Source organism: Erpetoichthys calabaricus, chromosome 15 (assembly GCF_900747795.2).
Source record: "Erpetoichthys calabaricus chromosome 15, fErpCal1.3, whole genome shotgun sequence".
Lineage (NCBI taxonomy): Eukaryota > Metazoa > Chordata > Cladistia > Polypteriformes > Polypteridae > Erpetoichthys > Erpetoichthys calabaricus.
The window spans coordinates 14,515,627-14,643,968 of record NC_041408.2 but is presented as its reverse complement, the minus strand read 5'-3'; the positions used below and the strand labels follow the sequence as shown (position 1 = coordinate 14,643,968).

The 128,342-nt window shown below is 39.6% G+C and overlaps 1 protein-coding gene across 1 annotated transcript; it reads right to left on the bottom strand.

Moving 5' to 3' along the window:
• Positions 1–7,051: 7,051 nt before the first annotated feature.
• adss2 (adenylosuccinate synthase 2) lies at positions 7,052–71,453 on the bottom strand. Its single transcript, XM_028820157.2, has 13 exons — positions 71,180–71,453; positions 42,762–42,864; positions 40,258–40,326; positions 39,148–39,198; positions 38,090–38,156; positions 32,677–32,784; positions 31,744–31,825; positions 30,253–30,379; positions 27,890–28,044; positions 18,988–19,112; positions 12,353–12,450; positions 10,447–10,596; positions 7,052–9,181 (listed from the first exon to the last, which is right to left on the bottom strand). The coding sequence occupies exons 1-13, from the start codon at positions 71,339–71,341 to the stop codon at positions 9,129–9,131; spliced, it is 1,350 nt and encodes a 449-aa protein (XP_028675990.1). The 5' UTR covers positions 71,342–71,453; the 3' UTR covers positions 7,052–9,128.
• Positions 71,454–128,342: the final 56,889 nt, after the last annotated feature.

The following is a 128,342-nucleotide window of genomic DNA, read 5'->3' as shown; positions in this document are numbered from 1 at the left end:
GTGGCTGAGGAACCAGTGAGTGGAGATGTGAGGCAACGGTAAATTTGAGAAATAAAGTTTGTTTGGGTTTTGAATCCACAGTTCATATAAGAAAGTGAAGTTTCTGCCACCTTTTACAACTATAGCATTGGTTACCACAAGTCACAACATCACGTCATCATAATGATGAGCTAACAAAATGTCGGCAGCAGTAACACACTAAAATTGTAGCCAAAATAATAGAAAAAGAAAAATACAACGCAAAGGGTAGTTAGATATTCAAAAAATAAATATCAGTAATTCTCTGATGCAAACAAAATGACCAGTGTGAGATCATGCACAACGGTGACAATACAAGCATAAAAATTATGTAATTTGAAGCTCAGCAATTGATCGACCGAAGATACCCTGTACCTAGGAAAATGCCTGCAATTCCTCGGAGTTAATAAAGATAATCAAGAGGGTAACAGTGAGACGAGGGTCTAAGAAGCCAAAATTTAGTTCATCGGCACCCTGGTCACCAATTCAGACCCAAAACACATTCTGAGCACTCTGCAGCACACCTGTGGATCCTGAGAAGAATAAAATGCTCACAATTCGTGACTCCATAGTGCGGAACGTTAGAATTCCAAACTATGTTATACCAGCAGTTAATGTTAAATGCCTTCTAGGGGTGAAGGTATCTGACAATCAGGCTAAATCCACTGCATCCATTAAACAGTGTCATCTCCAGACAGAGGAGCAGCTTCAGCGACAGACTGCTGTCACTGTCCTGCTCCACTGACAGATTGAGGAGATCGTTCCTCCCCCAAACTATGCGACTCTTCTTCAATTCCACCCGGGGGTGTAAACGTTAACATTATACAAAGTTATTGTCTGTTTTTCACCTGCATTATTTATCATTCTTTAATTTAATATTATTTATTGTATCATTATACTGCTGCTGGAGAATGTGAATTTACCATTGGGATTAATAAAGTATCTATCTATCTAAATTGGATCCTCTTGCCCATGATGAAGTATCTACAGTACCTTATTGATGCATGTTGGCACTAATGATATTTATTTACAGCAATCTGAGGTATTAAAGGGGAACCTCATTTCTCTATGCACCAAAGCAAAAAGAAAATGTCGAAATCAAATTGTATCTGGTACCTTACCAAGATTATATAGAGGGGATGTGATTCATGGCAGATTGCATCACTGCTGGCTAGAAACATGGCGTGCAATTAAAAGCACAGCCTTTGTGAACAATTGGGATGATTTTTGAGAAAGGCCTGGATTTTTCAAAAGAGATGGCCTTCACCTTAACTGGAGGGGATCTTTTGTATTATCCTAAAATATGGCAGAAAAACCGCCTGGCTGACTGATCAGAGCACCATGCAGACCACAGTCTTGTTATCTTAAATCACAGGCTGTTGTTTATCCCACCTGTTACAGATGGGAGTGGTGGCTCTGAGGTAGGGATCTGCACTGGTAATCGGAAGGTTGCCGGTTTAAATCCGGTAAAAAGTGACTCTACTTTGTTGGGCCCTTGCCAATGACCATCCTGGGTATTAATCTGCATCCAGCCCTGCATGTTTGCCTTCCAACCTGAAGGGAAAAACCTGGGGGTTGGTGGCAGAATTGGCATCCCAGCCACCACAAGAAACCTCCCATTGTGCGATTCCATCTGAACTAGTGTGGTGCGGAGGTGTCCCCCATTCAATGGCTGCACTCGGGTCCTAATCTGCAATCCTGAGTTGGTTTGTTATGTGGTGTGTGTGGCAATGTGCTATATCAGTGTGTGCTCCTAACCTCTCCCTCTCTCTCCTCTTACTATCCTGTAGCTGTTACCCATAATCCCTGTTGTGGGGCATTCTATACATTTAGTCATGATAACCAAAAAAATAAGGTGTATAATTAGACCAAGAGATAAAGCCAGATCCTCCACCGGGGCACCTGTTATGTTCAGTTATGTTGGCATTTTTAATTGTCCCTACTCTGTTGTTGTCTAGTGTACAGTACACTACTGCAAAATCTTAATGTTTGAGCAAATTCTGTGAATGATTATTTCTGGTAACATACTAAAACAGACAACATCAAAAGTCACGTAATCTAGTTCATGAACAGAAGCAACCCTGGTAGATTGGCATGGCACTCGGACACAGGGCCCACTATCCATCCATCCATTTTCTAACACACTGAATCCGAACACAGGGTCACGGGGGTCTGCTGGAGCCAATCCCAGCCAACACAGGGCACAAGGCAGGAACCAATCCCGGGCAGGGTGCCAACCCACCGCAGGACACACACAAACACACCAAGCACACACTAGGGCCAATTTAGAATCACCAATCCACCTAACCTGCATGTCTTTGGACTGTGGGAGGAAACCGGAGCGCCCGGAGGAAACCCACGCAGACACGGGGAGAACATGCAAACTCCACGCAGGGAGGACCCGGGAAGCGAACCCAGGTCCCCAGGTCTCCCAACTGCAAGGCAGCAGCGCTACCCAGTGCGCCCCCCAATTACAAGTAGGATTGTCAAAATTATCAATCTATCAGTAAGGATCAATTGTAACATTTAACCCTTTTAACTCATTTTTCATGGTATCAATTCTACAGCCTACATTACAAATGCACTTCCAGTTTGTTCTGACTTGTGCCAGCTGAGCCTCTCAGACCACTAACAGGAATGGCTGGAGCTGCAGTCCCATTTGTTATTGCGGTGTTAAGTCAGGGATGTGTCACCCTTAGTAGGAGCGGGCATTCCAACATTCAAATGAGCAGCTTCAGAGCCAGGGCCTCCAAAAACGGCAAGCCAGCAATGTTACAAACAGAATTCTATCAAGTACGGCAATGGCGAGCAGTCCTTTTAAAAGATAAGCGAGCCACCTACAAAGATCCATGAACAATTTGGCACTTTGCACCGAGCTTCTTCTTCTTCTTTCGGCTGTTCCCATTAGGGGTCGCCACAGTGGATCATCTTTTTCCATATCTTCCTGTCCTCGTCATCTTGTTCTGTTACCCCCATCACCCCCATGTCCTCTCTCACCACATCCATAAACCTTCTCTTAGGCCTTCCTCTTCTCCTCTTTCATGGCAGCTCTATCCTTAGCATCCTTCTTCTAATATACCCAGCATCTCTCCTCTGCACATGTCCAAACCAACACAATCTGACCCTCTAATGTCCTCATTTCTAATCCTGTCCATCCTCGTCACACGCACTGCAAATAGTAACATCTTTAACTCTGCCACCTCCAGTTCTGTCTCCTGCTTTCTGGTCAGTGCCACCATCTCCAGCCCATATAACATAGCTGGTCTCACTACCGTCCTGTAGACCTTACCTTCCCTTTCACTCTGATATCCGTCCGTCACAAATCACTCCTGACACTATTCTCTGCCCACTCCACCCTGCCTGCTCACTCTTCTTCACTTCTCTTCCACAATCCCAGTTACTCTGTACTGTTGATCCCAAGTATTTAAACTCCTTCACCTTCACCAACTCTACTCTATAGTATCTTATTTCTAAATTACAGAAACAGTTATGTTTGAAGTAGGGGTGTGATGTTTGTTGTTTTCTGCAGGTTAAAATGTTTTTTGTATTCTGTTAAAAGGTTGTTTTAAGACCACGATCTACAATTTTACCTGCAGGCCAGATTAATTCTGCACGGTTTATTCAGGGAGAACACTCTTCAGCACTAGGGCTCTGTCACCCCCTCAATTTTTACATCCTCACGAGGAAGTGTGCTGACATAATGCACTACTTTGTTTTTATTACACGCAACTTCAAAATTATGTTTCACCACATTTACTATATGTTAGGTATTGCATAAAACAGTGGCGCCACTCCTCTGTGTGTCACACTAGAACGTGAATTGCGGGATGGTGACTAAAGTGAAAGTTGATTAGATTTGGCTGGCTGTGGCGGTCACTTCACGGATGAGGTCTGCATGAATACAGTAGCGTGGTGCATTTTCCTTGTGCTGTTTCACTAAAAGCACAGCAATGAATGGAATGGGTGATTTTTTTTAAAACTTTGACAGACCCTTTTTGTTGTATAGTTTCTCATACTGTTGTAGAAATCGGCTGAAAATTTTAATCCACCTACACAAGATTATGACTTTTGGCAGATGAGAACTGTAGTTTCGGGAATGGGCTACAATACGCATTAAGTTTAATGACCAGGCTATGACTACTACTGCAGATAGATAGATATAGATATAGATATAGATAGATAGATAGATAGATAGATAGATAGATAGATAGATAGATAGATAGATAGATAGATAGATAGATAGATAGATAGATAGATAGATAGATAGATAGATAGATAGATAGATAGATACTTTATTAATCCCAATGGGAAATTCACATATGATTTAATAAGTAGAATTTCTATTTAGTTTAATGACCAGGCTATGACTACTACTGCATTTAAATAACTATGATTTAATAACTAGAATTTCTATTTGTTTTCACCAATTTAAGGATTTTAATGCATACAGTATTGCAATTTTTTGAAATAAACTTTACTGAGTTGCATTACCTATTGTACTGGGTATTGAAAATAGTATAGAAGTTTGAAATTTTGGTATTGTGATAACCTTAACTATAAGACCAATTTCTAATGGCCCATTAAGCTAACACACACTCAAAACGTTGGGAAAATAGGAGGAAAATACATGCAATGAAAGAATGTGCAAATCTCACGTGGAAAATGGCTGGGCACAAGACTCTAATAACCCGTGAGTCATTAGTGGAAACCAATGTTCCACCAAAACATTTTGGTCATTTTTGTAATTTGATAAATGGCTACAATTCACAAAGCTATTTAAAAAAAGTAAGAAAAAAAAAAACACTATTCTGTCTGCTCTTTTTCAGCCACTGAAATCAGAAAATAATGCCCAGGACCACTCCAGCAATTTACAGCAAATTCAAAAGAAGAATCTACAGATGTAGGGGGTACAAAAATGTTTATTTACAAAGTTAACAAAAAGTGACTGAAACGTGAATTTAAATTTACCAACTAAAGTAAACTTGTACTCTTTAACCAAAAAAAAGACTATCGTTAATGACATCAAGAAGCTGCTGCATTACCTTCACTTTCTGTGCAGTGTTTTTAAATGTTCAACAGTAACCGGTCTTGTCCATTTATGCATTTTCTGAACCAGCTTTGTCCATTACAAGATCAGGGGATACACAAGTCAATCCCAGGACCATCAGGCTTTGAAAGCAATTAAGAACACGAGATACAATTAATTGCTGGGCACACTCAATTATTGCAGATGTTATTTAATATAATTAGCAAATCTTTGAGATACTTAAAAAGTGTGTTGGCCCACCTTCTTTGTCAAGAAAAAAAGGACATAGTTATGAACTTTACTGGTGTGCTTTGAATTAACCATTGCTAGTAAATAATGTATATAGCCTGACAATAAAACTTTACAATACTCAAAGCTATACCTTATAAAGCAATCGGTTTTTGTGATGAAACAAGTAAAATGCTGAAGAAGGCACAAAACAATGCAAATGAATTTTAAAAACCTACCTCACGGCAAACATGTGGCCTCAGGTCTGATAATTTGAGTACAAAGTCAGTTATCTCCATTATTCCTTTAGGTGATTGTTGAAGGTTCCCAATGAATCCAAGTTTACTAAAAAGGCTGACTTCTCGAAACAGTTGTTAGCTACAACCATGAGAGTGGCTTTCAATGTTTTACACTTTCTAAAGCTCAAAATAAAAATGAGGTTACCATCAAGTACACCCATACTAACTCTGCATATGCTATGTCCAGTATTTCTGCAACCTCACTGGTTCTCTCTCTCCTGTGGCTTAAATACAGAATAGGAGGAAGACCACCTCCAATCAGGGAGAAAGTTCTCAGAGGCAGAGTTGAGCACAGAGGCAAGTCAAGAGCTGGCTCCTTCCCTGCCAAAGACGTTTCATTCCACACACAAGCTTCATTTACCTATGTCACATATGGATACCAGGATTTGTCCCACTCCTGCCAATCACTTGACATGCTACATCCGACCCTGGCTCTTCAACTAGTTGTAAGTTCCTATAGTGACTAGAAGTGACTTTTCTGGACTAAGCGCGACTGGGTTAGGTGGGTCAACTGTCCATCAGGCACTCTCTGGTAAAGATCCCAAAAAGTGGGCTCCAAGAGTTGGTCCTTATATACTTAAGAGTTTTGAGAGATGCTTGCTTAGAGTTATTTAAAAAAAAATCATGACTGTCCTATTTGGATTATTCTTTGACTACTGCCCATTCTGCAATGTGTATGCCAACCATGAGCAAGAACCCTAAAATCCTCTCCACAAGACTAACATCATAGGGATTACCTCATCATATAAAATGACAAGTTCCATTTACAGCAGAACTACAATTCCAATTAAGAGATGCATTGAGAAGAAAACCTACAGCAAGTGCCATGTTCCAGGATGATAGCTGTCTAGTTCTTTTGTAAATTTAACTAAACATTATACATTTCCACAGGCACTGGACTCATTTCATTTTAAAAAGTAGAGTCTTCCAGATTCAAAAGACAGTAATTTTGAACAATACACCATAATTGACATTAAAATAATACTCCAGTGACAAAATTTGATATACAAGTATTGTGAAACTGACGCTATATTAGCAAAAGTGAAAAAAAAAACAAGAATTGAACAAAAACAAGCTCCCTTGTGATTAAAAAAAAGCACAGCAATGAAATAAAACAACACTTAGCACCACACTGGAATCTTTATCTATCCATTCATCTTATGAACCTTCCTTGCCCATTACAGAGAACGGGAAACCATAGACTTACCTCAGCAGGAATGGGCACAAACCTGACAGATAACAAGTATGCATTTTAGTGCACATCCAAATAAACACACACTTAACATTGGCTATTTACCCAGCAACACAACAAGAAAATCCCAGGTAAAAACACATAGATGTAAAAAAAAACTTTCATTCTAATTCTGGCAATTCCATCATAATACTATGCCATCTCCCACTACCGAATAGCACATCCTACAAGAATCTCAAGCACATATTTATGGAGGAAAAAAAATAAAATCAGACTCTATAGAAGTAGGTTTAAGATATTTTTATTTGCAATTTTCAGTGCTTTCAAAGATTGTGTTTTTATTAAAACTCTCACTCTTTACTTAAAACATCTCAACATTTTTCCATAAGTTAGAAAGATGTCTTAACTGCTGTACACTGTATAAGGAAAACACATGCATTCCTTCCCCATCACCTCACATACTGTAGGCTTTTTAAAAATTTTGACCACCAGCTTAATACAGTGCAAGAACTCAGAAAACATTTGCTAAAATAACTGATAAGATTATCGTACAAAAGGAAAACAGAAACACAGTACTCATGACAAGTTCATGTGCAAAACTACACTAAAGCCTGGGGAAGGGGGCAGCTGCATGATATAACAGAATAATTGAAATTGTAAAAATATCTTAACATATAACTTAAAGAGTTAGATGAACAGTTTTATTTAGCAGCATGAGGGCAAAGTAGAAAATATCTCCACATGCATGGGTCTGAGAGTGTGTAAAAGAACAGACTATGGCATGTTCAAAATGAGGAAACTGTTACCAACATTACAATATGGGTTTGTGTACTGGTGCCAAGTGTAATAAAGAAGACGTTACATTATTACTGAACCACTGTGCCCTTTCCACCTTTTTTGAAACTGCTTACTTAAAAAAATATGTATATGTTTAGCTGAACATTTTTATTCTTGAAAGTATTTAAATCTTTGACATACAACAAAAACATACAGAACAGCATGCTTTGTTTAAAGCCGATATTGTCACTGAATATAAATCATGCTTTTGTCTTTCTCTGTTTTAGAAATGGAAGGAAGTGTACAAATACATTATATGCTACCTTCTGAAGGTGCAATGGATGAAAAAACAATATAAATATTGCTATGATAATGAAATATTTGCCTGACTATTTTTCTTCAAGTGTTAAATTAGTACACATATTAAAATTAATGAAACATTATGAATTGAAAATGGCCTAAGGTCCTTGAATGAAAGTGCAGAGAAAAGTGTTATAAAAATATACATAAATGAACCATACAGTATAAATCAGAAATAAATTCAGGGATTAAAATTAAGAGTCCATTTTAAGGCATTTTTTATGTTCGCAAACAGCCAAACAAAGTAGCTCATCAATACATTACCAAGGGCAAACCGAAACACAATGTTGTAGTTAAGCACCACATATTTTATAAAAAGGAGTCATCTGCTGAAAGTTAATAATGCATTTCTAATATCTCTCTGTTTTTTCAAAATATTTTGTTACCATATGGCTTGCTGTTTGAAACAAACAGCTGTCACAAATGTCTACTGGAACACAGCGGCCACTTTGGAATAAAGTCTCTGCTGTTTACAACATGAGCATTTTTTGCCTGTATTTGGAATTGTTAAAGGTCAGCAATTATTTATGGCACCGTATTTTGAATATCTATATGCAGCAAAAAGGCAAAATCAGCCACAAGAAGATCAGTTAATCATGTATCTAAAAATAGGTTCAGATTTGTGCATTTATTTTTTGCTTCTAAATGTTGAAGCTCCAGAATATTTTAACTTGCAGTGGAAATCCTATGTAAAGCAAAACAAAAGAAGTATATTTTAGTGAAGGCTGCGGCACATTCTGTGAAATCTAGCACATTCACTTGAAATATTGAGGGGGGTGGGATGAAATCTGATATCCCTAAGAAGAAATACTGGGGTTTCAAATTAAAAATACACCTGTATAAAATATATTTTAGGATTTACAAAGTTTGGCATTTTAACATGTAAAATAAAACTTTTTCTTGAAATCATTACATTAAAAGCAGCACATACCTGTGTCCGAAATCAAAGTACAGAGACACTGGATAGAAGTAGGTAGCATGCATTGACAAAATAAATGGGGGGTGGGGGGGACACAAAAAAGTTCAGCTGATGCTTCCTGCATCCCACAAAGCACCAGTATTGCACTATGATGCCATGGCAGAACAACACTAAAAAGCATAACATTCACAGGTGTGCGCATACATGCAAGTGTCGTTTCTGTATTCCTGCCCCTCTCCGAGGATTATGAACAGGCAAGGTGATGATGATTTTTTGCATGTGCACGACTTTCCAAAGCTGGTTCCATTCTCAAAACCGTTGAATCATTGACTCACGAGACTTTCCAACTCCAATCCACTTTACTGAAATTAAAAATAAATTTACAATTAGGTATTAAATCTGACAGGCATCAATAAAATACTGAAAGGGTTAAACAAAGAAAAGTAACAAAATGGTGCTTAAACCATCGCTCATTAAGATGTTTCTGGAATTACAAGCTTGCATTATTTGGACATTTCAGCAATTTCAGCATAAAAAACACAGACGAGAAATGTTTGAGTAAGTTTTCAAAATCAGTAATATATACTGTTAAAACAAATTATCTGTTTAAAGCTAATATTTAAATCATGACATAATAACAACTTTATTATATTTGAATATATAACAAACATCATGTTGTTCCTACATATAAAATGCAGATATCCAAAATATAAACAACAGGTTTCAGTTATGGGCAGCATTAGGTAGGATGTCCATTCCTTTTCACTTAGTTTGTCAGTGTTCTAATTATGGAAAAATACACACACAAAGGCCAAGGACATACTTAACACTAGGCGACAAGTGCGGTTGCGGATGCTGCTGCTGCTACACAAGCAGTGCACGGACTATACTTAAGTGCATATTTTATACAAGGTGGATTACACGAGGTGGCTGTGTGAGAAATCATCATGCTGACAAAACAACGTCCAGTTCTGCTGTGTTTTGAGAAAGGGATTCAGCATTCTGATGCAAAGGTGCAAAAAAAACAAAAAACAAAAAAAAGGAAACAGTGACACAGAAGATGGTTTATGACACCTTTTCAATGTATCACATTGTTACAATGGGGAATACGTGACACTTTTATTTCCTATGTGAGAAATGAATGAAGAAAAGCAACATGAATACTTTTGCATGTCAGCATTTAAGTTTGATGATTTGATTCTTCCCATCGAACCATTCATCAATAATTGAAGCATGCAGATTCATCCTGTTAACTTGCCATCACATGTTGATAATAAATAGTTATGCAGATGTCACATACCAAAACCTGAACACACATGTCGCCCACATTTTTGCTGGTACTGCAATTCGCGCACTCATCTCATAAATTTCTGATGACGTGCTCAGAGGACGAGGCAAAAGAATGCTGGGAACGCGTTGCAGCCATTATGCATGTGGGTAAGCATTCTGAGCGTGAAGTATAACCTGGCCCAAACTGTGCTTACAAGTGACTAGGGAAAATATACTGCAAAACGCAATCGGTAAATCTAGGATGCAACAACCATGGGAGTTTCATGAACTCAAGTAATTATTTTGCTCTTAGACAGCACCTGCCTGTAAGAGATATGACAAGCTACAAGATATTTACCAGGCACATCAAGGTGTTCTTCTATAAACTGAACATATTTTTGAGCATTTTCTGGCAGCTCCTCAAATGTCCTAGCACTGGACGTATCAGTATTCCATCCAGGAAGCGTAACATACTCCACTTCTACTTTATTTAAGATCTCTTGATTAGCTGTAGAATGAAAATAAAAAGTCAATTTGTTACTGAATTTCTCATATTAAGGAATTGTTCTGCAAAGGTTAAACAATTTAAGAAATACATATAAATAATATGTGCTAAATAAAAACAGAGAAATAGGATGGAATAAATATACAAGCTTAAAAAATATATAGCTTAATAAACCATCTTAAAATAATAAAAACTTATTTTTGATATTTAACAGCATTAAAATAACATATTTGTTCTAGTTTGATGCTGTGTCTCTGTTACTATTTACAGGAACAGTCAGTCAGTCATTATCCAACCCACTATATCCTAACACAGGGTCAATCCCAGCCAACACAGGGCACAAGGCAGGAACAAACCCTGGGCAGGGTGCCAGCTCACCGCAGGGCGCACACACACACCAAGCACACACTAGGGACAATTTAGGATCGCCAATGCACCTAACCTGCATGTCTTTTGACTGTGGGAGGAAACCAGAGCACCCAGAGGAAACCCACGCAGACACGGGGAGAACACGCAAACTCCACACAGGGAGGACCCGGGAAACAAATCCAGGTCTCCTTACTGCGAGGCAGCATCGCTACCACTGTGCCACCATGCCGTTCTTATAGGAACAGTGAAGTAGCAAATGTTAAATGATATATTCACAAAACCATGACCATTTAGGAAGAAATTTCCCCTCACTTTACATCTCCTTGCTAATCTTGAAATGTCTTTAAATTTAAAGGGTTTGCTTTGTACCTTTGAGCGAAGGTAGTCCCATTTTACTTTCAAACACTAGCCAGAATAGTCTGCTACAGATTTTCATTTAAACTGTTATCAGCACTACTCCAGTTTGCCAGCTATTCTACTATAATAATAATAATAATAATAATAATAATAATAATAATGGAGTGGAAGAGGCCCTGAACTTCAATGATGCTCAAATGTCAATGAATTTACACTTGCCTGTTAATGTAAATAGCCAATTATTTTAGCTATGAAAAATATTGCAATATACTGTAAATAAATGCTGTTCTGAGCACACATAATTCTAATCTCTCTATGAACAACATGAAGAAACGAAGTGGATATTTCAGACTTCAACCATCCTTTTCAGCTGAAAAACAGTGAAAATCCTAGTGTGACCAAGTAATTGATTTTTATCTGAAAATGTTTGCAAATTACATTTTTTATCTCTATCTTTCTTCCATGAAACATTCCAAAAACCAAAATGAACCCAAAACTTGAATTAAACATGAACAGGGCATTTTGTATCAGATTCTCTGCCATTGTGCTAATGCTACTGGTGTTTAATAGTGATGCAAAATGTGTGGAAAACAAAGAAATACACTGCTAGGCAAAAACTAAAATGGTTTCCAGATTGCAAATAGAAATGTAAAGATGCATTTGCCCACACATATCTGGTTATAGATAATATTGTTTAACATTAGGGTGGCACACCAGCATAGTGGCTAGCACTGCCACTTCATAAATTCATCATCCTGATTTGAATCTCACTCAGACACACTGGTTAATGAAACAAGAAAAAAAAAACAAAAGTAAATATTGGTCATCCTAGAACATTGTATATGTTACCTTATTTATACTTCTAACAACAAAAATCACTATAGATTTCAAATTGTATCCCACACAGGAGTTTGTAAGAGTGATACTAAATTAAAAATGCAGTGCGTAAACTGCTATACTGATCTGATAAGTTTCTCAATGCTTTATTTTAATCATTAAAAAGTGGTAAATTAACATTAATAAATGACAATACCTGGAAAATAAGGTATTAATTCATTGTTCAGTCTGTAGGCAACGCCAACCTTTATTTCCTGAAATACATCCAGAATGTCCAGCTTTGTTAAAGCTAAGCTGTAGATGAAAAAATGTTAATTGTTACTGGTATCTTAACACTACTCTGTCCAAAATTAAATTTCCCATTACTTCAGCACTCAGTTTCTAAACTTGTACAAATGTAGGCAACGAGTTGCAATTTTAATATGTATGGCTCAACCTTTACTCAAAAAAAAAAAAACAAAAAACTAACTAATTTGAATAAATGTAACAAAACATTTAAGTGTTAATTACACCTGGAGTAGTTTCAGTTAAGTTATATGTGCCAGGTTATACTGTAATAGTAATAGAAACTGATCTTTGTAATTGGTATAAACCAATAAGGGTGAACCATGCATCAAGCTTATTATACAAATGCTGGGAGGCAAAGAAATGTAGCTTACTGGGTACAAAAAGAAGGAAGTTATACTGCCAGCTACCTCACAGAAAGAAAGAAAGAAAGAAAGAAAGAAAGAAAGAAAGAAAGAAAGAAAGAAAGAAAGAAAGAAAGAAAGAAAGAAAGAAAGAAAGAAAGAAAGAAAGAAAGAAAGAAAGAAAAATGCATGCAGCATACTGATACAAAAAACAATATTAAAGAGTAATAAAAATGCAGGTAAAAACACACAATAACTTTGAATAATGTTAACGTTTAGATTAGTAAAGGAGTATAAGAAAAAAACAGACATGGGACACACTGGAAAACCAGTTCACTAAGATGGAACATGGGTTCCAATCTGCCATCTACAGTATCCGAACAGATCATCCTGTTGCTTAGATCTTTAACTTTTATTAAAACAAAAATTAACACTTCACCATATGATACTTTTACAGAAAGTGAGAGTTGTTTATAGCCATGATTGGCTATTTAGAGGAGCAATGTTATTTGTGATAACAGATTAATTTAATAAAGTGGCCACCGAGAGTGAATTTGTATGAGCTTAACAGATATAACTGACTTCTGTTATGCTGTTAGTTCACTAGGAAATATGTTTATGCATTGAAATGTTGTCAAGGTTTTATACTTTATTGTGCTATGAATATAGTTGTAAACATTTAACTTTTTTATCCTTGACTTGCAGAAATTAACTGTTAATGCTGCTTTTTCCTTTCAATTCTTATAATGTTTAACAAACAATTTTGTGTATAGTGTGATCTATGCCAAAATTAGTTAAGACCTTCACTGCTTTATTACACACTGTACCCTATAAAGTTACGAAACAATAGACATAGTGCGCTCCTACATTGGACTGCTGCTACCAATACAAGAACACTAAGGAAAGTTTAACAGATGAGGTACTATATCTTTAAGAAGTAGGATAAAAAATTAAACTATTACTTTTTGGTGAACTCTGAATAATGTAAATAAATGCTACTAAATGATTTTCTACTTTATTTCTTCACCTACCCATTCCCAGAACCACGTTAAACAATTTCTATTTCAATAAAGAAATAACGGGAAACAAAAACATTTCTAGTTTACCTTTCTTCTTGAAAATAAACTGCTGGAGACCAACTAAAAGTTTGACAAAATTATGTTTAATGTACGGAGTGAGGGTTAGGTAAAAAGGTAATCAATCATGCTCAAACTATGAATTACTCAGGAGTACTTGACCTTATTAGATAACAAGTACAAATGTAAGAAGAGTCACTCATAATGATCAAGCATTAATGACATCTTGAGACAGATTTACACTTATGAAAAGAAAATCTGTTTTTAGTAGGCAGAACACTTGAAAATATTTCTTTAATACACAAACAACAAACAGCATGAGCAGACAGTTTAAAGAGCACAATGAACAGAATATGATGGCCATTGTCTTTTATCTGTTTATAAGATATGAATATATTCTGTGAAATGTGTTAAAGTAAAATTAACATTTACTGATTGAAAGAAAATCTCTTATGCTGAAATTATTTTCCAGTAAACAGTTGGAAGTACAGGAGAAGGGAAGTACAGTACATACTAAAGATGAAACATTTGTCTATATGTCTAAATCTGTCTAAAAGTAAAAACTAAAATAACCTTATTATATACATCTCTTACAAAATAATTTTCCTCAGATGAATTTCATCCAAGTTTTAAACAAATTTAGGACAAAAACTGATTCCTTAAATTGTTAAAGTGACAGCTTTCTAATTTATGGCATTGCAATTAATAACTAACCTATGCCAACAAAACATTTTATTTTATTGATCATGCCAACAAAACATTTTATTTTATTGATCATCTTTAACGTGAAACTTGGCATTCTTGGCACAAAATATTTTTTTTTTACTTGGAAAATATGGGAAAGATACTGGTGACTTTTTAATGCAGTTTTGAAGAAAAATGAAGTCTTGTGAGTGAAGCTATTGGATTTAGTTTCAAAACTAAATTGGTATGTGACCAAGTCACATTGCCTTTCAACATCCTTGTCATGAAAGTCAAAATGTTAATTGTTTTAATATTAAAATTCTGGATTGATATCAGGCTACTGGTTGTTATCCAATTCATATTACAAATATAGTCTGAAGTTGATAGCAACTCCAAATGAGAAAGCATAGGTATCGAACAAGAATGATAAACATTTTTAAAACGTTTGTTTTTAGATTTTTTTTTTTTTAATTAAAATAAAGTAATTTTAGAAAAATTCAAAGATGAAAGTTTAAATAAAGTAACAGAAATAATCACTCACTTATTTGATACTTCACTCAATGCACTAAAAACAATATTTTGTACTATACTACTTACATTTATCTGTGTTGTAATGATTTTTATGCTGCATCTAATATTGATTATATTCAACTCATTTCAGCTTAATTTGCTCCATTGGTATTTTATTCAAATTGTTAAAAAAATGTGTTAGTTTGTGAACTCCCTATGTACTATAGTAGGGAACAGACACAGTCATTTTAGCTTTTTACACTTTAAAGTATTCTAATGCAACTGTAGAACAGCATTATAAAGATACTCTAATCAATGATTTAACTGTTTCAATCCCAGTGGCTATTTAGTGAACTGAATGATTGCCAGACTCATATGTTGATTAAATCAGTCTCAGCCCGACAGTGTAAATTTCACTATATATACCTATATGTATACTGTGTATACTGTATATCCTTATCTCTTTGCAGACACATACAGAAATATTTTTACTTTTTTTTAAAAAAGACTGTACCGGTTGCACTATGATAACTGAAATTCTGCATAGAATTTACTAATTGTATATCCTCTTTTGTGTACTGTAAAATGTGACTAAATGAAGTTTGGTGTCCACAAGGGTATACACCCATATTTCTGTCCCAGTACACCCAAGATCTGGTGGGCAACTGGCCAACCTGGGTAAACCACAAAATGGCTATTGAAAAGAGAGACTCTCAGTGCATTCTTCTGTCAGCTATAAAACAAAACATTTTACAGCTAATAAATGCACCCATTGGGAGTGTCTGTAGGTATAAAACAATTTAAACATTTATTATTAATGAAAAAGAGCAAACCATTTCAAAGCTACAAATTAGCCTATTAGACTGCAACCAGTATATCAAAAACCTGGCAGTCACTGCTCGTTCAAATAATGAAAGCAAAGGTTCTCCAGCAGAATGAAGACACATCTCTCAAAATTAAAGAATGTAGCATTCATTACATAAATTAAATAATAAAATGTTCATAGACGTGTAACACTAAAATCAAATCTTACTTCAATTTATTGCAACATTAATATAAAATTTAGCATCTTGTTGTCTTACATAACATTCTAAAAATTACTTAATTCAGTTAGAACTGAAATAATCATTATTGGTGGTTTCAAAGATGTGTGGCTACTAGTCATGGCTTCTAGAAACTTTTCATTTTTACAATTTTCAAGTACCACTTATTTTCATAATGAAACACCTGCAGTTTTTTTGATCTTTAAAAAAAAAAAAAAAAAAAAAAATACGGTTCTTTCACATTTTTATTATAGCAAACCAGATTAGTATTTTTCTCCCTTGTGTGCATTACATAATTATCCATCAGCTATAAATGTGATCTGTAAGTCTAGAACAGAAAACATGAAAAGGTCCTTTAACACTAGAATTACCAGAGTCTACGAAAAAACTCGTAGACCCGGCCCACCTTAAAACCGTTCTCACCTCTCTTTTGTCTTCTAAATGTGCCGATTAAATAGGCATAAACTGTATAATGTATGAAGCCTGAAGTCCAAAGATCAAGTAAACACTTTCACAAAAGATTCAAGGAATAGACAACAGCTTCACTGGCATAGCGGTAAGATTTGCTGACTTGTAAACAAGAGTCCCCAGTTCGATCCCCACTCACTCCTATATTTGCCATTTTCAGTAGTGAGCTTCTCCTTTTGTTAATATTATACAGTACACACATACATTTGGTTTGGGTCTGTAACACATGGTGTGCATTTATAGGACTTGTAAAAGTTACTGTTTTTTTAATGTTTATTCTCTCTAAATCACCATCACGATACATACTACCGCCCCCCCCACCCAGGGATCTGACGCTGTAATTTTTCATTTGAAACGGAATAACTGGAGATGTGAGTGGTGTTTTGAGACAATGGAACTGGTGGACATTCTCTCATCTGGAGGGATAAAAGCTGACACACAAACACTGTTGAATCTGTCTTCTTCGTATCTCACCGTCACTTGATTTTCCTGCTCATGCTGAATTAGTGTGCACCTTATGGTGTATGATGTCAAAAAAAAACAAAAAAGCAAAAACACAGACATAGGTATATATGATATTTGGAATTATTCGTTTTATGACCTGTATAGTACATTTTGGAAAACTTTGTGGCACGGATGCAACATTATTCATATTCATTTGTATAATATCTTGCGGTTTGTAAACAGTGACTGCGTGTTTCTTTTCCCCCGATCTTGCCAGTCCCCACATGTTGCTGTATGCGATTTCTTTTGTACTCTAGGACATGCAGAGGATAGAATAGTACAGAGCAGTAAGTTCAGCGATATATGCAATCATCAGATTCAAATGTTAACTGTTCACACGCACACAAGGATCATCTTTCCTACATTTACAACGTGTGAACCTGTTACAATGCACACACTTCTCTCTATGCTGTGGTTCCTATTACACACCTGAAAGAAAGAGACAATATATGTGAAAACACCATCGCACTAATGCAATATTATTTGAAAACGAACAGCGTCAGATCGGGTGTGGTTTATGTTGGCGCTATTACTGAAAGAAAAAAAAGATCAACATGTGCGTTGATCCTGCAGCACTGAATAAGCTCACGCGCTATTATATCCCCCCCCTTCCCCTCCCACACCCACACCTGATCTGACTCTAAGGAACAGCGCAAGTACAGACGCAAACCAAGTGTGATCAAGAGTCCCTGGTTCGATCCCCACTCACTCCTATATTTGCTGTTTTCAGTGGTAAGCTGCTCTTTTTGTTAATACTATACAATACACACATACACTTGGTTTGCATCTGTACTTGCGCTGTTACCTAGAGTCAGATTGGGGGGAGGAAATGTCAGAGCGCGTGACCTTATTCAGTGCAGCAGGATCAACACACATGTTGATCTTTTTTTTTCTTTCAGTACATGTGCCTTCCCTGTTTATTTATATGTCTAGTGACTTTTCTGCCTGTCTGTCTCTCTATTACGCAGTGCTCTGTATGTCTGTGTGTTATGGATCTTAAAAATAACAGTTATAAGGACACTTGTTCATGTTAATTGCAGTCTCAATTGTTAAAAAATATTTTAAAAGGAGCATCCCACATGAAAATATAACGATCTCATTAACTGACAGTACATACCAATTTATAAATTTTATGTCCGTTTGAGGTTAAAAAGAAAAAGAAAAAAAAAAAAAACACTTTCTCCTCAACTGGGAATCGAACTCAGGTCTCTGATGGACAGTAAGCCTGCTGCTCTCTGAGACGGCAAATCTTACCGTTACGCCACGGAAGCTGTTGTATTGTTCTTGAACCTTTTGTAAAAGTGTATATTTAATGTTTGGACTTCATGCTGCTTCACACATTCTGTAGTTTATGCCTACATTTTGTAACATTTATTACTAAAATATGTGTAGTACTAGGGTGTTGTACCGTGTTAGCCATTATGAATGTAGAGAAAAGCCAAGCAAAATGACACCTTTTATACATCTTGCCTGAAGAAGAGGCCTGTGTTGCCTCGAAAGCTTGCATATTGTAATCTTTTTAGTTAGCCAATAAAAGGTGTCATTTTGCTTGGCTTTTCTTTACTAAAATATGAAAACGTTTCTGTTTTAACAATGTGTTTACACAGATGACTGTAGAAACAGAACACACATGAAATGCGTGTGTTCCAAATAACGATCTATTATTTCCACTCTAAAACTCCACTTCACTCCCAGACAATCAATCAAGGCATGAGCTGGCAGATGCTCGTGCACGGTCTAAGTCGGTGGTGGGGGATGGAATAGCCGGCTGCTTGCAGCTTGTTTTTATCGGCACATTTAGAGGACAAAGGACGCTGGCGGAGAGGTGCAAATGGTTTTAAGGTGGGCCGGATCTATGAGTTTTTTCATAGACTCTGGTAATTCTAGTGTTAAAAGCTGTATGCAATTTTTACTTACGCAGTAAATCCATTAATCATGTGGGCATACTTCAATAAAACAAGGTCCAGCCAGCCACATCTTCTCTTCCGTCCTGTGGTCACTCCAACTTCTTTGCCTCGGCTTTGCAGTATGTCACCAATATTCTACCAACATAATAAATACATAAACCAAAATAAAACAGTGAAATTAATGTAAATGGCTGTTTATTAACTGCTACTCAAGAAATGATTAACAAAAACACCCAGAAGAAAAACTATAGGAAAATAAGATCAAAAATAATTAACCTTCTGAGCGTTGCATTTTATTCCAAAATAACATGTAAAAAGCATTGCATTTTTTTGGCATGAAAAATTATATTTTTATTAAATCTCAAACGTATAACAATGATACAAATCATAATAATGATGATGAATAAAAATAATAATATGAAATCAACAATAATAATACTACTAATGATGCCAAAATAGTATATAATCTCAAAATTAATCCTTTGTGTGGTAAATCTTAAAGCACGGTGAAAGACTTAATCCAACATTACAGTCAGGACTATAATAGTGTGTTTCTTTTTGGATTTTCTTTCCAGATTGATTAGTTTTTGAACAGCACACTGCACAGATACAAGTTGGATTCTGTTTTTGTTTACTTTTGGTGGTATATAATCAATAAAATGTCTACCAATAAGACACTCTGGATTGATCCGCGATGTGTTGGATCGACGGGTCTATTTAGCGGTAGTGTGGCTGTTGGATGTGTGGCAAGGATTTGTTCTACAAACTGATGTAAAGTTTGCATGAGATGCAGTTTTGCCAGCTTTTCATTTGTATAACACAAATGCACTCCAAATGCACTGTTCCACCAGATAACAAAATATCTTTTTGTAGTATTTCTTTTGTTGCCGTCGCATAATGGGATAGAAAGTCAATGCTTGATCCACATGATTTACGCCGCCCATAGTGCTATTGTAGTTGACCACAGCACAAGGCTTTGTAATCTGCTTGTTGCCTACACAGTGACTGTAGCTGCATTATGTACAGTGTTAAGAAGACAAACATCTTTCTTGTCCTGCCATTTCAGTGCAAGCACTTTACCCTTTTGCCAAGCTACTAGATCACCTCACTGTAATTTAGCTCTGCCCAAGTTTCCAGGTATGTCTCAACGGTTAAGATGTATTGTTACATAAGCACCAGTCTTTCTTTGTAGCAAAATGTCAAATAGCTCTGGCAAAGTATAAAAATTGTCAATGGTTACACAGTAACCTTGACCCAAAAAAGCATCTATCAAAGTCGGCAGCAAAGACAGCAATGCCGTGCGGATTGTATTTCAGATCAAACATTGTCCCTTTCCCTGTGCACAGAACAGAATTCCAAATGTATCCCGTTTAGATTCACCAAGCTCGTAAAGCTTTATGCCAGATCTTGCACTTTTTGACACAATGTACTGTATCCATGACAGTCTGCCCTTATAAGCCATGAGACTTTCATTGATGCTGACATTGCAGTCTGGAATGCAAACGTTCCAAAATTTTACTACAATCGCCTGGTATATCTCCCAAATTATCATTTTGGGTGCTGGATGGGTATTCTCATCTAAATCTTCATTGTTGGTAAAGTGCAGATATTTCATAATTACAGTAATCACTCCTCCATCGCTGGGGTTGCGTTCCAGAGCCACCCGCGAAATAAGAAAATCCGCGAAGTAGAAACCATATGTTTATATGGTTATTTTTATATTGTCATGCTTGGGTCACAGATTTGCGCAGAAACACAGGAGGTTGTAGAGAGACAGGAACGTTATTCAAACACTGCAAACAAACATTTGTCTCTTTTTCAAAAGTTCAAACCGTGCTCCATGACAAGACAGAGATGACAGTTCTGTCTCACAATTAAAAGAATGCAAGCATATCTTCCTCTTCAAAGGAGTGCGTGTCAGGAGCACAGGCTGTCAGAAACAGAGAGCAAAGCAAACAAATCAATAGGGCTGTTTGGCTTAAGTATGCGAAGCACCGCGGCACAAAGCTGTTGAAGGCGGCAGCTCACACCCCCTCCGTCAGGAGCAGGGAGAGAGAGAGAGAGAGAGAGAGAGAAAGAGAGAGAGAGAGAGACAGATAAAAACAAAGAGTGAAAAATCAATACATGCCCTTTGAGCTTTTAAGTATGTGAAGCACCGTGCAGCATGTCACTTCACTAAGCAGCTGCACACAGAAGGTAGCAACGTGAAGATAATCTTTCAGCATTTTTAGACGAGCGTCCGTATCGTCTAGGTGTGCGAACAGCCCCCCTGCTCACACCCCCTACGTCAGGATCAGAGAAAGTCAGCGCAAGAGACACAGAGAAAAGTAAGTTGGGTAGCTTCTCAGCCATCTGCCAATAGCGTCCCTTGTATGAAATCAACTGGGCAAACCAACTGAGGAAGCATGTACCAGAAATTAAAAGACCCATTGTCCTCAGAAATCCGCGAACCAGCAAAAAATCCGCGATATATATTTAAATATGCTTACATATAAAATCCGCGATAGAGTGAAGCCACGAAAGGTGAAGTGCGATATAGCGAGGGATCACTGTAGTGAAAACCTACAGTTAGACATAATTTTTTCAAAGAATGGCAGCGCTGACAGCACTTTTACAGCTTGAGTGATCCTCAGTTCTAACACGCATCTGTACAGTTGCCTGAGTGACACTCGGGACTAACGCTTTTAAGCACGGTGTTCACAGCCCGAGTTAACGCTCAGCTCTAACGCTAAGGAGGCTACATAAAATGACTAAATGGTCTCAACTGATCTTTCTTAAATTTATATTTATCTTACAACAAAGCTATTAAAAATAGTTTTTTTTTTTTTTTTTTTTAATTGAGGGAATTTAATAATAATGCTTTAAAGAAAGCACATCAGGAGAGCAGCAATGGCTGCCGATATACAGAAGAAACAATTTGACAGTCAGAAAAACAACTTCTTGTTTTAAACTGAACTCTGCCTAATTAAAAATACCGCATATACTCGTGGATAAGTCGGGAGTTGATTTTACAGTATAATTTCTGGAATTTTATAATGTCGGTTGTATAAGTTGAATATGGAAAACTCATGCTATTGGTACAAGGGATTATGATATGCTAACACCCACCTGAGAGAGTAACCATGGAGCGCACAGTCTTTTTTTTCTATGTGGGTACAGCAATGCGCGGTATCAGCGCGTGCTCCTAACCTCTCTCTATTGTGCCTACGTGACCACACGGTAATACCCGAACTATTCCGAAGCAATGTTTGCACTGATTTCTGTTTTTTTGCATCTCACATCCTCCGATGTGCTCCGATGGAGCGTTTGACCAGAAGAAAATATGAAGCTGGTTTTAAATTAAACGTCACTGAAGCAGCAAAAGAAACTGGTAAATGTGCTGCTTCATCAAAATTCGATGCATCTGAGAAACTGATGTGAGATTGGAGGAGGCAAGAAGATGTTAAAAATAAAATAAAATGTCACATTTTTGAATGGGCATATAAGTCAAGGTCCGATTATATGATGGATTTTTCGGGTTTTAAGACCCGCCTTATACGTGACATATACAGTATTCAGTATTTTCTATGTGGTCATTTTGTGTGAAAATAATGTTAATCCACATTTTGATATTTTCACAACATGTGCAAGTTTATTTCAATATATATATATTTCAATATGTTCATTTGTCATCTATTCTACTCATTTAATACTAACACTTTCACTAAAATGTATTTTAAAAGAAACCAATTTTCTAAACTGCTTCTCTATAAGCCAATGTGATTTGTATCTGTGTTTGTTATTCAAAACTAATTCCTCTTTTAAGAAAAATACAGATGAACATAAAATTTAGTGAATAAATAAATCCTATTATATGGGATTTGTGACAAAATAACACACTAATGGGTATATTTTAAATCAACTTGAACAGTGTTAAATTGGTATTAAAAAAATAAAAGGTACAAAGAGTCCAAATAATTAAAGGATAGTACTGAAATGTTTTTAACAAAGACTTCAAAGAAAGTGTCCAGCCATTACGGCCTTAAAGAGGAACCAGTGCTGCTTCAAAGATTTTAAAAGGTGGAAAAAAATTAATGAAATTGTTTAAAATTACAGTAATCCCTCGCTATTTCGCGCTTCGCCTTTCGCGGCTTCACTCCATCGCGGATTTTATATGTAAGCATATTTAAATATACATCGCAGATTTTTTGCTGGTTCGCGGATTTCTGCGGACAATGGGTCTTTTAATTTCTGGTACATGCTTCCTCAGTTGGTTTGCCCAGTTGATTTCATACAAGGGACGCTATTGGCAGATGGCTGAGAAGCTACCCAACTTACTTTTCTCTCTCTCTCGCGCTGACTTTCTCTGATCCTGACGTAGGGGGATTGAGCAGGGGGGCTGTTCGCACACCTAGACGATACGGACACTCGTCTAAAAATGCTGAAAGATTATCTTCACGTTGCTACCTTCTGTGCAGCTGCTTCCTGAAGCGACATGCTGCACGGTGCTTCACATACTTAAAAGCTCGAAGGGCACGTATTGATTTTTGCTCTCTCTCTGCTCCTGACGGAGGGGGTGTGAGCTGCCGCCTTCAACAGCTTTGTGCCGCGGTGCTTCGCATACTTAAAAGCCAAACAGCCCTATTGATTTGTTTGCTTTTCTCTATCTCTCTGACATGCTCTGCTCCTGACGCGCACTCCTTTGAAGAGGAAGATATGTTTGCATTCTTTTAATTGTGAGACAGAACTGTCATCTCTGTTTTGTCATGGAGCACAGTTTAAACTTTTGAAAAAGAGACAAATGTTTGTTTGCAGTGTTTGAATAACGTTCCTGTCTCTCTACAACCTCCTGTGTTTCTGCGCAAATCTGTGACCCAAGCATGACAATATAAAAATAACCATATAAACATATGGTTTCTACTTCACGGATTTTCTTATTTCGCGGGTGGCTCTGGAACGCAACCCCCGCGATGGAGGAGGGATTACTGTACTTCTAAAATATTTACTCTGCCAATAAGATGTATGCATTTCAACAACAGGAGTATAATATAAATCCTAGTATAGTTTGAAAGCTATTGCATATGTAGCTGAAAAGTTGTAGTGTAATTCTCTTTCAGAAAAATATTATACCACTTCTTAATACTCTGCTAAATGCAGAAGGTCTTAATACAACAGTAAAGGGTTAAACAGTTGCCATTCTTAGCTTGAGCTAAAGTTTCCTCGCTAGCATTCAAGGAGCAGAGCAGATCCAATTAAAGCATTTCACAGTTAAACAAGCAAAATAAACCATGTGCATAAATTAAGACCATGTTTTACTTAAAGGTTAAAGGAGTTGTTCCAGTAACATGTACTGTATTTTACATTGCACAACTCTATAAAAAATGTACAAGTCAAAACATTTACAAAGACAACTTCAAACTACAAGTCCAAATAGAAAGCCTGAATAAAATAATTTTTTTTTTTTTTTTCCAAAAATGCATTTCCAACATAAAAAATAACACAATAAAATCATTAAAATGGTTAAATTATTAAATATGAAAAGAAAAATCTATAGAAAATACATTAAGGACAGTTTTGATTGAATATTTTGTCGATTAGGAAAATGCCTTTCTTAAATGTACATAATATTCATTTTTTCACTTCTACGTAACACTACTTAGTTCGCTTATAAAGGACACATTAATTATGCTAGCAGTCCTCTGCATTAGGTAGATGTGAAACATGTAGATGACATTATACCAGTGAAATGTAATCTTCAATGACAACTGCTAGTGGCAATCTGCCTGCAGTAATGCACTTGTGTCAGTCTGTAACATAATCTGTTTATGTGCAGACTTTGTTGGCCAGTCTCATTTCCAGTCAGATTCATACCTCACCAGTGGCAAAATAGCTTTTATCAAAAAAGGTGCTTGCCTGTGGAAATACAGCATATGTTGGAAAAAAATGCAAAATTTAAGGACATTCTCCATATGGGAAAACAGAAGCCTAATTCAATTCTAACAAACCTAACTTTATCACAGTGAAACCAAATAATACATTTAAACTCGGATAGCTACATTGCTATAAAAAAACAAAAATCAAAAATATTAAGGACAAAAACAAATTCAAGTTCAAATGACCTATACAAAATAATGTATGCTGAATAACAATGCAGAAACTAAACAGAAAATGGATTACATTTTTTTTAACCTAGACATATGCGCCAGTTGCCAGTTTGAATCCTGCAAATGGCAGAAATGACTCTAATCAGTTGGGCCCTTGAGCAAGGCCCTTCACCTGCTTCATCCTGGGTATGATGTTAATGTGCATCCAGCTCTGCAAACAGGTCCTTCATCTTACAGGGAAAACTCGAGTGGTTGGTGGAAGGATTGGTACTCCAGCCACTGTAAAATAAACCTCACACTGTTCCAAGTGTGGTGCTGAGGTTTCACCCGTTGCACGGCTGCACTCGGGTCCCAATCCGGTTGGTTCGCTGTATGGTGGGTGCGGCAACGCACTGTAATCAGCGCATGCTCGCAAGCTCGCTCTCCTCGCAGTGCTCTACTATTAATATTATCATATTCAGCTGCTATCAAGAGTACCGCCTACTCCCACATACTAAGAACCTTTGCAGCATTGTAGCAGAATGGTAATCAAAGAATGCAAGAATTATTAAGGATACAGCAGCACAAAGCATTAGACCAAAAGTCTTTCAACAGTAGGGGGTATAAACTTCTCATCGGAAACTGCTGCTCTCAATGTGAAGATGTATTAACAAAGGATAATGTAACATGTCTTCAGTGGTGAAAACATGTACTATTTTTTTTATTTTAAATCAGCTGTTCCTTATGATACATTAAAAGAAGTAAAAAAAAAAAAATCATGTTTAATATAATTTAAGATGTTCATAACTTTACAAATAAAAATTTTTAGGGTTTTTTTTGCTTTTAATTTAACCCTTCAATTATAACAGTAATACCTTGCAGACCTTTTGTGAGGAGTCCAAAATTATTCTGACTGTACAGGAGCCAGGTAAAATACGAAAAAAAAAAAATCTGATTCCTAAAATGGTTATGAATACTCAAAAGCCCTGTCTAGGTGCAAGTGGGTTGTCTTTATGACACTTTCAAAAGAAAATTGACAATTGTTTCTAAAATATGCATCTATCAGCAGTTCAGTATACAAGGCTCTTTTGGAGATAATGAGCATTATGCTCCCAAGGGTGCCACATACAGTGCATCCGTAAAGTATTCACAGCACATCACTTTTTCCACATTTTATTATGTTACAGCCTTATTCCAAAATGGATTTAATTCATTATTTTTCTCAGAATTCTACACACAACACCCCATAATGACAACATGAAAAAAGTTTACTTGAGATTTTTGGAAATTTACTAAAAATAAATAAAATTGAGAAAGCACATGTACACAAGTATTCACATCCTTTGTCACGAAGTTCAAAATTGAGCTCAGGTGCATCCTGTTTCCCCTGATCATCCTTGTGATGTTTCTGCAGCTTAATTGGAGTCCACCTGTGGTAAATTCAGTTGATTGGACATGATTTGGAAAGGCACACACCTGTCTATATAAGGTCCCACAGTTGACAGTTCATGTCAGAGCACAAACCAAGCATGAAGTCAAAGGAATTGTCTGTAGACCACCGAGACAGGATTGTCTCGAGGAACAAATCTGGGGAAGGTTACAGAATAATTTCTGCTGCTCTGAAGGTCCCAATGAGCACAGTGGCCTCCATCATCCGTAAGTGGAAGAAGTTCGAAACTACCAGGACTCTTTCTCGAACTGGCCGGCCATCTAAACTGAGCGATCGGGAGAGAAGGGCCTTAGTCAGGGAGGTGATCCAATGGTCACTCTGTGAGAGCTCCAGAGGTCCTCTGTGGAGAGAGGAGAACCTTCCAGAAGGACAACCATCTCTGCAGCAATCCACCAATCAGGCCTGTATGGTAGAGTGGCCAGACAGAAGCCACTCCTTAGTAAAAGGCACATAGCAGCCTGCCTGGAGTTTGCCAAAAGGCACCTGAAGGACTCTCAGACCATGAGAAAGAAAATTCTCTGGTCTGATGAGACAAAGATTGAACTCTTTGGTGTGAATGCCAGGCGTCACGTTTGGAGGAAACCAGGCACCGCTCATCACCAGGCCAATACCATCCCTACAGTGAAGCATGGTGGTGGCAGCATCATGTTGTGGGGATGTTTTTCAGCAGCAGGAACTGGGAGACCAGTCAGGATAAAGGGAAAGATGACTGCAGCAATGTACAAGGACATCCTGTATGAAAACCTGCTCCAGAGCGCTCTTGACCCACCTGATCTTGATCCCAATGCCCCACTGAAGTGACGGGAACTGTGCTGTAGATATGGCGCTGTCCTTCAGATAAGATGTAAAACTAAGCTCCTGACTCTTTGTAGTCATTAAAGATCACAGGGCATCTTTAAAAAAAGAGTAGGGTTTATCCAGATGTCCTGGCTAAACTGCCCTTCATGGCCTAGACATTTCGGCCCCCTAATCATGCCCTGTCTCGAATTGTCTCTCTCTCTCACCACTTCACTACCTAATTGCTAAAGTGTGGTGTGCACAGTGGCGCAATAATGGGTGCTGTTGCATCATCCATGTGGGTGTTACACATTGGTGAAATCGTTCCCTTCTGTCCAAGTGCTTTGAATAGTGAGAATAGCACTATGTAATTAATAATATTATTATTATTAAGAAGTATGTACTGCATATATGGCATACACATTCTTTGAATTATATTTTTGAATAGAAAAAGAAAAATGCATATACAGTAAAAGCGACAGTTTTCAAAGTTTGACTAGTCTTCTGCAATTTATGTGTACAGAATTATGATTCTTTCAATATGTGAGGTAAACTGTATTCAAATTTAACATGATTAAGTCAAAATCATTTTAAAAGTATTCAGACTTATTGTTGCTGCTTACATTCTTCTGTTCAGAAGGGAAGGCACCGATTCCAACTCGTGTGGTGTATGCCTTGACTACTCCATATACCTCTCCAACATTCTGAGGAGGCATTCCCAAACCGGTACAAACACCCCCAACTGTGCAGTTTGAAGAAGTCACAAATGGGTATGTTCCTGGAGGGGAAAATGGAAAAACAGCTTAGTTAAAGAAAAATCCTGGTTTTGGATTACTCAACGTATACAACTGCTAATGTCAGTAAACTTTCTGCCAGCTTCCAAAAAAAATATTGGCTTTAAAAAGCACAAATTACTTTTAATCAGCTGGAATGCGTGCATAAATTAGACTGCCTAAAGGCATTTGATGCTGACTTAAGTCATTCTGTGAATTTTTACAGACATATAAAAACAGCTCTAGGTCAACCCTGCCATAAAGATCCAAAGGTTTTACTACAGAATACAGCTGCATAATTTCAGTGAAAGGCCCTGCATGCTCTAAAGCCTTTACAATCATAAACTAATCCCTCTGAAATTTTGTTCATGCTTTGGCTGGCAAGCTCGATTTGTGGAACTCAACCCGCAACGGCAGCAAGAATCGTACTACTGGACACCTAAAAATGAAATGGACAGTGATTATAATTAACTAATAATTTATATACTGCCAGACAACTAGCTTGTGGACTATTATATATAATGCATAATAAACACAAAGGGACATAAATCATGGCTCTGAGGATAATTGTCTATCCTCTTATTGCACCATATACAGTAACTCCTTTGAATTATCTTGTTTGATGCCCTTATAAAATAATACAGCCTACCATTTTGTCTTCTATTTAGCTCAAACAAACTGGATTTATGATTTGTTAGTTAAAATCAACATAAATAGTCTGTACAATAGTAGGCAGGGCAACAGAGAAACACCTTAAGATCTTGACTGATTTGTGGACGCAATACATATTTCTCAAAGAACTGGAACTAATGTAAGATTAACCAGTGTAACCACTTAATTAGAGAAAAACATCAAGTCATAGAAAATTAACAAGCACTTCTGATTACTTAATTAAAAGGTGCAACCTTTTATAGATAATCTAACTTAAGCCAGATATTTTATATATAAATATAAAAAAATATATAAATTAGAGAGACATTGGTAAACAACATTCTAGAAAAATTAGGAAACAACTTGTTTATAACCTACAGTACCCTAGCTATAATCTATGAGATGATGAATTCATATGTTGAAGGTATACTGAATTCTCAATAAGATTTAAGAACATTAAATTGCAGGTAAAGTATAACAAAAATCTGAAGAAATTATTGAAAAACTACCACATATCACTTTTACAATCACACAGATGAAGGTTGTAAATGTTTAATCAGCACCCATTTAAGACTGCAACATTGAACAGGTCTTCAAGTAACAGGTAACAGGTCAAAACCCACCAGGTGAACCATAGCCTCTTACTGCTTATTTAGCAGTTACAGATTTGAGAGCAGATATGGAGAATACTGTCAACTGGTAGACCAAATAGATTTGTTTCAAGAGAATGCTCTCTTCCATCAATTAATTATATATCAAACAGCTTGTTCTTCCTCTTGGACATTTTAGATACTAATCTATTACAATAAAGTGTATTGTTACTGGACTGTTGAATGTTTTTGTTGTGTATAATTTGCTGAATATAGTGAAGGAAAATATGACCTATGAGGTTGTTGTCTTTCATTATCAATAATAATATATAGTTTTCTTTCACTTACTTTTGAGCATTCATTCTTGTGTTGTACTAATTGTACTAATAGTCAGCAGGGAAGTAGTGTTGGCAACCTTTTTCTCGGTTTATTTTTGCTGCCATTCTAGAGAGTGGTGGGATATGATCTTTTCTCTTACAGTTCAGTACACATGGTGGGTTACATATTAAAAAACGAATGGCTTCACTCCCCTGTCCAGAGGCGGCCCCTACCACCCTGAACTGGAGAAAGTTTGGAGAATGTTATGTTTTACTTCCTTAAGGCAGAACTTGTAAATTTCATTACACATGTATGTTCTTCACCTATGTATGATATACAATACCATTCACATTACATGTTCTCATTAAAATCAGTTTTCCATTATGAAGAAAACAGCCCTTAAGCAAAATAATTTTCGTTTTCTTAAATATTAAATATGTAGCAATCTGGAAATTGATTTACCCAAAAGCCAAAATGTGACATTTTGTCTTGACTGAAAGCATTGAAACAAACTCCTGAAGACTACAGCGCCAATGATCACATGGAAGCTAAATTATTTTCTAATATTCATATTAAGATAAAAAAAAAAACTTGATAGAAAAAAGAATGGTTAAAAATATACAAAATGAATAATCCTACTTCATTCTAACATACCAAAGTCTATATCAAGAAGAGCAGCATTTGCACCTTCAACCAGAATATTTTTTGGAGGTCCATGCAAGGCTTCATACATGAAATATACTCCATCTTTTACCATAGGCTTTACTCGTTCAACATATATCTGGAAGAGAAAAAAGAATGACATTAATTGCTCTATTTACCGAGTGAAGTCAGAAACAAAACACACCGAGAAAATTGATTCTCACCAGATTCCCTTCATGTAAGATTACTCATTGCTGGAATGTATTACTGAACTGGCATGTATTAGGCTCTTACCAAACAATCTGAACATGACTAACAATGAGGTCACTTTCTACATTTATGACATACAGATAAAAAAATGCTGCATCTAGTGTTTATGTTCATTTTGAAATATGCCAGATTCGTCTTTGCTATGCATTACTTTTTTTAGCAAAACTGGTATCAGATATGTTTAGCTTTACTCAAACTCTCTCTCACGATAATACTTATTTTCACAGTGCTATGGCAATTATAAAAATACCGTTATCTCCAGCAATAGTACCATTAGAAACATTCGAGTACTAGGGCTTGACCCCAAGGATGTCCCTAATCGGCTTGCAACCTTTATAACCATATCAAAAAGTTGAATTTTTTGGCATTTGAGAAAGCATTTAGTTTGAAGAAAAAAAAAACGGAATATAGAAAACACAGTATATGGAGAAGTTTGTCTCCTGAAGCAGTTTATCTTTCAATCCAAATGAATTGTAACTACTGCAGGACTGAATTGAGAAATTGCCATGCTGTTAACTGTTGCTACCTAAGAACATTAATGGAAAGCATTTTAAAAACAGAGGGACATGGCTGTTTGGGAAGCCACTTATGATGGTAACACAGGCTTCTATGTAATTATGTGCTTCACAAATTATATCAAATTTAAATAAGCATTTTACACAGCACTACTTCCTAACTGTGATTTTACCAGAACTGGATAGCTCTTTAGGCCCTCCCTGCGTGGAGTTTGCATGTTCTCCCCATGTCTGCATGGGTTTCCTCCGGGTACTCCAGTTTCCTTTCACAGTCCAAAGACATGCAGGTTAGGTGCATTGGCAATTCTAAATTGTCCCTAGTGTGTGCTTGGTGTGTGGGTGTGTGTGTGTGTGCCCTGCAGTGGTCTGGCATCCTGCCCAGGGTTTGTTTCCTGCCTTGCACCCTGTGTCCGCTGGGATTGGCTCCAGCAGAAACCCGTGACCCTCTAGTTAGGATATAGCGGGTTGGATAATGGATGGATGGATACCACTTTAATAAAACAAAAAGCACTCCACATATGTATGGCTTTAAAAAGGTCATTTAATTTTAACGCAAACCTTGTAAACCATGGAAACAACAAAAAAACAAAAAACAATGTCTGGTAGATTCACAAAGACAACATATTTAAATAGATTTTACTTTTTTATAACAACCATGTTTTCTTCTCAAAAACAATGCAGCTAGTAGGAATTTGTTTTGTGCAAAAACCAGTTTTACCTTTAGTTTTGCCAGTTCTCCTTCAACATCAATCTCAAGTGTTGGATACATAGACTTATATTCTTTAGCCAGAACCTTAAACCTGTCAAAAGTAATACATCAATTAAAAAATTGTTAAATACATCAGTTTCTCACAAGCCACGTGACTGGCACCCTAAATACCAACAGAAACATTTTTTATACACATACTTGCCAGGTTTATCCCATTGTTGGGATTTAACCCTTTCAAGAACAAAAAACAAAATCTGAAGTCAATGCATTAAGCACACATAAATAACCAAAAGTCTTTACTGAAAATACATTTAAAAATACTAAAAGTTTGTTATTTTTTTAATATTAATTTAACTGCATGTGCTACATTAGTACAATAAGAATAATGCCATTAATATTTAAGAACACAAATTTAACTACATGTGTACATCCCACCAACAGCAGACCCTCTTATTTAGTAGAGGGATGTGCACAATAACGCACACCTACATACAACATCCCTTGCAACACATGGCAGTTCTTAGCGAAAGATAAATTTAAATAGTTTAAACACTTGATTTCTCCCTATACTTTGAAATATGTGGGGACATACTTAACATGGGAAATCCCAAATCTCCCAAACTTGTCAGAGTAAACTAAATAACAATAAAAAAAAAAAAAACAAGAACAACATTTGTACAGCACCAAAACCACCAACTACCCAACCACTTTCTAAGAAAATAAAAGCAAGGCACTTTCAATTTTGACTATAAAGGAATTTTAATTTTCATATTCTGTAAGGAACCATTAATTAGTTACAGTAAACAATGTGTGTTATTTACACCTCTTAATGCAGCCATGGATCCTAAATTACTGGTCTTTAGTAAATGTTGAATTATGTGTGAAAAATTTACTTATTCTCTTTACAATGATTTTGCTGTAAATAAAACCATTCAAATTTACCTCTCAGCAAAAGTTTCAAAGTCAGACAAAAGGTCACATATTCTCAATCCACTTCGAGCAGCTTTTGCAGAATATACGGGACCAATCCCTTTTTTCGTTGTACCCAAACTGTAGGAGGAATATTCATAAAATTTTTTAATGTCACTTAAAACAATATACTAAAAACGTGAGGAACATTTTAATGTTTAGAGTTAATATTGAAACAAAAGTGTAAAACATAGGCTTGCAAAGAGAAAACTAAATGTGAATAGAATCAATAATATCTTATAGAATCAGTTCTCTTATTTTAGCATAAGACACACTTAGCAAGTGATACAATAAATATAATTTAACTGATATTTCCATAATTAATTTGTGCTATGTATGCTGTATATTTATTAGTGTATTTTATATATTATATATATATAAAACACACACACAGTGGTACCTGGATGGAGGTGGTATCCAGCCAGGACAGCCGAGAAGACTGGAGGATGGCTTGTGCCTCCTCCAGACCTCAAGGGGGCAACCGCCCTGGGGGCCACAGGTACACAGCTGGGAAGCTCGACCCTGTAGGGGCCCAATACCAATAGGACTTGAATCGGGTGGAAGACGGATGAGGTCTCTGAAGGAGAGAAGGAGGCGGCCTAAAGAAGAAGAATGAGTTGGTGGAGAAAGGTATTGTGTTGGCCAGAACTTTGGGGTATTGGGGCTTGTTGAGCTGAGTTGTAATAATGGAGCAAGCACTACAATAAACATGTGTGGGGTAATCCTAACGTATCTGCCTGTCTGTGTCCGGGTCAAGGTCCACAATATTAATATATATATATATATATATATATATATATATATATATATATATATATATATATATATATATATAAAAATATATGAATAAATCTTGGGACGAGACATTTTCAAAGAGATAATTTCACGTCCTGCGAGACGACACTTTGTGCCAAGAGATGACTTGAAAACCTAACAGATCCAAGCGGGGCCAGTAATAAAATTGTAGAAGAAGAAAAGACAAAAAGAGTAGAAGACAAAGTAGAATGTCGTAAAGAGGTTCAAAAACATTGACACAATACACACGCAGAGCGCATTAGCGCTAATAAATGAGTAAAGATCGCATTAGCACTAACAAATGGAAATTATTACCCAATTAAATAATGGAACTGTGAAAAGAGATCGAATATATGGACATAAGTCATATGACAGAGCTACTACAAGTTTAAATTCAAAGAAACCACAATTTGGTCAAGCTTATATTTATGATCACGGAGAAGCGGTGCAACACAGATTTGAAAGAGCTATTAAACGATCAGACATATTAGAAATTCTACAGCCAATAATAGATACAAATCCATACGTCCAAAAGTATTGCACTTTACACAAAATTCATCTGAAAAAACACGGACAAAAAGTTTTCTTGGATTTCTATATGAATCCGAAAGGTCATGCTCGCATATATAATAAACCAATGCGACGAATTGTCAGCGATAATAGTTTCAAAAGATAGAGATATCAAAGACAGAGTTGATATTTATGTTTATCCAAAAGCACAGCACGATTTGTCGCAAGCAGCAGATCCAGGAAATGACTAGAGTGTAGGGCGAGGGTTTTATATATATACTAGACAAAGAGCCCGTTTCGACAACGTAAGATGAAACGGGCACGAGTGGAATAGTAATAAGTATATGCACCACAAACCTGATACAGGTGTATTGAATGAATGTGTAATTAGGCCTGGAGCTGTAGTCGAAATCGCCTTTCAGGCCTCTAGAGCTTTAATTGAAGTCGCCTTTCTCTTTGAATTTTTGCGGCCGTAAATCCGCCACCTGCCGCGATGTCGGTCTCGTAAGGTTTTTCGGGCAGCTGCGCAGAAGGCGACTGCGCATTCAGCTTTGGACGTGCGCAGAAGGCGACCGCGCATTCAGCTTCGGACGGACGTGAGTGAGTGAGTAGATTGGCGAATTATATATAAGATTAGGGCTATCAAAGTTAACGCGTTAATAAGTGCGTTAACGCACTCTAACTTTAACACCGTTAAAAAAATTTGTGCCGTTAATGCAAGTTCTTTTTGATCCTACAAAATTCTCGTAGTTCAAGCTGAGCCTGCAAACTGAATGCGTGCCACTCTAGCCTTCAAGTTATTTCTCGCAGAAGTCACTCTATATTCCTAATTGTTGAACAATGGAAAAAGGTCCATTAAATGGGAAATTCAGTTTCAAAACATGCTCGACAGCTCACTCGATAAAACTAAGGTTGTGTGTAGTTACTGTCAAGCCGAGTTTAGTTATCACTGGAGCAGCCTATAGTATCACATGCAAGCCAAGCATCCATTTTACACAAAAAACATTAGCACGGGTATTCTGCGATAGACCACGCTTGACAGTGTTTGGCAGAAACCAATGGACGTGTCAAACTCCAACTTATTAACGGTAGCAATTGCTAAATGGATAGCCACAGCATGCAGGCCGATTTATATAGTGCAGGACGAAGGTCTGCGCAACATAATTTGGATCGCGTCCAACGACCCAACTTATGAATTACTCTCGAGAGCCACAGTCGTAACTAGTATACACGAGCTGTATGATTCAGAAAGGGCAAAACTAGCTAAGGAGTTGGAGAACACGGAGACGGTCGACCTTACTGGTGACTACTGGACATCACTTGGAAATCATAGCTACCTCGGGGTTACAAAACTGCATTCACATGCTTTGATGGTCATGAAAACATTGGAGAGCCATCATGCCGAAACATGTGCCAAACATTTTATGGATGTAGCAAAGCAGTGGAATGATTGAGAATAAAGTAACCACACTTAGTACAGATAGTGCACGAAATTTAATTTCAGCGGCGAGACAGCTGCCTTTCAAACACTTGCCATGCATCACGCACAGCATTCAAAGTTCTGTCACAGTGTCTCTGCAGAATAGTGCATTTGACGGCATACTTTCCAAATGCTGAAAGGTGGTGAGGCACTTCAAGCACAGTCCAACAAATACTGCAGAACCTGAGAAACACTAAGTTGCGCATGGCCTGAAGACTGAGACACTCGTACAAAACGTGGTGATTAGATGGAACTCCACTCTGGAGATGGTGAAGCGTGTGGGAAGAAATGAACAACCACTAAGAGATGCACTAGCCCTACATAAAACTAACGTGGTCATGCCAACAAATGCTTAGCTGGAGAAACTTCAGAAGCTGGTGGCATTGCTCGAGCCCTGCAGGTAAAACACACTTTTTTTTTTTTTTTATCTTCTAGCAATCTCACATGCCGTCATTGAAAAATGTGCGTCTCCATCAGTCACTAACTACACATAGTGAGAGTGTGGAGTCTCTTAATTTAGCGGCAAGTTCTTTTTTTTATATTGTTGGATATTTGACCAGTCCTTTAGCATATGATATGTCATAAGTCGGATTGATATTTACAGTATGACATTTTAATGTAGTAAATATGAGTGGGCCAAATTTTGTGAAGGGATGTTTGTCTATTGGGATAGAGTACACAATGTTTACTTTGATTTTAAGAACCTCCTCATTAACTTTTATTTTTTTGTGTGTCACTAGCAGCGGTCACAGATGATGACATGCCATGTGGGTTTTTTATTTATTTTGTTTTCTGAAAGGCTATGCTTGTATGTTATTCCATTTTAAAATTGGGTTTCCAGTAATGTGCGGCATTGTGCCTGCCAACATTTCTCCCGATTCTTATCAGTACCTGCAAAACATTGAATTGATCATAAAAAAAAGACTGGGTAATCTTTTAGTCACTGTGCGTTAAACTGGTACGTTTTTTGTGTCAGACAATGAAACATTTAGTGGCAGGGGCTGCCTCCTCATATGATGCAACAGTAGTAGCCCAGAGTTTAAGTTGGATTGGGAGGGGGGCTTGCCATCCTCTACTCGTTGCCTATGCTCTCCTGTGAATGTTGTGATATTACATTACAGTACATCTCCAAAGAATGTTTTGTAATTGCAAATTCGAAAAAAAAAAAAAAAAAACTGTCGCACTGTGCAGACCTAATAAAGTCTAGTTATAGTTAAGTACAACTACCTCTATGTAATCCTCAAGTCTATCTTACAGCTGTTTTGGTATTGTTTTTTTATGTATGAGTGAATACAAATGCATACAAGGCCCTCACAATTTTAAATGATATTGAATTGATTTTGGGAGATACTTTACTGAACTCCTTGGAGGAGAGAAGTTTGTTTCATGTTCAGTGGTGCTGCCTGCTTTATGCCATCTGTCTCAGGTGATGGAGAGTTCAGAGGATGACCCAGCCTATATAATAAAGTTCAAGCAAACCTTTACCATCATCTGTTTTACAATATAAGCCCACTTGTTTGTTTTCTATGTTCAGCATCGCACAGCCCTAGATTATATGAGTGAAAGCCTCCTCACAGTTGAAGTTTTGTCTTTTTTCCTCTTGTTCCAGTTATAAATGTACTTCATGTATTCAGGTATGCTCTTATATTGGGTCCATTCTTCTTAATATGGTCTGATTGCGCTTAAAAATCTTTCTGGTAAAATTTCAACATTAAAAAAAGAATAAATTTGAGCTTAATCACGATTAATTACACAAAGTCATGCGATTAAACGTTTTGATCACTTGACAGCACTAATATACTAATTATATATATATATTACATCAACCCCCATCCTACGCTCTAGTCATTTCCCGGATCTGCCGCTTGCCTCCAACTTGCAAGGAAAACTTGGGGGTTGGTGGCAGGATAGGCACTCCAGCCACTGTGTGAAAAGAAAAAAAAAAAAAAAAGTCCCCTTCCATTCAAACTAGTGTGGTGCTGAGGTGTCACCCATCGCACAGGTGCGCTTGGGTCTTAATTTGGGATCCTGAGGTGGTTCATCATGTGGTGGGTGTGGCAACACACTGAATCAGTGCATATTCCTAACCTCTTGTGCCCCACTCTTCACAAAACATGAACCAAATGATGACCAGAGGCCATTTCATGACAGGGATAAACATTTAAGTAAAATAATCAGAACAAATAACTACATTTAAGAACTATTTGCTATCCCCCCCCCCCCCCCCCCCCCCCACCCCAAGAGAAAACCAGGAGAAACTTGATAACCATGCCTTCTACAGTAGTGCAAAGTGATTAACTCCAGATCACAAAAATTCCTTTCTTACCTATCATGCAAGTTAGATATTTCATAAACAAATCCAATGACATTTTAAAACCAGGGATATTTCAGCTCTAGGCTTGTGTTATGTTTTGTTTTTTGTAATATTAAATATTTACGTTAGTATGTGGTCATAACATTTTAATATAAGGACATACATGCAAAGGCACATTTGGCTCAGCATTCCATTTTTCAAAGATAAAAACCTAAACAGAGTGCTAAATCATAATTTGCCTTTTCTTGAAAACAAAGGGAAAAAGACAATAATACAGGAAGCCTTACTTTTTCCCTGCTTGCTGTTGCCTCTGTTGCTCCTGGACACTATCAACTTCTTGATGAAAATCAAAAACTGTGGCATAAAATCAAATAAAAGTCAAGTGAATTCTAGTAACTAATTAAGACATAACAACCAAAACCTGTGGTGCTGGTACAGTGCAGAATATTCATTTTCATGAGGAACTGTCAGGACAGGTGCTCCAGTGCAACATATACTTTCCAATCATTACTAACAAAGTATACAGAAATTAAACTTTGAGATAATACTGTAACAAGAGTTCCAATTAAATGTACATTTTTCTGACTGGAAAAATATATATTTATGCTTTGCTAATTCATTACACCTGACTTAGCAGGATCTACTAATGTTTAATTTCTACTGCAATATACACTCGTCTAAAGACTTTTCATAAATTTGCTATACATTTATTTGAAGCACAAACAACATTAAAGTTACACTGGAGTGTCAAAATCAAGTTAGATGTTATGTGCTTTAATACCTTTTTTAAACTTTCGATTTATAAATAGATAAAAATAATACATTAAGGTAAAACAATAAAAATGAATTTCACTTTATGCATTACAAAATACATTTTTAAACTACTTGGATACTTCATAAGGTACACTTAAAAAACACAGTATACAGTATCAGGTTAAACACACATATACTGTACATTAGCTAAATAATGGACTACTGGTCTACGGCTAAAACCTAAGTGAAGAAATGTCAACTAAATGAACTTCAAGTGTAACTGGAGTCCACAATACCGATGACATCGCTCACAGCACACAATCTCAAGGGAGTCATTCTCAGCCACACCCATTTCAAGGTCCTAGTCACATGTATTAATGAAATGTATTGCATTTTTCATTTCAGAGGATGGACAACCACTCATACATAATATAAACAATAATCTAAGCTTTAATTAAAAAGACTATCAAGTTGCATGAGCAACACTGATTGGCTTTCAAATTTACTAAAATTTGAAAAATAATAAAAATGAACAATTAATAACAATGTATAAGAATATTATGATTGAAATGCTCTTTTAAAATTAACTTACCAATATGAGCTCTGTCTGAAATAATAAGTCGCTTTTCCCAACCTTCCAGACCTACAGGATAATTAATACATTTTAATATTTTGATTATACTGATTAAAGGTGTGAATAAATCCCTATAAGATGCCACTTGTACAACTCACAAAATTGCACATCATCTGGTCTTAAGTACTGATAATGTGTGTAAATGTTGGCCTACAAGTTAGCCTTAGGGCAGTTTAGTGTGTCAACAGGCAGAAACCTTAACATCAACAGAAACAAAAAGTTTTACATTATCCTCAACCCAAAGGAGTTGTCAAAACTAACCGAGTAAAAATATAGACCAGAGACAGGCTGCAAGGATGTGGCTGTTGCCTCATTCTATTACGGTTTTCCCCTTTACTACCATGCTTTTCTTTGTAAACATTCTTTCATTTGTACATTCTTATAATATTGCATACCCTTCCTCTCTTAGAATCAGTGTGGCACAAATACAGTACATACCTATTAAACTACTTAAGAGAAAGAGAAAAAAAAAATAGAATAAAAAGAATTATGCACTGGGCCAGCTTCATAGCAGTTCAGCACTCCACCTCTACACTAAACTCATTAGTCTCAGCTACTGATAATTCTTAAATAGTCATAGCTTATTGGAAATATTTGATTTATTGTTCTTGTTGCTTCTATAGTTTTATCATATCTGGTACCACCAAAATGCTCTCCTACGCAAAAGAATAATTAATATGACACAAATTCAATGTGGATAACAGCCACATTTGCCATGTCCAGGTAGCTAACTAATACCCAAATTGCCATGTTTTAGTGAATAAACAGACACGGTTAAATATTTTTACAATCTCTGATTGACATGTCTATTTTATCAGGAAGCATCAATATTAAACAGAAGAGATTCTGGATTTTTGCTGAAAGCCAATGTTTGTAAAAAGTTTCTAACAAGTTAACGCTATTAAGAGCAACTGTACTGTAGTTTCGCCTTTAATGATTGATAGTGTATATTTAAATTAGATTTTTCAAAATAAACATTGAACATCACAAAAAGGTACAGCACTACAAAACAACCTTTCAATGAAAGTTATATGGATTATTCAAACAAAGAAGAAGAAATTGACTTACCTTTACCCTTCTTCAAGTTTTTTTCTGCCTCTTCGAAAAGGCCTGGAAGATGAATTACTACACCATTGCCTAGATTAAATTAAAAACATTTACACGCACATTAAAATCTGAATACATTTCAGTGAATTGAACCTCAAGGAAACAGGGCCACGTCTCAAAAGGTAAAGATTTAGACAATGAAACTATGCTAAGGGCTGGTCATTTTTTTTATTTTTTAAATTGCTATATGTAGCAGCTTCAAGTAGAAGGAAGATGACTATGATTATACACTTGATTAAAAGATGTTAATAAACTTATCTATCTGATGTTGCAGCACCTGCTATAGGATTTGTCATTTTCTTTAGAGTGTAATAAGGACAGTGCTCCCTTTTGTTTCTACACACACAGAATAATAACATTAAAATAAAAAAATTACAAACATATACACACCAAAAAATGCATAAAGGAAGGAAAAACTATGGAGCAAATAGAAAAGTATCAACATAAACCTCTTTGAAACTACCTTCAAAATGTTGCTGAATCGTCTGTTTAATTGGGATGACTTTCCCATGTTCCCACCTCCTGTCCTTAACACCAGGGGTTTAATTTCACCATCTACCTCCCTTTCAACATGTTGACAGAAAGCCATTACCATTGCATGCTTTTCAATTTTAAACTCCACACTAGATTCACTTCAGGATCAAGTCCTATAATAACATTTGGGGTCAGCCATTTGGAGTCCATAGCCTTTCACTTATACATCTGAAGGAGTTGATTCATCCTCCTGTCAGCTCTCCTGAATCTCTCTCTCCTACACAGGATACTGTAAGAATTACTTCTGGGACACCCAAAAAAAGAAATTCTATATTTTCAAGCACCTCAGACGTCTCGTTTTCCTACATTGATGAACGATATACTGATGATGAGCCCGTCAGGAGAAGGTATACTAACACATACTAATAACACTCACAAGATATTACAATTCCTTATGACAGACACAAAGGATAAAACAAACTGAAAGGGAATGAAGGGGAAAGAACTATCAGTAATACATAATTACATACTGTATACTAAATGTAAACTTTTTATTTATTCATTCATTTTTTAACACAAAGAGTTACCAACCATGTATCAATAAAAATTAAAGCATAATGGTGGCTGCCTGGTACAGTACAGCTGCTCCTACCAAAGTTATGATCAATAGTTAATATTCTTAATCAGATCCTGACTTACAGTCATAAAAAAGAAAACAGATTTTTCAGGTACTTGACAGACAACATATTTCATGAATATGTTAGTTGTGTTTAACATTATGCATTATATAAAATACCTTTCATAATGTGCACATAATGACATCTTCATTGTTTTGTCTTCAACCTAAACTTCTACACAGTGAAATATGTTGCTACTCTGCGTACTCTTGTCAATTTTCCACACAGTAGTACTGTACTTTTTAATTATTTCTCGCTCTCTCTCTTACTTTAAGTGACTAACTCCTAGTTAAAACACTGCAATTTCATACAGCAAAAGGTTACCTCGTTTGTAGGCTGGGTCTGATACATTATGCGTACATTTTTTAACTCTGTATTAGAACGACCTGGCATGCATTACTTAAATACCTGTATCTTTGCACACAGCTTAAATATTTACAGACACATTTTAAAATAAATAATATAGGCTAAAGATGTAAATTGCCAGTGTGTGTTTATGTGCGAATATGCAATATGAAGGACTACCACCCTGTATGGTATTCACTGAGGTCATACATTCATTCAAGATGTTGGCAAACAATTGAGAAAAATGCATTAAACTGAAAAGTACATGCATTACGGTACAATGTCCTCTAAGAAGGCATGTTATGTAGCTTTAATTAATGATGTCTGGTTAAAACTTCAGGATTTGAGGCTTTTAGTTTCAGTACATATTTTCTTCTGGAAATGACACCACCTACAAAAACAGTACCAACCACTTTAAGTTTCCTTTAAAAACAAATTAACTTTAGTATTTATTATTAGCTTTGTTAATAATCAAATGATAAAAGAACATAGACTGTATGTTGTCTTTTAGTTTGGCTGGAGACAACAGTAATTAAACTAAGCAAAAATGGTTAGCAATTTCTAAAAAAATTATATATATATATTTATTAAAAACCTCTACTGTTAAACAAAAGGCTGATTAGCTTAACCAAAGGTGATATATAAAAGTTAAAAGGAGACTTTTAAGTATTATCACTTTTACACTACTCTTTTGCCGTGACAGACTCAATAACCCTTTTGCAACCAGTAATAATAATAATAATATATATATATATATATATATATATATATATATATATATATATATATATATATATATATTACATACAGCCCCATACACACACACACAAAAAAACATGCACACATTGTATATAATATGCCACATTTAACACTGTACTAACAATAAAAGGGAAAACTTTGTCAAAGATAGATATCAAAACTTTGTACATTATGAAGATTAAACACAATGAATATAGGATACTGACTCACCAATAAATGCTGTAACTTTAGGATTAATGATTCCACTGGGTAAAAGATGAAAATCATATTCCACAGAGTCTACTACTACAGTATGACCAGCATTGTTCCCACCCTAGTAGAAAGAGAAACGACTGTTAACAGAACACAAAATATGATCACAGAAACTGTGTACTACTTAATGCATACTTCCCAAAAATCAATGCTTTAAAAGTTATATTTAGCAGCTACTTGCGTTTGGTTGAACATCTACTGCTGGATTTATTTATATGCACTTTATATTCCTCTGTTTTTATTCTACAAGATCAACACAAGTTACCAACATGCTTTTTCAAGATTACACATAAAATGATTCTAAAGATTAATAGAATATTTCAATATGTTCTTTCATCTTAGCTAGATAGTCATAATTATTTATAAATTTAACTGAATACTGGTGGAATCCTGTTATAACAAAACTCCCTGGACCATAAAAATATTTCACTAACAGAATTTTTTTTATAACGAGTATGGGGAAAATATGTATAGGATCATAACCAGGGCCTCTGAAGTTTCACCATGTCAAACGGCACCGGTGCAAGGACAGCTCCTTAGCTGCTCTGCTGTGTCTGGTAAACAGTAAACCAAGGGCAAAGCAATTGGCTGTCCTCTGTTGGATCAGGATAACCGGGTACCATGCTTGTCGCACAATGTTTATCATTTAACACTGGCCTTTGATCTGCTCTTCCGCACCCTCTCCTGATCTGTCTTCAGCAGACTGTGTCTGCCTCAGCGGTGATTCCGAGCCGTTGATGTTCATCTAATCTGAAGATGGCAGCTAGAGCATGACGATTGCCCCTGTGTTAGACACTGTACCTGCCTTATTTATCCATATTACTAAACAAGAATGGTAAACCGGATGGACGCAGGGACATCCGGCCATGGGCCGTGGACGCAAAAGACGTCCTGCGCAGGCGCCCCACACATCCCCCCCCCCTCCAAGCAATGGAAACCGGATGGAATGCAACGTAAAATAAGAAATGAGGCGCCGCGCCCATAGCACACAGAAAAAAGGAGTCAGACGCCGGCGCCGCACACAGCATCGCACGAAGCCCATTGCACACGAAACGGGACACACACAAAGAAGAGGATTGAGACCCACGACACACAAAGCCCCCCTCCAGTAACTGAAATAAGAAATGAGGCGACGCGCCCCTAGAACACCAAAAACAATGGAGTCACACGCAAGCGCCACATAGCACACGAAACGGTTCGCACACAAAAAAGACGATTCAGACCCACGACACACAAACACCCCCTCCACTAACAGAAATAAAAACTCAGGCAACTCAAGCCCCTAGCACACAAAAAAAAAGAAGACGCGAGCGCCACACAAAGCCCATTGGACACGAAACGGGACAGACTACGGACATAGCACACGAAACGTACACAAAAAGGACGATTCAGACCCACGACCACACTAACATAAAAAAGAAATGACACACATAGCCCCATTTCTAAATGAACAGTCCGTATTAAACATACGTCATCTCAACACATTCACACTATGCAGCATAGGTGGATCTCATTACAATGAGGCACTATTAGCCGTTCAACCGCAGAAAAGGCTCGATATTAACAGTGAGTGCGATCCTCCTTATTACATATCCATATTTCTAACGCTGAAGAACAAACAAGTCATGAATTCATGATCACGGGTACAAAACGATACGGCTCGAGTGACGGGACCAAACACACGAACCCGCATGAAAAAAAACAATACACGTCGGCGCCTACAACGCGCTTCTGAAACTCCGGAAGAAAAAATGTTTCGGCTCCAAAAACGCAAAGCTCAACTAACAGTTACAGAAACGAAACCAGATGGACAGACACAATCAACGTAGACGCATGCACCACGCGTCTCAAAGTGCTGCATCGAAACAGGCACAGGTTCAAAACGACACAACTCCCGTCTCAGACATACAGAAACGGCAGCGAAGGGACAAAATAAATAAACGCAGACGTCTACAACGCGCATCTGAATTGCCGGTAAACAAGCAGGCAAGGCTCCAAAAACAGAAAGCTCAACTGACCGACATACAAAAACGGGCAAGGCTCAATACAAACAATGCACGCCGTAAACTACAACGGGCTTCTCACACAGCACAGGCAAATCGATTACAGCTCCAAAACAACACGTCCCAAATACTGGACATACAACGCCGCGCCTCTCAAACGGCACAAGCAAAAGATACACGTCACGGACATCAACGACAGACACCTGCTAAACGCTTGCGCCAGTTAGCTGACAACGCGTTCAATAATGAGTCCACTATTCAGGAAAATTCATTGGGATTAATGAATGTCATTTGTAATCATTGTCATTCACTTAACTTCCCTGAAGAAACAACTGGCAATACAAGTAATGAATTTACACGTTGTTGTCAAAAGGGTCAACTTGGACTGCCTCCTTTACATTCATATACTGAATATCTACAGAAGCTTCTAACTAACGATGTACCTGAAAGTAAAAACTTTATGAACTGCATTAGATCCTACAAATCGCTATCCACTATGAACATGAACAGTAGCAATGCACGTGGCATCCGTCTTGCAAAACTGTTAATTATTGATGAATGTACAATGGCATCCACTCACTTACTCAACACCATTGATAAACTTCTATAAACGTTGATGAATAATAATATTCCCTTTGGAGGAAAGGTACTTTTATTAGGAGGAGATTTTAGACAGTGCTTAGCTATTGTTCCACATGCCATGCGCTCAGCTATTGTTCAGTGCACCTTAAAATACGCAGACAATTGGCATTGCTTTCAAAAGATACAGTTAGTACAAAACATGCGATGTCCAGATCCAGATTATAACAATTGTTTATTACAACTGGGAGATGGTACACTCACCAATACAGATGGACTTCACCCAGATATTATTACAATTCCTCAAGCCTTTGCGACGACTTAGTTACAGAATTTGGAACAGCAATCTCATTAGACCAAATACCCCTTTTAACACAACACAGTATATTATATCCAAAAAATATTAATGTGGATCACATAAATAACCAAGTCATTGCATTACTTCCTGAAGAGACACAACTCTTTCTAAACTCCGACAAAGTTGACTCTGATGATGACAATTACCATCTTCATTTCCCCTTAGAATATTTACACACTATTAACCCAGCCGGATTACCACGACACAATCTTAGCCTTAAAAACGAAACAATAATCATGCTATTAAGAAACCTTAACACTAAACAGGGTTTATGCAATTGCACACGTTTGGTCATCAACACCATGACACACAATGTTATTCAAGCGACAGTTCTTACTGGATCACATGCTAACAATACTGTTCCGATTCCTAGAATTGACCTTACAAGTTCTGACCTGAAATTACCTTTTACACTTAAACGGCGACAGTTCCCCATTAAACCTGCATTTGCCATGACCATCAACAAATCACAAGGACAAACCATGGACAAGGTTGGCATCTACCTCTCTGAACCCGTTTTTGGACATGGGCAACTTTATGTGGCCTTCTCACGAGTTCGACCTTCATCTGACGTTAAAGTTAAGGTTATAAGTGCTCCATGCCAAGGAAAACTCATTCAAGGACAAGACACCATCTTTACTACTAATGTTGTGTACAAAGAAATTTTCCAATAAACCTATACACTGTGCCACACACTTTACTGTTTGCTTTCTATATGCATCATCTACACCTTCACACTATGCTATATCTCATTCATACATCACGCTCTTTGTCATTTCCCAACACCAGGGGTTGGTGAGCGAAGCGAGCAGGGGGCGGAGCCCCCTAGTACAGTAATAAAAGCACCTGTATTTTCCTTGAAAACCTGGACTCATCTTCCTGTTTCTCTCGCAACTCAGTGACCCAAGCTTGACAATACCTGGATAAAAAACAGTGCTTCTTGTACTGTAAAAAATGAAACGTTAGAAGTAACTTTTTTATTTTTTAAAGAAAAATACAGAATAAAAACGAGATGTTAGATGAAGACGAGGTGCAATTCCAAAATGCTTTCCCAATGTTATTTTTCTTCATTCCGGACTCAATTTTTTTCTAGGATTGTTAATTTTTCTTTCAGTGTAAACTGACGCCATTTCTCACTTTTTTTTTTTTGTTGATATCAAAGAAAACTTAAGAGTTTCATAGCACTTCTCAAACAGTACGTTATACACAACTATCCATACAGACGTTCAGTGGAGCACTGACTCATAATTTGGCTAGGTGTATGATGTCGCGCCTATGCGCTCAAGGAGCCTACACAGGACTGTCTCAGACCGGAACTTTCACAACAGACTGTCTCTCTCTTTGAGACAACCTGTTGCAGGTGTCCCAAGACTCAGCACGGAAAGTGTAGGAGTGGCATTATGTTTGTTATACTGAGATTTACATTTCGTTAAAACAAGACTCTTTTAACATGATGCTCTATGAACGTTTGTTCAGGCCCACAAAGAGTATTCGATATTCTAAAAATTTAACTACTTCGGTATTCCCTATAATGGGAATTAATCTGTATATGGAATAATCAATTTTTATTTCATGTTTTACCTTCAACAGGCAATGGCACAATCGAGTCTGGTAACTGTCTGAAGTTTGCACAACATCTACCCCTAACTAAATCCACTGGGGTAGAGCCTAACTTGGCAGTGTTTTGAGAGATCGTCAACTTAAGTGACAGTAGGATGGACTTATGTGAAAAATGTCTAAGCACTCACCCGCCCATTACAAAAGGACAGATTCATGTGGCACAAATCTACAATCAGATCACAAGCACAAAAAAAAAAAAAAAATCTGGTCAAAATCAATGATCATGAAATGCTTTATTTATATCAAACACTCTGCAAACTTAAACAATAAGTTACTAAAAAAGGTATGTGCCAATCTTATATCTTCATTAAAGTCATTACCACAGGGCATATGGAAAATAAAGAAAAATGCTGGATTTACTTCAAGAACCTTTCACCAGCTCAACAGACAAGCAAAGACTAAGATAAAGGATTTTTGTTCCTCCCTTTAAACAAATATGTGATTCTAATCAATTAAATGCATTTTATATTTAAAAAAAGACATTTCACAACTACATACAGTATTATAATTATAAGCATAATTTCAAAATAACTGATATTTCACTAATCTATTACCTGCTCTACTCTTATATTATTTCATCTTTCCATTGGAGCTTCTTAGTCTAACCCACCAGCACTAAGTGCAAGGCAGAATGCAATTTTATTATTTATAACCCTAATTTTAATTTAGATTAAATTTTAATCATTACTCCATTTTCTGTACTTTAAAATTGTGATGAAATGAGCCATCACAGTCATGGGTTTTGGTGGTCACAAAAAGCAGTACTGATTAGGGAATTTTATGAAAACTTGAAGCTCCCTCCACCAATGTTATGTGTAATTTCTATAATCCTCAAAATGTAGCAATGAACCACCCAATATGGTTGATTCACAACTGCAAACTTAAGGAGTAGGCAACAGGCTTTTTAGTAGTGTTGGGCACAACGGCTTATATCACTAACTTGCAGAATTAAACGAATATTTGTATGTTGTATGCCCCATGGAACGTTACATACAGCAGCATAACTTGTCAAAAACAAAACAGTAAATTAACTAGACAATGATAAAATATATTGTTACTTGCCAATGCATGTGCTCAGTGTTGTGTAATGAAACAGAAAGAAAAGCATGGCTTGAACCAATCTTAAAGAAGCAGACAATGCACATCACATTTGAAATGTGAAAACTCCAGTCAGATTAAAAAAAATCAGTTTAGAATGTGCAAGAAATCCTAAGCACTCCTACCATAAGAAAGAATCAATTAAACGTGATCTCATTAATTTAAACTTTCCCTTAAGAGTAAATTAAAAACAGTTTTACACTTCCTGATAAACTGATTAAATAGAACAGAACATGATTCTGCAAGGCAAAAAGAACAGCTTCAGATACTGAAGGTGACAAGTAATGTTTATGACTAAGAAAAACAATAAAACAACATAACACTGATCTAACTAGTAACACTATTCCAAACTTTATGAAAAAATAGATCCAATGAAAAATTATTTATAAAAAAAAAAATCATAATGGATATCACCTTAATTAGGGTCAGTGCTACCCTTAGATGTGGCAGAAATGAGAATGTTCAGATGGATGTGTGGAGTTACAAAAAAATAATAAGAAATGAGACAATTGGTACAAGAAAAATGGGAGAGACATCAAGAAAGTACAGAAACATGTCATGAGGAGAGACAATAAATATGTGGGAAAAAGAGGGAAGTACAGGGGAAGAGAAAGCAAGGGACACCTAAGTAGAGGAGGATGGATAAAGTAAAAGCTCAGAAGGAAATGACTTGACTGGTGATGAGGTACAGGATCAAGCTATATGGAGATGGTTGACGAAGCACATCAACCCCACATAGATGAAGAGAATGACCTTTTTAGTCAATAAGGAGTTCCTTACATATAACAGTAACAAAAATGTTCTATCTAGAACTTAAAAGTTATAGGACACACAATTTATAAGTAAATCTTTGATGAAACAGTCTTAACAGTCTACACTACAAAGTGTATGCTCTTGGTGGACTGCTGTTCGCTTAGGATCCATCAAAATGAAACAGCACATACATTTAATTTGAATTAAATCAATCACTTACTCAAATTTAAATTGTGTATCATCTACAAGCCACTTCACTAAGAAAAAAAAAGAAGATGAGAATATGGCAAGGTGTTATAAGTCAAAAGTATAATTAACGACTTGAAGAAAACTTCATCCATCCATTATCTCACCCTGCTTATTCATAAAGGAGGGGTGAAAACAAGAGTCTAACCCTAAAAGCAACAGGTTTGAGGACAAAATCAACACTAAAACAAACTAGTCTATAGCAGCACACACCATCACACTTACTCTTCCATAGCCAGTCAATATATATATATATAATTCACTAAGTCCATGGCAAGCAAGACGCATGCAAGACCAAGCCCCACCCACCAACAATTCACTAAGCAGCCGACCATGGCACACACACTACAGAACCAACAATTCGCGCAAGAGCGAAAGCATTTGCCAAGAATGTTTTCATTAATCAAGAATGAAAGTCGGAGGTTCGAAGAAGATCACATACCGTCGTAGTTCCGACCATAAACGATGCTGACTGGTGATCCGGAGGCATTATTCCCATGACCCACCGGGCAGCCATTACTCCCACTGGCATGCCTCCACATAAAGTCAAACTTAAAATTGGTTCAGTCATCATGCTTCTCAGAAACCTCATGCCAGAAAGAAGTCTCTGTAAAGGCACTAGACTGACTGTTCTCAGCATTCACCGCAATGTACTGGAATGTAAAACAATCGCAGCTCCTACCTCACAAACTGTCCATATTCCCCAGATTTCCCTGACCCCATCAGATTCAAATTTGCCTTTCACTTTTACACGCAGACAATTTCCTGTTAGATTGGCCTTTGCAATGACAATTAATAAGGCACAGGGACACACTTGCAGAACGATATGCCTGTATCTGCCAAGCCCAGTTTTCAGTTACAGACAATTGTATACAGTAATCCCTCCTCCATCAAGGGGGTTGCATTCCAGAGCCACCCGCGAAATAAGAAAATCTGCGAAGTAGAAACCATATGTTTATATAGTTATTTTTATATTGTCATGCTTGGGTCACAGATTTGCGCAGAAACACAGGAGGTTGTAGAGAGACAGGAACGTTATTCAAACACTGCAAGCAAACATTTGTCTCTTTTTCAAAAGTTTAAACTGTGCTCCATGACAAAACAGAGATGACAGTTCCGTCTCACAATTAAAAGAATACAAACATATCTTCCTCTTCAAAGGAGTGCGTGTCAGGAGCACAGGCTGTCACAGAGATAGAGAAAAGCAAAGAAATCAGTAGGGCTGCTTTTAAGTATGCGAAGCACCGCGGCACAAAGCTGTTGAAGGCGGCAGCTCACACCCCCTCCGTCAGGAGCAGACAAAGAGAGAGAGACAGACAGAGTTTGTTTTTCAATCAAAAATCAATACGTGCCCTTCGAGCTTTTAAATATGCGAAGAACCGGGCAGCATGTGGTTTCAGGAAGCAGCTGCACAAAAGATAGCAACGTGAAGATAATCTTTCAGCATTTTTAGACGAGCGTCCGTATCGTCTAGGTGTGCGAACAGCCCCCTGCTCACACCCCCTACGTCAGGATCAGAGAAAGTCAGTGCAAGAGAGACAGAGAAAAGTAAGCTGGGTAGCTTCTCAGCCATCTGCCAATAGCGTCCCTTGTATGAAATCAACTGGGCAAACCAACTGAGGAAGCATGTACCAGAAATTAAAAGACCCATTGTCCGCAGAAACCCGCGAAGCAGCGAAAAATCCGCGATATATATTTAAATATGCTTACATATAAAATCCGCGATGGAGTGAAGCCGCGAAAGGCGAAGCGCGATATAGCGAGGGATTACTGTATTGCTCTTTCCAGAGTTCCACCTTTTCATTCAATTACAGTCGTATCCTCAAACCCACCCCATTTGGACAACTGTGTCTTTCAGGAAGTGTTCACCCATCAATACATAATTATGCGGCGTATGCTACGCCGCGGGTTGGCTAGTACAATATAGTGTTTAAAAAAACAAACCCACACAAACACAGGCAGAGAAACATTCAAACAGAAGGCAAACCAGCCAAGTACAAAACCCGAATCCAAACACTAACATGGCAGTACTACCCACAGCACTAATGCACCATTTAGCTCAAATAATTGGTGTGGAAATATAGAACTATAAAAGATAAAAATATGCAAAATCATTATTCATTATGAAAGAACAAAACATGAATCATGTATACATTTTTATTTTTCAAGTATTTTGGCTCATTCATGGTCAGGTGTGATAAACATATGAACACTATACAGATTATACCAAACACCGGGTTCCTTGTGCTAAACATAAAACTCTCCTAAACAGATTATCAGGTGCAGTGCTGCCTAATTGCTTTATTATAGAAAGCCAGAATGAGATCACATCAGGAATAATTAAACTGGAATTAGCATGGTCACAATTTTTAAAGAACACCAAATACAGAAGGTTCAGCATGTACACTATGAAAACAAATTAAAAGTATCTTAATACGTCCTAAAGATCATTAAAAAAAGATTAGGTTTAATGTTATCTTTAAATTGACCCAGTATTTATGTGAAATGGATCAGCACCCTGACACAGTTCGACTCCAGCTTTATGTCTAATACTCCTGGGACAGACTATGACTCCCATGAACCTCTATTAGATTTTTGTTTATTCTTAATTTAACTAATATTTAAAGCCAAATATACAATAAAACTGAATTATATAATTTGAATGCTGCTTCGTGGAACTTCAGTGTTCCTTCAACATATTTTTCCAACAAAGTATCCATCATTTCATGTTAACTTATTACAACTGGCCAACTGTTTATGATTTTTAAGTTATATGGAGTAATCCAGTCAGGATTACACCATAAAAGATTCTATCGTTTGGGAAAAGCATTGTTGACTTGCAAAGGAGTAACTTCCACTGAACATATGTAGCAATGGTCTTACAAATTAGCTGTATCAAAGGCTGCTGCTGTATTCATATACTGTGGGATGCACAGAAACTACATGTTCTCAGTATAAAAATTTAGGTGAACCCCAAACACAGTGAACAATTCTACCTGAATTAGCCAAAATGTGTCATAGCATTTACCTGTTATTTACTGTTAACAGTATTTAAAAACCATTGTAAAAGTTGTTAGAAATTACCTTTTTGTGGCTGAACTGTATTTAAAGTGATGTAATACACAGTGTATTTAGTTTTTGCTTCATAAAAAAAAAAAATCAATAGCAACCTTGCTTTTCTATGAAAATTCTGAACAGATACTTATGTGAACCCAACAAAGTGTGAAGATGAGATGTCACACTTGGTAACACTTGAAAAATTTCATATTTGAATGCTGCCAAATTAAGCAAAGGATTTACTACACTAATAAGTAAACCATATATTCCTGGTTTTTATATTATATATATATATACAGTACAGTAATCCCTCGCTACTTCGCGGTTCACTTTTCGCGGATTCACGACTTCGCAGGTTTTTAAATACAAGTGATTGCCCGCCTATCGCGGAAGTTATGTTCCAGAAAGACCATATAAATAAACATTTTTATAGTTTAAGCCTTAAAATACCCATCCCACATGCTTTAAACACATGTAAACTTATAAAACACACTTTGTTAACACATATGATATGTGGACGTTGGGCTAAGGATATGAGTAACATCTCACTATTATAAAACATTTTAACTTCACGCAAGACAAGACAGTGAGACAGAAAAATAGGTGCTGTACAGGCTTTTAAATTATTGACACGCAGAGCGACAAGCAGCACAAAGCCAGCACAAAGTCCACTTCTCCTTAGCGTTCATTCAGCTCCCCACCCCCTTGACAATGCGAAGCGGCAGGAGCGTACTGCGCCTCCGGGGAGGGGGGTTTGAGCGAACGTGTGTTCAGCCCTTACACACCCCCACTCCTCCTCCTACTTCCGAACACGCAGAGCGACAAGCAGGCATTTTGGCAGAAGCAGCACAAAGTCCATTTCTGCTCAGCGTGAGTTCAGCTGTCCCCCTTCACAAAGCGAGTGCAGACACATCGACGTCTGATCGCTGCGTGCAGTGTTGGTCTGCGGTGTTTAAGAATGTAGAAAGTGTTTAAGAGCATAGGAAATGTTTATAAGAGTGTGGGAAAGGTTAACAAGAGAGTGAGAAAGGTTTATAAGAGTGTGGGAAGGGTTTATAAAGCCTTAAAATATGTATAAATAATAAAATAAATATAGGTCGCTACTTCGCGGATTTTCACCTATCGCAGGGGGCTCTGGAACGTAACCCCCGCGATAGGTGAGGGATGACTGTATATCAAACCCAAGAACATCAATACTATTTCATTTTTCTCCCTCAAACACTGTTACATACGGTATAACAGCTATTAATTACTATAACAAATGCTGCAAAAAAAATTATTAAACCATCACCTAGTGTAACAGCCATTACCTGTTGTAATAATGGATGCTAACTGCACCTAATAACTTTTTACACGTTTTTGGGTATATATAAAAGTGAAATTAATATTTTTTTATGTTAACAATCAACATTTAATTTCAGCATCATTCTTTCCATTTCCAATACAGAGCACACCTTCACTCTCATCAACTTAAGAGTTGATAAATGGGCAGTGTATCTATAGTGATACCAATAATATAAACTAAGCATGAACTCTAATAGTAAAGAAAGAAAAACGTAGTGAAATTCCTTAAGTGAACGTGGGGTTTCGCTATTTTTAGTACATGCCTACTTATGAAAATGAAGTAAATACTGACCAAAAAGGTAAGTGAAGGAATGCCTTTGGTGCCCCTATATGCTATTTTTTTTATATCAAATTGAAGAGATGAAGGAAATTACACAAATTAAAGGTTGTTTGAAAGTTATATGCTATATGCTTGAGCATGAGTGACTTTAGGAAGCAGACACACTCAACACAGTGATCAATTATAGCGGCCTGCTGCTTCTCTTCTTTCATTGTCACCTTTTCGCGTTAAAACTATTTAAGTTAGTTTTTGTGTTGCAATTACTTAGTACTTTTTCTTAATTTTTCACTTAAGCTGGCACTTAAATCATTCCTGAGGCAGATTGAACACTAAAGTTATGAAGAGGTAGGGGAAGTGACGGTGAAGGTGCTAGGGAATGAGAACGATGCGCATATGCATGCGCCACACGGCCGCCTTTGCTGCGCGCTGCAGAGAGTTGATTCTACAATAAAATAAAATAAAAATAAAAAGAATAATAAAAATGATCACCCTGAAGGCGGGTAGTAGGCATCACGTACAGTGCATCCGGAAAGTATTCACAGCGCGTCACTTTTTCCACATTTTGTTATGTTACAGCCTTATTCCAAAATGGATTAAAATTCATTTTTTTCCTCAAAATTCTACACACAACACCCCATGACGACAACGTGAAAAAAGTTTACTTGAGGTTTTTGCAAATTTATTAAAAATAAAAAAACTGAGAAATCACAGTTGTGAATACTTTCCGGCTGCACTGTAGTAGATGTGTACCAAATTTCAGGTCAATAGGTGAAACGGTTTGCGAGCTACAGGTGATTTAAAATCCTGGACAGACAAATGAACAGCCACGGTAGCATATTATATAGAAAGATGACTAAATCCTCCATCTCTACTGCTTTGTCTAATTTGGCACCGTGAATGCTGTAGCCTATCCATGATGCACCGGGTGCAAAACAGAAACCCACCTTGAATGTAGCATCATTTAATCGCAGGACTCGCACACTCATACTTATTATTAATACCAATATCCTTAAACCTTATAAAGAAAGAACCCAGAGCTCTTTCAGCTCAACATCAGTAACTGGAAAGTTCAAGTCTATCAGTCTCTAACTTATTTAACATGGGACGAAACGGATTCCCAAGGAAGGAAATTGTTGAGGGTCTGAAGGTTTCAAGAAATAAGTTTGAATAGCAGTTGTAAAAAAGTTTAATTGTAACAGGTTGATTGTCATACTCAGGGCTGAATTTTACATGCCCACTGCTTTTTCTGTATTAGATGCCATTTTGCATAACCTTCGTTAGGGTCACATCCCACGTTTCTAGGGGAGTGGTCTCCAAGGTCATGACCTCAAATTCATTGCCCTGACGGAATAAAAGATCAGTGATTGCACCAAGTTTTATCCGATGTGTGGATACATCTTTTAAACAGAAAACAAAATATTTAAATAAATAAATACTTGCTTTGCTATTGATCTTCGTGTCTTGTGTGGTTTTGACTTCCTGCCAAATTTTTGACTTTTATTCTTGCCTTTACCTGAGTTTCACATACTTTGTTTATAATTACTTGCTTTGTTTTGCCTTTTACATGCATCTACCTGATTTGTTTCAAAAAATGACTAGTGATACTAAATATATTTTTAATAGTGAAAATGATTGAGAATACCTGACAGCAGTATAGATTGAGAGGAGTGCAGTGGACCTGAAACTTTCTTTTGAACATTAAGAATTTAACTCAGATCTGGCATTTGTAATCACAGCAGGGTATTTTTCTTCAAGAGAAGAAAGATGTACATACAAGTTATGAATCAGTGGACAACGTGTCTGGGATAAAGCACTACAACAGTAGTGACTGGACTGGAAACCTCTGGTGTTAATAGCTCAATGTTGCATTTTTGCACTTATTAATTTGTTAATAAAAGATTATGTGTTATTTAAAATACATTTCTAACCACCCCCCTCCAAACTTCAAAAATTAAGATAAACAAACAAAAAACAGCCATTAAATTAATCAGGAATCAAAAAAAAAAAAATTATCATCATCATGGGTTGTGGTAGTGATCATTTCCCTGACTGCAACAGATTTGTCACTAAAATAATGCCTCTCCTTTTCAGTAGCTCAGCAGCTAGGCCCCCAGTGTTGTACTTCTTACTGAATTACATAACAGACAAGTGGTTTGGATTGCCTTATATGCAGTTACATGTACTTTTCCTATTTACAGTACCAGCAATCTATGTAAAAATAAAAATCACAGCAGTAAGAAACAGAAAAAGTAAACATAAAAATTCACTAATGCCCTCCAGTTAATTTATTCATAGTATCAATTTACACAAACTTAAAGTCAGATAATTAACTACAGTATGATTAACCAAAATTTTTATTCAGACTTAAGGAAAAATCAATGATCCAGTTTTTATTTCCATGTATGTTTTTCACATGCGCAAACTGCAATGAGTACGAGGCACCTGTAAGTTACAAAGCAAAAGAGAGTTTAGTTATCTATAATGGGACGAAAAAACTTAACCTATAGATGTAAAATGCACAACATGCTAACTTTAAAGTAAGGGGACACACTGACTGCTTCCGTTTCAAATCCATCGTGTGCAGACATTGGTAAACTGACCTGGGCAGCTCAGAGCATGATCTTACTTAACATAGCATCTCCCCAACACATGCTGTTAAATGTCACAGGCATCCAACTGTAAACAGCTTTAAACCTTTACCACAAGGGAGCCAATTATATTTTAGTTCTTTTGAAAAAAGCTTATTTAGATTTGTCCAATGCTGTAAAAATAATATACCAAATATATAATTGTACTACTGTGCATCTTAGCTTATATATCTTAATAAAAAATATAATCATACTTAAGTGTGTTTTGTTACTTAATACCAACATGTTTATCTTATGTTCTCCTATATTATGTTAAAAATATGAAAAACTAAAAAGTGTTCTCAGCCCATCTACTGGGAAACATGCTATATAAACAGAATATGATCAGTCTCCATAAAGAAATGTGCACATTTACTGCTTTTAGTTATTTATTTTTTTAAACATAGCTTATAACTCCAAAATACATTTTCTTCAGCACAATTTTTCCATAAAAAAACAAAATACTTTATTTACTGAGGGAGCTCATATTGAATTAATGTTTACTAAAATGAGAGTTCAAAATAACCTGGCAGAATGCACAGAATTTGGAGCATCATTTACAAAATTCCAGGCAGAAAACTACTGTTTATTAATACTAGTGCAAAACATTTCACCGAGGTAAACAAGGTGCACTGAATCAAGGGTCTACTACTGTATATGTGCTGAACAGTCAAAGCCATACATTGATTCCTCATTTTAATATTAAGGATTGCCTTCCTTCACCTAACTCATAAACCTTACCCATGATGAACTGAAAAAAAAAAAAAAAAAACACCCTCTAACTGAGAATGACCACCACACGACCATAAAACATAACTTGTAAAGTCCCAAGTTGTCAGCAACCATTTGGAAAAAGACTGTCAGACACTATCACATAAAACATTATTTGTGGTTTAAACAACATTTGAAGTAATCCAACATAAACAAAAAAGTTATATTAAAAAAAAAAAAAAATCAGATTTATAGATTAAAAATGTTTACATAACTGCTCTAACGATGGAACTTAATAAAGTATGAATTGCTGAACAGTACACTTCTCCCAGAAATATTTACAATACAACCCTCCAAACAAATTGTTTGCGTAAATAAAGGGGGACGAAAAATAAATACATACACACACACATATACATTACATACTACAACACATACATGCTCCGAATCAAATTCTGGACACTTAATGCATCAGAAAAAAAAAAATCTATGATTTAAAACATACTACTTTAAAAAAAAATATTGACAAGTTCCATGTCTTTATAATCATTTTTTCATTACCATCACATTATATTATGGACTTCTTTAGTATGTCTCTCTTCAGAGAATCCTTGGGTACCGCTGGTTTGGCTTTGTGTCGAACAAGCGGTTGCTCACAGAGTCCCAAATGAGGCACATTACCTGCATTGTGAGGGGAGTCAGTTAAGTCACTACGGCCATATGGCGTGATTCCCAGAGGGTGATCTGGCTTGCAGGATCCTCATCGTTGAGGACCTGAGTGGCTGGACCAGGCCAAGGAGATGCCCACGTAACACCTAGCTGCGGCAGATAGAGGGTCATTTCCGGTGTTACTGGACCAGGTGTCTTCCTGGAGGATTGCCAACCAGGATCCCGAGCTGTTTCGTCTTGTGGTAATGCGGCAATACGCTGTACCAGTGCATGCTTTCTAACCTGACCTGACCTGGCCATATTTAGTTTCACTTCACTGTTGTGTTACAATGGCAACAAACTGGGCTGACCCAGTCACTATCTTTAGAAACTTCTTCCACCACCTCCTGAGAAATTCCAAGACCGTTCCAGAGCAGCTACAGCACTTCCATGGCTTCTACTCTGTGTCTTCTCCCAACTCTTTATGCCTTGTGCAACTCCAATGGGAGATGGCAAGGAGCATTTTAAATACACACAAAGGACCTACAAAAGACACCTTAGTACTCCGCACTTTAACAAGTATTTCACCAAGTTTATGTATATTTGAGCAGTTGACAATCCAATTTGGCTTGAACTTGTATATATTTTACCGCATGTTATAAAGTATGAAGTCGACAGAATAGGGAGTACTGTGTGAACCCAAAGAATCCACTTGTTAACCATGTCTTCTTTGAGTTTTGCTTAAGTTTTATTTGTCCATTTCGCATTTCATTTTCCATGCAGCTCACCACCTTGTCTCTTCTTCCTGTGTGGAGCAGTTACCCTTCTTCACTCACTGGCAGGCTCATTTCTCTGTGCAATTACAGTGTCAGCATATACAGAACATCAGGGTATTCATCTTTAGAAGCAGTCAGTCAGAGATAAACAGGACTATAAGGAAAGCAAATAAGGACAATCTCTATGTATTGGTGAAACAATAATATACATCAAAAATTTAAACTCATAACTGACAACTGTACACATTATTTGAAGTAAAAACTAGATGGGTTAATATATTGCAATTATAAACAGCAGAAATCTTCCATACTACACTGCTCGTATTCCAACTTAAAATAAACAAATGGAAGAATACTAACCCACTCTTCAATTACACAATGGGAAAGATGTCTTATATACTTCTAAAACTAAAAAAAAAATAAAAAAATCTTTGAGGAACTGTGTGAAGGTTTCCACCGGATCTGGCAAAAATCCATTAGTGCAGAACAGGTTCTAAAACAGTTTGCTGAAGGCCTTTGTTCAGCATGCTTTTTAATATTTACTAATGTGAATGTGAAAACATTTCTGAATTGGATAAATGTTCTGGAAGGTTGTACCGATTTAAAAAATGAGTATTAAAAAAAATCAGTAATTATTAAACAAATAAATATCAAATATTTTTTACTTGTTGCCTAATGGTTCAAGATCTCATGTTGAGTAAAATCTTACACTCTTCACAAGCATAAACCTCAAAATAGCATTAAGTTTAGCATTTACTGTATCAGAGCAACCATAAAAGAATGGAGCTGCAGACAGACATATACAAAGCTCAAAAGGCCAATCAAGTAAAATGACTGGTATCAAAGAATGATCTTATGGATGAACATATTTCATTGTAACCAATTCATGTAAGTGTGATTCTTCAAGTGGACGCTAAACCATGTTCTTTTCTGTAAGGAACATTATAACTGACTTAGCCAGCACCTCCATTTAAACCTCATCCTGCCAGCACACTTGTCTCAATCAGAAGGAAGCAAGCTACATAAAAATGAATGGACTTAAAAACGGACCAATAAATTAGTATGTCAGCAGGCTATCATCTCTGCTTATTTGTTGAAGTGCATTACAAAAGCTAATAGTAATGGTGTACCGACGCCAAATGTGGAAGGTTTTTTGGTTTGATGAATGCACTAAGCATAATTCCTTAGAACATTAGTAGAGCAATGACTGTAAAATGTCTCATTTTGTGCTTTCTCATTACTTAAGTCCCCAAATGTTTGATGCAATAAATACTATATGAAAGCATCTTTGACACATACTTTTTACAGATGTTTAAATTACAATCAGGGTTATGTATTCAATGCATGCAAGTCATTCATTTAACAAACTCAAATCAGGAATTAGTATTAATATACACGTTTCAAAAAAAAAAAAAAAAAAAAAAAAAAGACCAACACAGAAAGACAACAATTAAACTGAAAAGCAGAGCTTTGGGGGATAATTTTTCAGTTACCTAAAGTACAAAATTAATACAAATGGAAAACAGTTTTATTCCTTCCAAGTTTTCTAACACTTTGTGTTTAGTACATCGTCACAGTTATATATGTGACAATACTACTAGTACACATGCAAGCTTAAGCTTGTCCAGTCACTCACAAAGCAGAATCAATGCATACCCTGACCATACTTCCAAGCTGTCTATCTGCATATCTTTAGACTATGGTAACAAACCCAACAATAAAAGGGAGAAGACAAGCAAACTACACTTAATGAGCATCATCACCACAAACAGGGCTTCAAACTCATTTTTCAAATTAACACAAGGGAAGGTGGGCAAAACTCTAAAGTTTAAAATGCAATTTGATATTAAAATTGCAGGATTTTTTTTAAATGTCACAACTTGTTCTTTCTGGTGTTTACAGTAGTACAAAATATTTTCAGAAGATACTTATCAGCCAGTCTTTCAAATAAACTGTTATTTTAACTTTTGTAAATAATTATTATATTCTGCATGTTGAGATTTCCACTCATTTTGCCAAAAAAAAAAAAAAAAAAAAATCAGACTTGCCAAGGAAAAATTGCTTGAGTAAAGTAATACAAAAAGATCCTAGAGAATGTAAAATAAAATATGCTGAGAAAGTTATATTTTAATCCATACTATGCCCTTCTCTCTTTCCTGTCAGAGTACAATTTTCTGCAGTTTTAAGAAAGTGGAGCAGTTAGCAAATGGTTGCAAGCGTGAATTTAGGAAATTTGAAATATTTAGTTTAAATGCAATTACATATCAGCTTAGTAGATTAGCACTGCCACGTTACAGAGCCAGCACGCCGGCTTTAAATCCAGCACATGACTGTCTTTCGGTCACATAACCAAACACAAACTCACCAATCAGATTGCTTAGAAGAATGAGACACCCACACACACACACATAGACACACATGCTGACCTTTTATTTTTATATAGTTTTATTACATAGTAAATTAAAATGATTAATTAAAATAATCTTAACATAAAATATTTGCACTGCAGGAACATAAGATGTGTTGCATGTTAATTAGCATATGCAAATTTTGAATTCCACTGAACATGTGACAATAATGACCCTGTTCATCCAAATGTAATTGTATCTTTTTGTTTTGTGAGTTTAACATTAAACATGGTTCTAACAATAGCTGTCCTTTAATTTCTTGTTTGAATGCGTTACTGACCTGTAAGTCCTAACTGGATCTATCAAGACCTTATAATGTTATATTCCCTTACAAAAATGAGAATGTCATCTCTCTGCATGAAGTAGAGACCTCTCTGCTGTGCCAGTATCCTCTTCAGTTGAAAATACTCAGTCACTGGGTATAGAAGTAGCAGGGGCCAGAATAGTAGGCATTGGGAACTTAGTTGCTCTCTCAAGCAATCATTCTAGAGGACTGCTGTTGAGAACAATGCACAATAAGGGAGATATTTTCTGCAGAAAATATGGTCCAAAAATTATCTCAAAAGTAGGGTTTTCTGGATTTATAGAGTGCCAAAAACAGGAAGATAACCCCAAAAATGGAAGATCATATGTGCGGGGTTTCTTATACTGGCAAGTCAGGAGGTGCTGGATAATAAAAAGAAAAAACAGATGATTTCAAAATGTTCCCAAGTAATTCTTATGAACAAAAAAAAAAAATTTCAAAACAGGAGGTATTATATAAAGTAGGATGCCAGGATCAGAACTAAAACACACTTAAAGACCAGAAATTATACAGTATGTCTACATCTAACTCTAAAGAGGCCTGAACTGCTGAGAAGGACACAACCTCCATCCCACCCTTCAAAACATTACCACAGTGGAGGATATTTATGGAAATTCTATAAATTTGCTGCTGTTTCAAACAGATTAAACTGTGGAAATGGAAAAGGAATTAACATGAGCAGAAAAAGTACTTTTACATCACTAAACCGTACTACTAAGTAAAGATGAAAATCAAATGTACTACTGTACTGTATATACCAAGCAAGCAGGTGTTCTCTACAGCAGAGGACATAATAATAGCACAGAGAGCTCAGCTGCCACCAGAGAATGTCCAAAATGTCAAGAAAGGCATATCTTAAGCTACCAGTGAAGACTAAGTCAGAGAAGCTGCATGTCTTGGTATTTGCAAGAAAAGATTTGGCCATCATTTTATACTTTAAGCATGGAATTGTACAATTAGTTGGGAAAACACTTCAAACATTTTCATTGAGTTTTACAGCTCATAGTTGGTAGTCTTCAACCATCTTTACAATTTATTTCTGATAAAATTACACGAATTAAATTGAACCATGAGCAGAGCATATAATTTACCCCCTTAAGCAATATCTTCCAGGGCTGTGGAGTTGGAGTCAGAGTCGAGGAGTTGAAGACAATTTTGGGAACCTGGAGTCGGAGTTGGCAAAAATGTACCGACTCCGACTCTAAATAAATTTAAACTAGCTTACGCCCGCCATACCATACGGCGGTGTAAGAACAGGAACAGAAAACGGTGAGAAAGGAATTCAGAAATCAAGAATAAATAAATACTTCTTGAAAGACGCAGCTGTGAATAGGTGTTTTGGTGGAGACGACAGATAATGAGTTGAAAGATCTAACCCTAGAAAAAGCCACGTACAACTGATGCTTCTGAAATTCGATTATGTAAATATAATCAATAACAACCCCAAAAAGATGTTATTGTAGAATGTCTCTAAGTAATTCCTAAAGCTTAATCCAAAATACTCGTACTACAATATCAGGTCTGTGCTCTGGTCTTTGGGTATCCGACAGCGCATGTATAATTTCCAGCTAAGCAGGATTACATGTGAAAGTGATAAATCAAGGCTTTTTGAATTTATGTACTATGGCCATGGCATCCCGATAGTTTTGTTGCATGTATCTTGGACTTCCTGGAAATGTGGATGGTAATATGGTCATTTTGCCTACACGTACGTTATTTTCAGCGTTTGCTTGCAGTGCGTCTGATAGTCCTTTGTATTGTTCCACGCGCAGTTCTTGTTGATGTAATAAGAGATAGTTCAGACGTGCGCCCTCTGTTTTAACATATAAATCTGTTGTAATAGTTTACCGCTGGAGTGCAAAATACTAAATGTAGTCCTCATTGCTAATCTGTACACGTAAAATTGGCATTCAGTAAGCCTTATTCACTTGGCGGTTCTTTTATCGGCAACATGTTGTAAATCTTTGTGCCAGCCAATGATTCCGTAAGGGAATAAAAGTGGGTAAACCAAAGGATCGCAATTCATATTGAGCATGGAAATCTGTTTACAGGAGTTGTCTATGGGATAGATGCAAACGTTCCTTTCGGCAGGCGGTTCGCCATCTTCTCCAACAAAAATTGCTGCAACATAGGTGTGACATGTCGGGGCATTGTATCGTCGTAAAGCCTGCTTAGGGTTTTCATTGAAAACCATTCGTTCAGATGTTTGGACTGAGCGATTTCATGCATGTGTTTGTATGATTTAGTGAAGGGGTTGATGGTTCTGAGCATGGAATCTAGCTGGAGAAGTAAATTTTCGCAGCATGCAGAGTTTGCTTTATTTTGTAAGCATACTTCAGTAGCTTGAGCTGTGTCAAAAACATACAACTGTCCATATCCTGGACAGGTAGAAGTGTTAGTGTATAGTGGAGAGATCTGGTGATAAATTTGCTCGTGTATTTTAAAACAATATGGTCCGTGGCCAGGAGGTTGAGTTATGTATGCACCCATGGAAGCAAACACTAGAGAAGAGTTGTATTCTCGAATGTGTTCATGATCATTTTTAGCTTCTGATGTTTGCTGTGTAAGAAGCTGTTGTAAAGACACAGGTGCCTCCCGCAAAGGTGGTAAAGTTACTTTACCGTTGTGGCAACACCTCGAGTACTTGTTGGATGTATTACGCAGGCAGCATGGGGAAGGGTTTGGAAGAGGACGAATAGGAATCGAGAAATGCTGTGTCGGCTGCGTGTGGGCGGGACCGGTTTTGAAGTGGAAGCAGGACGAACCAGAAGAGAAATATATATAAGAGATTGTAATGAAAAAAAATAGAGCAAGTTCAAATGTCCCATTTCACAAACAATAGTCATAATTAAGTACTTCTCTGATGTAAGAATAAAGCCCAGTGCATAGTTGTGTTACTACTAGTGTGAAGTTCAGCTGAGTTGTTATACAACCTGACATTCACATATTGTAATCCGGATTATGGTACATTACAAAAAGTGTTTTCATTTTATTTCAGATATAATGTGTTTAACAAGTTCATTTGAGTGTAAACAAGTGTAATGATGTAGGTGGAGGTGTGTGGGATGGCCTGATGTGTGTTCAGGGGTTCTGGTCTTTTGTTAATTAAACTGGCTAATATGGTAGACAGTCAGCTTCCTAGCCAGTAGTTCTGAGGTTAAATGACGTGTATGTTGCCTTCCTTCAATCAACATGAAAAATTCATTAGCATATTAAATACGGAGGAGTCGGAGTCAGAAGTACCGGAAACTAAGGAGTCAGAGTTGAAGGATTTATCTACAGACTCCTCAGCCCTGATATCTTCGCTACTGTGCATTTTGAGAGTGCTACTCTGTGAAATTTAAATTCTCAGGTCATTTCTCCAATTTTCAGAAGGAGCGTAATGAATTAACGGTTTCAAAACCACATGGCACCGTTTCCTACTGTGGTTAATTTCCTGTACAATTAACTATGGAGGTCCCTGCCAGTAACTCACTGTACGACTCTGAGGTAACTGCATAACCTATGCATGGAAAGAGTGATTCACGGTATTTGATTTTACTGAAAATGGTGTTCATCATTGAATGGACAAAGTAAAGAATAAATTTGCTACTTTAGGCGGCAATGAAACTAGAAGCCTTTGGCAACACAGGTCTAAGAAACTACAAGCTGATGAACTGAGAAAATAAAGAATGTTCTACATGATTGCATCACTTCTTCTGAAAACTAGCCCTAGAATTAAAACTAATTCAAACACAGTGAGTAATCTTGATATATTTTTTGATTTAAAAAAAAAAGAGCAAATAACGTGGAGGGTGCAAAGACTGTTCAAACAGACAAGAAAATACAGTTTAATGTACAAGTGTAGAGTGGTACTGGCAGATCAAATTAATGACAAATAAAAGAAGAGGAATGTAAAAAGTAAACTGAAAGGCAATCAGGCAGTTTAAGTAAAAAATAACATCCTCATTGTCCTGGAAATATAGAGAAGCAATTAAAATACTTCAAAAATTCACTTTTATTGCAAACACATTTGAATACAAAGCAAAGGACATACTGTGCAGGCTACACAATGTATTAACAGAATAGGATAAGGAGTACTATATCAAATTCTAGCCAACACCCAAGAAAAACAACACACCAGCAAAAGTAGTTGTGTAGAGAGGGGTAGCACGGTATGTCTTTGAACTAGGAGACATACCATATTTGTTATACTTGAACAGTGTTTTCACATATAGGATGGAATTAAGGCCAGGTGTATTGCCCTGTACAGGGGTTGGTCCTGCCTTTGTGCCTAATGCTTCCTGGGATAGGCTCTAGCTTCCCTGTGATCCTGCTCAGGATAAGTGGGTTTAAAAATGGATGGAAGGATTCCAAACAGAAATCCATCAGTACCAGTCAATGCAAAAGGATGAATAAGAAGGCAAAAAGAACATAAAACAAACCACTGAGTCAAACTCTTAAAAGCAGAGATTGGTAATTTTGTTAATGAAAAAGGCTGGATGAGATACAATGAAAACTTAACTTTGAGCTATGCAAACAAGTGAAACTTGGATTTCATGGTCACTTACTATAACTTTTTTACATTTATAAAGTTGTACATAAACACTGCAATAACTTCTTGACTATCTAAATATTACATTGACAATGCATTCTTATATTTTAGTAACACTTTGCATCAACATCAATTGTCATTTTATACTGTACAGTACATGTTCAGTTGCATTATAGCTAACAAACTGCTATTCTTTGCTTAGAGACAAAGCATGTTGAAGTGCTATTTATTTAATCTTTATTGAAATACTGCTGGCTTTTGAAAAAAAAAAAATTGTGCCAACATGAAATTAAACATTTAGGAGGTGGCTGAAAGAAACAGAAGACAATAAAGTAAGAAAGAGACAGTGAAGAATATTCACAAAACACAAAGTAAAAAAAGTGGTACAAAATTATCATCCCGACATAGGAACTAATAAGGACTAAAGTGTCATTGTCTTTCTTTTTACAAATAACTGTTTCTCATTGCTGAAGCATCCATTGACACAACTGTGAAAAAAGTTTTCCTTATTACTTAAAATGGCTTAGATTCACAAATCCTAGCCCTGCTGCCATTACTGCATACCAAGCGGTTAATGTTTGACCACAAACTGTATTATCAGTTTTATTTGGTACTGTACCATAGATATACTAGAGATAAGCAGCCAGAGCTTAAGAATATTAATGACTGGTATGTCACAGTTATCCTTAAGCATGACTGTTTTTGCATGTGTATGTTTAGTTTGCATTCTCATATTTTAATTACACGGTTAAAAAAAATAAAGAAAACAATACAAGACATACTGGCAGCCTGAATGACTACAGTGATAAAGGCATTTTAACTGAAACCAGCAGCACAGGAATATCCACCTGAGAGCAAGAAAAAGAACAGCACAGAATTTTGTTTTGTTCTGTCAGGAGCTTGAGGTTACTAAGGTGATGCAACAGCACAGACCATAAAAAAAGATGCAAACAGAATGGAAATGTGTTGTTACTTGATTGTTGTTTGTTAAAAGGCAGACTTAATATAAAATAATTGAAATAGCCCTGCAGAAGTTAAAACTCGCATAGAGACAGGGTATTAGCTGCCCGTGCTCAAGGCAAATATCTAAATTCTTTGTTAAGAAAATAAAACGTTACTGACCCATGAGACATGCATACCATTTACATTTGATAGTGTAATTCAACTTTAAAATCAAACTCTCTGTTCTTTAGATGCACGTCCTTGTCTAAAAATAACACCACCACAATGTCCTTACAGAAAAAAATGAAGCCCAATTAAACCTTTCAGAAAATTCTTTTTGCTACTTGATCTCCGCTATTAGCAGGACAAGCAGACAGAAGATGCAAGCAAGTATTGGCTATACTGTATATCTAGGTCTGTGCCAAGTCTGTCAGTTAACGTTACTACTTGTTATGAATGCAAGTCTGTGGTTTTCCTTCCAGGCACATCTGAGACAAGAACTACCACACCGGAACATGAGGGGGTGCGGTCAGTAATGGTCATATCTCCGTTTACTCCCACAGCCCTGAGAAACCACCCACGGGGTGAAACCACACCGGAACATGAGGGGGTGCGGTCAGTAATGGTCATATCTCCGTTTACTCCCACAGCACTGAGAAACCACCCACGGGGTGAAACAGACTCCGCACACTGTGACACTCCCAGAATGCAGCACCTCACTCAGGAGAGAACAGACCACTGACTGGAGCTCCTACCTGAAACTGACACACCCAAGAGTAGGCTAAAGAAGCTTCTTGCTTAATTTTTCGTTTTGCTTCATTGGATCCACCATCAAGCACCCATTTCAATTTAAAGACTTGGTAAATATGAAAAGGGACAACCTGAGTGGTACAATAACAATTCCTTTGTGACCAGTGTATTCCCTGGTTCAACACACTGTAAGGATAACTGGCCTTAAATAACCTTTTCTTGGAATTTAAACTTAAGAGCAGCAACTTCTGAAAACAGAAGATCGCACCCAAATATGATATGAAACTTTAAATTATCAGCAATCGACATTTTTCACTAGTAGCTGCACAGTTAATTTGGACATGTGCATTATTTGGCAGTTAGCTGACTAACAGTGTACTCACCATAGACTACAATCAATTTATATATATATATATATATATATATATATATATATATATATATATATATATATATATATTGTAAAGTCTTTTTACTATCAATTTTTGTTTGACCCTAACTGTAAAAATGTTCATAGTTTATTGTTAGAAAAAGTATCTGATGCTTGGATAATGAATGATGCAATGTACTGCGGAACACCCTACTATTAAGACTGGCAATGGATGTCATCACTATAAATACTGTGAGTGATAGCCATCAGGAAAAAAAACGTAAAATTGCAGCACTCACAAAAAAAAACATAAAAACTGCTCAAATATTCAATAAATGGGAAAAACCTCAACAAACAATGCCAGGACACAGATTCTCTACACCAAATTAGGGCAAAGACACGCAGGTTAAGATACCTGTCACATGGGCAGGAGGAGGAGTATAGGAACCTAATCAAGGACTTTGTTAAATGGTGTGACTCAAACCACCTACAACTGAACACCAGCAAAATCTAGGAGCTGGTGGTGGATTTTAGGAGGACCAGGTCCCTCATGGACCCCATGATCATCAAAGGTGACTGTGTGCAGAGGGTACAGACCTATAAATACCTGGGAGTGCAGCTGGATGATAAACTGGACTGGACTGCCAATACTGATGCTCAATGCAAGAGAGGACATAGCCGACTATACTTCCTTAGAAGGCTGGCGTCCTTCAACATCTGCAATAAGATGCTGCAGATGTTCTATCAGACTGTGGTGGCAAGCGCCCTTTCTATGCGGTGGTGTGCTGGGGAGGCAGCATTAAGAAGAGAGACGCCTCACGCCTGGGCAAACTGGTGAGGAAGGCAGGCTCTATTGTAGACACGGAGCTGGACAGTTTGACTTCCGTGGCAGAGCGACGGGCGCTGAGCAGGCTCCTGTCAATCATGGAGAATCCACTGCATCCACTGAACAGTATCATCTCCAGACAGAAGGAGCAACTTTAGCCACAGACTGCTGTCAATGTCCTGCTCCACTGACAGACTGAGGAGATCGTTCCTCCTCCACACTCTCACACTATGCGACTCTTCAATTCCACTCTGGGTGGGGGGGAATGTTAACATTATACAAAGTTATTGTCTGTTATACCTGCATTTTTTATCACTCTTTAATTTAATATTTTTTTTTTTATCAATACGCTGCTGCTGGAGTATGTGAATTTCCCCTTGGGATTAATATGGTATCTATCTCCTGGAGCAAACTGTTCTCCATCTATTCATCTGGCAATTTCCTTGTATAGATACCTGCAGGGCTTCATGGTACATATCTTAATATGTAGCCACTGGAGGGTGCTGCTGTATGGAGGTTCCCATGTGCTTTTGGGGCTTAGTGATGGACATTTTGATTTAACTCTATTGATCTATACATTTTGAACTGTTTAATAAATTGATTAATTTGATTAAATCGTTAGGATTTAGGGCTGATGGCAGAAAAAAAAAAAAAAGCACAATGTGAGGCTCTTCTGAAAGAATGCCTTCCAAATACGTAAACATATTTATACATAAAATTATAAATTAAACATACAAGAAAACCAGTTGTGCATGCTACCTCAGCACTTGTAGTCTACCGCAATAACTTAATCTCATGAGGAGTGGATTTCTCTCAAAAGACCAAATCACAGTAAACTGTTCATGCCATGCATTTCGTCTTGTTTTGATTTAGACGGATATGACAGCTCATACAAACAAAAAGAAAACGTAATGCGAAAAACAGTACCAGGAATATGTGATAAACTGATTACTTACAGATCATTTTTGTTGTCACAAACATGCGTTCGAAAGGTACGTTTTCATTTATTAAAATACTAATAATATCTGGCAAGTTTAATTAAGACTTTCAGTTTCCGCTTCATGCCACATTGCCACCACTGTAAAGAAACACTGGTGACTGGAACGCAATTTCTCATGGCAAATGCATATATACACCATGCTTCTGAAAAAACAACTTGAGTTGAAAAATACCAAATTTATCCTTTATAACAACGAACTGGACTTAATGGCAAGTTTAGACTTGGCCAAAACGGAGGACATCTACACAAACTGGAAGAAAAAGCAAGCCATTCCTCATTAAAGTAAGCCTTAATCTACTTCTTTCGCATTGCAATATGTTTTTGACCGAGTTAAGCTTTTAAATATAGCAGACCCCCCTTTTGGATGACCAATGGTATGCCACTGTGTTATATCCTTTGCCTGTCCTACTTAAAAATTGAAACTGTACCAATGACAGGGAGGTAGAATGTTTGGGTGGTAACAAAGATCGCTGGACCCACTGCACTTAGGTTGTATGTTCTACCCATGTCTGTAAAGGCGTTCTCTAGCTACAAATTATTTCCCCTCATTCAAGACAACTCAAAAATACACGAGCTAGCAGTTGTAAGCATTTGGACATGGTAAAACTGACACAATTCTGGGTAGCTTTTCCTAATCGTGTGATAACCGTTATCCCGATTCTCGAACACCATCGTTCTTCTGCGACCTGAGCGCTCAAAACTAAATCCATGAATAAAATGACACCTCGCAAAAAAAGAAGAACTTAAAGATAGCAAGGCGGAGGCTCCTAAACACTATGGAAAGAACGAATGGATTTGAACCGACGAAGAGCGAAGTAAAACAAACGTTACAAGACGGGCAAAAAAATGTCACTCGAGGGCAGGTGGAAGCCTTCTCACCACTCCTCGCGCACTCCCAACGCGCACGTGCCGCCTGCCAGTCACGACGCGAGATGAGATGAGACGAGACGCCGGGAGTCAAGGTGACTCGGAGCGTCTTCACCTTCGGCCGGCGCACTTCGTGGCTCACACTCTAGTTTCCATCTTTGCTCTTCACGGATACCATGACTGTTATGTTTCTATTTTGCAATGGGGTAATGGATTACCATTCACTTATTCCAAGCATTATGCTTTCCTTCCTGGTTCTTCAAGTCCCTCCTTACCTGACATCTGCACACGATATCCGCCTCCTGGGCCAACAAGTCGACCACTTTGCCCTTGCCTTCGTCTCCCCACTGAGCTCCGAGCACCACGGTGACTTTATTACCCACGCCTCGGCGGAGGGCCGACGGTGCTTCATTGCGCGCCCCTGCGCTCTCAGTCATGTCCCCTCTGAAGTTGCTGTTGATCCGCCCCCCGCCCGCGTCGTCAAGCCGAGCGTTTCTGTTCTGTCTTCGCGCAACGCCGCGACGTTCTGACACCGCCTTGCCTCTCCGCTTAACCCCACCCCTTTTACCTCGCCTACACCAGGACACGCCCATTTGTCTCTGTGCCAAACCTCAGTGGTAGATTTTCCTCCTCTATTTTTTTTAAGCACAACTCCGTTAAAGCGATCGGCGAGTTTTACTAATTTCATCACTCCGTCTTTTATAAGACTCAACACATGTTTATTTACGTTTTTCAGTATTGTCGATAGCCAGGACATTATTGTGCAGAAATCTACAATAGCAATGGCGCGTTACTGCCACCTAGTGATCCTGCTTTCTATATTGCAATATGTAGTGCAGTACACTCATTATTGTGTTTTTTTATGGGGATTTCATTGGACATAAAAGAGTTGGGTATAAAGTTCAGTTTACATTAATCAGTAAAAGAATAGAAATCATTTTGAAAGCGATTCCTTCACCTTTAGTTAATCTAGTAAAAGGGTATTTTACATATGTTACAATTCCTTAATTATAGCCGTTGTCTTTAGGCAAAATAAACTTCGAAGGTAAAAAATACAATAATAAAATTATTAGGATAACCTGAGTAATGAACTATACCCAGAAAAGTGTAAAAAAGAAGATCGGTTGCAAGATTATACACAAAATATTTCGGTTAAAATTCGAACAGAATATATTTCTTTTCCTATTTTTCCAGAAGTAAAACAAGTACAATTTAAAGGTTTGACCAATACATACATTTCTAATGACTTACTAAGGTTGAAATGGGCCGTAATAATTGCTTTTATTGTAATGAAATAGAAGCCACAAATCATGTATTTTTATACTGTAAAGTAGTAAAACGTTTATTGGAATCTGTAAACAAAAACCTACCTGTATTACAGTTAGAATATATGATATTTGATTTGGCAGAGAAGAAGCATATATATATATATATATACCTGTATATAGAGTGGTATATATATATATATATATATATATATACTGTAAATATTGAGAGAGAGACATAGACATAGATATATAGATATATGGTCATGTGAAAAAGTAAGTACTCCACTTGGAAATTGTTGAATTTGCTAAAGAGGGAAACATTAGATCTTTATGCAAACAGTGCCCACAAATAAAGATGATATACATGAACAAGTGACACTTAAAATTGACATTCATTGTCATTATCTAAATCAAGGGTCCTCATTCCCAGTCCTGGAGGGCCACAGTGGCTGCAGGTTTTTGTTCTCACCAGGTTGCTTAATTAGAAAGCAATTCTTGCCAATAATTTAATTTCATGGTTTGTTAGTTGCTTTAATTCTGTTATGTCAGGTCATTCTCATATCTTAGATTTTCTTCCCCTTTGTAAGAATATCATCCAAATGATTTGAAAGGTAAAATGGATGAGCAATTCTCAGTCCTTCACTTTTTCCTCTTCACTTTCCTTCCAAGCATTTAATTGAACCCAATAGTGCATGATAAACACACACAGGTGTAAATGGTAACAAGCTAAATGGAGAAATGCTGGTCTCTTTTGTCATTTGCATCTTATTGCTAATTAGGAGCAATTAAAAACCAAGACTACAGCTGTTTAAGACTAAAATAAGCAATAAGGGTTCAAAATCTTAACAAGCGAGACAACTAAAGTGAAGCAGAAGTGTTACTTGATCAATAAGTGCTTCTTATTAAGCAATTGGGTTGGAACAAAAACCTGCAGCCACTGTGGCCCTCCAGGACTGTGACTGAGGACCCCTGATCTAAATTAACAAAAATGCAGATTTGTCATGTGGAAAAAGTAAGTCTACCCCTACATTTATCACCCCTTCAGATCCATACGATTGATATCATGTGTTTCAGATTTGATGTCAATGAGCAGAACCTCCTTTTGGAGTATGCAGGTGGAGAATGTAGATGCACACATCAGCAGATCCATAAGAAAACAAAGATAAAGACTCACAGGGCAAATACAATTATTCAATTTATAGTGTAACCACAAGGGGGAGCCACTGAACTCCAAACCACAGACACAGTAATGCCCAAGCACAATTCCGGGTTCAAATAAAAGGTTGTTATTCACCTCCAACATCTTCCTAACATAAACACCAGCCACAATGCCCAAATAGAAATAAATCAACTCCCCACCTAGCTGGTAAGCATCAGTTCAACAAATGGTTTTGGGGGCAGGTGTGAAAGGTATTGTGTGTCCCCATTGGTCTGAAGTATGGCTGTTCGGTTTGAATCAGAGGCCATTCTGTAGCATGACTACCTATTAGTGTAAGGATTTGGACAAAGAATGTATAAATTCGGTTGCTTTACCCTTCCCTCTCTCTCTCACACCATCACAATGAAGGAGCATCTCACACACCATGGACTGGAAAGAAGACCACACTGAGAAGCACAACTTGCAGCCAAATTGAGACAGGCATGCGGCCTATTCTGAAGAAAACTGACCAAAAATGATGACTTAACTAGGGACATTTTAAATAACTATCAAGTCTATGTGTCACCTGAAATTATACATCAGTATTTATCAGATTGTATGATCTATTGTATTATCAGATTCAAATGTACTTTGCTTATTGTTATTTGTTTATGAATATTGTTAATAATACATCATTTAAGTTGTAACTTAACTCCTGCTTTTCGTTTACTTTATGTAATTGCCTAAGGTTATAGATGTAGTAGGGAAGGTGGGGAGAAGTTTTAAAGTACAATACCTGATAAACAGTGCTAAGTCTATGGGATTTGATGTATTCTGACAAAGGCTACATATTAAAGAATACAAAAGGGGAAGCAGCAGAGTAATATAGACAAAACAACAGTGTAGAAAAATACGCTGGCTGCTACAGACTAGTAGAACACCTCCAGCAGCTTGCTGCATACATCAGAAGTCCTGAGTCATCTCCTCAGGAAGTACAGAACAGTCTGCCCTGGACCTTCTTGTACAGCGCCACTGTGTTATCAGAACAACTCAGTTTGCTGTTTATGTGAACACCCAGGTGCTCATAGCTCTGCACCACTTAGCCTGCACATGTCTTTGCTTCACGCATGCATCCAGCAGGGTACATAATGGTGGAAGCATCCACAAGGATAAACTGCTTAAGGTAAATGTTCACACAATCGCATTATTCCTTCTCCTGGTTGAAATAATCTATCTCGGTATTTTGGAAATCATTACATTTATGTTGATGAGCTGAACTTAACAGTGCTAAGCTCAGCAGCACAATCTCATGCAACACAGCCTCCATGCTTGTTTTCAGATTCACTGTTGACGCCAATGATGTTTAATCTCTTTTCAGTGCACCAGGTTTCTGCCTTAACTGGGTAGGTAACTCTTCTCATCCTGGTTTGAAGTGTGCATGTAAACACACTGACTGATAAGACAGCAAAAACAATCCAAATAGACCTGGACAAGATTCAGAACTGGGCAAACACTTAGGAAATGCAGCTTAACAAAGAAAAGTAGAAAGAGCTACACAAATGTCAGTTATAGATACAAGATTGGAGACACTGTCCTATAAGAAGCAACCTCTGAAAAGGATTTATGGGTTTATGTTGACAAAACATTTTCATCATCTAAGCAACACACGGAAACAAATAAAAAGTAAATAAAATGCTAATTTATATCATTAAAAATGTTATGCTCAGCTATATAATGCACTAAGTGAGACCACATCTGGAGTATTGTGTGCAGTTCTGGTCACCACACTACAAGAAATATATAGCATTGCTTGAAGCTGTGCAGAGGAGAACAACCAGTTGCATTCCAGGAGTTAAGGACGCATCCTACAGTGACAGGCTCAGGGAATTAAACCTGTTTAGTGTCGATCAGAGGAAACTACGTGGGAACCTAATCCAGGTTTTCAAAATTCTCTAAGGCATTGATAAAGAAGATCTATCAGAATCCTTTCAACTTAAAAGCTGAATCATGTACTCGAGGACACCAGTGGAAATTAAGGAGAAGTGCATTTAGTATCAGAAGCCAGGAAGCCCTTTTTTAATCAGAGTTTTGGGAATCAGGAACAAACTACTGGGAGATGGAGTTGAAGCAGAAACCTTGAAAACCTTTAAGAAGTATCTGGATGAGATATTGGGACAGCTTTGTTGTCAGCTATACAATTGAGCTTGATAGACAGAATGGCTCCCTCTTGTTTTGTCAAATTTCTTATGTTCTATGTTCCTTATGAAAACACTGGGAGAGATGGACAACAGAACTAACGCAAAGTGCAAAGTAAAGCAAAAAGGAAAACAACAAGCTCTGACTGATTGTACCACGACAAACACTCATTTTCTTTTTTTCCAATACCATTCTTATGTTACTATGGCTTTTCTATCTCCCACTAGTTAAAGGCAAACCTTGTGGAAGAAATGAACATATTAATTAAAGAAAGAAACATATCCTCTACTAGTACAAGTTTTAATAAAAACGACTTTGAGTCAGAAATCAGGAAGGAGGAAACCTCTTCATTGCATCTTTAATAATCTCTTCAGCAAATGCTCCTCACAGTAGTCTGTTACAAAATGATCAAAAAAATTAAAGGCAGAGGTTCATTTTCTAAACAAATGAATTTACATAATAGAGCTGATTAATTCATACATTTACTCTGATTGGTTTGTTGTTTTTCACCCAATAACGTATTGAAATAAAAGACTATTCTACTACACTCTTGTTCTTCTGATATCCATTAGGTTCAGCTATTATCCTTGAAATCTCTGTGTATGTGACAACTGTCCAATCTTGTTGTTTACAGGACATCTGCTAATCTCCTAATCATCTCCTAGTACATTTTGCATATTTTGTCAGACTTCCTCCTAGTACATTCTGGTCTTTTATCCACTAAACCAATTAAGCATTTCTCTTCATGACAATTCTAAAACAAATGGTTATACATTTCTATATGCACCACAGGCCAAAATACTTAACTATTGTTACCTCTAAATTATTCTCTCAAAAACTCCCAACTGCTAGTTCACTATATATACTGCTCAAAGAAATTAAAGGAACACTTTTTAATCCGAGTATAACATCAAGTCAATGAAAATTCTGGGCTATTGATCTGTCAATGAAGTAGCAGAGGAGGTTGTTCATCAGTTATCAGCTGCTTTGGTGTTAATGAAATTAACAACAGGGGCACTAGAGGGGCAACAATGAGACGACCCCCAAAAGAGGAATGAATGGTTTAACAGGTGGAGGCCACTGACATTTTTCCCTCCTCATCTGTTTTTTCACTCATTTTGCATTTGGCTACAGTCAGTGTCACTACTGGCAGCATGAGGCGGGCAATACCTGGACCCTACAGAGGTGGCACAGGTAGTCCAACTTCTCCAGGATGGCACATCAATATGTGCCATTGCAAGAAGGTTTGCTGAGTCTCCCAGCACAGTCTCAAGGGCATGAAGGAGATTCCAGGAGACAGGCAGTTACTCTAGGAGAGTACAGGGCCATAGAAGGTCCTTAACCCATCAGCAGGACTGACCGGTATCTGCTCCTTTTGGCAAGGAGGAACATGATGAGCACTGCCAGAGTCTACAAAATGACCTCCAGCAGGCCACTGGTGTGAATGTCTCTGACCAAACAATCAGGAACAGACTTCATGAGGGTGGCCTGAGGGCCTGACGTCCTCTAGTGGACCCTGTGCTCAGTGCCTGGCACCGTGGAGCTCGATTGGCATTTGGCATAGAATACCAGAATTGTCAGGTCCACCACTGGTGCCCTGTGCTTTTCACAGATGAGAGCAGGTTCACCCTGAGCACATGTGACAGAAGTGAAAGGGTCTGGAGAAGCCATGGAGAACGTTATGCTGCCCATAACATTGTTCAGCATGACCAGTTTGGTGGTGGGTCAGTGATGGTCAGGGGAGGCATATCCATGGAGGGACACACAGACCTCTACAGGCTAGACAACGACACCTTGACTGCCATTAGGTATCAGGAAGAACTACTTGGACCCATTATCAGGACCTATGCTGATGCAGTGGGTCCTGGGTTCCTCCTGGTGCATGACAATACCAGGCATCATGTGGCGAGAGTATGCAGGCAGTTCTTGGAGGATGAAGGAATTGATACCATTGACTGCCCCTCATGCTCACCTGACCTCAATCTAATAGAAGACCTCTGGGACATTATGTTTTGGTTCATCCGACGCTGCCAGGTTGCACCTCAGATTGTTCAGGATCTCAGTGATGCCCTGGTCCAAATCTGGGAGGAGATCCCTCAGGACACCAGCCGTCGTCTCATTAGGATATTGTCAGGCATGCATACAATCATGTGGGGGCCATACAAACTACTGAGTATGATTTGGAGTTTGAAATTTTGGCAAAATGGACTCGCCTGCCTGCCACATCATTTTTTCACTTTGATTTTAGGGGTGTCTTTGAATTCAGCCCTCTGTAGGTTGATCATTTTTCATTTCCATCAAACAATGTGGCATCCTTTTGTTCCTAACACATTACCCAGTCCATTTCAGTAGAGATGTCCAGCAGGATTTTTTTTCCCATTGAGATTTGATGTGTTTTCAAAGTGTTCCATTAATTTTTTTGAGCAGTTTACTGTATATAGAAGACCTGAATTCTATTCCAGCCAGGTTTTGCCTTCATCTGTGATAAATGCCTATGATGGTCAATCAGCTCGGTAAGGAATCGGCCCCCATCTGAGTTAGGATATCTGGTTATCCACTATGGGATCCATCCTATGAGTAACGTGGTTGTGGGTCAATTTAAACTACAAACTGGTTTGCAGTTAAAGATTTCATAGTCTGTGCATGTTCATTGCACTCTGTTATCCTGCGCATGTCTTTACGTCATATGCACATCCAGCAGCCATGGGTAGGAGGAAACGGTAAAAGTATCCACAAGGATAAATTGCATGAGACAAATGTCTAGCTGAATGGAGTTTTTAACTTCCAGATAATGACAATTTCTGGGGTCATTCTTGAAACCAGGTCTGAGTTAAGGATCACTTTCATATTCTCTGTGGATCATCCTCATAGGACTTCCCAACTGGCTCCTGATGTCTTTGAAGTCTCAACCAATAGTATACGTTTAAAAGGCTGCTCAACCACTAGGCAACCTGGCAACACAATAGAGAGCAGAGGCCCACATGTTTTGCAACAGGCCTCCTGGTTACCACATAGCAGACTGAGAGATTTTTATCCTCTTATTATTTACTCCTTTAGCCTGAATTTATTTCCATGCCCTGGGAGTACATACTGTACTTTTGAGACATTCTCTATGGAGGTTCTTGGCATGGCTCCATACCTCTCCTCTGCCAGAGATTATATTCTTAGTATTGTTGAAGTCCTACCATTCCTGGCACTCCTTTACACGTCATTGGATTGTTCCTAAACCTATTTTGTTCAATACAGGGTTACAAGGACCTGAAGCCTATCTTAGTGGCATTGGAAGCTAGGCAAAAACGAGTAGTTAATGTACCATCATTCAATTATGGGCTTTCTTTTCCTCTTACATATTCACACACACTGAGCCAGTTTAGATCCACCAGTTAAAGTAACATGCATGTCTTTGGGATGTGGGAAGAAATCTAAGTACCCTGGGAATATACAACTGGGAACACGGTGAACCTGTCCTTCACGTAACAGCTTGAAGTTTTTTTCATATTACTGTAAAGTTTTCTATTGACTCTTCTGTCTGAGATGGGTTTATATAATTCTCTCCCAGGGCCACTGTTGTATCCCTGAACTTTCCATCCACCCATCCATCCATTTTCTACCACTTATACATTCTGGGTCACTGAGGTAGAAGTATAAGCAAAAGTTGCCAAGACATCCCTTTTTCCCACCAACTCCTCCAGGTGGATACCGAGGTGTTACCAAGCTAGCTGAGAGATATACTCTCTCCAGCATACCCTAGGACTGCCCCAAAGTCACCTCCCAGCTGGACATTTCTTAAACACCTCTTTGCAGGGATGGATACTGGAGAAATCCAAATCAGATTCCTGAACCACTACAACTGGCTCTCTTTGATACAGAGGAGCAGTGGCTCAACTTCAGGCTCCTCACAAATGTCTGCACTCCTCACCCCATCCCTAAGGCTGAGCCCAGACACCATGCAAAAGAAGCTAATTTCCAATGCTTGTATCTGTGATCTAGTTCTTTCGGTGACTACCCAAACCTTGTGGCCATAGGTGAGAGCAGGAATGTAGATTGACTGGTAAATCGAGAGCTTTGCCTTCCTACTGCTGCAGGCACTACTCCAGTCTGCTTGTCAATTTTTCGCTCCCTTTTTCCCTCACTCATGAACATGACCCAGAGATATCTAAAAACTCCTCTGCTTATGGTAGCACCTCTTCCACAACTTGAATAAGGGTACACCTGTAAATCAACCTCATTTCTGTCGCTTGTACTCACAATCTCGTTCTTTCAGTCATTACCTATGGATCAAGACCACAGGTGAGGATAGGGACGTAGATCAACTGTTAAAACCGAGAGTTTTGTCTTAAGACTCAACTCTCAATTCACTACCACGGACCAGTACAATGCAAACAGAATAGCTGGCACCACCCCAGTATGCTTGTTGATCTCATGTTCCCTTTTTCCATCACTTGTGAACAGATCTTAAGATATTTAAACTCTTCTACTAAGGGCAATTGTTCCCCCCTCACTTGGTGAGAGCAGTCCATTCTTTTTCAACTCTGTATAATGACCTCAGACTTGGAGGTGCTCATCCTCATCCCAACCGCTTCAAACTTGGCCACAAACTACCCCAGTGCTGATCTGAGGACACCACTCAATGAAGCCAACAGTTTTATATTTCATCCAATCTTTGTTTTATGTCCTTTTTGTTAGTCATTGAATAATTTATTTATGTTAATATTTGCTTTGATTATTATCTGCTGTCAGAGATGTGCAATCTGAGGATCTCCTCACTGGCTCACTTGAGGTATGTGATAACCCACTGGGGCGAGAGAGGGCCCTGTCACTAATGCTTCCTTCTTCTTCTTTTCTCCCCGCAGCTCAGAGAAACCGCCCATTGAGGGCACATAGCCCCGCCCCATCTGTACAGCCAGGCTTCTTATGTCATGCGGGTGTCTTTTTGCAAACTGAGCAGACCACTGGACAGACCTTCTGTGAAGGACTCTACTTTGTGATGGCATATGAGCCAATTGAGTATCTTTTGATTTTCCCTGAGAGGGCTGAATATTCGCACTAGGGCTGCAGTGGCCCCAGAAATAATCTGAATATAATAAACATTTGTTCTTTGTCCCGCCACAAGGCGGGCCGATTGAGTTCTCTGCTCCTTTACCACTACCCCTGTGATAACTCCTTCATGCTAGTTGCACACACAGAGTTATCACCAGGGTTACCAGATGTGTGGTTTTCACGCCAAATTTTTTTTCAAGACTCACAACACCTATCTCTTAAGATATTTAGAAATGCTCTGTTTCTGTAATCATCTTCACAGTTAAAATTCAGCACTTAATTGAGAGGAGACACGTTGGTCAACATCAGGAAATGGTTCATTTTGCTCAGGGTTTAATCTCTTTAGAGTATTCATCATTAACTGTTAAACAGGACAGCATGTGACGAGACGCCAAAGACACGTAGCCCTAAATCGTCTCCTCCTGCTGGTGCAATAAAACAACCAGACAACTTTCTTTAGGTTCCCTTTAATGGAGGCATGACTGGCTTCAAAATAAAATCAAACATGCAATCCCTAGTGTTACGTAGGCACTTCTAATATCTGTAAAATAACAATTGAGATGCATGTTTCAAGTCACACAACACCTATCTCTTAAGATGCCTAGGAATGCTCTGCTTGTGTAATTATCTTCACAGTTGAAATTCAGCATTTAAATGAGAGGAGACCTATTGGTCAACACTGGGGAGGGTTCATTTAGCACTGGGTTTAATCTCTTAGAGTAAACGCAACCATTAACAGTTAAATAGGACAGCATGTGACGAGACCCCAAAGCCACACAGCCTTAAATCGTCTCCTCCTGCTGGTGCAGTAAAACAACCAGACAACTTACTTTAGGTTCTCTTTAATGGAGGCATGACTGGATTCCAAATAAAGTTAAACTTATCATCTCTGGAACTTCGTAGGTGCTTCTAATATCATTAAAAAATCAATTGAGACGCGTGTTTCAAGTCTCGCAACACCTATTTCTTAAGATGTCTTGCAACACTCTTCTTCTGTAATCATCTTCACAGTTAAAATTCAGCACTTAATTGAAAGGAAACAGGTCAGTCAACACCAGGAAATGGTTAATTTAGCTTTGTGCTTAAGCTCTTTTGAATAAACACGAACACTATCTGTTAAACAGGTGAGCATGTGACGAGACGCCAAAGACGAGTAGCCCTAAATCGTCTTCTACTGTTGGTGCAATGAAACAGCCAGACAACTTTCTTTAGTTTCTCTTTAATGGAGAAATGACTAGCTTCAAAATAAAATCAAACTTGTCAGCCCAACATGACTTTAGGCACTTCTAGTATCCGTAACAAACAAGGTTGAGACACGATCTGGGCATTTTGGTGATAAACTAACGGAGAAGAGATTGACTCGTAGAGTCAGAGACAGGAACCACACACCCTAGGTGTGCATACACAAATTACAAGAAATGGCAAAAACGGTAATCAGTCTGTTTGCTGATAAATTAATGCTGCTGGTCAAAATTATAACCATAATTGGGCATTTGTGCCTTGTGATGGCCTGGTATCCTGTACGTATCATCAATAGTGTCACAAAAAGACTCAGGAAACATCAGAGGTTTGGGGCAGTCACCCGTATGTTATGCCTTGGCTGCAAAATGGGGTAATTTTGGTGAGTTGTGATTGGTTCAATGTCCAAAACAGAACTGATTTAATAGTGACAACATGGCAGCTTTACAGGTCAGTACAGGAAGTGACATCTTCGGGACTGGAACTGGAAGTGATGTCATCAGGACTGGAAGTGACGTCTTCAATAGCGCTGGACCCAGAAGTGATGTCTTCAGGACTGGAAGTGGCGTCATCAATGGCGCCAACACCAGAAGTGGCGTCATCAATGGCGCCTGTACCTAACAGGATTTCCCGTGGATGGTCTGCAGAAGATTGAGAGAGAGAGTTAGTGCAGCTTGCCACCCCCTGGTCTGGTGTGGTACTACTATTTCAGACCCTTTAGCTGCCTCCCAATTGCACGTGTGTAACAATAGATAGGCAGTCAGCTTATTTTTACCATTTGCATGTGAATTTAAATTAGTGTTAAAAAGACATGCAAATAATAAAAACATGATGCTATGTTGAGATGACTGGACTTCTATTTAACCATCATAAAATAATATTAAGCCCACTCATGATAAATTTAGGCCCACCTTTTTATGAAATCCTGACGCCACTACTGGTGTACACCAGGTAAGCCAATTTGTGTTTTCTATTAAAACAATTAGTTGTGTAAATAAGACTTTTACTGTGTTCTGCATATGTAACAATTCTACTACTAGTGCAACTGCAGGTTATTATAGTAAACAAAAGCTATAACATGAAAACATTTTCATAAACTGAAATAATTAACAAAGCTGAGATGAAAAAATTAAATGATTACATTAGATGAAAAGACTAGCTGAACTGGAATAATAAATTACAAAAACAAAAAAAAATCAGTTTTTGTCACAATCTGTCTCATGCACAAGATAACCTGGGCTGCAGCGGCCCAAGAATCTATCTTACTAAACCACAGTTAATGTATGCACGGTGGATGCACCGAGGCGCATGCGTACTGCGCCGTGGCGCCCGCCCCAGAGTCAAATGCAGCGGCTTCCCAAAACGCAGCGGCTTCCCAGAGTCAGTAGATGGCGCTCAAACGACACAACCTGTAGGGTCAAACGCAGCGGCTTCCCAAAACGCGCAAACAACACATCCTGTAAGCACCCAAACAACATCACCTGTAAACTAGACTTAATGAACGAAGGCGCCCACACAAAGAAACTGCTTTAGTTCAAATAGGGTTATTCAATTAGATGGAAACTTTACCATGCCTACGACCTGTGAACTAAACCTGAGGTGAAGCGTGCACGCCAGGTTGTACAGCCGCCCGGACACTACCGCCCACACCACCGCATATACCCTCCATGATATTTCATCACGCAGCAGCTTCCCACCGAGGCGCATATTACGCCGTGGTGCACGCCCCAGAGTCAAACGCAGCGGCTTCCCAGAGTCAGTAGGTGGCGCCCACCTCCACTCTGCCAGCAGTCGGTGTCAGCAAAGGCAACAGAATCACATCTCCACAAAACGAAACCGCTTTAGTACAGATATGCTTATTTAATTAAATGACATTTCCCCAGACGCACCCATCCTCCATGATATGTCATCCATCCAAATATCGGACGGAACAGAAACTGATTGCCATTCTTGGATTTCCGATTTGCTAGCGAATCGCGGGCTTACTTGTTAATCAGAATATAATAAATATTTGTTCTTTGTCCTGCCTCAAGGTGAGTTCTCTAACCCTTTACTGCTACTCCTTCATGCCAGTTGCACACACACAGTCATCACCAGGGTTACCAGATGTGTGGTTTTCACGCCAAACTGGGCTATTTTGGAAAATGTTGTGTGGGGAAAATCTTTTATTTGGTGGTGTGCTTGTTTTTGTTTTTGTGCAATTTTCACAGTGCCGCCCAAAGGCTAAAACTCCAAGGGGAAAGATCCTCAAATGCCAACAGTGGCGAAACTCCAAGGGGTGGTGATGCCAACAGCAAAAAAAAAAAAAATTAAGGGAAACCTAATCCGGACATTTGCAGCACTTAAACTAGCCCCCCGCGCACACACACACACACACACACACACACACACCAACCACAGGCGTCAACAGCATCATTCATTGGACTGGTCCACAGACCCAATTAGGTGGGTTTTCGGCTGTCATTAGACTGGGATTTAGAATAATGGTCAAATGTCCTTAACTGTAGGTACATGTTCATCATTACTGAAAATTTCCTGACTGTTGGTACCTCTTTTGTCATGTTTGGTTGTAATGCACTCTTCCAATCTGCCCAGGGTACAAACCACAAATGGCTCTTCCCTGCCGACAAACTCTGTGGAAAGATCAAAAGAAATGCTACATAAGAATAGACAGTGACACTGCAAGTTATTCTTAAACATTATTTCATATGTTTTTTCTTCTTTTCGTTCAGAGGCCTTGGAGACCCCAACTAGGTATGCTCTTCCACTGATGCCCCTTGAGGAGATGTATTAACCCATAGATATGCTTGTTCACCATGTCTGTATGTTGTTTTTTTGGACCATTACGGTGAGGCCTTATTGTGGAGCTTTGTGTCACAGTGCCATTATTTTGTTTCTTTTTATACTAAGGTGCGAACTAGTCTCGCTGAAGCCAGATATGTAATCTATACATCTGGAGACCACCATGAGCGAATTTTGCTCAAAGTGTCACATTTTTAAACCAGTCCAACACCTCATAAAGATGGCACTTAAAGTAGGGGCAGTGGTCTGGAACTGCAAAGATCAGAGGTGCTCTCATTAACCGGGCCTGACAGTGAGCAAGCTTCTGATTTCAATGAACCCATCCACAGTTGGTGTAGGAGAGGAGTAAGAGTCTTATTGATGGAATCGTGGAATATGTTAAGGTATTTATGGCAATAAATCTCTTTATTGGAATCTGAAACTGTCAGTGCAATTGTGTCCGGGGTTTGGGGTGTTGTAACGCCCCCTAGTGGTTCACAATATAAGGCACACAGAAGATACATTAGGAATAATGCAAAAAAAAAATTAAAGCCTTAGGCCTTTCACTTCTTCAAGCTTTATTTCAATCCCTGGTCCTGATATCATCTAAATATGAATGAGAATGATAATAATAAGAAGGATTCTACTGTTAGTACTGATAATAAATTTGAAAGCAATTCTATTCCAGATGCCAATATAGGGCCCAGGTAGGCCTATGCCCACCCACTTAGATTACTGCCCCACCCTGTTAAATTAGCTAATACTGCACTTACATCAAAATCATCAGTGTTAACTTTAAAACAATTTAACTCTTAATTTATCTGGAAAGCAGATCTATGGATAGCAATTTTGTTTTGTACATCTTCTTTACAAGTTTTAGAAAATGTTTTACTAATCACAGCCACTCAACAAAATGATAACAGGAGGCTACCAGTCCACTGAGTTTACTAGTTATGTCCTCCTGTTTGAGGGAAACGTATGCGTTAACAAGGTCTCGATAAATACCTCTGATGTTGACACAGAAGTGTTCTGTGCTGCCCCAATGACAATACAAGACATCAGGAGCTGTGCGTTGGGTGAGTGCAGCTTCATAGGGTGCTGGGGCCTAATCTGGCAGCATGAAGCACAAGGCAGGAACTAATTGTGGAAAGGGTGCCACTCCCATCACTGCTAGTCTGTATTTATATTATCAGTAAATATCTCCCATTGTCAGAACAATGCATTGAATTCTGCCATTTTTTCTCATTAAAAAAAAGCTGAACGTTTATGTTCACAAGATTAAATGAATATGTTGCTGTGGTTGTTGTTCATGAAAAGTGTTGGATATTGGAGCGAGCGTAGACGTGGGGGTATTGTATTAATCAAACCACCATAAACAATCTGACTGAAGGTGCCCGTGCTGAGGTTTGCATCTGCCGTAACTTTGTCATGCATCAAAAAGCAGGAGAACTGGTTTCCATCTGATGGGAGAAACTATTTTTGTCTTCTCAAGATAAACCGTCATGGAGACTGGGCAGTTAAACACAATTAAGTAATCATCCTCCTGAAAGACTTTCTTGGAAGGTAAGCCACAGTTCAGTTTAGCCTTTGGCTCTTTTTCTCGGAGACAATAGCTGTTTGGTGTTTTCTGACACCAGGATCGCGTCTGTTGTGTCAGCTTTACATTTCTTGGAGGTGAGGGGGTCTCACCACATTCCATTTTATAACTTTTCATCTGTAAAGGTTTACGTAATTGGATCACAGTCTTTGTTTCCAGTTGGTGCACCAGAACTAGTCCAGTAACATGCCTTGGTCTGTGCAACAGCAGATGAAAGTCAAAGACCCAAGAGCAATTTGGAAGATTCTAGGGTAATCTTCCAGAGCACGTCTGTGTCCTTAGCCATGATTCACCATATAGTGTATCTTTGTAATTACAGTGTATCTGGAAAGTATTCACAGCGCATCACTTTTTCCACATTTTGTTATGTTACAGCCTTATTCCAAAATGGATTAAATTCATTTTTTTCCTCAGAATTCTACACACAACACCCCATAATGACAACGTGAAAAAAGTTTACTTGAGGTTTTTGCAAATTTATTAAAAATAAAAAAATTGAGAAAGCACATGTACATAAGTATTCACAGCCTTTGCCATGAAGCTCGAAATTGAGCTCAGGTGCATCCTGTTTCCCCTGATCATCCTTGAGATGTTTCTGCAGCTTAATTGGAGTCCACCTGTGGTAAATTCAGTTGACTGGACATAATTTGGAAAGGCACACACCTGTCTATATAAGGTCCCACAGTTGACAGTTCATGTCAGAGCACAAACCAAGCATGAAGTCAAAGGAATTGTCTGTAGACCTCCGAGACAGGATTGTCTCGATGCACAAATCTGGGGAAGCTTACAGAAAAATTTCTGCTGCTTTGAAGGTCCCAATGAGCACAGTGGCCTCCATCATCCGTAAGTGGAAGAAGTTCGAAACCACCAGGACTCTTCCTAGAGCTGGCCGGCCATCTAAACTGAGCGATCGGGGGAGAAGGGCCTTAGCCAGGGAGGTGACCAAGAACCCGATGGTCATTCTGTCAGAGCTCCAGAGGTCCTCTGTGGAGAGAGGAGAACTTTCCAGAAGGACAACCATCTCTGCAGCAATCCACCAATCAGGCCTGTATGGTAGAGTGGCCAGATGGAAGCCACTCGTTAGTAAAAGGCACATGGCAGCCCGCCTGGAGTTTGCCAAAAGGCACCTGAATGACTCTCAGACCATGAGAAAGAAAATTCTCTGGTCTGATGAGACAAAGATTGAACTCTTTGGTGTGAATGTCAGGCATCACGTTTGGAGGAAACCAGGCACCGCTCATCACCAGGCCAGTACCATCCCTACAGTGAAGCATGGTGGTGGCAGCATCATGCTGTGGGGATGTTTTTCAGCGGCAGGGACTGAGAGACTAGTTAGGATAAAGGAAAAGATGACTGCAGTAATGTACAGAGACATCCTGGATGAAAACCTGCTCCAGAGCGCTCTTGACCTCAGACTGGGGCGACGGTTCATCTTTCAGCAGGACAACGACCCTAAGCACACAGCCAAGATATCAAAGGAGTGGCTTCAGGACAACTCTGTGAATGTCCTTGAGTGGCCCAGCCAGAGCCCAGACTTGAATCCGATTGAACATCTCTGGAGAGATCTTAAAATGGCTGTGCACCGACGCTTCCCATCCAACCTGATGGAGCTTGAGAGGTGCTGCAAAGAGGAATGGGCGAAACTGGCCAAGGATAGGTGTGCCAAGCTTGTGGCATCATATTCAAAAAGACTTGAGGCTGTAATTGCTGCCAAAGGTGCATCGACAAAGTATTGAGCAAAGGCTGTGAATACTTATGTGCATGGGATTTCTCAGTTTTTTTATTTTTAATAAATTTGCAAAAACTTCAAGTAAACTTTTTTCACATTGTCATTATGGGGTGTTGTGTGTAGAATTCTGAGGAAAAAAATGAATGTAATCCATTTTGGAATAAGGCTGTAACATAACAAAATGTGGAAAAAGTTATGCGCTGTGAAAACTTTCCGGATGCAGTGTATATTATTTCCCAGAGGGGAAATTGTCTTTTTGCGTGACCTTTGGGTGTTCTGAGTGCAGGATCAGCCATTGTCAGGTTAAGAGAGTGTTCTTGGTTTGGCTAAATGTTGTGAGAGAGGTTATACTTTACCAAGTATAGAAATCTGCAGTCATTCAGCACTGTAGTCTTCTGTGGTTGTCCAAGCCTAGTGGTGTTGCTAAGCTCACCAGTGTGTTCCTTCTACAGTATATAAGAATCTACCAAATGGTTGATTTGACCACTCCTGGTCTTTCTGCTATCTCTCTGATGGGTTTGTTTTGTTTTTTCTGTCTAATGACTTGCTTGCATTGACAGCTCTTTGGACCTCATATTGAGATGCGTGCTGTACGCGCCTGCGCAGTATGTCTCATGGTCCCATCACCGTGTATCTGTGTCCATGCCATCCGGTTTACCATTCTTGGTTAGTAATATGGATTACAGACAGTTGATTTCAGTCACCCTAAATTTATTCCGATGTTTCTGATGGTTTTATTCTTGTTTCTCGGCCTCATGATGGTTTCTTTGACTTTTATTGGCATAGCTCTTGTCCTCATGTTGAACAATGGCAATGACAGACTCCAAAGAGTAGAAACAGGCCAAGTATCCCAAACATTATGGTGCCCTGAAACAGAGGGGCCATGTAAAAAAAATGTTGTATGACCGAAATGTCTGCAGATCTCCTTAAATGAAAGTCTGTAATGTGCAATTTAATCACATTGGAGGTGCACATCAAGGACACACACACACACTTTTTTTCCATCTCTTGAGCCTCCACAAAATTTTAAATTCTAACTTGGGGACAAATAAAGTGCAATGTCCAATCTAATCTGATGCCAGTTCTCATCCAGCAGAATATAAAGGAAGAGTAGGAGAAGGAGGAGGAGGGTGGACCCTCAGGCGTAACATCATGGTAGCCCAGTCTCTAATGAGGCTCCACCCACAGAATACAAGGAAAATACATAAAAGTTAGACACAGAATGTAAATACTACATAGCAAGCAAACATTACAGAAATGACAAAAATGTGAAAAATAATAATTCAAAAGTAACAATTAAAATATCCACATAAGCAAAAGAATAAACATAACAGTAGCTCCATCTCAAAAGGAAAGTGGGAAAGTCTCAAAATGTAAGAGGTACAGAAAAATCAACTGTGCAGTTGTAATTAAGTAACCTGCCCATTTAGATAACATAACACGCGGCAACCATCCACCATGACAACCCTTAGCTACTGAAAACAGACCTTCAGGTTTTTAAAGCAATCGTTAAAATCAGAGCCCCTTTTTATAAATCCTAGACAGGCTAGGAGACTTGATGAATTTGTAGCATCCAGATTACCTGTAATGTGCCTCCTCCGACGTGACCTGCTTTCAGTGAAACTGGATACTCAGGCGGCGGCTCGGAGGCAACAGATCAGTCCTGCTAATTAGAGTCAAGATGCAGTAATCCTCAAAAAAGGAAATGAACAAAAGGAATAAGAGACTGGGAAATCCTCTGGGGGGAGGGGGGAGGTTGGTGACAATGACAAATCTGCAGCCAGAAGGTGGCCTGTTAGAGAAAGACAAGCAACTCCAAAGAAGTGGAATGCTAGAGGACCCTGGAGGTCTAGGCGTAAAGCCCATGCCAACCACTAGAGGGCTGCCATTCAAATACACCGAGACCCTTCTATCAGGTCTTTAAGTGAACCAGCTTAAACCAGTTTCAGGGTGATGGGGACATTAAAGCCATTAATTTTATGACAAATTATTATAATCCATTTATTTAATGGAACCACTTACTGTATGGATTAATGACAACAATGGACACAAGGCAGGAACCCACTCTGGATGGGATGTCAGTGTTATTATTATTAATAATAGCAATAATAATAATAATTCACATTTATATAGTGCTTTTCTCACTCCCTAAAGTGCTCTCCTTTCAGTGAGGACCCAGGATGTGAACACATGATCTACTTAATAATGATTTTTATTACTAAACTCATTGACTGGTGACAATTTATCTAAATGTTAAGGTCACAGGAGCCCAGATTCAAACCGCCAATGCCTGGATTAAGACTATCCATCCATCCATTGTCTCCCGCTTATCCGAGGTCGGGTCGCGGGGGCAGCAGCTTGAGCAGAGATGCCCAGACTTCCCTCTCCCCGGCCACTTCTTCTAGCTCTTCCGGGAGAATCCCAAGGCGTTCCCAGGCCAGTCGAGAGACATAGTCCCTCCAGCATGTCCTGGGTCTTCCCCGGGGCCTCCTCCAGGTTGGATGTGCCCGGAACACCTCACCAGGGAGGCGTCCAGGAGGCATCCTGATCAGATGCCCGAGCCACCTCATCTGACTCCTCTCAATGCGGAGGAGCAGCGGCTCTACTCTGAGCCCCTCCCGGATGACTGAGCTTCTCACCCTATCTTTAAGGGAAAGCCCAGACACCCTGCGGAGGAAACTCATTTCAGCCGCTTGTATTCGCGATCTCGTTCTTTCGGTCACTACCCATAGTTCATGACCATAGGTGAGGGTAGGAACATAGATTGACTGGTAAATTGAGAGCTTCGCCTTGCGGCTCAGCTCCTTTTTCACCACGACAGACCGATGCAGCGCCCGCATTACTGCGGATGCCGCACCGATCCGCCTGTCGATCTCACGCTCCATTCTTCCCTCACTCGTGAACAAGATCCCGAGATACTTGAACTCCTCCACTTGAAGCAGGATCTCGCTACCAACCCTGAGAGGGCACTCCACCCTTTTCCGGCTGAGGACCATGGTCTCGGATTTGGAGGTGCTGATTCTCATTCCAGCCGCTTCACACTCGGCTGCGAACCGATCCAGAGAGAGCTGAAGATCACGAGCCTGATGAAGCAAACAGGACAACATCATCTGCAAAAAGCAGTGACCCAATCCTGAGCCCACCAAACCGGACCCCCCTCAACGCCCTGGCTGCGCCTAGAAATTCTGTCCATAAAAAGTTATGAACAGAATCGGTGACAAAGGGCAGCCCTGGCGGAGATTAAGATTAAGACTAGGAATGAGCAAACCCTGCTGAATTTGCTTCGCCTTGAGATCGGAGAAAATGTGGAAATGTTCTGGAATTTTGGCCAACTCTGTGAAATGCTTTGGAGTCGATTGGAAAGTAGAAATTGAACAAGGTTTGTGTGGTGGTGCAGTGGTCTTTTAAGTGTCCATGAGGGCTACGAAAGCATCTGTTAGGTATGCTGGACTGACTATTGTGATCAAAAATGTGACTTGAGCTGTGAGGCAACAATGCTAACCACTGAGCCAACGTGCCTCAAACCACAAAAGGTGCAGGTACAATGATAACCACAAACAAAATGCAACAAATGGCCACAAAGTACCAATACGTTAAAAAAAAAAAGATATATTGTGATGGATGCCCAGAGGCCCTTACCTGGCCGGGATGCCTTCTAAAAGGAAGGACCGGAGGAGCAGATAAGCAAAGGGGCACTGCCTCCCCCAAAACTCTAGAGGGCAGCCCCCCTGTGTTGCATTGGTGCCTCAGATTCCCATAGGGTTCCATGGGAGTTGGGTGTTTGGCACATCCCTGTTGGGTTATAGGGGTACCACCAGGAGGAGCTGCAGAACCCTAGTTTGTTGGGCTTCTGCCACACCTAGGAGTGTTTCCAGACCTTGCTAACGGGCCACTGGGAGTACTCCCAGGTGTGGCATTAAAGGAGCTGCCAGTTGCTGTCACTACCCGATCTGTGCTAGATAGATAGATAGATAGATAGATAGATAGATAGATAGATAGATAGATAGATAGATAGATAGATAGATAGATAGATAGATACTTTATTAATCCCAAGGGGAAATTCACATATTGAATCCTACGTAGCGAGGAGCAGAACAAGCTTAATCCAGCAGTGAAGACTCAATGTACAATGAGTCTATGCAGCATTTTCATAATATTCTCATAATGGTCAGATAACATACACCTCAAATCAGCTTGAGTACTGATCGAGCAGTGACATCAATCACGCGTATATATGTTATAAATTATTCACGCATTCGCGAAATAGGGCAGGCAGCACCATAAATCGCAAGGTGGAGTATGCTTTGTCACACACGCACAACGAGAGGACAGCCAAAGGGTCCAATTTAGGGTGTGAAAACACTGGGGAAAAGGTTAGCAAAGGGTACTAATGCCTTCTCTCTTTCTTCCCACAGAACCACGGAAGACTAAACAACCTTCCTCACTTCTGCTTTCCAGATGACCTCACTTCCGTCCCCCCTTGATGACCTCACCCTACTTCTTGCCACCTTAATATAAAACTCCCGTTCCTCCATTTATTCATGGTCTTTTGTTGTTTTACAGCTGACAAGACCAGTAACAGTCCTTTGCGATTACTCTGCAAAGACAATATACTGTACAGGGCCATTCCACAAATCTTTATTTTGTGCGTTGCCAAATTCTTCTACATTTACCAAATGCTTCTAAAGCTTATACTACACATTGTCACACACATGTGCTTGGAAGACTGCATATATTTGTATGTTCCTGGCAGACTAGACCACTAACTCTTTCTCCTCTTTCCCTACAGACTAGACGATGAACCCTCGCCTAAGGCCACTTCCGGTTCTCAGAAGTCCACCAACAGCATTTCCTCTTCCACCTCCACCTGATGTCATTTCAGGTTCCCAGAATTCCACGATCCCGTTACGTCACTTCTCGTTTACCAGTGTCAAAGACAAATAATAAGGAGCCATTTTGTATTTTGTTCCTGGCTGCAAAATATATAATTTTGATGTACAGATGGGTATAGGTTAGAGTCAAAAACAGAACTGAATTACTAAGGTTAAGGATGGAGGCTTTAAGGGTCAGCAGATGAAGTGACATCATTGGGGCCGGAACTGGAAGTGACGTCATCAGGCCCAGGCAGAATTTGTCGTATGTGGTCTGCAGTGGAAAAAAGATAAAGGATTTGTGCACTTCGCCACCCCCTGGTTTGGCGTGGAATTGTCCTCATTCAGGCCCTTTAGCTGCCTCCCATGCACACGTGTGTGACGCCAGCTATATATGGCAGCCGTCTGTCATTTTCCTTCAGTTCTGTTTTGAGCTCAAAAAGACCTACCTACCAAACCTTCCCCCCAACCCCCCCCCCAAAGTATGTGGGGTGGATCCCCAAACCTTTCATTTTTGTTTTGTGTATTCTTTCACAGTATGCAATGCAAATCGGGCAGATCAGGTTGGGACATCCCCATCCAAAATGGCTGCTACAGCTCAGTGACGTCACATCAAGCATCATGGGGAGCTGGGAAAAAACAAAAAAAGCGAAAAGCAATTTCTCTAAGTTGGCCACACAGTGCATTTTTCAGGGAAAAAATTGGCAAAGTTTGTTGCCAAAAATTGGCAAATTTCAGTGATCAACAGTAACATCCTGGCCAGCAGCCTCCTTTATGAAATGTTGCGATTGGATTTGAGCAGAAAAATATTCACACACCAAAAAAAAAAAAAAATTGGTAAACCTACCTGTATGTACATTTTTTTTTGTTATGCAACTTGCCTTTTAGAAATCGCAGTCACTTTATAAATATACATACGTGAGCACGTGTACAGTAACACTATATAGGTTTAATTTGTTTATTAGAGGAATTCCCTTTAAATGAATGACCTCAGTCCGTAATACCGAATATTGGGAAGGTAAACGTTAACATTACCAGGAGGAACAGCGACGGACTCACCGATTTTCGCTTGATACGCCCTACTGTTCATACCTTGCGCTCGATGGTTGCTTTGTGTAGTTTTATTTATTTATTTTATTGCAGCTTCCAAGCAGAAATAGTTCTGTTTGGCCAAGAGCATACAAATCATTTTTTTTGGACATGACAACAGGAGGATGTTGTGGTCCCATTCTTTATTCATGGCTGTGTTCTTAGGCCAAATTGTGAGTGAGCCCACTGCTGTGGCTGACATGAATGGTCTCAGGATGCTTTACTGTTGGCCTGACACAGGACTGATGGTAGTGCCGCTCACCTTTTCTTTTTTCTGGATGCCCCAAACAATCGGAAAGGGGATTCATTAGAGAGAATGACTTGACCCCAGCAGTCCTCAGCAGTCCAATCCCTGTCCTTTATGCAGAATATCAGTCTGTCCCTAATGTTTTTCTTGGCTTCTTTGCTGCCCTTCTTGACACCCACCAGGCCATCCTCCAAAAGTCTTCACCTCACTCACACCTGCCTGCTGCCATTCCTGAGCCAGCTCTGCACCGGTGGTGTCCCCCGATACCAAGCCATGAATAAAGAATGGGACCAAAACATCCTCTGAGAGCAACTTCTCCCAACCATACAAGAACTGTTTAGTGACCCACAATGCCTTTGCCAGCATGATGGAGCACCGGGTCACAAGACAAAAGTGAGAACTAAGTGGCTCGGGGAACAAAACATCGACATTTTAGGTCCATGGCCAGGAAACTCCCACCAAAAACCCACCAATTCTGACAAACTCCAAGCATTGATTATTTAAGAATGGGCTGCCATCAGTCAGGATTTGGTCCAGAAGTTGATTGACAGTTCCTGGCTGCAAAACTGATAATTTTGATGTACAGATGGGTATAGGTTAGAGTCAAAACAGAACTGAATTGCTAAGGTTAAGGATGGAGGCTTTAAGGGTCAGCAGATGAAGTGACATCATTGGGGCCGGAACTGGAAGTGACGTCATCATGGCCAGGCAGAATTTGTCGTATGTGGTCTGCAGTGGAAAAAAGATAAAGGATTAGTACACTTCGCCACCCCCTGGTTTGGTGTGGAATTATCCTCATTCAGGCCCTTTAGCTGCCTCCCATGCACACGTGTGTGACGCCAGCTATATATGGCAGCCGTCTGTCATTTTCCTTCAGTTCTGTTTTGAGCTCACGTCTGTAAAGACCTACCTACCAAATGTTTCCCCCACCCCCCCAAAGTATGCGGGGTGGATCCCCAAACCTTTCATTTTTGTTTTGTGTATTCTTTCACAGTATGCAATGCAAATCGGGCAGATCGGGGTAGGGACATCCCATCCAAAATGGCTGCTACAGCTCAGTGACATCACGTCAAGCATCATGGGGAGCTGGGAAAAAACAAAAAAAAAACGAAAAGCAGTTTCTCTAAGTTGGCCACACACTGCATTTTTCAGGGAAAAATTTGGCAAAGTTTGTTGCCAAAAAAAGCATGCCAGGGCGAATTGCAGAAGTCTTGAAAAAGAAAGAAGGGCCAACACTGCAAATATTGACTCTTTGCATAAACACAATGTAATTGTCAATAAAAGCCTTTGAAACTTATGAAATGCTTGTAATTCTACTTCAGTATACCATAGAAACATCTGACACAAAGATCTAAAAACACTGAAGCAGCAAACTTTGTTAAAATCAATACTTGGGTTAACATCATTATAGGCCCCCGGGCAAAGCAGTGCAGTGGGGCCCCAACCTACACAACTACTCAGCAAGTCACAACATTCATAGATTAGCATGGGGCCCTGTATTATCATAGTATTTCCCTCTACTTACCCTTTACCTGTTTTCTTCAAGGGTAAGTGTACTCATCAAGTTCGTTATCGGGTTGGTCTACTGTTGCACTTTAAGATTAACACACACATACACAGCTATACCCAGACACACAGAAACTAATCACATCAGCGCCCCATGAATTACACACACACACAGCTGGTTAACCTCTAGCACTTTAAACCACACAAGTGCCTTAGGAATAACACAGCCCGTCGCTCTCTCAGCAGTTCAAGAGACTTACTTATTATCGGCACGAACAACATACGATGTTTTAATGATATCTCAGACCCAAATATTACTTTTGGTCTACAAGAATACATTTAAACATACAAAGGCTCAGCACTCTTGACTATAGGCCATTTATCAGTCAAGAATGCCTTACTTTACGTACTGTTCCCTACTATTGGGTAGAGCTCTCACCCTCAGCCTTAATAAACCTCTCAGCACAGAGTGTATAGCAAATCTCTGGCTGCACCAGGTGCTCAAAGAAATCTACCTTATTACTTCAATCACTCTAGACATGAAGACAAAGTATTGAAAGTTAAAAGCAGCATGGTATTTATTACAGGAATAATAATACCAGTAGAACAAAGAATAATAGAAAATAGGACTGATAGTAAAAAGTCTGGATATACAGTAATCCCTCGCTACTTCGCGGTTCACTTTTCGCAGATTCATGACTTCGCGGATTTTATATGTAAGCATATCTAAATATATAACGCGGATTTTTCGCTGCTTCGCGGGTTTCTGCGGACAATGGGTCTTTTTACTTCTGGTATTTGCTTCCTCAGTTGGTTTGCCCAGTTGATTTCATACAAGAGATGCTATTGGCGGATGGCTGAGAAGCTACCCAATCAGAGCACGCAGTTAAGTTCCTGTGTGCTGCTGATTGGCTCAGCGACGGAGTGCTGCATTAACCAGGAAGTCTCATCTCACTCATTCAGCATTAACGTGCTCTTGCTACTGCATTCAGGGGATCATCACCTTCATCGTCATCATTTTTACTGCGCAGCATATTCATCACCATCATCACGTCATATATAGCTACGTGTACTTCGCTATATAGTAAGTGTAAACTTATCTACCGATTTCATATTGCTTAGCAGTTGTCCCAGTTATTAATAGAGTAAAGGGTGGGTTGTAAACAATACAGGGAGGGTTTAAAAACGTCCAAATACACGTTAAATAATTAAATAAATATGGTGTCCCTACTTCACGGAAATTCAGTTATCACGGTCGGCCTTGGAACCTATCTCCCGCGATAAGTGAGGGATTACTGTATATAGTCTTTAGAAAAAGCTTACGAAAAGTTACAGATATCAAGGATGAATGTTGGAAGCGGCTTGTGATCTCGTACTCATAGTTGTTCATGATGCTTTTCTGACAACCAGATGGAAACAGCTTCACATTGATGTAGCTCCGTTCTATTCTGACGTCTTCATCCCTTCTTCTTCCTCCCTCCTTCCTTACTATATCGCTCCTCAGACAAGGCATATCTTTATATATAATCTTCATTTGGATCTTGATCTTTGTTTGTCCATGAATTCATGTTCCCCTGACACTGCCTTGGTTGTTACTTTTCTTTACAAACACTGTCGATACCACTCTTTGTGTTTAGATCTGGCGTCGACACCGTGCTTTGTGTTTAGATCTGCCGTCGACACCTGCTTCGTTGTCGAGACTGTGGTTTTTTGTGTTTCTATCGACCGTCGTTGGCAGCACTTTGTCCAAATCGAATGTTCACCCACTTCTTGGAGTCGGCAGTCAGAGTATATAAGTCGGACATACTTCTGTGATTTTCCATCAGTCGGCGTTTGGAGTTCAAGAAAGAAGCATTGGTTCTTCCTTACTCTTTGGATTGCCACAAAGCAACCTGCGAGATTGGAGAAAGGTTGAGAAGAGATTGTGAGAGGAAACGACAGCGTCGTGAAAACGAGATGGACTGTGAATGGAGAGAAGCAGAAATGCTCCTCCACCACCACATAATTACTATTCGGACAGTGATTCCGAGTAGGCCGTTCCTATCGAATCAATGTCCAAGGGTTTTGTTTTGTAATTTTGTTTCCCTTATAAAAAATCATAATGCTGTGCGATGAAGGGCCCAGTTCACGACTGGCAGCCGCGTTTAAACAGGGAGCCCTTCACAGACAACTTTAACACGCGCAACGTAGTTGTGCGCACATGGCTAGTTTATTATAAAATTCTACCAAGAGATTTTGCAGGATGTGATTGTTAGATATTCTGATTGGCTGGCTGTCAATATGATGAATGAACTCACTGTCCGTTTTCCCAAACAATAAAACTTTTTTATGTTCTCTGAGGTATCGCTATGTCTTCCTCTCCCAGGCTGTAAAATAATTAGATGTCCATGCTTTCTCAGGTTATGAAGTAATTGATAGCCTGAGCCACCAGCATGTCTTCCTTTCTTTGTTGGAACAGCTGTTTTAAAAGTGAGGTACAACTGGGTAGAAGACATGCTTTGATTTGTCCTGAATGTAATTCATCTGTTGTCTTGTCTTGAACAAAATGTAATGGAAATATAAACCAAAATGAGCAGATTTTGCGCCCCACAACAGGCCCTAATGCTTGTGGAGCCCCCAGGCAACTGCCTAGTGTGCCCATGCGTTAAGATGGCCCTGCCGGGCCATTGTCTAAACTTTCGGCCACAACTGTACTTTTCGCATCGGTTTTTTCTTCAATTTGGACTATAGAACTGTTAGTTAGTATTTGTTGCTGAAAGAAACGTTGACAACATTTAAAATGTATCTGGGTGACATATTGGGACAGCCGATGGACCAAATTGGGTCCTCTCAATTGTCAAATGGCCTGGTACTTTTGTCAAAACCAAGCAGGTTAGGCTACCTGGCAGAGCACCTGGGGGGGGGGGGGGGGGGTATGTGAGGGTGGGCTCTGCGGAGAACTCCAGCTCTACTTTTTCGTTTTTCAGCCAATCCCACATTTGACCCTTTCTAGTGGGTTCCTAGAAAAAAAAAATCTGAAAATGACGTCTTCAGACAGAAAGTGAAGAGCAACAAAGGGCAGAGGAGCAGACGTGCTGAACGCACGCACACAGATGTTGCAGCTCACGTTCTGCCTTGAGCAAGGTGGGTGTGGTGGGGTGGAGTGAAGTGGGGGGGGCCGAGCTGGATGAAGCCGGAATGTTCTCCTCCAACCTGGACACACAGCAAGATCATTCAAAAGGTTTTCCGTCCTACCAGATAAGATCAGCCTGGCAGCCACAACTGACATTAAGAAAACACGAGGCTGCCACTGTTGAAATCGAAATGTCAGAAAACTTAGTGGAATGTGAGGCTGTGCAGCAAAGTTAAAAAAAACAAAACAAAAGAATAAAAATAAAATGTTTAATTGTGTATATTTCACATCATCTGCTAGCCTCTTCAACAAGAAAGAACAGAACTTGGAAGGCCTGGCAAATGAGAGGTGGCCATGCAGTCTTGTCAGCTCATTCAGCCAACATCAAAACTACCAGAATGTCTGTAAACTGAACGATTATATAGCGCCTTTTGCATCCGTCTTTACTGTTGCCTTTCATATTGATGTATCTACAGGCAGTGGATTCAAAGAGTATTCAGAGCCCTTCACTTTCTGCACACCATGTGTTGTAAAGTTAATCTTAAACTAGCTGTGCTGCCCGTTGTAATGGAAACCAGGCTAGGATGGTTGAAGGTTCCTTACCCGGCCGGGAGGCCCGTTTATTGGAAGGACATGGAAAGTCTCATTACATGGACTATTTGCTCCCCCTCAACACAACAGGTGCCAGTCCTCCTGGACCTGAACGCCTGAGGGGCTGGATGGGAGTTGTAGTCCAGGAGTGCAGCCAGAACCCCCAGCTGCTAGTGTCGGAATGCTGGAAGTGCTCCTAGGTCCAGCATAAAAGAAGCCACTCGAGCTCATCCAGGGTGGTCCAAGTCGGGTGGCGGTGGACAACACTGGAGGGAGGGAAAAGAGGAACTCATAGTGTAGTCCGTGTACGGAGGTTCCAACAGATGGCACAACAGAAGCACTGCTTTTTATGAATCCCATATCAAATGGCATATAACAGAGATATAGGGACCATACTGACACACAGACACTTGTCTATTTACAGAGGAGACATAACTTGGACATTTTTGCCCATCAAAGGCTCAGTTACCCAGAATGACAAAGTGAGAAGATGTTTTCAGAAAGGTTGGCCGAAATCTCTCATTCAAAGAAGTGTTCAGACCCTTTGCTTTGCTGCTTTAAATCAGGGATCCCCAACTCCGGTCCTGGAGGGCTGCAGTGGCTGCAGGTTTTCATTCTAACCTTTTCTTAATCAGTGATCTGTTTTTGCTGCTAATAACTACTTTCGAATTCATTTTAATTGTCTTGCACTTGAAGACTTAGACCCCTTAATTGCTTTTTTTTCCTTAGTTAGCTGCCAAACAATAATGAGATACAAAATGAGCCAAAACAGGACCAGCAAACTGTGACCATCATACAATATCTGGAAATCAGGAAAGATGAAGGTCTCAGGACTGTTGATCTGCTCAGGACCCCAAGACATTTGAACAGAGCTCTTAGAAAAGAAAAAAATTAACAATTTCAGAAACGTCAGCTATTGCACAATGAGAGCAGCAACAAGACATGGAATTAAAGAATGAGTTTAATTAACGGCGAGACTCGGCACCTAATGAAGCAACTGGTTGGAATGAAATTGGTTGGAGTTTGAGGCCCTGACTTAGTTGGTCTTCTGTTGGCTCCCTTACTTCATATTTCATTTGGGTGCCAATTAAGGAAAGAAATGAAGCAATTCAGAGGAACAAATCTTAAAAAAACAAGTCAATTAAAATGAATGGAAAAGGAGTTAATTAGCAGTAAAAACAGGTCACCAATTCAGAAAAGGATTAGAATGAAAACCTGCAGCCACACCGGCCCTCCAGGACCGGAGTTTGGGAACCCTCCTTTAAATTGTGTTCAGCTGCATTAGGCTTCATTTAATTCTCTTTGAGATGTTTCTAGAACTTGATTGGAGACCACCCGTGTGAAACTGAACTAATTGGACACCATTTAGAAAGGCCCACGTGTACTTGTGTAGAGAAGGACCAACAAGTGACATTGCTTGTCAGGACACAAAAAAAAAAAAAAGGCCATAAATGTTCAAGGAATGCTTTGTAGACCTCTGCGATCAAATTGTGGTGTGGCATCGATCAGGGCACAAAGGATTAAACCATTTGTAAAGGTCTGAATGTTCCCAGGACCACAATGGCCTCAGTAATTGTGAAATGGAAGAAGTTTGGAACCAATGGGACTTCACCTGGTGTTGCCTGTTCACCCAAACTGAGTAACTTGGCAAGGAAGGAGAAGACCAAGAACCCAATGGTCAATCAACCAGAGCTTCAGACGTCCTCTGCGGAGATGGGAGACCCTGTTAGAAGTTTGACCAACTGAGCAGTACTCCATATTTTGAGGTTTGGCGGAAGGGCGCGGGTTTGGGGATGGTTGGGGGGTGGAGCTTCTCTGCAGCACAGAAGGGGAGACGAGTCAAAACTGAGAGAAGGATAAGTGCAGCCAAATATGGGGAAGTCGTAGAAGAAAACCTCCAAAGCATACACGCGACATCAAACTGTGGTGACAATGGCAATGACATGAAGCTTCATGTGGTGGCTTCAGGACAAGTCTGTGAGTGTCCTCGAGTGGCCCAGACACAAACCCCACAGAACATCTGTGGAGAGACCAGAAGATGCAACTTGAAGCAACTTGATCACACTTACAGTCAGTGGCCACTTTATTAGGTACACCTGCTCAGCTGGTGGTTAACACAAATACCTAATGAGCCAATCACATGGCAGCAACTCAATGCATTTCGGCCTGTAGACATTGTCGAGACAACCTGCTGAAGTTCAAACTGAGCAACAGAATGCAGAAGATAGTTGATTGAAGTGACTTTGAATGCGACGTGGTTGTTGCTGGTGCCAGACAGGCTGGTCTGAGTAGTTCAGAAGCTGCTGATCTACTGGGATTTAAACGCACAACCATACCTAGGGCTTCCAGAGAATGGTCTGAAAAGGGGAAAAATATCCAGTGAGTGGCAGTCATCTGGACAAAAATGCGTTGTTGATGCCTGAAGTCAGATTACAATGGCCAGACTGGTTTGAGGTGATAGAAAGGCAACAGGAACTCAAATGAGCACTTGTTACAACTGAGGAGTGCAGAAGAGCATCTCTGAGCACACAACACGTCAAACCTTAAAGCAAGTGGGCTACAGCAGCAGGAGACCACACCGGGTGACACTCCTGTCAGCTAAGAACAGGCAACTGAGGCCACAATTCACACAGGCTCACCAAAATTGGACAACAGAAGACTGGAAAAACATTGCCTGGTCTGATGAGGCTCGATTTCTGCTGCGACATTCAGCTGTTAGGGTCAGAATTTGGCATCAACAGCATGAAAGCAGGGATCCATCCTGCCTTAATCAACGGTTCAGGTTGCTGGTGGTGGTGTAATGGTGTGGGGAATAGTTTCTTGGAACACTTTGGGCCTCTTAGTACCAATTGAGCATTGTTTAAATGCCACCGCCTACACAAGTATTGTTACTGACCGTGTCCAACCCATTATGACTGCAGTGTATCATCTTCTGATGGCTCCTTCCAGCAGGATAATGAGCCTCGTCACAAAGCTCAGATCATCTCAGACTGGTTACTTGAACATGACAAGGAGTTCACTGGACTCAAATGGCCTCCACAGTCACCAGATCTCAATCCAATAGACCACCTTTGGGTTGTGGTGGAACAGGAGATTCACACCGTGGATGTGCAGCTGACAAACCTGCAGCAACTGTGTGGTGCAATCACGTTAACATAGATCAAAATCACTGAGGAATATTTCCAGCACCTGGGTGAATCTGCGCCACAAAGAATTACAGCAGCTCTGAAAGCAAATGAGGGTCCAACACGGTACTAGCAAGGTGTACCTAATAAAGTGGCCGGTGAGTGTATCTACAGACAGTGAATCCTCATCTGAGGTGCTCATAATGTCAGGTCAAAAATTCAACACAGATACCCACACTGCAGCTGGGGTGCTGTTTATTCCCAGCCTCATTGAGCTCACCTGATCAATGCTGGAAGCTGTAAAGCTTGAATGTCTTGTGGGTTTGTGATAAATGTGTTGCAACATACTCAAAATATTTAAAAGTGTATTTATGTAAATGCGCTCAGCTGTTTTTTTTTTTTTTTTTTTTTAAACTTTACAGACCCCGTCCATTCAGTCTAAAGGAGGTGCGGAGGATCAGCTAGGATGAATGGGATAAACTGCCCAAGTCCAGGTATGCAAAGCTTGTAGAGATTTCCCAACGAAGACTCGACACAGGAATTGATTCCAAAGGGGCTTCCACAAACTACGGAATTAAGGGTTGGAACACTTCTATGGATGAGAGATTTCAGTTCTTGACTTTCAATAAATCTGCAAAACTTTCTTAAAACGTGTTCACTTTGTCATTATGGGTAACGGAGTGTAGATTGATGGGCAAAAATGGTAAATGTATCCATTTCAAATTAAATCTACAACACAATAAAGCGTGCAGAAAGCTGAAGGGGTCTGAAAACTTTCCAAAACCACTCCAGTTCTTAACCTTCGGAACATTTCATTGCCGTAGTCGTTAGTGCAGTGGGATGGCAGCAGGGCCGGATTTTCCTATAGGCTAACTAGGCTTCAGCCTAGGGCCTCAAGATCAAGAGGGGCCTACATTCAAATTGTTAGCAAAATTAAAATTACACTATTCTAAAAACAGTGCACACTAAAACACTGAACTGAAAATAAGGAGAAATTCTACGCATATGACTAATAAACAAACATAAAAATATATTGGTTAAGATCAACGCGCATTACGTATTTTATTATCTCTCATGTAATTTACAAACTTAAAAATGGAAGGTGAAAGGGCCTCATAAGTGGAATAGCCTAGGGCCTCTTTTCATATAAATCCGGCCCAGGATGGCAGTCATTGTTCTCTTTTGAACCCACGCATGCCTTTTAGAATGCTGCGTCTTGTTTAATACACAGCACGTAACCTGCCCACGTCAGATGTTACCATTTAAACAAGCAGTTACCTTCAGCCCCCCTCTTGCCCAACTGTAATTCCATGTCTGCACGCCACCGAATGCGCATGTAGCGTCTTGAAGATCAGTACGCATAATCTGAAGCCACAGGAGACTCGATCCCGTCTCCTAAATAAAAAGTTCTGTTATTTTAGACCTGTAAACATAATGCGACTTCCCACATCTCCGTCTGGGGGGTCTCTCGTTTTTCATTCAATGAGGGGGGCACAAAGGCACCTGTTTGTTTGACTCACCTGTCGTTTTGTCCTCCAAGTAGGGCTGACTGGCGCCCTCTGCCGGCGGCGCCTGCATTCCACGTGTTGCAGGCTTGACTACCCCGATCTCCAAGGGAGACAGTGCTGGGGGCAGTCGATCCCGTTAATTCCAACACCCCACTTCTGTCCCCTCCTGCCGTTTATATCGCAGCACCGGCCACACCGCGGAGCGCCAGGTGTGCCGCAGCAGGTAATTAGTATTAATATTATAATTAGTGCTGGAGAATCGCGTGGGCAGATAATTAGTGTTTCGGTAATTAATGCTCATCGCAGAGAGCCCTCATAGGTGTCTTTTAATCACGGAAACGAACAGATGTTGTCGTAGTTTTTTCTCCCCTTTCATACAATTATTTACATTTCTCGTCGGCGGCGCTGTAATTCCGAGCCGATGTTACCTCGGCTGCGTTTTCAACCGCAAACACCCGCTCGTGTCGCTGCTCTTTCCGCGTAATTAGGTACGCCGCGCGGTTCTTGTGCTCTTCCAGCGCGCGATTCTCCACTTCGCGATGTCCTCGTCTAATTGGCTGGCTGGATGGCCTCCTCCCAAGTGTCACTAAAGCCGCTCAGCTGAGGGATTAATTACCGCCGACGGGGATGACGAGGCAAAGGCTACGCTCGACCGCTGGGGGGCGTGACTTTGATAAACGACGGGGGGAACAGAAGAGGCAAACAGGTCTTTCTGCTATTATGTTGCATAATCCGCCCATCCATTCACTAAATTCGTTTATTCGAGTACAGGACTGTGGAAAACTGCGGGCCATTCCTGTGGGTTTTGGGTGTAAGGCAGCATAGGCTTTGGGGAGATTTCAGTATGAGAGTAATCATTTGATTATATGACATAACTACTTTAATGGTGTATTTTCAGAGACACTTTTGTAAATTCACTTTGCTATATGTAATCCAACGTCCCCCTCAACATTCTCAAATTGTACATTAAGTTTTGTATCCAAACCTTCCACATTTTGTTCTCCCTATTCCTGACCAGGGTTACCAGATGTGCAGTTTTCACACCTAGTTGGGCTGTTTTTGAAAAATTTCATTTGGCGGTGTGAGATTTTTTATTTTTTTTTGCTCAAAAGATATATGTGGCCTTCCAACCCCCCCCAAACCTGTAAATCACATCACCTCCAACTAAAAAAAAAAACTGTACCCCAACTGATGCCAACAACGACCAAACTCCAAGGGATACACCCTCAGGGCACAAACAGCAGTTAAACTCAAAGGTGGTCCCCCCTCATCCCACCGACTGTGATAACGACGCAAAACACTAAGGTGAAAGGACATCATCAATGCCAAAACTCCAAGGGCGGAACGAGTCGACAGTGTCATTCATTTGGCTGGTGCACAGTCACCAACAGTGACCAAACTCCAAGGGAGACCCCCAAAAAACATCCAGTAGCGAAACTCCAAGGTGGATCACGCCCTAGACTTTGATAATGATGCAGAACTGTAAGGTGAAAGGACATCGTCAATACCAAAACTCCTAGAGGGGAATGTGTTGGCAGCTTTATACATCTGGCCGGTCCACAGTCGCCAACAGCGACCAAACTCCAAGGGAGACCCCTATGACACCAACAGTAGCTAAACTCCATGGCGGATCACAGCCTAGACTTTGAATATGACACAAAACTCTAAGGCTAAAGGACGACAATGCGAAAACGCCATGGTGAGGAGATAGTTGGCAGCGTAATTCGTTTTGATCGACATTAGTTGGGTTTTCCTTGTCATTGGCCTGGAAATATTATCAAGACCTGGCAACCCTGCTCCTTGTTGCTCTCTTGTGTCTCCAAGTTTTGTACCTTCAGGTCTGCCATTGATTATTCCACTCATAGCAAAGGGGGAGCTGGGGTGTGGGGGGCATCATTTACCATTTTGCCAACATCTCTTCCAGCAACAACCCAAGCTTTTCCTAGATCAGGGGTGTCCAACACCAGTCCTGGTGGGCCGCAGTGGCTGCAGGTTTCATTCTAACCATCTTCTTCATTAGTGAGCCGTTTTTGCTGCCGATTAACTCGTTTAGCCTTCGTTTTAGTTGACGTGACTCAGACCCCTTAGTTGTTTCTTTTTCCTTGATGAGCAGCCAAACAGTAACGAGACACAAAACAAGACCAGCTAACCTGCAAATAAAGAAAGTTGAAGGTCTTGGTCATGTTGGTCTGCTCAGGTCACCAAAACATCCTGACGGTGGTCTTAGAAAAAACAGAAAATCAACAGTCTGCTGTGGCAGAACGAGAGCAGCGACAAGTGCTGATATTCAGTAACGGCTTTAATTAACAGCAAGAATTGGCTTCTTATTAAGAAACTGGTTGGAGTGAAACTGGTTGGAGTTTGAAGCCCCAATTTAGCTGGTCATCTGTTGGCTTGTTTCACATCTCATTTCTGTTTGGCTGCCATTTAATGAAGAAAGGAATCAATTCAGAGGACTGAATCCTTAAAAACAGGGAAAGGGAAAGGAAAAGGAGTTAATTAGTGGTGAAAACTGGTCACTGATTGGGAAAAGGGTTAGATAGAAAACCTGCAGTCACTGCATCGCGCGCCAGGACCAGAATTGGACACCCCTGTCCTAGATGGCCTCCCATCCAAGTACTGGCCGAGCCCAAACATAATGACCTTAGGTAGTCCATTATCCAGGGTGCTGTGGTAGTATCAACCCTCATTGACCAGAGCTTCTCCCCTAGCGGTCTGGACTGTGTGGTGTTAAGTACACTAGAGAAGTCAAAAAACAAGACCCTCACCCTGCTGCTCTGTTTCTCCAGCTGTGAGTGGGCTCTGTTCAGTAGAAAGATGACAGCATCGTCCACCCTCTACATGGTCCTGCAGAGGGTCAGGGGCTGTTCTGACCAGGGGTTACAAGTGAGCCAATATTAGCTTAAGGTACCACAGGAACAGCTGTTGATCAAACTTAAAGAAGTGGGGAATTCAGGGGGCACTCTGTGGGTGGAAGCAAAAATGGGCTCAAACACAAGAAGCAAAAGGTTACGGAGTAGAGAACTTTGCAGATGTCCCTCCAGGGCCAAAGCTGGAGCTGCTGTTCTTTTTAATATAAATAAAATAATCTGGACAAGAATGTCATCAATAAGATGGTTATGTTTGTACAGTAGATGACACCAGACTAGGATGAAGGGCAGATAATGGAGAATCAGCTAAATTGTTACAGAAGAAACGAGGACAACATACAGGCTTGGACAGATCTGTGGCAGATGAAACTTAATGTAAGTAAAATGTATGTCATGTAGGGAGTAGACATGTTAGAAACCTGAAAGGACCTCTTATGAGAAGGGCCTGGGAGTCCTAGTGGACTCATCACTGTCTACATCCAGACAGTGGACAGAAGCGATCAAGAAAGCTATTAGGGTGTCAGGTTATATATAGCGCCCTGATGTGTGGAGTTCAAGTGTGTGGAGGATATGATGAAGTTATATAACACACTTGTGGAGTGGGCAGTTCTGGTCTCAGGTGCTAGAGAATCCAAAGGAGAGGACTGGGCTGATTTCTGGACTGAGAGGACTGAGCTTATGAGGTAACAGAGGTTAAAAATGGACATGATTGGAGGGTTTAAAATTAGGAAAGGAACCAGCACAGTGGCTCAAGGCTGTTACTTTAAAATAAATCCTTTGTGAAAGATGGCATGGATAGACTGGCATCCTGGCCAAGATGAACCCCATACACTATCTCAGCCAGGTGGCTGGCAAGGTGACAGGCATTCCGACTAGGATGGAACTCTGTGGTCCCCTGATACACTAGGTGACAGCACTCCTGGACTGGTACACCAATGCACACACCCGCAGTTTTGTTCTGGGAACCGTAGTCCCATTGGACAGCCCTGCTGAGTTCCATGGGTGCCACCAGGGGGAGCAGCAGGGAAGGATTGTCCACACTTTGGTGGGCTTCCACCTGACCTGGAAGTGCTTCCTTCAGGCAATGTCCTAGCACCGGAAGTCCTTTTAGGTCCAGGATAAGTGAGGTCAGCCCACCTCACTCGGGGAGTGGGAGGTGGGAGGTATTGGACAAGGCTTGCCTTTGTCATGTTTCAGTCAGCATTTTCCCCCAGGCTGTTGTTCACACTTGTGTTTCTCTTCTGTTTTATTTCATTTTGTATGAGTCATTTGTATTAATGTTTCTTTTGTTTATAATGTACAATTTTCTACGTGGGTGTTGGGAAACGTGCCTGGCCTGGGTTATGACCCATGGGTTTTGTGGGTGGGCGGGTAGCTCCCTAAGGGCAGAGCCACCTGCCAAATCACTGCCAGGAACGGCCCTCCACCCTATTTAAGGGAGGGCCTCTCATAGTTCCTGGGGGTTCATTGCGAATGCTCTAGGGAGTGGAGTGTTACTTGTGTTTCTGTGCGTTTTCTGGATGTTTGTCCCTGTGCTCTGTTTTTGACTATGCCTTTTGCATTCTGCATTGGGGCTCTGTTCACTGTGGATCACCTTGCTATTTCAGTCAATTCCTTGTGCTCTATGGAGCTTTGTGAATAACACAGCTATTTACTCAATAAACCTTATTACAGTGCAACCTCGGTTTGCAAGTAACTTGGTTTACGAGTGTTTTGCAAGACGAGCTAAAATTTTTAATAAATTTTGACTTGATAGACGAGCGAGGTCTTGCAATACGAGTAGTATGTATACGCTTTGTCTGCTGAGCGTCATGTGATCACAACTGAGCTGATGGTTCTTCTCTCTCTCTCTCGCTGCGGGATTGTGGGTAATCGTCTCTTATTCTCCGTCTAAGTCGGCGTGCCTCACTCATATCGTCAACATCCGTACGAGCGTATACTGTTTACTACAGCATTGTGGGTATGTGGGTGTGTGTGTGTGTGTGCATGCGCGCATGTATGTGCTGTGACGTGCGAGTCCCCGTCTTACACCTGAAAGGACCCGTTATGAGAAGGGCCTGGGAGTCCTAGTGGACTCATCACTGTCTACATCCAGACAGTGGACAGAAGCGATCAAGAAAGCTATTAGGGTGTCAGGTTATATATAGCGCCCTGATGTGTGGAGTTCAAGTGTGTGGAGGATATGCTGAAGTTATATAACACATTTGTGGAGTGGGCAGTTCTGGTCTCAGGTGCTAGAGAGTCCAAAGGAGAGGACTGGGCTGATTTCTGGACTGTGAGGACTGAGCTTATGAGGTAACAGAGGTTAAAAATGGACATGATTGGAGGGTTTAAAATTAGGAAAGGAACCAGCACTTTAGCAGCACCAGCTTTATTCAGCTTGAAACAGCAACAGTGCGGTTTATTTATTGTAGCAGGATCTGCCACTCTCCTATACATAGACACAGAAGTCAGACACTGTCGTGGCGAAGTAGTACTGTGCCGTGCACATTTATAATGCTCCTTGTTCCTTCTATCACCCATCGATGGCAGGCGCTTACAGCATGTCTGCGATCTTTTCGGATTCGCTTTTATGGTGAACTGCTACAGCGCTGGGAGACTGCGATTGCTTTGGGACGCTCTTCCGCATGTCGCCCCGTTGGGTGGACACCCACAAGAGTTTAGAAACTCACTCACACCAGCCATGATTCTTTTCAAAGGTAAAGTGCAGGTTAATCTGTTTTAAGTATTTTTACTTTATATTTTGTATTAATCATTTTTATATGAATAGTTTTGGGTTGTGGAATGAATCATCTGAGTTTCCATTATTTCTTATGGGGAAATTCACTTTGAACTGCGAGCACGTTTCTGGAACGAATTATGCTCGCAAACCGAGATTCCACTGTATTATATCAAGATTTGTTTTGGCCCTTTGGACCTCTAGTCAGGGTTTTTGATAGATAGATAGATAGATAGATAGATAGATAGATAGATAGATAGATAGATAGATAGATAGATAGATAGATAGATAGATAGATAGATAGATAGATAGATAGATAGATAGATACTTTATTAATCCCAATGGGAAATTTGATGGTGTTTTCCCCTCACTACAAGGCAACTTTAGAAAGTATGTTTGAACTTGTGGCTTTGTGAGTCACCAGTTTCACGACAGCTTGGAGGAGAGGGGAAGAAAATAACTGGGTGGGTTTGGGATTGCACTTGTGCTTCAGGGGAAGAGCCTGTAGAAAGTTCTTTACATGTTATAAAAATATACTTTATTTGAACCCTGGACTGTGCCTGTGGCTTGTGTCTGGAGTTTGGAGCTCTGAAGTGACCTCTGAAAAGAATTTAGGGTTTTATGTTGACACAACCTAATATTTATAATAATATTTAATATATATAAATGATTTAGAATATAAAGGAATATATTTAGGAATATAAGTAACAAGCTGGTTAAGTTTGCTGATGATACCAAGATAGATGGATTATCAGATAATTTGGAATCCATTATATCATTACAGAAGGACTTGGACAGCAGACAGGCTTGGGCAGATTTGTGAAAGATAAAATTTAATGTCAGTAAATGTAAAATATTACACATATGAAGTAAAAATGTGAGGTTTGAATACACAATGGGAGGTCTGAAAATCAAGAGTCCATCTCATGAGAAGGATTTAGGAGTCGTAGTGGACTCCATGCTATCAACTGCCAGACAGTGTCCAGAAGCCATTAAGAAGGCAAACAGAATGTTAGGTTATATAGCGCCTTGACGTGTGGAGAACAAGTCACAGGAGGTTCTGTTCAAGCTTTATAACACACTGGTGAGGCCTCATCTGGAGTCCTGTGTGCAGTTTTGGTCTCCAGGCTACAAAAAGGACATAGCAGAACTAGAAAACGTTAAGAGAAGAGCGACTAGGATGATTCCAAGGTTGCAGGGGTTGAATTATGAGGAAAGATTAAAAGAGCTGAGCCTTTACAGTTTAAGCAAAAGAAGATTAAGAGGAGACATGATTGAAGTGTTTAAAATTACGAAGGGAATTAGTGCAGCGGATCGAGACTGTGACTTTAGAATGAGTTCATCAAGAACACGGGGACACAGTTGGAAACTTGTTAAGGATAAATTTCGCACAAACATTAGGAAGTTTTTCTTTACACAAAGAATTATAGACACTTGGAATGAACTACCAAGTAGAGTGGTAGACAGTAAGACTTTAGGGACTTTCAAAACTCGACTTGATGTTTTTCTGGAAGAAATAAGGGGATAGGATTGGCAAGCTTTGTTGGGCTGAATGGCTTGTTCTCGACTAGATTGTTCTAATGTTCTAACATCCTCATCTTCTAAGTAATGCACAGAACTGTTAAAAAGACAAATAAAATGTATGTTTATATTGGTAAAATGTTTGAATATACTGTAAAGCAAAGCACATAATGCTCAGATGGTATAATGCACTAGTGAGACCACATCTGGAGTACTGTGTGCAGTTTTGGTCACCACAGTACAAATAAAGACATAGCAGCACTTGAAGCTGTGCAGCCAAGTGCACCATGGGACTTATGGATGTGTCATACTGTGACAGACTCAGAGAATTAAACCTGTTTAGTCCTGAGTAGAGGAAACTGTTTGTGGATCTAATCCAGGTCTTCAAAATTCTCAAAGGTATCGATGAAGTACTGTAGATCCAGTAGAATCCTTTCAGCTTAATGGTGAATCACTCAGTCAAGGACATCAGTGACAATTAAAGGGTGAAGTACATTGAAGACTGAAGCCAGGAAATACTGCTTTATGCAAAGAGTTGTGGGATTCTGGAACAAGCCAAGACATGGAGTAGAAGCTGAAACCTTGACAACATTTAAGAAGAATCTGGATGAGATACTCGGACAGCTGAGCTATTACCTTGAAGGACTGAATGGTCTCCTCTGATTTGTCAAATTTATTATGTCCTAAAAAAAAAACCCAAAATGAGTGTCAGATTACAGGAATCGATAGAGAAAATTGTGCAAAACAAACAGAAAAATGAACCCAATCCTAACAGAGGAAGCCCGATTAATTGCTAGAGTCGAAAGGAACCATACATAGTCAGAAACACACGATAAAAAGTCCAATGTCTTCACACAAATTAGTTTTTATGTTCCCCTAATTAACTCTAATTATAATGTTTGTCTGAAAGCTTAGATGCAGAGTACTGTGTGCCACCATCTTATATAGGTGGTAATTGCTGATTGAGTATGACAGCAGGAGATGAAATTCGACTGCCATACAGGCATAGAATAAAGGACCAGGGGATGAATCACAAAACTAAATGAACAGGCAGCGTCAAAACCAAGCAGACAAAGATGGATCATCAAAATCAAACACCTGAACTAAACTTGAAGTCAGAATACTAGATGAAAAATTTGTAATTCTAAATCAAAACGAGGAATCATTAAAGTCTTTTTAGCATCCAGAATCTTGGAATTTGTGTGTCGTGTGACAGAGACTAAAAATATCACTGCAAGAATGACGTCACCTGTCAGAATCTCTGGGATGCATGAACCTGGCAATGGCTACCACATCATGACTGTTAGGATTTGATTACAAATGTACATTTTTATCGATTTCTTTTGATCCTCTTTATAGGTTTTAGATCATGATGATTTCATATCTTTCTTTGGTTTGTTTTTTTTATGAAATACAATGTTTTTAATATAGTTGGATTATTTCTGTGTTGTTTTATTTATAGAGGGTGCCCCGATTTTGTGGCATGGTTATTTCCACTTTGCTAAGTCATCAACCCAGAAGTGCATGCTCAGTCACATCCTCACCCTGTAGGTATGAAGGTCTCGATGTTCACTTCCTATTCATCTGCGTTCACAGAGAAATAACAAGCTTACGTATCTTCTTCTACTTCCTTATTCAAAAATGTTTTGGTCCATCTGTTTTGGAAATTGTTACAGAGTGTGGAATTCCAGCCCCGGACACAGACAGGCACACACCAATAGTTCCACAAAGCACACATTTATTTATACAAAGTTCTCACAGCACACAGTGCCCCTGCACCAACCACCCTCTTTTCGAGTCCTTCACCGCCTCCACTCCTCTCCGCCGAGCTCTGTCCTCTTCCTCCTGACTGCAACTGCCAACTGGAGGGTGGTGGTCCCTTTTATATCCACCTGGAAGCACTCTGAGTGTCCTCGGCATTCCTTCCGTCAACACCTCCAGGTGTGGTGGAAGCGCTACCATCCAAGGCTCCACAATCATCTGAGTGCCCCCTAGTGGTGGCCACGGGCCCTTACAGGGTTGAGCTTCCATGCTCAAACCCCGTGGCCACCCAAACCAGGCAGGGCGGCTGCCCTCTCGTTGTCCTGGGGAGGAACAGTCCCTCTCCTGGTCCGTCCAGGTATCGCGACTGGGCACAGCCCCCAGTCGACCACCACAAGAGACAGATTTAAGGATATCTCAGTGAAAACTGAACAATCCCAACAATTTTCGTTGAAGTAATGTGTGCCAAATTAAAAAAAAAATGTTCCACTGGCAGAGGAGTTGACTCATACAGACAGAATAACATGGCTTTTTGCATTATCTTACAATGCACTGTAAAATTTGAAATGGAGAGAGGGATCGTTGAAAGGTAGGGGACTATCTAGATACTCTATTTAATGTAAGAAAATATAGGATTGAAACAAGGTTCTGAATGTAATCATGGATGTCTCATGTCCCCCGTAGCCTGTCGTTACCAGTTTTCAAGGAGGGTCTTGTGCCCTTCTGTGTCCTTTGGAAGTGGGTTCTCGTTTGAATGAAACTTCTGATGCCATTGCTTCGTAAATAACTCTGGGGACAAAACAGCTGGGACCCCTGGAGTCTTTCAGCCATACCACCTGCACTTCAGGACAGGTCATCGACCAGAAGCTAAGCGTGATCAGGCTCAGGTAGTACTTGTATAGGAGACCATCTAAGGAGAGCTTGTGTTGCTGCTGAAAGAAGTGTTGATTAAGGCCAGCAGCGGGAGTTTGCACTGTGGTCTGAATGTGGATCCCAGTGCAGTGACAAGGACAGGGACACTGTGCTATTAAAATGGCACCATCCTTCAGATGAGATGTAAAACTGAGGTCTCTGTGGTCATTAAAAATCCCTGGACATGTTTTGAAAAGAGTAGAGTGTATCCCAATATTCTGTCTGAATTGCCCTCCATGTCACCCCCTGTCTCTAATTGTCTCTCTATCTCAACACTTTCCATCTAATAGCTAATGTGTGGGGATCCTACTGGCACAAAAATGGCTGATGGTGCATCGCCCAGGTGGATAGTGCACATTGGTGGTAGTTGAAGTGGCTCCCCTCTTCCTTTGTAAAACACACTTTTGTAAGAAAGGAAGAGCCATTCAAATCTGCATGCAGCGGGTGTGTTAAAAAAGAATTGGTTGGTGGGCAGCAGGCGGTGTGGTGCAGCATGAAAAAGCAGAGTTAAGTGCAGTTTGTAATTCAGTGTTTAACTTGTTATTTGAACTCCGAATGATCATTTAATAAAGGATATTGGAAATTACGCATTTGCTGGTCTTCATTCCCTTTGTGACGGTGCAGAGCAAGCCTTCCTGATATGTCTGTGTATTTAATCGACACGCTGCCGTGAATGGAGCAGCCTGAGTCAGCGTCCTAAGTCGGGGTCCTAAGTCGAGTGAGTATCCTACCCGACACTTTTAGTGTCCTGAAAAGCGCTGTATAAACGCAACATCTTCTTCTTCTTTCTTTGTTTAACTCTTTGAGGGCTGAATATTTTTTCCACAAAACAGTTTCTAAAAAGCAATGGTTTCACACAGAAATCAACATAAAACGTCTGTTGCTGCATGCTGTGACTGCCAGTTTGCCAAGAATATGCATCAGGCTTGCTGCCAGGCTGTCTTTGCATGGCTGAGTCAAAGTCACAGTGCATTGCAATCTGGTTTCTACCTGTTATCATTAAGTGGCAGTCTTCCGTGGCGAACACTGTCAATGCAATGATTAGCGGGGGACCAATCAGCTGAAGCTGGAACCTCACATTCGTTTTCAATCACTCCGAGTCCAGTTCAGAGATAACAGGCAAAATGTCTTCCACGGAGTGTTTTGCTTTACGCATTCACTTAATCTCTCGCCAAATGTCAGTGCCATTTTTGCCGTTGTTTGCGCCTTGCTACTCACACGAGCGCAGGAAATCTCAGTCGGACCAGTGAATCTAACTTTCCTTCTAGCAACGAGCGTCCAACTAAAACAGAGCGGTTGGTTTTGTCAAAGCTTACAGTCGATTACCATCGTCAACTCCTCCTTTTGACAAAAGTCGACATCAGCCCTGAAAGAGTTAAAGGCTCCTCATCTAGGCTGTGGGTGGGAGAGAGAAGAAGGCAGTGAAAAATGCGGCTTCTTAAACATTCAGGTCAGTGGCCTTACCTTTCAGAGCCTTGGAGATGCTCTTCATACGCATGTGTGTGAGAGCACCCAACAGGCCATTACGACATAAATAATAATTGTATGCTTAGTGCGTTTTCAATAATAGTTCAGCATTCAGTGAAGAAAAGGAAACCAAACATGCACTCACCGCCGAGCAGTTCTTAGAACCACCGTAGTAATACTTCAACTCTTCATGCCATGGATTCCGAAAGACATTGGAAACAATCCTTTGAGACCCTGGTCCATGTTGACAAATTTCTGCAGATTTGTCAGCTGCACATTCAAACTGTGACTCTCCTGTTCTGCCACATCCCAAAGGTGTCTGGGAAGGCCACTGAACTTCTTGACGTCTTCATGAAAACATTTTAAGACGACTTTTGCTTTGTGACATGGTGCATTATCATGCTGGAAGTAGCCATTAGAAGATGGGTAAACCGTGGCCATGAAGCAATGAGACTCAAATAGGCTGTGGATGTGATGGTATTAACAGACCCAAAGTATGCCAGGAAAACATTCCACACATCATCACACCACCACTACCAGCCTGGACTGTTGACACAGGGCAGGTTGGGTGCATCGATTCATGCTATTGGCACCGGATTCTGACCTCACCATGGGTGTGTCTCAATAGAAATCGAGATTCATCAGACCAAAGTACATTTTTTCCAGTCTTCAGCTGTCCAGTTTTGGTGAGTCTATGCCCTCCGCAGCCTCAGCTTTCTGTTTTTTGGCTGACAAGAGTGGAACCCAATGTGGCCTTCTGCTGTTGTAGCCCACCCACCTCAAGAACTGACATGTTGCATTCTGAGATGCTTTTCTGCTTGTCACAGTTGTCCAGAGTGGTAATCTGAGTTACTGTAGCCTTTGTGTCAGCTCAAACCAGTCTAGCCATTCACCTCTGACACCTCTCGTCAACAGGGCGTTTCTGCCTACAGAATTGTCGCTCACTGGGTGTTGTTGTTTTTGCACCATTCTGAGTAAACTCTTGAGACTGTTGTATGTGGAAATCTCAGGAGATCAGCCATTACAGAAACACTCCAAGCAACCTCTTTGGCACTGACAGTCATGCTGTGGTCGAAATCACCGAGAGTACATGAACTGAATTTATGCATTGCACTGTTGCCACATGATTGGCAGATTTGATAATCACGTGGATAAGTAGGTATGTCTAATAATTTGCCCAGTGAGTGTATGTTCATGTGATAATATTAATACTATTAGTACTACTATTATTAAATACTGATTGAACCTCATTGCCCCCTGGACTAGTCTCTGGCTTCCTTGTAATACCTTCAGAAAACATTTGGACCAATAAATGTAATTTACGGCTTTAAATCAACGTGTTACTGGTTGGAGATCTGCTATCATAAAATAGGTTTTAAATGATGTTGGAAAAATTACCAGAGCAGGCTTATTTTAATTCTACCACTAGGTGGCAGACAAAAACTGTAAAAAGCTCAACCCAGAAAAGATAAACCTAAAATACTCCCACGGCTATTCCACAGGAAAGCCACAAGATGGCAGCATCGACCCGCTGTACGCACTTGGGACAAGTCAGGCTTCGAATAAAGTGAAGTTCTGCAGCTTCCATCCACGTTTAAGTATTTTAAACATATCCACCAATTCCATCCATTTACAAAACCAATCTCATTCATATTTAAGATCAGAGTTATTTATTCAACTTGTATTCTTATGTTCTTACAAAAGCACAAAATGTTAATTTTCCCATAATTAAAAAATTATTAGTATAGCTGCAATGTGATAACAATGGCAGGTCTATTAAAACCGCTGTCATATTTAGGGGTTTGTCGCATATCCCAGCATGCAATGACTGCTTGAAGTCTGCCATTCATAGACGTCAGCAGGTGCTGAGTATCTTCTCTGGTGATGCTCTGCCAAGCCTCTCATGCAGTCATCTTCAGCTTCTGCTTGTTTCGGGGGGCTTGTCCCCTTACGTTTTCTCTTCAACATATGGAAGGTCTGCTCAGTGGGACTGAAATCACATGACTGGCATAGCCATTTAAGAAGAATTTTCCATTTTTGTAGTTTTGATAAACTCCTGTGTTGCCTCAGCTGTATGTTTGGCTCATTATCTTGTTGGAGGGTGAACTGCCGCCCAGTGAGTTTGTTGTCATTTAGTGAACTTGAGCAGATCAGATGTTACTACACACCTCAGAATGTATTGTGCAGATGCCATTCAGCAGTTCCATCATCAATGTAGAGAAGTGTGCCAGGACCTGTGGCAGCCATAACACTCCCAGCACTGCCATGTTTAACAGATGAGGTGGTCTGCTTTGGATCTCATGCATTTCCTTGTCATCTTCACACTTTGCTCTCGCCATCACTCTAATGAGGTTCATCTTTATCTCGTTTGTCCACAAGACCTTTTCCCAGAATTCTGCAGGCTCTCTGAAGTCTTTTTTCACAAACTGTAATCTGGCCATCCTGTTTTTGTGGTGTTCATCTTCCAGTGTGTCCTCTGTGTTTCTGTTCATGAAGTCTTCTGCTGATAATCATCTCTGACACGTCCACATTGGCCCCCTGAAGACTGTGTATGATCTGTCAAAGAGGTGCTTGGGGGCTTTTTCTTGACCACAGTGAGGATTCTTCTGTCCCTTAGCAGTGGTGGTCTTCCTTGGTCTACCAGTCCCTTTGTGATTCCTGAGTTCACCGGTGTGCTCTTTCTTCTTCATGATATTCCAGACAGTTGATTTTAGTCATCCTAAGGTTTCACCAATGTCTCTAATGGTTTTAATCTGGTTTTTCAGCCTCAAAATGGCTTCTTGGACTTTCATTGGCACAGCTCTTATCTTCATGTTGATCAATGGCAGCTACAGACTACAAAGGGTAGAAAGTAGGCTCAGGTCTTTTATGAAGCCGTGAAACCCACCTGAGGAATCACAAACATCTGAAGTGCCAATTGTCACAAACATTATGGTGCCCTGAAATGGGGGGACCGGGTAGAAGAAGTGTTGTGTGACTGAAATATGTGCAAAGTGAAAGTCTGCAATGTGCACTTTAATCACAAGGTCTGAATTGTTTGATTTGTCATTTTAAACTGTGGAGCAGAGGCGGAAATCAAGAAAAATATGTCTTAACCTTAAGGAGGGTTCTGTACATTTTCACTCCTGGTGAGAGGCCGCAGTGGTTTGCTGCTAGGGTTGAACATGCAGTTCTTGTGCCACCACATTGTAGGGTGGACTCATGGAAGACAGAGTTGAGTTTCTGGAATTTTTTAGCCAATTTCTTTCTTTCTTCCGTCTTCTTCTGTTTGTCTGACCTGGAGGAAGGGACAGCTACGTTTCATCTTTTGTTGTTACAAGTCAGGGCTGCTGGTCTTTAGATTGTAATGCTCGGTTTATGTGGTTGCTTCTTAAGTTCTCGCAAATTCCCAGCAGCTGACTGAAAGATGAGACTGGATCTCAACAAGCAAGTAAAATTCCCAGAGGTGATGACCATCTCAGTGCTCAGGCTACATGTAGTCCTGTGGTGAAGGGCAACACAACGCCTTGGTGCTAATTGAGCTGGCTGTGCCACGGGGGGAGAGGATGGAGGAAGCAAATAAAAGAAAGCATGGAAAGTGAAGCATGCTTCTAATGGTTTACAGTATCTCTCAATGAAATGCAGTTTCACTGTACAACTGAACTGCCGTGATATTTCTGGAGTATTCAGGAAGGTGAAGTTTCATTGTGGTGCGGCAGTAGCTGCGTGGCTAAAAGGAAAAAAATCAAGTGCAAGGGCAAGTAAGATGTTAGCCCCCCCGACACAAGCACGGTTCACAGCGGGGAAACTGTCAAAGTTCAAGTCAGGGAAACATGGAAGTCACTAAGCCTTGTACTGTGGTTGGGGCGCGTAGCTCGTGTGGGTCAGGCGCTGACATTCTACCCTCTCATGTACACGCAGCAGAAAAAATAGAAGAAAAGATGGCAAAGAAACATCTACTGTCTTGATTGTGACAACAGGTTACACGTTGGTGACTGTCTGAAAACATCGAACAAAGGCCATGTTAAATATGCAGATAGATAGATAGATAGATAGATAGATAGATAGATAGATAGATAGATAGATAGATAGATAGATAGATAGATAGATAGATAGATAGATAGATAGATAGATAGATATGAAAGGCACTATATGATAGATAGATAGATAGATAGATAGATAGATAGATAGATAGATAGATAGATAGATAGATAGATAGATAGATAGATAGATAGATAGAATTGTAAGGCACTATATGATAGATAGATAGATAGATAGATAGATAGATAGATAGATAGATAGATAGATAGATAGATATGAAAGGCACTATAAAATAGATAGATAGATAGATAGATAGATAGATAGATAGATAGATAGATAGATAGATAGATAGATAGATAGATAGATAGATAGATAGATAGATAGATAGATAGATAGATAGATAGATATGAAAGGCACTATATAATAGATAGATAGATAGATCTGCGGTGGGTTGGCACCCTGCCCGGGATTGGTTCCTGCCTTGTGTCCTGTGTTGGCTGGGATTGGCTCCAGCAGACCCCCGTGACCCTGTGTTTGGATTCAGTGGGTTGGAAAATGGATAGATAGATAGATAGATAGATAGATAGATAGATAGATAGATAGATAGACAGTGATAGATCCAGGGTACCAGTTAGCCCCAAACACAAAGACACAAGCACAGTCCCAGGTTCAAGTTATAGATGATTTATTATCTACAATACCTCCAAAGGTTGACAAACGCATAAGCCCAAATCACAGGTTCTCTCTCTCCCACAATTACTCTCTTCCTTCACCATCATACTACCCTCCTCCAGTCGAGTGTTGCCTTCCTTCTCCCCAGCTCCAACTCACCTCGATAAAGGAGTGCGTCCCCTTTTATCGAAGACCAGGGAGTACTTCCAGTGCCAGGGCTACTGCCTGATGGAAGTACTTCTGGGTCATACCTAAGTCCCATAAATTGGAGAGCTCATCTCCCTGCAATGCCCCCTTGAAGCACCCATGGACTCTGACAGGGCAGTGCTGCCTGACTACAACTCCCAGCATTCCCTGCTGGTTTCCGAATGCGCGCCGATATGGAGGGCTTCTGCCATCTAACGCCTGGGGGAATTAAACCTCCCCCTGAAATAGTCCTTTCCTTGTCTTCCTCTTTTATTGTGGCCAGGGAAGGTGTTGAACATGACCATTTATTTGGGGTTTCCTGTCCGGGTAAGGAGCCATCAGTTCTGGTTGGAATGTCCATCCATCCATTAGGGACAGCCTAGTCCAAGTGCAACCTCCTTCCTTCTCTTGGCCTTTATGTTCACTCGGGTCCTCCTATCTGGGTAGGCGGATCTTCCTGCCTGTCCATCCCGTGTGCCACCTACAGTATATATACTGCATGCATTGGGTGTATTTATGGAAGCTGCTCAGCTCTTTGGTCAACTTCTGTTGTTTTTAAATGTGCTCTATAAATAAAATTTGACTTGACTTGACCACTCGAGTGTCACCTTTGCTTGTGTTTTCTGTTTCCTTGTCACATCCTGCCTGTCCAGAGTCTCAGAATTGAAAGATGTTAGGTGTGTGTTCTTCATCTCTGATATGCAGCTCACTGCACCACCACAAGCCATGCATGTCACCCTGCCGGTCCCTCTCGTTTCTGGTAGTTCTGTGCCAGGTGGCAGATTCTGGCTCCTGTACATCATGGGGACATTCTCCCATCTAGGCTGGTCAGCAATTTGCTTAGCATCCATTATACATTTTGGTGTTCTTGGCCCCAGAATTCAAATCCAGCTGCTTTTATTTGCTGTTATTTTATTTATTTATTTATTTTTAGAGCCAGCAGGGCAACTCTGTAAATGGCAGGAGAGTCTTCATGTAATCAAATTAGCAGACAAAGGGCTTCTTTTTTTTTGATGTGTACTGATCTCCATGAAAACCATGAAGAGCAGAGTTGCCAGCTTTAGCATTTAATATTAACCTGTTCCTTTTCTGTTCTGCATTGCCATATCGGGACGACAGCTTTTCCATCTGGTTTTGCTCCTTCTGTGTGCCCCTTTTAAGAGTCTGCCCACAGTGTACACTTCTGGGCAGTGCCCCCCCAAACTCAAGGCTAACACCATCTCCTTGGTAACAGAACGAGTGGAGAGAAGGATGTGAGTTATTAATGAGCAGTACAATATTGTGGTGCATCTGAGGAAAAACAAGGAGGCAATTTCATCCATAAAAAGTCGTGGTGACATGGACCCTTCAAAATGCTTCCATGCCTTGCTGTTTCATAGTCACAAATCCTGGCCTCCTTACCCTTGCAGTATTTTCTCATTTCCATGCTTGTCAGGCTCATAATCATCACTTGGCTAATTCCATTGACTTTGTAAAAATACTTCATGGTTATGACTTTGTATGGCAGGCACAGTCTATAGTGAGATGCTGCTGGACATTCATATGCCTAATGTGAGCTCTGGTTCAGAACCGAATTCTAGGTGACTTCTCTAACATAAACATTAGCTTTCCTAACTGACACCTTTTCTGCCCCTTGTGACCAGTAGGGGGCATTGCAGAATCCCAAACACAACCACACCTGCACAACTCAAACAAATGATCTATTGTGTTCAGATAACCCTCACAGGCTCCTTCGAAGTACAATTACGGAAAGTCTTCTTCCTTCTCTTGGTCTCTTCCTCTCTTCCACTCCTCCTCAGTGAGCCTCGTCCTCATCCACCTGACTCTGACTCAAGTGAGTGACGAGGAGTGGCTTCCTTTATACCGGATCCAGGAAAACTTCTGGTGCTGCCACATTGCATCCAGGAAGCTCTTCCGGATCAGAAACTTCCTCCCCACAGCTCCCTCTGGTGGCTCCCACAAGAACCAGCAGGGCTGATTATTGGAACTCCAATTCCCATGTAGACCTGCCGGATTGAATATGGGTGCTGCTGCCACCTGTCGAACTGAGGGAGCAAATGGCTCCAGGAGGAGGTCTCCTTCCATCCTTCTATTATAAAGGCGTCCCACCCAGGTAAGGAAACATCCATCCTGGTCGGGGTGCCAGATAACCCCTGTCTTCTATGGCACCCTCTTTTGCTGATGTTGTTGTATCTCAGCCAGGCCTCCTCCTCCTCTGGTTGAAGCTCAAAGTCTTGTTTCATGTCCTTTTTGTTCCTTGTTGAGCCGTTCATTCATATTAATGTTACTTTAGTTAATTACCTGCTATATTTTCTTTGCCTGTGTTGTGTTCTATGGGTTTCATGGGTGGTCCCTCAGGAGGTGGGGCCACTTGCCAATTACCCTCCAGTCTAAATCCCCCTACAATCTCTCTGTACACCTTATAAATCCAGAGGGCCTTCCACAGTTCCTGGCGGTTCATTGTGAATGCGCTCTGGAGTTGGTGAGTTCTGGTGCCTTGTGTGAATCTTCTGCCTTTGGACCATTTTGCTCCATTTTTTCACATTGACCCTAAATATCTGTAATAGGATTTATTTCTTTTGGATTTGACTTTTTTTTTTTTGCTCCACAGAGTTTTCTTTTGATCCTCTGGGCAGTTTGTGGAAACTTTTTATTTTTATAAAAATTCTACTCGGGCCATTTTTGTTGTCTAGCCGGGGTTTTTGATTCAATTTCTCTCTCTAGTGGGCATTATTGGTAGCATTTTTGGGACTTATGTGCTTTGCGACTCCTAGTTCATGACAGATGACTAGTGAGACATATAAGTTCACACACCTTTCATGTCAGAGACGATCAATCAGACAGTGGGATGCTGGTGTTTGGTGCATCTTGATTAGCATCATACCTGCTGTGATACAGAATCAAATGGTGAAATAGGTGTGAGGCCTCCAAAATGACCATGAAAGCTAATCTTGCCAGCCCAGAAGAGGCCCAGCCTGTCTAGATTGATCTCTTTGGATCTTCACAGTGTAACAGTGAAATAAATATTTTAGTTTATAAAGATAGATAGATAGATAGATAGATAGATAGATAGATAGATAGATAGATAGATAGATAGATAGATAGATAGATAGATAGATAGATAGATAGATAGATAGATAGATAGATAGATAGATAGATAGATAGATAGATAGATAGATAGATAGATAGATAGATAGATAGATAGATAGATAGATAGATAGATAGAGTAGGCCTGCACTGGTGGGATCTTCCTGAAGTCCTGAACTCTTATACCTGTTATGGGTGTGTTGAGTCTGATAAAAGACCAATCTCCCCTGGTGCAGACTTTGTGATGATGACATTGAGTTGTGAAGCACCAGAAAAACAAGGAAGTGGAGAGGAAGTTGGAAGAATGGAGAAGGGCTTTGGGAGATGAAGGACTATAGATGACAGAATTTCTGAGGTTTAATGATGATGAGGATTCAAAGTTAGCCTGCAGGTAGAGCCATTGAAAAGAGTAGATAAGTTTAAATATCTAGGGATCAGTGGTAGCACAAGGTGGAAAATTAGATGCAGAAATAACCCACAGAGTGCAGTGTGGATGGCACAATTAAAAGAAGGTATCAGGAGCGTTATGTGATTGAAGAATTAAGACAAAGGTTAAAGGTCAAGTTTTTAAGAGGGTGGCAAGGCCAGCAATGATGTATGGAGCTGAGACATGGACAGTAAAGAGAGTGCAGAACAAGAAGTTAGATGTGCAGAAATGAGAAGGTTGAGATGGATGTGTGGAAAAAAGGACAGAATAAGAAATGAGACAACGAGAGGTACAACAAAAGTGGGAGAGACATCTGAGAAAGTACAAGAAGGCAGGTTGAAGTGGTATGGACGTGTGATGAGGAGAGACATTGAAGATTTGGGCAAAAGAGTGATGAGAATGGAAGAACAGGAGTAGATAAAGTGAGGGAGACTAAAGCAGAGAAGGATAAATAAAGTAAAACAAGATCTGAAGGAAAATGAGGAGGAGGTGCAGGACCGAGCTGTATGTAGAAGGCTGATCAAGCACATTGACACCAAATAGAAGTAGATAAGGATGAAGAGGAAGAAGATAGATAGATAGATAGATAGATAGATAGATAGATAGATAGATAGATAGATAGATAGATAGATAGATAGATAGATAGATAGATAGATAGATAGATAGATAGATAGATAGATAGATAGATAGATAGATAGATTTGAAAGGCATTATATAATAGATAGATAAATAGATAGATAGATAGATAGATAGACAGACAGACAGACAGACAGACAGACAGACAGACAGACAGACAGACAGACAGATAGATAGATAGATAGATAGATAGATAGATAGATAGAAAAGGCACTATATAATAGATAGATAGATAGATAGATAGATAGATAGATAGATAGATAGATAGATAGATAGATAGATAGAAAAGGCACTATATATAATAGATAGATAGATAGATAGATAGATAGATAGATAGATAGATAGATAGATAGATAGATAGATAGATAGATAGATAGATAGATAGATAGATAGATACTTTATAGTCAGAACATGTACCAGAATGACTAAAAAGTCCCAGTAAGGCAGTGTGTAGACGTATTACAATTGCCATAATGGAGCCCCATTGCGTTTCTTGACACACTTCTGATGAATAATTCGTTGGCTGAAAGTCCTCTGTGTTGATGTATCAGAGCCAGGCTGTTACCCTATCAGTTCTTGTCTGTTTATGCCTTTATCTTTTACAGGAGTGTATGGCCCACCATTAATTGTGCTCATAATTAAGTTGGCTGTAGTGTTTTACTCGGAGAGGACTCCTACTGGCCATCAAGAGCTCAGTTTTCTTTCACCAGCCCATAACTGTGTATCCTTTGATTTGATTGGTCTGCGAAGGTATTATTATTATTATTTATTTATTTTTTTTTGCATGTGTGTTCAATCCAACAAGCTCATATCATTTAGCCATGCAGGTGCATTTTGGATTTCCTCCCTCTAAGTCCATTGTCTTTTGTGTGATCACCATAGTAAGGCTCTTTAGAGCTAAACTGCCATTTGTTTAAACTTAATTTGAGAAACTAGATGTGAGTCCTCTGAAACAAGTGCGAAAAGCAAAACAGTCTGAACCATACCAGGCACTGGCCAGACGTCGAGGGCATGACAGAATCTGCACCTCTAAGCTGATGTGAGATACAAAAGTAAATGACTGAGTCCTTAATGGACCCCCACCACCCTCCGCCCCACCACCACCTCCCCACCCCGAAACACTTTTGCAACATTTATAAAAATCCAGATGCCACATTTAGTCAGAGAGCCGAGCATAAAGAAAGTTCAGTGAGGGAGCTCGACTGCTTGATGCACAAAGAGCTGGCACACAAAGCTGTCCTTTCTGAGTTTTTAAAAAAAAAAAAAGAAGAGAAAAAAAATAATCCTCTGGGGTCCGCCAGAGCTGGTGGTCTTCAAGGCACATGTGTGCAAGCAGTTGCACTGAGGATATGAAAGGAGCCTGCCAGCTCATAAAATTTCTGTTTGACCAGATGTTGCTGCTGCCGAGTTCTATTGCTCTCAGAAACAAAGCAGCTGTTCCATCAGTCAGGGTCTGAGTGCGGGAGGACGGGCTGATCCCTGACCTGTCCCCACTGTGGCCCACAAAGACCCAGCCGAATGGCAGAGACGATCTGCCGACAGCTGTGTCCTGAGCCGGAGGGGGGTGGGGTCGGCCAGGGAGCACTGCGTCTGCGGCCGAGCTCTTTGAGCTCAATCTGCAGCTGTTGCACTATATATTGTGGCATAAATAGCACTTTTCAGCCTCGAAACCCACTCGGTGAGGTACGGACAATGTGCTTCTTCCATAAGTGCAGTTCCTACAAAAAGTCTTCACCTCCTTGGACATTTTCAGTATTTTATTGTTGCACAAGATTGGATCACAGTGGATTTAATTTGGATTTTTGACACTGATCATGAGAATTAAAATGTCAAAGCCATAACAGATCTCTACAAAGTGCTGCAAATTAATTGCAAATATAAAACACAAAAGAGTAGATCGTATAAGTATTCACCCCCTTTAATACGACAACCCCTAAATCTTTAGTGGTGCAGCCCATTGGGTTTAGAAGTCACAGAATTAGTTCAATGGAGATCACCTGTTTGGAGTTTCACTTGATTGTAGTATGCAGTCATGTGAAAAATAAGTACACCCCGTGAAATGTTTGTCTTTTTAACATATGTGTCCATAACGGGACTGGATCTTTGTTACACCAGTATATGTACACTACCAGTCAAAAGGTTTAGAACACCTCAGTTTTCCAGTTTTTCTTCAAATTGAATCATTTCAAATGCAATGAATGAGCTGATAGAGGGTTTTTAAGTAATCAACGGAAATTGGGACACCTGTGCAAATTGCTTGCTTCAACTTGCAAGGCTTACTTCATTTTAATTGCTGCAGAATATCTGTAGGTTGTAACCTATTAGTTGTTCCCTGAAATAAACCCATTTGTAAAATTCTGAAATTTTGGGGGTTTTTTTTCAGTTTTTGCTAACCTAAACTTAAAATTTAAACCTCTGGCAGTTTACTGCTTATCTTTTCACCATTTGAGATCATCCATTGTATTTTCTCTGATTAAATTTAGAGAAAAACTGGAAAAACCAAGGTATTGTAGAATGTTTGACTGGTAGTGTAGGTGATTTAGGTGATACAATATAAGAAACAAGTGGAGGAGTTTAAGAACTTTGGGGTCTTGTTCACGAGTGAGGGGAACGGGGATGGTGAGATCGTCAGATGGGTAGTGGTGGTGAGCACAGTTATGTGGTCTCTATTACAATCCGTAGTGGTGAACAAGTAGAGGCTCTCAATTTACCAGTCGATCTACATCCCTTCCCTTACCTATGGTCATGAGCGTTTGGCCAAAATGAGCTTTCTCCACAGGGTGGCCGGACTCTCCCTTAGAGATAAGGTGAAATATCTAGCAGAGGCTTGGAGTAGAGCCGTTGATCCTCTGCATTGAGAGGAACCAATAGAGGTGGTTCGGGCATCTGATACGATTCCTTCCTGTGGAAGTTTATTGGGCACGACCAGCTGGAAGGAGATCCTTGGGAATACCCAGAAGTCTCTGGGAGGATTACATCTCCCAGATGGCCTAGAAACACCTTGGGATCCCACAACATGAGTTGACAAGTGTGGCTAGGGAACAAGACCCCAGGCACTACTCAGTTAACAACTGATACTGCCAATAAAGTCCAACACACTCCAGTACAGCAGGTGAAGATGATGACGTGTGGAATGAAAACCCCTGCAAACAGCCCTCTGAAGGAACTGTAAAGTTTTGTCCTACCAGGTTCCAGTTATAACATAAGGATTTAGCAGCATCTGGAGCATTGAAATATTATGAAGTTATGTTGATTTCTTAAGATGAGGGATCTCGAAACATTCATTGATTTCTTTGTTTTAAGCAGGCTTTAGGAAGACTTTAAGGCCCGGCTGTTCCAAGTACTGAAGTTAGAAGTATCATAACTAAAACTAGGAAGTATAACCTGTCACACACATGTGCTTCGCAGGCAGTCGATGGGCTTGACTGAATATGTTGTTACACCAGACCCAGGGTTTTTTCAAGTATATGTGGTGGATCCCCAAACCTTTTTCTGGCTCTGTGTTTTCTTGTTATAGACCATAAAACCTCATATTTGAAGACATCTCACTAGCTTGCAAAGACGTTTATAGACCATTTCAAATCCTCCTTTTCACATATTAAGTCAGAACTGGTTTTACTATCAGCTTATCTTACAGAACCTATTAGTGTCTTCGCTCCAGGCTGCACAAGAAGGGGGGCTCCTGAAAATGACACTTGTGTGGGAGGCTGAGTTTTTAGCTATAGGGCACCCAGACTCTGAAGTGGGGTATGTAAAGGTAGTAGAGAAGATCCAGCTGCATAAAACATTAATAGACCTGAAAAATGGATTCTTTTAAAAAAATGCAGGAATTGTTTTAAATATCTGCTTCCAACTGTCTACCATTTTTCTTTCTGTTCTCAGTGCCCCGTGTTGACAGTTGTCCTTGGATTAAGGTGTCAGAATGGACAGGAGACATTAGCGTCACCTCCAGTAAACCCTTTCAACACTCAGCTGCATGGTGGCACACCGAAGAATTTTTTGGGAGGGGCTGGGTGGCCAGCTGGCTGGGGTCAAATACAGCTGAGCTGAACTAATGAATGGGGGGGCCGCCCCAGCTTGTGTCTTGTATTGTTACTCTTCTGCTCAGGGTTGCATCTATGTG

Bases quoted from the DNA above. Each gene is read 5' to 3' on its own strand.
- adss2 (XM_028820157.2), bottom strand. From the start codon at position 71,341: ATGACTGAGAGCGCAGGGGCGCGCAATGAAGCACCGTCGGCCCTCCGC. The intron at 40,327-42,761 runs GTGAGTCAGTAT...AATTTAATCTAG, and splicing joins TAAAGTTACAGCATTTATTG to GCAATGGTGTAGTAATTCAT. The intron at 9,182-10,446 runs GTAAATATCTTG...TTTTAATTTCAG, and splicing joins AGAACACCTTGATGTGCCTG to TAAAGTGGATTGGAGTTGGA.